Source organism: Leucopleurus acutus (assembly GCF_964270905.1).
Source record: "Leucopleurus acutus genome assembly, chromosome: 4".
In the NCBI taxonomy this organism is placed as follows: domain Eukaryota; kingdom Metazoa; phylum Chordata; class Mammalia; order Artiodactyla; family Delphinidae; genus Leucopleurus; species Leucopleurus acutus.
The window spans coordinates 82,821,199-82,965,377 of NC_139146.1; the positions used below are offsets into that span (position 1 = coordinate 82,821,199).

The 144,179-nt window shown below is 32.6% G+C and overlaps 1 protein-coding gene and 1 pseudogene across 2 annotated transcripts; both read right to left on the reverse strand.

Annotated features, from left to right (window-relative positions):
* Positions 1-2,552: 2,552 nt before the first annotated feature.
* TECRL (trans-2,3-enoyl-CoA reductase like) lies at positions 2,553-94,559 on the reverse strand (the record flags this gene model as incomplete). Its single annotated transcript, XM_082837904.1, has 12 exons — positions 2,553-2,680; positions 3,559-3,604; positions 4,151-4,236; positions 12,317-12,374; positions 22,775-22,818; positions 28,621-28,693; positions 29,979-30,084; positions 34,345-34,460; positions 41,961-42,064; positions 46,669-46,713; positions 68,288-68,339; positions 94,326-94,559. 12 exons carry the CDS (start codon positions 94,557-94,559, stop codon positions 2,553-2,555), a joined length of 1,092 nt encoding a protein of 363 aa, XP_082694030.1.
* Positions 94,560-119,313: 24,754 nt separating this feature from the next.
* LOC309960983 (importin subunit alpha-1-like) lies at positions 119,314-120,926 on the reverse strand (annotated as a pseudogene). Its single transcript has one exon. The product of its transcript is annotated as an importin subunit alpha-1-like (transcript).
* Between the last annotated feature and the right edge of the window lie 23,253 nt (positions 120,927-144,179).

Genomic DNA, 144,179 nt, shown 5'->3' on the forward strand with positions numbered 1-144,179 from the left:
TAATATTTAATTTAAATTGAAGATGCAAAACTGTAGCTTACCAGGCATCCTAATTGTTACGTTAAATGATTTGGAGGCAGAAGCTAATATCTGTGTCCTGTGATTTTATTTTTCCACTCCTGCTTAAGATTATTTCCAGCATTTGTTTGGAATGGGACCTTTATTAGTAAAGATATAGTAAGTTCTACTTGGATGAGGGGCAGATTTATGTGAAAAACTCACTCCCTACTTGGTCCAGTCTACTTCGAGTAGTTTCCTCCTGAAGACCCCTTAAACTGATTCACATATAAATATGTAGAAGAGAGTTACTAAAGACAAAGTAAATGAGTGGATAACTCAATCTATGAAGATATCATTGGACATTAATTCATATATCTATGCATTTTCCAGAAGAAATATTCATAGTATATTTTTATATACCAACCAGTAATGGTATATTTTCAGTTTTTTAACTTTTGAGGGTTTTGATTCTTTTGATTATTAATGGTATGTTCTGCAAAAGTGATAGAAATGGAGACCAAATGCATTCTAATATATTATCATGGAGAAATGGCCTGAGAGAAGACTGATCATGTGAACCAGGACATTTAATACAACCAGGGCAGATAATTTTTAACAGGCATATACAGATTGAGGTAATATCCATTCCTTTATATCCCATGTAGCCCAAGGAATGAAAGAACAAAGACTAACTTTAATATTGTCTTCATACATGTTTTAATTAATTTCAATTAATGCTACTAACAATTCATTTTATCTTTAAGAATTATGTTGTCTTTTAACTAAGTAAACTATCTAAAAAACAAGGGCTGCATTATTTATTCCCTTTTCTACTCTCATCTACTGTTTGTCTACAGTTGACATTTAGTTCCTTTAACAAATCTATCAATAAATAGAGTATGAAAATCTGAATGTTAAATGGCAGTATTTTAGTACTGTTTCCCAGTTGATATGGCCGATCATAGCATTTAACTTGTTCCTTTCCCATACTACAAGACTTCTTTTGACCAATCCCATATTACGTTGATGATGATATCATGCATATACATACCTCATTTAAATTAGAAATAAGACCTATTTGTCTTTCTCTATTGAAAGCAGGGAAATTATGAGTTGCTAATATCATCATAACCTTTACATTGACATACAAATCACAATTGTTGAAAATACACACAAAAGAACTTTAGAATTTGATAATGTAATTGCATCTTATTTATAAGATGAGAGTAGTCACATTTTTCGGGAATATAGTATAATGAAACATATTTGGGATAGCTTATTACATCAACAAATAACTATGATTCCATACTATTTTGCTGAATGAATATTAGTGAATTAAACTTTGTTGTTGTCTTCCCGTGAGATATATTAATACTGTGCATTTGGGAATGATAAAGCTTTTAAATGGGTGCTTCTTTTATATCTTGAAAGTTGGTCACCTATATTAACAGTAAACACCCACAGAATGCATATAGACCTACCTTTACCAAGGATATTTTGTCATATATGTATATATCTAAACGCTTTAATGAGGATATATTTATATATGTATATCCATCTATCATCTATCTATCCGTTTATCTAGATACATTTATATCTAATAATTGGAAAGGCTCTAGAAATTAATCAATGTAAATAATCCCAATTTAAATATGAATAAACTAAGATTTTAAAAAATATTTACCTAATATGTATTTAATTTTTGTAATATCATCCCTCTCCTTGTCAAAATATATATGCATATTTACATACACACTCATACACATACCACACTGGCTTTGAGAAGACATAAGAATTTAAAAATATGAAAATAAAGCAAAAAATCTTTCCACTCTAAATCTCAAAGTTCCAATGCACTCTCTCTTCATCATCACATATAATCCATTTGAAATATATATATATATTTCTATATATATGCATATATAAATATGATGTATGTATAAATATATATTTCAATATAGTATATTCAAATGATTTAATAAGTAATGTCTAGAAAATATTTTGATTGTTATAATTTCAGAATGATATACAATGTATATGTTATGAATAAGATGCATGGCTAATTAAAAATATTTAACTTTTAATATAGGAAATTGAACTACTGACATAAGACATTTGATATTTCTCAATAACATATTGAACAATAAAGAAAAAAATTAAATTACTATTAAAATAATATGTAAAATTCAAGTGATTTAAATGTTACAACTTTTTAAAATATTTACTTTTTAAAATTCAGATATTCTAAATGGTCTTAAGCAAATAGTTATGAAATATTTAATGCAGTAAGAACATCTCATTCAAGGATCAGTCCCTTGCAAACATACTGGATGCTATTTACCATTAGTTATATCGATAATTTCTACTTTTCATTTACCTCAAGTTTATTACTCTAAATTCAGCTAGATTCTACCATTTTGTATTTTTACTCAAGCAAAAATACTGTTGTTTGTGAATTTCTGGAGCATAATAGGCAACTATCCTTTATCAAGTTTGATTTAGTGAGTTTATATACTTCTTTCTGTATATGAGATAAGATCACTTATTTTTTCTTACAGTATAAATGGAATCATTGCTGATTTCCTATGCATATAAGAACTGAATTTCTTCAGATAAATCTTATGTTTCTTTTGTGCCCACAAAGACATCTGGATACTCATCAGAAGTGTAAAAATCCCAACTAGAAGAAAAAAGAAATAATTGTTCTTTATTTCTTATTTTTATTATGGATATAGCAAGCTATATTAGAAAAAAAATCATATATACTTCTTAAAATATTTCTCGTGTTGCATAGTTCTCTATCAATTTTCTTTACTCGTGTATATTGCCTAGCATCATATACATTCAATCAATATTTATTGCATAGCTGAATAAACATAAAAAGTATATAGAGATCAAAATAAATCTATGTTTTTTACATCCCACTGCCACAAAATACTCCCAAATAAGGAATTTAAAAATCTCCTTGAATTTTTCAATAATAGTTTTTCATATGTGTATAAAATACTTCTACACACACATATACACATACGACAAGCAGCATTAATTTTAATCCACATTTTTGTATAGTGGAACAAAGAATTGATGAAAAGGATATGACACATATCTCTTTAATACATGCAGTTCATTACAATTTAACTTCCTTGTGTGTTAAAATGACCAGCGTTCAAGATTACACATTCATGCTCCCAGCTTTCCCTTCACAGATGCATATGAACACTTGAAGACACAGTACATGCAAGTCTGTGCACATGCACAAGAGAGGGTTTAAAATGAAGTGTATTATTATTACCACTCCTTTTTAACAAAAGCTTGTTGCTTAATAAATATATTTGGACTACACTTTCTAGCTTGGATTAAGCCACAATTATATAGAGATGCATAGTAAATAATGTTCCAATATATTTTAATACTGCTAAAAAAATCCAAACTAAAAATAAAGGCAAAAAATCCCTTTACACACATGCCTAATTTTAGTACCATACAATCTGTTCTCAGAAATCACTTCTCCTAAAGGTGTATCTACTTCAATTAAATGTCAGTAAACACAGATCTCACCTGGCAATGTTTGCGTCATGACTGTGAAACTAATCCATGATCCAATCTGTTAGATTAAAACATAAATTAACAAATATTGATAGTCTAGAAATTTGTTCACTTGTGAAATTAAATAGGTAATTTAAAAACTAAACAGTAGGAAAATTCTAAGTAGAAATAAATTTCCTAAAGACAATAATTTTGTTGTTAAATATAATAAAGTTATTAAACAATCCCATAAAACAGTATCATATTCATAAGAAAATGAGACATTATTCCAAAATTTTTGATAAAAAATAAAATCCTGAAGCTTCTCAAGACATTTTATATGATGCTTATAAAATTTTCTTTAAATCTAGATAAATATATGCACATATATTCTATATTCTGCAGGGAAAATTGTGGTTGAACTATTCCAGTTTCCTATTCCTATAACTTAAATTGAAATCTATATAATCATCTATATCTTTGGCTATACCTATATCTACAGACAAAACATATACACATATTATCATATATATATATTAATCTATAATACATGTAAGTACATAAACACATGTATTTAGTATATTATCAAATAAAGTTCAGTTACTTGCATACATAGCTAACATACCTCATAGGTGTAGTTAGGACATGAAACCAGGAAAAACATCCACGTAAAGGGGTTATAATTTGGACTTGGAAAACAGGCATTATTTCCTTTTAAAAAGTAGAGTAAAATGTCAATGATGTTACATATTGCAAATTTGATCACATATTTATTGTATAATTCTAAATTCCCTAGAACAACTATATACCACATGAAATGTCCTCATATATTTATAGAAACCTATTTCACAAATTACTCAGAAGAGACCCAGTTTCAAATGTTATAACCTTTTGACTGAAATAGAATCCCTATCATTTTCTGACCATGTCTACAGCTATGTTGCTGTAAAATTACAGAATACCACCATAATAATCAATTGTTTAAGTTTTAAAATCAAACAATATATAGATATTACTTTATCAAAGTAGAGCAGCAGTATTGCATACTGAGATTCATAAATGTGTTTTCACAATTGCATGCCTCTTCCTATTCTCCTTTTAGTGTCAAAGAATATATTTTTGGTTGAGAATATTAAATACCTCAAACCTCTTTCTATTAAATTACTGAAAATCCAAAGAGAAGTTCATAATTATGTCATTTATATCAGAAAAGTATGAAAATCGCTCATAGGAGGATTACAGTGAATATCAGTATAGTTAATATTCAGAAATACCATATAAATTATTTCTGCTCAGTAATCAGGATTGTTATTTACCACTCTCATTATACTTAGCATATTGTCACTTGATTTTTGTTAGCTACTTTTTGCCTTTCAAATTTTTTTGAGAAATATTTTGGATAACAAATTTATAATGATTTCAAGTTGAACTTTGAGCTATGACATTTTGTAAAAGTAAATATGAATTATAAAATTACTGTTTATTCTCCATAGCAAGATTTAATCAGATAACACATCAACTAATCTCTTTTAGTTGTAATTCTAAAGTCATAATGAAATGTCAGTATGTTGTTTTCAAAATTGTAACTATTGTTGAACTATCACAGTGAAAAATATATTAGGCAATGTGCAGATCTCATGCATTGCTCATTTCAAGATAAGGATAAATATGTACGCCATTTAATAGTACAGATTCTCTTGGTAACATTTATGTAAACATCTTTGTGTAGCATCCATATATTCATCAAAAGAAAGATAATTGAGGAACCTACCCACGTTATAGTAAGTGACTTTCAGGTGCAGAATGTGCACACAAGGTAATTTGGGTTAAAGCCAGTTTATGACTGTTCAATTCCTGGAGGTAGTGGAATGATCAGGATCCACAAACACACATTTCTTCCAGATGTGGTTTGCAGATTTAATAACCAATGTGTCTTGTGACACAGAAAAACCTAGTTTTCTTTCCCAGTTTTTGGACTTAAACTAGTTAAACTCATTGATGGAAGAACAGTCTGGGACCCCAGGGAGAAAGACTGCAACATGGAAATAACTGTATACATATAAGGATTCTCACAATCATTCATTAAAATAACTTCACTAAACTATCTACGGTCATCTGTCTGGGGAACTGTATACTAGTGAGAGTAGACTATCCCTACATTTTAAGGACTGCTAAACACAGTTAGTCCACTGCTTCATAGGGGTTATTTCCCCAGACACTGAATGAATAATTGGAATATGCATACTTTGTAGTTTGCATAATCCCATTGTGCATTGATTTACTGGCCTTTGGGGCAAGAGCTAGTGGGGAAATCCAAGTGGAAGCCTCTGAAATTGCACTCATTCTTTTGTAAATATAAACAGTCTGCATCCCAATGAGAGATTAATGCTACATTTAAGATCTAAAGTATGTTTGTATGATATTCTCCATTATATCTCCATTTAATTCACTTCTTTAGGTCCTGCAGAAGCCAGATATATTTAGGAGGGTGACAGTGGAGTACTGCAAACTTGATCACACATTATCCACCATTGCAATTTATTACCAGATATGATATCTTTACTAAAGCAGATTAACCCAAACTTGGGTCTATGGATATAGCCACTGAATTGACAAATGTATTTTCCATCTCTAGTAGAAAGGGAGGCCAGAATTGTTTACTTTTCTTTAAAATGGGCAATAGCATAGAGTTTCAGTTGTTTTTTTTTTTTTTTTTTTTTTCTTTAACTGTTTAATACTCACACCCTTTGCTAAAAAATAGCTCAAGAAGACCCAGGTTGGTTGGGCATCTCACTGAAAATCACTAGATCAATAACATTATGCTATTCATACTGAATGAGTAAGAAGTGTTTAGTATGCTGGTGGCCTTACTAAGACATGTGTGGTCCACAGAAGGGGGGTTGCTAATAAACACTACAAAGATTTAGGGGCCAAATCATTGTGGGGCAACCTTTCCAAAACAGAGAAAATGTGTGGCAACTTGAAACCCATATCATTAAGAAGGAAGCAAAATGCCTTGTAGGCCTCTTCTAGTTTGGCAGGTATATTATACACCAGGGAAAACTACTCTGAACTGCACACCATGGAGTACAAAAAGCTGTGAAAGTTTAGTAGGGCACAAGGCAGAAAATTGCAGCAGGTTCAAGTTTTACTGCAAGCACTCCTGCACTTGGACTTATAATCAAGTAGACTCTACATATTAAATTTATCAGTGGTGGAAAAACTTAATATGTGGAACTTATGGTTAGCCCCAATGGAATAATCACAATCCTGAACCTTGGTATTCTAGAGCAGGCCATGGCTTTGTAGCACAGAATTATATCTCTTTGACAAGATAGTCCTGGGATACTATTGAATCCTGGTATAATTAAGACTCTACTCTAGGGACACCAAGTGACCATGTGGTCCTAACTGAGCACTATAAGCTTTCTGTTACCAAGTCATAAGGTTAGGTAAGACTAGTAATAATTCATTTTAAGATAGAAGTGATATATTCAGAATGAAACTGAAAATAGGCAATAGGATACAAACAAGCTTCATTACCAGGCATCCAGACATGTCACACACCACTGTTGAGACAAAATGTCTCCTAACTCACATGCATGAAAACCTTAGGTATCCCTTCAGGCCAGCTGAAAAGGAGGAAGACCTTGAGCTTAGTTCAGGGATGAGTTGGCTGGCATGTGGGAAGAAGCCAAAATGCACAGCGGCTACAATAGAGTCACATTTAGGGGTCACACCCTAAAAGACAGTAGTGAGGGGTAAATTCTCCCAGTGGGCAGAGTCTCTGTAGTTGAACAAAATATATCCAACCTACATTATACATAAAATAACAGGCAGTGTCAAATGGACAAACTAGTAAGGATTGCAAGACTGCCCATGAATATGAGTGACCATGAAATATGAAGATATGTGTACCACATGTTAATGCCCCAAAGGGAGCATCAATGATGGAAGAGACAAACAGGTAGAAAATTTGACTTAGCCAGTCACTGTCAGCCTGTTTCTGTAATGGATTACTTATTGCTAGTATGGGTGCATGAATGGAGTATGGTGGCAGGGATGAAGCTATACTTGGCCTCAGTAGCATGAGCTCCCACTTACCGGGGCAGATATAACTACTGCCGCTACCAAGTGTCCAAACTGTCACCAATAAAGAACACCAGTTAGACTGTAACAGGGCACAATTCTGCACAGATATGATCTAGTAACCTGATGGCAAGGTGATTTGTTGAACACCTTCTATTTTTAAAGAGGCAGCAATTCATATTTGCAGGAAAAGACACATACTCTGTGAATGGATTTCCCTTTCCTTCCTTTAGGTCCTGAGTCAGTCCTATTATCTGAGGATTTACACAGTATTTGATCAATTAACACATCTCTTCCACAATACACTGTTTGTTTGTTTTAACGTCTTTATTGGAGTATAATTGCTTTACAATGGTGTGTTAGTTTCTGCTTTATAACAAAGTGAATCAGCTATACATATACATATATCCCCATATTCCCTCCCTCTTGCATCTCCCTCCCACCCTCCCTATCCCACCCCTCTAGGTGGTCACAAAGCACCAAGCTGATCTCCCTGTGTTATGCGCTGCTTCCCACTAGCTATCTATTTTACATTTGGTAGTATATATATGTCCATGCCACTTTCTCACTTCGTCCCAGCTTACCCTTCCCCCTCCCTGTGTCCTCAAGCCCATTCATTATGTCTGAGTTTTTATTCCTGTCCTGTCCCTAGGTTCTTCATAACCGTTTTTTTTTAAGATTCCATATATATGTGTTAGCATATGGTATTTGTTTTTCTCTTTCTGACTTACTTCACTCTGTATGACAGACTCTAGGTCCATCCACAATACACTGTTACTTTAAGAAATCCATTTTTCAAAAAGGAGGTACGGAAGTGGGCCCATAACCAAAGGAACAATTTCTCATATCAAATACAGCATCATGAAAAAGTTGCCAACCTCTTCCCTGGTGGCGCAGTGGTTGGGAGTCTGCCTGCCGATGCAGGGGACACGGGTTCGTGCCCCGGTCCGGGAAGATCCCACATGCCACGGAGTGGCTGGGCCTGTGAGCCATGGCCACTGAGCCTGCGCGTCCGGAGCTTGTGCTCCGCAGTGGGAGAGGCCACAACAGTGAGAGGCCCGTGTACCGGGAAAAAAAAAAAAAAAAAGTTGCCAACCTGATGGATTAATTTGCTAATCTGTTGAAGGCACAGTTGAAATGCTGACTTAGGGGCAAAGTACACCTTTAAATCTATAAGATAAGGTTTATAATTGAATGGGAATCAACCCATGTCCCATGACAGAAAATTCTCCACTTGGAAACAAAGATCTTAAAACCTGAAGACCCCAGTATTGTGGGGAATGAATCACTACTCTTGGCAGAGTAATTGATCCTATCATGAAAAGGAGGTAAACCTGCTGTTATACAGTGGGATAAGAAGAGTATATTTTGCCTCTAGTATTTGGACATCTCTGGTATTCCCTTGACCCATGGACAGGGGCCATGTCCATGTCCTGATAAGGACCCTCAAGTGAGGGTCCATGTCATACCACAGATAATCCCTGAGATGTTAAATGTGTCAGTTGAGGGTGAAGGGAATCTAGAAGTTTGTGGAGGAGGAAAATGGTACAAATCAGTTGTTAGACCAAGGTCATGTGCAGCAGTGAAGGCTGTGTAATTTCCCACTAATATGTCTCTTTTAAATTTCTGCTGGTAGCAGAAAGCTTTCACCTATTACACCCTCTGAAAGGATGGCCTTGACAAAAGAGAACTGCCTTATCCTAGATAATTTCCCCATTTCCAGGGAGCCCCAAATCCAACCTACCTTTTCTCTAGTCATTCCAACTTAGGATAACTCAGAAGGGTTCTCCTAGTTTCAGATAACCCTAGAGAAATGACTGAGGCCATCCTTCAGACATCACAACTCAGTTTCCTACTAGGCATAATTCTTCCCTTTTTTTCAGTACTTTGTAATAAGCATTTTAAAATGTGTTCTATATCAAATTGTGTTTTCTGGGGAACACATTTTGTGACATCTTGCTTAAACAGTCAATATAAAATGGTCCCCCAATCCATAATTCATGCCTAAAGCATATCTAAGGTACAGATATTACTACAAACTTGAATTAATATGTAAGTGGGGAAATAAAAATCCAAGAGCAACAGAGACTCATTTAGAGGTGACACAGGAACTGAGAGTTGGATAAGGATTTTATGTAAGGAAAAAGAGTGCACTGTGTATGCAGATATCAAGAATTCATGATCAGGAGAAGAGGGTTTACTCTGAGAAAACATCTGAGACCTGAGGTTATCAGGACACTGGATACAGAGAACTGAAATGAAATGATTTGAGAGTAGTGAGTCCAGAGGTTTTCATATTAGAAGGCACTGCTTCTAAGAAAGGAGAAAATACTTTGAAGGCTTAGAGGGGAAGGGAAAGAAGGTAGTATTTCTGGGAATTAAGGAATTTAGAAAACAAAGGAGTGTATAGAGGATCAAAAGACACAATGAAACACCCCATCCCCTCCAGAGCACACTTTATTCTTTAGAGACTTCACTTCAATCACCCCATCTGTAAAAACACTTGTTATTTCTCTTCAGGGACAAGCTACACTCTTAAAATGAACATAAGTTGATCAATATTCACATAACGCTTCTATATGAATAAAAACAAAAGCCAGAATTTTTTCCAACTGATAAAAATAACTCCCCCAAAAATTAAAACAGAGAAAAATTTTAATGCATAGAAGCATTTGCAGATAAAAAAGAACATAACTGTTAAGAAATCCCAGAACTCAAAATAGGTATGGACAAAACAGGAACAAAAAAATAGTTGATTCTTCTCAAGAATTAAATTGTAGGAAAAAATCACATTACTAATATGGTACATATTTTCAGTTTGCCTAAGGGTAGAATGTTCAGTAGAATAGGGGATATTAAGTAGATGAACAAAAACAGTGAAAAAAAATCTAAAAAGTTAAAAACAGAAAGTGATAGATATATAAAATAGAGGCAGATGTAACATGCGTGTAATGTAACCCCACCCTCTCCTCACAGTCCACAATGTAACAAACCAAATTTTCAACTATAATACAAGAAAACTTTCTAGAATTAAAACAAAGACATGAGTCAACCTACTGGAAGATTACATCATGTCTCTGGGAAAATTGATCTGGAATTATCAAATCTAATACACATCCTGCAAAACTCTGTACAAAATTAATAGACTTCAGTGATAAAGAAAAAATATTCTGAGTCTAGAGGCAAAAGACCAAGCCAATTAATCAAGGAGGGAAGATTAGATTGGCTTCTGACTTGGCAAGAGCAACATACAAAGCAAGGTAAAGGGTGGAGTAAAAGTATACACACACACATAGAAAAAAGTCTTTCTCACATAAACATTTCCAAAGTTTGACTTTGAAAACATGATGATTTAAAATTTTCATTTTCAAGTAATGACTGCATATTACCAGATAGATGAAGAAACTTGAGCAAAGTCACACTGTTAGAGAGTCAGGGTCAAGACTAAAAGTTGTGATATTCATAACTTTGGCAATGTTAGCATTTTTATAAAATTATGTTGTGTTCTGCTTCTATACTTAAAAAAATCAGACTATCAGAAGTTTTTCATCTGGGCTTCACATACTTCCAAAGAGAAATCAGTAGATCTATGAATTTGGATTAGATAAAAATGGCATTTAACCTCTAAATAAAATGCAAGATTTACTTCAATACAAATGCAGACAACAAAACACAATACTATTTGCATTATTCTGTTAATTTTTTTCTGGCAGAGATATTTTCAAATAATATTACAGTTGTTTTAGATTTCCATATATATAATTTATGGTCATAAATATGGTACTGATCAAAGTGTTATGTAGGAATCAAAACATTTATGTTATATATTATATTACAGCTTTTATGTGTTCACAAATATTCTAATATAATAAATTTCTTTTGTAATTTTATGTATTATAGAAAAAAATATTCTGGAAAATGTTTCATGTATTTCCCCAGCCTGCCAGAACTGTTCAAGACAAGAAAATGTTAAGAAATTCAGGTAGATTCAAGTTAAAACAAACTTGAAGAGACAGACACAACTTTATATTTGCAACTAGATTGATAAAAACATGAAATCCAAATGTTGACCACTGCTATTGGAAATTACAGTTAAATTATGTACAATGTACAGTAAGCCATTGCGAATCCCTACCTATAATTTAACCTGAATGAGAGTATTGATTTACCAAAAATACCTTTAAATTATATAGACACTGTAAATTTTTTTCAAATCTTTTGGCAAACCAGTAAATTCAAAATGTTCTCCCAAACATTGCTATTTCACTGCCATTGAATTTGTCAGAGAAAATTCACTTTTATTAGAAAAAATTTAAGAAGTCATTTGAAATACAGGCGGGATTGTAACATACTGTGCAAATTAGATTAAGAATTGAAAGTTAACCTAAGAAATGTGGATATTCGTCAAAGGATTTCATACTTCTTTACTTCTTAATCATGTTTGTTTCTTCATATATTTAAATGAGAGAGAGAGAGAGATTGTGTGTGTGTGTGTGTGTGTGTGTGTGTTTGTGTTTGTACATGCACACTTCACTTTAGAGAAACCATAATTAGGGAATATAATATAGTTCAAATATTTTGAAAACTTAGGCATAAAAGAGCAATAATTGGGGAATACTAATCTTAAATGTTTCCAACTATTGCTTTAAAAAATAACAATTAGCATAATTCACTCTAGAGGAGATTAAAAAAAGTGACTAACCTGTGTGATTGGGATGAGCCAACACTACATTGATGAAATGATTTCCAGCTTCACAAATCTGCAAAACATTTCCACCTTTTCAGTGTGATATACTTGTCTTTTTTTAAAAATCCATTTTTAGATATACAAATATCCATGTAATATATTGATTCTAAAGATCCAAAAATATAATTACTCTAACTGTAAGAAGAAGAAATTTTGTATTTTAACAATGAAAGAAGCTTCTGTGGACATATGTAGAATCAAAGGAATGAGTTACATTGAGGTAGAGATTTTGAAGGTATTCTTGATCCCTTTTGATAGTTATGTTCAAATTGCCTTGTTAATCTGGTCCTGTTGATTATCTGCTTTGTATTTGATACAATAGGTAAATTTTCACAGCATGAAGAGACAAGCCATATCACTGAAGATATATTTGGCATAGGTTTATATATTCCAGGTTTACTAACACAGTAGCAACCCTTCCACTGCAAGGGTAGTAGTATGGTTCCTGGCTGGTTTCAGCTCAGTTTAGAAAATGTATTGTAAGCAGTTCTGCCCCACAAAGTCACTTGTTGCTTGTCTGTCACCTGACCTCTTAATCATGTACACTCCACTAGCTGTCCCTGTTTAGTAGACAACTATGACCCTCTAAGAAGCTTCAGGGTTAACAATATCTCCTGGGCTAATACTGTTTGAATTTGCAACATGTAGCCTCTGAAGATAGGACTGTTTCCTTTGTCTGTCATATACACCTTACCTGATTCAATGCAAAGTATGTATTCAATATATAAATACTACATTATTAATAGCAGGTTATGCTATCCAAAATATAAGCAACCCACAGATATTACCAAAATTGCTTTAGTTGTGAAGAACAAGATGGTCTAGATTTTAAAATTGCTATCGCACAACAGTATGAATATACATAACACTACTGAACTGTACACTAAAACTGGTTAAGATAGTAAATGTTATGATATTTTTATTTTTACCACAATTAAAAGTAAAAGAAGCCACTAGGTAAAATGTTTTAAGTGAGAAAGAACATTAGAATGGTAAATGATAAAAATTCAAATAGACTTGTACCTGGATGCATATGGGTGGCTTAAAGTAAATTTTAAAATATTCATTTGTGCTTGATTTTATAAAAACTTTATTGACTACTTGTTGCTTCACACTAGCATTCGTTTGAAAAATGATCCAATAGTCCACTCTCTTCTTCAGAGTTATCATTAGGTGAATAAATAAGAAATATGAAATTTCCAGCTAACAGAATTGAAAAAAAATCACAGTTTTTACATGGAAAAAATCATCATTTAAAAAATGTTTTGATTCAGAATGTAATGAAAGCATTTTTACTTCTTTCAGCACCCTTTGTACTCTCAGTTCGTTGAGATTACAATTTTATTTTTAATCAGTGCACCTAAACATTTAACAATGTACAATGTGGGGAATGTTAAATTTTAATAAACCACAAAGCACTTTGGTTAATATATTAGAAGTGACATATCATGCATCACATTGTACTCCACAGATTTTTCTGAAAATATTCCTGATTAAGTTCTACTGTTTTCAGGTTGAAAGACATGATTGTATCAGAATATATAAAATTTCAGCAGTAAGATTCTTATTGTTTAATACTAGGCACAGTAGCCCCTCCCCCTTATCTGCAGTTTCACTTTCTGTGGTTTCAGTTACCCACAGTCAATTGAGGTCCAAAAATATTAAATGGAAAATTACAGATATTAATTTGTATGTTTTAAATTGCCCTCCATCCTGAGCAGCATGATGAAATCTCAGGCCATTCTAATCTGTTCTGACATTCTCTTGCTGTGCTTAATTTATAAATTAAACTTAGCCATAGGTATGTATGTTAAGAAAAAATACATGATATATATAGGATTCAGTACTATATGAGGTTTCAGACATTCAGTGAGAGCCTTGGAATGTATCCCCCACAGATAAGGGGAGATGATTGTATTGTGACTCAGTCATAGCATGTTGGCATTGTAGCAAAGATGCCAGTGGCCAATGACCAAAACAAAGGTTCCAGGGAGACCAACTTGAAGGGAGATATATATCTTGCTCTTCCTAACAAGTTTCATCATGTTAAGCATTCTCTGCTTTAAATAGTGAAAGTGATGTGTCTATAGAAAAACAAACAACAGCAGACAAATGCCCTAATATAGAATTTGTAGCCATCAATCAAGTAGTCAGGCTGTCATATTATCAAACTAAAATCCTTTTAGTTTCCACAGCAAAAACAAGTAACCTTTATTCTGTGATCTCATAATATTTTTAGAGGATGACCATAATCTATCTTTTTTCTGCATATGTTATCCTACATTTTTATATGCATTATTATTAATTATTGGCAGTTCTAATATCTTATAACTTTATCATTTAAGCAATGTGATAATCATTTTACTAATTTATATGAAACAGAATCTGCTAAAATGTTTCTAACACTCTTAAGCTTGAGTTTTGGCTATTTTTTCTCTATAATAATGATAATAACAATAATTATAATTTTGTTATATTTATTTTACCTTAATAAACATTTCAAAAATAAGGAAAATCTAGGCTAAATATATAATTACAAAAAGTTTCACCTGTAAAATATATCAACTCCTCTGATCTTGGGAAGTTAGTTTCTCTTTTTTTTTCTTTTTGGAGAGTTAGTTTCTACTTTAAGGGATAAGGTATATCACATACACTGAAATACTGTTTGATAATATAAGCCAATATACTGTCTCAGCATTCATTAAGTCATAACTTATGATAATTTATATTACTATGATCATAAAATTATAGAACTTTATTCTAATTCCTAATCTCTACTCTTTTATTATGAAACCCACTTATATGTGATTCCATTTGTTTATTCCATTTTTTAAAAAGGATAATATACATGTGTTTCAGAAGAAATATATTCAATATATTAATTATTGGTTTAACAGAAAGTACATGAATACCAACCTATGATTTTTTTTCATTAAGACAATTTTTTTAGGGCAGTGTGAAGTACACAGCAAAATTGAGGAGAAGTTACAGAGATTTACAGACTCCCTGCCAATACATGCATAACCTCCTTCATTATCAACACCCACCATCAGACTGGTACATTTGTTACATTTGATGAACCTACATTGACACATCATTATCAACCGATGTGCACAGTTTACATTACAGTTTGCTTGGTGTTATACATTCTATGTTTGGACAAATGTATGACATTTATCTATCATTATGGTATCATACAGAGTATTGTCACTGCCCTAAAAATCCTCTGTACTCCTCCTGTTCATCCTTCTCCCCCAACTTCTGGAAACCACTGACTTTTTTGTTTACTGTCACCAGAGCTTTGGCTATTCCAGAATATCATAGAGTTGGAATCATACAGTATATAAGCTTTTTAGATTGGTTTAAATATACATTTAAGGTTCCTCCATATTTTTTTCATGGATTGATAGCTCTTTTTTTTTTTTTAACACTGAATACTATCCCATTGTCTGGATATACCACAGTTTATTTATCCATTCACCTACTGAAGGATATCTTTACTGCTTCCAAATTTTGCCAATTATGAATAAAGCTGCTGTAAACATCCCTGTGCAAGGCTTTGTATAGACATACGTTTTCAACTCCTCTGGGTAATACTAAGGAGCATGATTGCTGGATCACATGGTAAGAGTAAATTTAGTTTTGTAAGAAATGTCAGTCTTTTTAAAATGGCAGTGCCATTTGCATCAGCGGTGAATGATAGTTCTCATTGTTCCACATCCTCACCAGCATTTGGTGTTATCAGTGTTTTGGATTTTGGTTATTCTATAGGTGTATAGTGGTATCATGTTGTTGTCTTAATTTGCATTTTCCTGATGACAGATGATGTGGAGCATCTTTTCATATGCTTATTTGCCATCTGTATATCTTCTTTTGTGAAATATTGGTTAAGGTCTTGGTCAATCTTTTAATCAAGTTGTTTGTCTTACTGTTGAGTTTTAAGAGTTTTTTTTTTTTATATTTTGGATAACAGTATTTCATCAGATGTGTCTTTTGCAAATTATTTTCCCAGTCTATGCTTGTCTTCTCATTCTCTTGACATTGTCTTTGCATAGCAGTGTTACATTTTAATAAATTAGCTTACCACTTATTGCTTTCATGGATTGTGTTTTGGTGTTGTATCTAAAAAGTCATTGCTATACCTAGTTATCTAGGTTTTCTCCTATGTTACCTTCTAAGGATGTTATAGTTTTGTGTTTCACATTTAGGTCTGTGATTCATTTTGAGTCAATTTTTGTGTTGAGTATAAGTTCTAGGCCTAGATTTTTTTTTTTTTTTGGCATGTGAATGTCTAGTCATTTCAGCACCACTTATGACTGTTTTTGCTCCATTGTATTTTCTTTGCTTTAACCAATATACTTTTGAAAATGAAAAACTGAAAGATTTTAAAAAAAATTTCAGACATCATATTTATATTATTGTATGATATGAATGATAAATTTTACTAGTTCTTTTAGTAATTTATTTTTGCATGAGACTAATAGTTTATTGCCTAAACTTTGCTATAGGAGAGGATATTTTCACTCATAAATTGTAACTCGAAGTCTGATTTTGGAATTGATTTAATGTTTAAAAATATTTTATTTCTCTGATCCATCTCATTACCACAATTTTGGGGATATCTGAATTGTTTTAATCCATAGAGCTTTCATGAAATATTGTATAACGAAAGAGTGTGCACATATAGCATAACAATATAGTATAAGAATAGCACAATAGAGTAGATTTTTTAAAAAAATATTATTTTTTTAAATAAATATATACTATGTAGTTAATTATTGTTAAAACACTTGTCATTATTTTGGGGATTCTTTTACATTAGCTTTGATATTATATATTTATATATAATTTATGATTACATATTTTGATAATTATATATCAAGATGATAATTTTTATGGTTATAGTAACTGCTGATTTTATTTTAAATCACTACTATAATTAGGAGTAAGTCAGTTTTAGCTGAAAAACAACAACAATTATAACAAATTATAATGAAATAGCAAAATATAATATGTATTAATTTTATATCATTAATTTCTTAAAACTAGTTTTCTAAATAAGTTATTTAAGAAGAAATGAGTTCAAATTTAGGTATAAATGTTGATTCCTATTTATGTTATTATGTCAGATATTTCAGGGGCTTTGAGAAGAAGTGAAAATGATGAGAAAACAGAGTCCTAGATTTTAAGTCTGCAGTAAGGAGTAAATGTAAATCATTTTATTCTATCTCTCAAGAGTTGGCAGAGGATCAGAAAAAAATTGTCATGACCAAATCTGAGCAAATTGCTGAAAATATTTAACTGTGGTACATCTTTTTTTCCCCTCATTCATCTCATCCACAAATACTAAATACTCACAAGCACTTCACTAGCCTTTCTGTGGTTTCCACAGCAGGGCCCCACTCTCCTCCACCCTTATTAAAAGCTATGATATATCATTCCCAGAATCCTCTCCCCTAATCAAAAATCATTGTACTATGTACAATGTCCTTTTCAGCTAAATGCTACAAGAGCAGGTATGACTTCTTAATAAGAGCCTAATTTATTATTTCTCCAAGAGTATTTGCATTTTAATAATGAGAAAACAAACTCAACCTAAATGAGTGAATAACTAATTGTGAGAATGAGGACACAGAGGTAAAACCACGGAGAAAAAATAATGTCACCACTTTTCAAACCATGTCTTATGCATTATTATCTATTCCTCCCATTTTGTACATTATTGAAGAGAGTAAGAAAAGCAAGAAAAAAAATTCTTTTCTGATGTAATGCTCAATGTACAAAGAATTGACAATCAGTTGCTTCTGGAGAGCAAAAATAAAGTTGAAAGAAAGAATGGATAAAGGAAACAAGATTATTATTTATGTAAAATATATATTGTTTTGCAATGGTAATTTTGGTGTTTTGTGGGTGAAGTTGGGTTCAGAGGATAATTAGGGGAATCATAGAAATATGAAGAGCCTGGATTATAGTGTGTCTCAACAATATTTGCAGCAGAAAAATCAAAATTACATCTAAAAGTTTTGTAGAGAGATATTCTGAAGTGCTTATAGAGTTGCATATAATTGATTTTCCATATTTGATTTTTTCCTTGTAGATTTTGTGATACCAGAATATATTCAAGGGAAGTAAATTGTGTTGCAAGTCAAAAAGAGTTTATACAAAAGGAGGGGTGATAAAATACTTCTTAGAACATAGTTTAAACATGTCAAAACTCAGCAAAATCAGATTTTCCACAAAGAATCATTACCTAATTTTGGAATATATTATGTACACATTGTGAAGTGTCTTGTTTTGCTTGACATATTTTGTTTAGTGTATTAGGGAACTCAGAATATTAGTAGAAAGAAAATGGAGGGAGTAGAAGAAAAAGTTATAATTGTTAATGGTTAGTCTGCAAAAGGGATGATTCATCCATTAATAATTAAGAATTAACTGTAATCATATTCAACACAGTTCTAACATATTATCTTCTTACCAAGTGGTAATCTGGCTCTACATAACTACAGAAGCTAAACCAACTTTAATGAATAATACTTTTCTTCTTCTGTGTTGAAAGAGTGTATAGATCAATAAATGAAGAACATGAAGTTTTGCAAACATAACATTTTATTAGCAAAAACATTAGCACTTGCAAATAGGATACACATTTTCTGGTTGAATTTTATATTATACAAGATTGACCCACGAATTTCCCCTTTGTTTCTTCTATATAATTGATTCTACTATATACTGGTAATTTTAATATAAAATAATTTAAAATAGATTAGACTTAAAAACAGTTTGCTTATTTTTTTCTAAACTGTTTGCACATATGTATTTGTGATAAACCTGAAACTCACACATATCTTTTCAGTTATTATGAATGAAAAATTTAACCTTGAACTATAGGGTGTTATGCTCATAATAATATGGTAGGAATCTTCAATTTAGGTGATTATATACAAGCTCAATAAACTCACTAGTTGTTATATTCTGTATTAGAATCAATTTCCTAAAATGTATATCTTACTATCATATTTTATTAGTAAAAGTTCAATGTGTCTTGCCTACATTAAGAAGTTCCAGGATTAGCAGGCCTTTTAATTTTATTTACTTATTTTTATTCTTTTCCATTATAGTTTATTACAAGATATTGAATATATTTCCCCATGCTATACATTAGGGCCTTGTAATTTATCTATTTTGTACACAGTAGCTTGCATCTGCCAATCCTAAGCTCCTAATTTATCCCTTCCCCCACCCCACTCTCCCCTTTTGTAACCATAAGTTTGTTTTCTAGGTCTGTGAGTCTGTTTCCGTTTTGTATCATATTTTAGATTCCACATAAAAGTGATATCATATGATATTTGTCTTTCTCTGTTTAACTTCACTTAGTATGATAATCTCTAGGTCCATCCATGTTGCTGCAAATGGCACTATTTTATTTTTAATGACGGAGTGATATTCCATTATATATACCACATCTTTGTTATCCAATCATCTGTCAATAGACATTTAGGTTGCTTCCATGTCTTAGCTATTGTAAATAGTGCCACTGTGAACATTGGGTGCATGTATCTTTTCGAATTAGAGTTTTCTCCAGATACATGCCCAGGAGTGGCATTGTTGGATCATATGGTACCTCTATTTTTAGGTTTTTAAGGAACCTCCATACTGTTTTCCCTAGTGGTTGCACTAATTTACATTCCTACCAACAGTGTAGGAGGGTTCCCTTTTCTCCACACCCTCTCCAACATTTGTTATTTGTAGACTTTTGAATGATTGTCATTCTGAATGGTGTGAAGTGATACATAATTGTAGTTTTCATTTGTGTTTCTTTAATAATTAGCAATGTTGAGCATCTTTTCATGTGTTTTTTGGCCATCCGTATGTCTTCTTTGGAGAAATGTCTATTTAGGTCTTCTGCCCATTTTTTGATTGGGTTGTTTTTTGATTTTGTTGTCGTTGTTGTTATTGGGTTGTATGAGCTGTTTGTATATCTTGGAAATTAAGCCCTTGTCTGTTGCATTGTTTGCAAATATTTTCTCCCAGTACATAGGTTGTCTTTTCATTTGTTTATAGTTTCCTTCACTGTGCAAAAACCTATAAGTTTGATTAGGTCCTATTTGTTCATTCTTGCTTTTATTTATACTGCCTTTGGAGACTGACCTAAGAAAACTTTGCTATGAATTATGTCAGAGAATCTTTTGCCTATGTTCTCTTCTAGGAGTCTTACAGTGTCATGTTTTATATTTAAGTCTTAAAGCCATTTTGAGTTTATTTTTTGTGTGTGGTGTGAGGGAGTGTTCTAACTACAATGATTTACATGACGCTGTCTAGCTTTCTCAACACCAGTTGCCAAAGAGACTTTCTTTTCTCTATTATACATTCTTGCCTCCTTTGTCGAAGATTAATTGACTGTAGGTGTGGGAGCTTATTTCTGGGTTCTCTATTCTGTTCCATTGATCTATATGTCTGTTTTTGTGCCAGTACCATGCTGTTTTGATTACTGTAGCTTTGTAGTCTTGTCTGAAGTCTGGGAGGGTTATGCTAGAAGGCCTTTTAAATTTGTCATCACAATTTACAATTTTAACAGAGTCACAGTGGAACTTATGTTGCTTTGAAATGTGGAATTAAAGTTCTTACATTTACCTAGTACATCTGTATTGGACATAGTCTATGCTACTATTAATGGGTATTTGTGTAGTTTGGTGCCTTGGCTCCTATAAGACAGCAACTGTGATAAAGTTTTCCTATTTGCCTAATTCTTCTTGTTATTATTTAATAAATGTTTTCCAGTGGATAATGTATAAAATAACACTGACTAATAAAGGCATGTATGAGAAGGAAGAACTAGTATGTTAATAAAAAGGGCATATTTTTAAAAAATCTTTAGGGGAAAATGTACATAGCAAACTATTAGAATTTTGATTATTTCCAATTATGTCTCTTTTCACTTTTTAAGAAAAATATTATAACTATTATGACATATAGTGTTTTAAAAAGTTAAAATTTTTCTTTCACACCAGAGCCATGGATTTATAACCATATCACATTTGAGAAAAGGGAAGAAATCAAAAATATTATATAAAATGGGAGCTGTGTAAATATTTACAATGAAATAAATGACAGTAAATGAGTTGCAAAAAAAAGTAGGAGATATCTTAAGGAGGAAAAATAAAACAATCAGATATTAATCTAAATACATATCTGAATAAATAGCAAGTGTGTGGTTATTATTTTGTTCACTCATCAATTTATTCTTCCATTTGCTCACATTTACTGAGTAGTTAATACACAGCGAACATTAGACTTGGTTCAATATAGGTTAACAATGAAGGCATCAAAATAAATGAATTGCAAGATTGCTGACTATAAACAATATGCACACATGGAAAAGTAAAAGGCAGTGATATAGTTACAAACTATTTGCTTTAAAATTCTAAATAAAATAATTTGTAATTTATTCAAGCAAGTGGTGAGTACACTTGTACAATACTAGGTGCTAAAAAGATAAAAGCATAACCTGCCCCTCTCACAGCCAACACAGTAGTGGATGTTATTAACTAAATTATTAATTCTATATACATATATGTCTATGTGTATTTACACACACATACACACACATACACATAGAGGTTCATATGAGAGCTTTTTACAAAGTGTAGTGTATAATCTGTTCCTTGTGTGAAATGGTGAAATGTTCAATACAAACTTCACAAAGGATCTTGTCATGTACGTGAGTCATGGGTGTTTATCAATGTATCAGGGACAGGAATAATGAGAGTTAATCTATCAAGGGCAAGAATGAGGGAAAACACGACTAAAGAATGAAATCATGGAGTTATATGGCATGTGGAACTAAATATATATCTAATAAAATAATGCATTTCAGAAATAATAAAGAATATTTTATAGTCAGATTGATTTGTATCAGATTCAGACAATGCATATGTGAAGTTAAATAGAATGATCTAAAGAACTGGACTGAGGACAATTAGTATAGAGCCCTGTTTCATTCACAAAAGTAGACTTTGTTTTCATTCAGAATTACTTAATAATTACGTCAGAGTTTTCTGCATAATCATCAGGTAGACTTGTAAAACTTTCTGCTCTTAGCAGTTTGTAAGTTGGTAAATGTGCAGACAATTGGAAGAATTACTGAGTTTAATTTTTCCCCCAAATTTTACTATATTTCAAATAATTCTAATCATCCTTTATAGATGAGTAGAACATTTTGATGAAAAGATTTAGAGAGCCAATGACTTGATTATGGGAAGTTATTTGATTTATTTAATTTAATGCCATTATGCATATAATATAAAAATAAATCATATTTTCTACATGACAAATCCTTAAATGCAATCTATTTGAATGCTTAATAATGTCACAACTAGAGCATCAATAGCAAATTATATAAATAATACATACCAGAAAATTGATAGCAGATACTGTGACTTGCCTGTTTCCAAATGCTAGAAAGCAGAAGAAGATGTTATGTAAACACTCGTTTTTTGGATTGGCAAACTATAGATATAATTCAGGAGAGGTTTATTGGATATCACTACCCTCTAATAAACAGTACTATGTGATATGTACTATCTGACCTTTTGGAATGATACTTTTGCAATCTAAAGAGATGACAATATTTTGCTTTCTATGTATACTTATCTTCTAGTGACCTAATGATATTTAGAATATAAATGGAGTCTATTTATAATTTTTATTATTAAACTATTGAAAACAGATTTAATATACCTTGTTTGTCATTTTAAAAGCATATTAGTATGACCTAGTATGTAACTGCACTCAATAATATCTCTTCTTTTTAAATGTTCAACAATAAAAAGAAAAATGCTAATAATAGTAATTTTTATTTTTGCATTGATGTTTTGCAACAGGCAATATTTTAAGTGTTTTATATATTTTCACCATAAAAACAAACACATGAAGCAAATATTATTGTTCTCACCTTACAGTAAAAAATTATACTTTATATAACTTGCCAAATCATATAAAGAGTAATGAACAAAATGGAATTTGAAACAGAGTTCTAAATTCACCTTGTTTATAGAGGAGAATTTGGAATATACAAAAATAATGAAAAATAAAATTATCTAATAAGCTCATTATCTGTATTAACAGTTGCATTTCTTCTAGTTTTATGTAAATTGCATTTATTTATATAAACACATCTACAAATAAAAATTAATGTAAATACTCATTTTGAATCGGGTTTTTTACGTAAGAATATATTTAAAGACTTTTACAATATTATTAAATATTCGTGGTCAAAGGTATGATAGAAACATCACATTGTATACATCACAATGTATAATGTGGCTAGTCTTAAAACATTAAATATTATCCAATTGCTGCATAATTAGAATTACTTTAATTTTATAAATAATAGTACTGTTTCAAACATCTTTCCATATAAATCTTTTATTTAAGTTCTATTTCCATGGGCTAGAAACTTAAGAGGGTAATATAGTTAAATTTTATATAAGTATTTATGCATGGATATATGTAAAACATGTACATGTATTGGAATTTTTTTATAAAGTACATATATATTATTATAAAATAAAGTATATTAATGGAGACATTTTTGAAAGACATAAAAGTGTAAAGGGAAAATAAAATTCATCCATGGAAAACCAGTTAATATTCAGATTTTTCCCTTTGGAAATATACATATTTGTTATATACTTTTACCATATTTGATAGAATTATTTTATAATCACTTAGTCCCTTAATATAATGTTATACACATTATACCATATAATTAAACATTTTTCTCTAGCTAAATCATAATAATTAGTTGGTATTCATCCCTATAAAGCATAATTTTTAAAAATTTGTATCTACTACTAGACTAAACTTCACTAATTCAACACTAGTTTTTAGAAATTTATATGGCAGGCTGTGTGACTGTGGATAAATTAATTATAAATAAACACAAATGCAGCCCTTATCTTAATAGAAATTATTTTCTGACAAGGAAACAAATACTCATCACACGCTAACAAATGAAAGCATGCAACTTTAATGTGTTACTGAGAAGGATCTATGCAATATTTAATATAAGAGCTAAAAAGAAAGATTTGTTGTAATCAGGGAGATCAGGGAGAACTTTGAGTACATGACTGAACTTTTATCTAAAAAAATGAATAGATATTAACACAGGGATGAGAGGGTTCAGAACATTTCATCAAGACTGTGAAGATATGCCTTGTTTCCATTTTTTCATGAGAAAAAATAATGATGTGGTAAAAAGGTACTGGGCCAAAGAGTATAATTTTAAAGTATTTTTATATTTATTTCCAAAAAAAGTTACAGATAATATAATTTGAAATAAACTTTCTAGAAAAATTGTTAGATACCATTAAAACTTTCTATAATGTTTTTATAATTTGTATAATATTTCACATTTAGATAGGCAAAAATATAGGTCATTTTTCCTTGACTGTTTTTGATACTAAATATTTTTGTATTAAACTTCCTGAACATATTCATTCCAGTTTATGGTTAATGGAATATTCCTGCCATTGGGCAGTCCAATTATGATAATATATTTTTCTTATTTATTTTAAATATTGTTCAAGTATGTAAAGTGACCTCCCTAATGGTATATGCATTGGAAATACATACCAATATGTTGTTTTTCATTTAAGTACTTTGTGTGTGTAAATGTGCAAATGCTATTTATTTTGTGCAGTCAGATCTGTTGAGAATAGGGCTATAAAAAATGTGAAACTGTTAGTGCAGAGAATACAGAAAGAGGTGAAAAAAAACCCCAGTTGATGTAAGGGGCAAAGCACAATGTAAATTATGACAACATAAAAATAACAGAAAATTAATTATCATATCTGTAGTAAGGACAAAATATCCTGAATTAAACACTTGAGTATGTAAGTCAAAAGAACATATACAAAGTGAAAGCACAGAAAAATATGATGAAAAAATTAAACACGCATAAAAAATACAACCACTGTTTCTTCTAATTGTGAGGATGAAATGAAGGAAGATTACATTGTAAGCATTCAGGTTTTAAAGAAAATTTTCAAGGGAAATAATTTAAAAATTGGCTCAACTATTCTACAACTCTTAAGTACCTGAACTTAATGCAGCATATAATTTGAGTACAGTGTTTTAATATAAAGGAATTTTTAACTTGTTTAATTAGTATGTTTGTTTCATTTTCCTTAAATATGATTATTTAATAAGATTATAACTACTTGGCTAAAAAAGCTCTGATATGTACTGTTTACTCTTTTGTCACTTTGTCATTGTCTTTTCTGTAATGTATTTTTACTTTTAAATTCAATAGTTATTTAGGAATAGGTTTTTAAGTATCTAGTTTTAAAATTTTTGTTTAAAATTTTTTTGTACTTATCTATGTTTTCAGGTTTAGTTCATCTCATCTAAAGATAATGTAGTTTGTACCGTTTTTTTATTTTTTTTGGATTCCACATATAAGCCTATTTACAAAACAGAAATAGAGTCACAGATGTAGAAAACATACTTATGGTTACCTAGGGGGAATGTGGGGAGGGATAAATTGGGAAATTGGGATTGACATATATACACTACTATATATAAAATACATAACTAATAAGAACATACTGTATAACACAGAGAATTCTACTCAATACTCTGTAATGACCTATAAGGGAATAGAGTCTAAAAAAGTGTGGATACAGGTATATGTATAACTGATTCACTTTGCTGCACAGCAGAAACTAACACAACATTGTAAATCAACTATACTTCAATAAAATTAATTAAAAAATAAAGATAGTGTAGTTTGTACTAGTTCTACTTTGAAGGAACAGCATTGGATTTTTACAATCTAATATATAATCAAAAATTTTAATCTATAAATTCTAATCAAAGAGTTATAAAAGGGGAAGAACAATCTTTAAAAATCTTAGGCAGAGATAATGAATGCAAGGATCGAACTTTTTGTAGCATTTATGCAGAAAAGTGAAATTCTAAGGAAAAAATAAAACCTAACAAATGTCATAATCACATGACAACTTAGATCCCATTATTTGCCTGCAATGTGGGCTAATTATCCTAGGCCCCTCACCACTATTGCTATAGACTGAATGGTGCCTCTCAACATTTAGATGTTGAAACCACAATCTTCAATATAATGGTGTTTAGAGATGGAGCTTTTGGGAAGTAATTAAGTTTAGATGAGGTCATGAGGTTAGGGCCCATTTGATGGGAATTAGTGTCCTTAATAGAAGAGATGCCAGAGAGCTTGCTTTCTCTCTCTCCACCACGTGAGCACACAGTGAGAAGGGAGCAATCTGCAAGTCAGGAAGAGAGTCCCCACCAGGGAACCCAATCTGCCAGCACCTTGATCTTGGACTTTCCAGACTCCACAATTGTTCCAGTTATTTGCTGGTTGTGAGTGAACTGAATAAGAGATGTGCAGTTATCAACCACCATCAGATGTCACTGATCATGATGTGCATCCATTATTTATAGAGTGATATGTGGACTAAAGAGCTAGCAGCAAAGTTTGTACTTTGTGAAATTACAATTAGCGTATGTGGTAACTGAATTTGAAGCATGGTTTTAGGGGCTGGTATTATTTAAATAAACCATAAAAACTGAAATCCATACATATCAGAGCCATGCAAAGCATGCAGTGCGTGTACATGATATTCACCCTCCACTTGGAATAGGTATTGTAATGCTCTATATATTTTCACGTTATTTGAGTCCTACTTACATCATATTCATTTAAGAGTCTTAAGCACAGTAAAATTAAACTTTCAGAGCCTTATTTTCCTAATATATAATGGGGAATATTAACACCTACATAATAATATTGTTTCTAATTACAAAAGAAATAGCAATTTTACAGTTTTTGACAAACAATAAGTGTTCCATAAATATTTGGCATATATGACACAGTTAACCTCTATTATTTTGTATCAGATATATGAATGTAGCATTTTTCAGAGGCTCCTCTTTTTAAACATACTATGGATAAAAAATATCTTTTAAAAAATTTTTCTGTTCATGTTCTAAACTTAGAAGGTACATCTTCTGTTAAAATATTTTAAAAAATCAGCTAGAGTTTTGTGAGATCAGGGAATTTTCTCCTTCAATATTCATAGTTAATTTGTTAGTATTTAGAAGAGTTAAAGTTCTGAACATTGCAATCATTTACTGTGATTGCTGAACTAGATTTGCTGATTTTGGCAAAAACCCTGAATAATGTAATTCTCTGTGTCAGTGCTTCAAGAAAAGATATTAATTTATTTTAATGTCTTTAAGATTTATGTTATTTTATAAAATCTAAAATAAAGCTTGAATACATCATTTATATCCATTTATTTTCAAACTTTATAAACTAGAAATAGAGCACAAAAAATAACTCTCAGGGGCTTCCCTGGTGGCGCAGTGGTTGAGAGTCCGCCTGCCAATGCAGGGGACACGGGTTCATGCCCCAGTCCGGGAAGATCTCACATGCTGCGGAGCGGCTAGGCCCGTGGGCCATGGCCTCTGGGCCTGCGTGTCCGGAGCCTGTGCTCTGCAACGGGAGAGGCCACAACAGTGAGAGGCCCACGTACCGCAAAAAAACAAAAAACAAAAAACTCTCAGTTAAATATGAAATATCAACACATAACAATAGGGCTCTGCTGTGTGTGCCTTGTGAGCTGCAGTAAAAGCTGAGAAGAGAAAGGTCCACAGAAGATAATTCTTTGATCAGGACAGGTATGTTTCCCCCAAGATAAGGAGCTGAGGATTTAGATTTGGTTCCAGTGTGCAGTTCACTAAATTGCTTCATCTGAGTCAAGGGACAAGACATTTAATAAAGTTATAAATAGAGAACAATATGTCACAGGAAAAAAAGCCTCTATTTTTTTTTCTTTTGAAGTTATATTTAACATAATAATTTAATTATTTATTTTAAAAATCCTGATGGTTGTACATGATTATGTGATTATATGGCATGTTTCTTTTTCATCTTTACTCTTTCATTTTACTGTCTGTCATTTTGAAGGTTTATAATCAACTTACATTTTTTGCTAGAGTTTCTATGGAAAGAAAATAAATCAAAATATGTCAGTCAAATTTGGTCTTTTAAGCCTACATAAAAATTTAATGGAGTATTATGAAAGCAATTTAAAATTGACATTATTTTCTTATTCCTCTATATGTGCCATGTCGTTCATCATCTCTATGTAGTTTAGAACAGAGTTTTGATGTTGGCAATTTAGTATGGGTATAGAAGAATAAATTCTACATACATGGTGGTGTATACCGTGGGTGATTAATGTAGTAGGCAATCCAAGAAGTGAATCCCCAATAAAAGGCACAACTCTACAAATAAAACAAAATAAAAGTTAGGGAATATATATATATATATATATATTTTATATATATATATATATATATATAATATATATATATCACATCATTTGAAGTCACCCCATACATTTATATGCCACACTGAAGCATTTTGGTATAAAAAATGTTATAAATTTTCTAAGCTAGTTAAATGGAATGCTTCTTCATTCAGTAAAGTAGCATTTTAAAAGTACCTATTTGATATCACTAAGAAAATGCATTTCTTTGCTCAACACTTGTTAATATAAATGAGGATTTAGGATATAGAGAAATGTAACAATATATTTTATGAAGATTTTTCAAGAATAGCTTTTGTCTATCAAGTAGTATATAGGAGTGAAGTAATAAAAATAATAAACAGCTATTTTCCAACAGTAAATGAATAAAAGAATGAATTATTTAATCATTAGTAATAATGTTTCTTGATTGATTATAGAGGGAAATGGCCTCATTTTAGGTGTACTAGGCTATGTTGCTGATCTTACATGATGAATTTTAATAACTTCTCTCAAAAGAGAAGCTAGTCTAAATGATTTTTTGAGATTTGTAAAAGTTCTAGAGTTTACTGTTTCATTATAATGACAACAATAGAATGTCTACTTGTTGAAATTCTAAGAAAACAGATATTTGCTAAAACTCAGGAATATTTTAGTAAAGAAATAATTCATTCTGAAACTAAATTTTAAATTGGAAAAAAAATTAAAATAAATTTTACTTTGAATTGGAAAACTGAATTACACCATGTTATCTAATGTACATTTCCATTTCAATGTTCCAGAACATTTCCCGTTTTCTTGATAGTTAATTGATGGTTAATAACGTTTGTATTTACCATTTTGGGGAAGAGCAAAGATATTGTCATTACACTGACACCAATCACAAATATAGGGTGTAGCATCATCATTTTAATCACACAAATGTATATTTATATATATATGAGATTCTTCCTCTTCAAGTGGCACTTAATCTGAATTCAGTGCTAAGTATTTCCAAAATTAAAGGTGCCTAAAAGTATGTAACTTGTAACGTAAGGTCATGCCAAATATTTTATGTAATGTTATTGGTTGAGGGCAGCTCCAATGAACTAGATCGCTCAGGAAATGGCATTTCAGGAGTGGAATGTTTAAGATATGCTGATAAAGCTGAATAGAAAAATCTAAGCTTGAGAGAAATAAACATGATTTAATGATGATGTAGATGATCCAATACATAAAATTTCTCAATAACAATTAAAATTACAAAACATATCAGTTCCCACCTTTATCAAATTTTTCAAAGGTGTATGTCCTGCGGAAACCTTGTGAACAAATAAGGTTTCCAAAAGGTATCGGATATAGTGTATACAATGACAGAAGCAGGCCAAGCTAGAAAGAAAATAAAACACAAACAGATTAAATTCCCTTCCAAAAATCTGGTTCACCTTATATATAAGATGTTTTAATTTTTTTTTTTTTTTAGTTTACTACAACTTTCTTTTTCTTTTTTTCTTTTATTATTTTTTTATGTGGACCATTTTTAAAGTCTTTATTGACTTTGTTACAATATTGTTTCTGCTTTATGTTTTGGTTTTTTGGCCTCGAGGCATGTGGGAATCTCAGCTCCCTGGCCAGGGATTGAACCCACATCCCTTACATTGGAAGGCAAAGTCTTAACCATTGGACCACCAGGGAAGTCCCTTTTTCTTATTTTTGAAGTTACATCTTTTTTAAAATTAATTTTTACTGGAGTATAGTTGATTTACAATGTTGTGTTAGTTTCTGCTGTATAGCAAAGTGAATCAGTTATACATATACATATATTCACTGTTTTTTAGATTCTTTTCCCATATAGATCATTACAGAGTATTGAATACAGTTCCCTGTGCTATACAGTAGGTTCTTATTAGTTATCTATTTTATACATAGTAGTGTGTATATGTCAATGCCAATCTTTCAATTTATCCTTCCCCCACTTTTCCCCCTTGGTAATCGTAAGTTTGTTTTCTCATCTGTGACTTTATTTCTGTTTTGTAAATAGGCTCATTTGTATGCTACAACTTTCTATTTATCAGGAAATATTGTTTCTGGTAACCAAAACACAAGTTTTTTTGATATTTTTATTTTCTAGAAAATTTCTAAATTTATTTAATAATAAAAGTACTGTAACAACAGTTTCTATAAATTTACTTCTGATGACTCTCAAAATATTTCATAATAACAGTCATTAACTGTATGTTTACATCTGCCCAAGGAATATATATATAAATATAATAATTGTAAATATGCTCATTTCAAAATGCCTTAAGACTGAAGCAGAAAATTTACAACTTTAAAAGTATTCAAAACATACTTACAATGCATTTGACATTTTATAATATCCAAAATACTTTTTTCATTGTCTGATTGTCCTTTAGCAAGTACCATAGACTGAAAAAGTTGGAATTTCCTTTCCTATGGAGTCATTGCAGCTTTTGTTTTGTTTAGTTTGTTTTATGTTTGGTCTTTGACTGCCTAACATATTGCAGTATTTTGTGTTGCTTTGTTTTTGTTGCTATTCTAACATATCACCTCTTCTTGTCATTTATATAACTAATAGTTAAAAAGTAAATGTCAAATATGATTTATAGAAGCATGTTTTCTTGTTTATATTTAAAATATTTTCTATTAAAATATGCATCTATTTTATTATAAATAAACCTGTAAAACTTCAAAAACTATAATTGTTTTTCAAGAAAATCAATAAGGATCAAAGATCATATACTTAAATGTATAAAGGTTAAGCATAAAAATAAGCATTTCATTTACAATATGTAAAATCAAACATTGAGTCTACACTGTAAGTTTATATTAAACACAATGAATTAATGATTTCTGGTATTAATAAGAATGACTTTAGGGAAAACAAATAATTAATCAAACAAAAACAAACCAACCTGGCTAAATCATTAGGGAATATATCATTATTCATTAATTCATAAAAATATAATTGTGCACCTATTATGGGAGAGACATGTTCTGTGTGATGTGTATCTAAGAACAATAGACAAATTCTGAAAGAAGTGAGAAAACAAAGTGTAGATATTTGGGGACAGAGCTTTCTAGACAGTAAGAGAAGCAAAAACAAACATCCTGATATAGGAGGTTGCATGTGGGTTCAAAGGACTGGTAAGAGAATCAGCATCTCTCTTAACTTCTTGGTTCTTTTGAAGAATATTTATATAAATACTTGAGTAGTAGAATTTTCCATTTTGTAAGAAAGCAGAAAAATTATCTTATGCCCAGCAATGTAGCAGAGCACTGAATGAGAAATTTTAATTTAAACTATGATTAAATTAGTTCACATATTTAATTTATATTTCACCATTAGGGCATAGATATTAGCATAGCAGCTAGCTATGACTTAATATCTGGATATATACCACTTTGCACATTATTGGACTTTGCACTTACCAAGTTTGATTTCATTCCAAAATATTCTATTTAATTATGGTTGACTTCCCTTCAAACATCAACTCTTTCTCTTTCCAGTGCTAAACTAATTGAACATCCATAAATAGGCTTGGGTCTCTTTTTCCCAAATGTAATATTTGAAAATATCTTATGTTTCATCAGGTAAGTTTCAAGGTATGAGGACTGTGAAAGAAGACACTTTATAGAGCTGCAAGGGAGGCAGTGTACCAGGTTTCTGTTGAGGAAGAATATGAAGGCAATGCTCAGATAAAAGGTTGACAATATAAGAAATTTGCTAACAGTGGACTTTGAATTGCAGAGGGCACAGTGGAAAGATTCCAGGAGTTGAGAAGGGCTCAGGAAAGGCAACAAACAGAAGATTTTAGAGTTTTTTTTAGATGGAGTGTGGTATATGACCTCTACTAGACACTCAAATTTCAAAAGTAGTTTGTATGTTTGTGTGTATCTCCTCTGAATGATTTAATATAAACTTCACATATTTGCTCCTTAGGAAGAATGTGGAACAGATACATTTATCACTGAGAAGTTATAAAACATGCTGTGTTTGTGTTTAAGAATAATAACCAACTGTCGGTCAATTCCTTTGAGAATGCTGCTGGGGAAAAAAAACGTGTTCTTTTTTCATGCTGTGATATATATCTGGTACACATTATATGTTTGATCTAAAAAATGAGGGCAATTACATTCACCTATGAACACTCCATCCCAGACTTTCTAAATGAATTGGGCATTCTCTTAACTTAAGAAAAAGAAAGGTAGACTTTAACATTCCAAAAGGCCCTGAGCAACTTGCCAGATACTGACCTGACTATGATCCCTGAGATCCAATCTCCCCTTGCTTCTCTGTGCCTCTACTCTCCTAGCTTTCTGTCTGCTCCTACAAAGTATCAAACTGCTATGTACCACAGATAATTTGCATATGAAGATTCCTCAGATTTACTAGTTAAAATCTGACACATCCCTTCAGAAAACAAAGGAAAATGTTCAAACATAACTTTCATAGAAAAGCCCATTTCAGAACTCACATCCAGATCAGGTTCCTCTGTTTTTATACTCTAAAAGTGCCTAATATAAAATAAATTTTCATGTAACTGGTTCATGTATTTATTCATACAGAACATTACTATTGAGTATTTTTTATAAATCAGGTAATGTGTTAAGCAGCAAAATTGACTGAGCACCAAAAGACACCCATTATAGAAATTAAACTCTATAGAGGGAAAGACACAAATGACTATGTAAATATATAATTTTAAAGTAATAAACTGTATAAAGGAAAAACATTTTAGTAACGTATTTCTCATTGAAGGAATAGGAATGGCTAATACTAAGTAATATTGAGCTCTATTTGAAGTTTGAAAAAAATAAAGAAGAGGGAGGCAATGGAGGAAGAGGGATGGTGTGTAAGGGCATGGTAGGTATCAGGACAAGGGTGGTAATTGTGGCTGGAGTACAGAATTAAGAGTGAAGGAAAGACAAATCTGAGATCAGAAATCCAGGAGTCAAATTATTCTCTGTCTTCTAGCATCCTTATGACCCGAGTTTTGCTTCTTAATTCACTTAGAGTTTAGTCATTTGCCCAGGTTCCTTTTTTTTTTTTTAACAAATTTCTAACTCTACATGTCAATGTAGCATCTTGAATGATTATTCTTTCTCTTTAATTTGTTATTTGATATGAAGAGAGAGAGAGAGAGGGAGACTATTTCCACAATATGTGAAGAACTATAGTTATATATTCTGCTTTGATAACTGTCCTGGTTAAAAGTAAATTTTAATTTTGTAATTTTTAAAACCTTTTTCTTCCAGTTTATTAGTTCAGTCATTATTTCTTTTCTATGCAATGTTGCCCATGTTTTTAGAGAAGTATTAATATTTTGAGTCCTATATATGGCCTCTCAACTTTGTAATATTAAGCTTTTCTCTTGTTGTGATCATAATTAACTGAAATTACCTCTGCTTTAAGGTATACTTAAAGTATTAAGTATATTAAGTAATAGTTCCTGTTTATAAACTTAAAAGTTGGCATGCATACATTACTTCTTGTTATCTAAAATATATTACCCTAAAATTCAATCCACTATAATTGTGTTTACAAAAAATATTTATTAGCATAATGTCTGTGTACTAGTTTGTCTCCTCCTTAATCTATATGATCCATGTATATGTATTACTTACTGTACTACTGGGTGACGTAATCTTCTAGAGCTCTCTTTCATGTCATATATATATGGGATCCTCAAATAAAAGAGGAGATATATTAGCAGAGGTCCTGTGTATTCAGCCAAAAATACCTAAAAAAAAGAAGGTGATTTAGATTAAACAGTACATTTTATAGATATGATTAAGATTTACTTAGGACCATAATAAGCATGTCCACAGACTTAGCCTGCTACGTAAATTGGTGAAATGGACAGGTGAGCATCTATTCTTGAAAAAGAACTAAATTAAGTGCTATCACAAATAGCAAGAAGTCTTCCTTGGAAGAATTAGCCAAGTGTTAAGGAAAAGGACAATCATAAATGGTTAATTTAACTAAAAATATTGAACATAATGATTTCTTCATAAATAGTACACTGGAATTTTTATTTAATCAAACAATCATAAATGCATTTCTCATGTCTCTCCAGCCCCATACAAATGAATCTTCTGTGTTAACTGTCTTTGTCATTGAATGGAATGGGAAATAGTTTCTCTTTCTTTCTTTTAATCTTTTTATGGCCATGTCATTTTGAACTCAATTGATTTGACACTTATTCAGATTGAAATAATTTACTTCTCATTTTTGGAAATTTTAGATTAATTCTAATGAGTCTGAGTGAGTAGTTTTATAAGATTGACTTCTGAATTCTGGAGCTAAGTGGCAACCATGTATGTGGAGAGAGATATCCAATCTACAGAGACACAATCATAAAAATTGGAAAGATAATTGAAAATGAGACCTTGTGATTGCAGAAAGATAATTGACTTGTTTTCTAATAGTTTTCTGAATCTGGTGACTGTCAATTATTTGGTTTTGTTTTGATGCTAAAACCAGGTTAAAGTCACATTCTGAAAATTTCAGGCAAAAAAGCAAAAATAATTTCCTCTATGGGTGTTCAAAGAGAAGAGAAAGAATACAAACATGACAATGATTAATTCGACTGCCATTACTACTTTGCTTTGTCTTTGCCAATTTTTATCATTTTTCTAAGGTAGGAAACTTGAAGTTGTACATATTTTGCTCAAAAATACAGGTGTTCACATTGATTATTAATTATGCTCTTATCTCTGGTGAGAATTTTGTATAGCTACATGGTTAAAATATATGATATATGCACATACATATATAATTACATATATATGTATATATACATACGTATAAATAGCTATTTATACATGCAGGTTTCTTCAGTTATACTTTTTCTAAATGATATTTATTATCTCATGAGGCAAGAAAGACGTCTATGTGAGGATAAGAATAGTGCAACGTCCGATAAATTCAGTATTAAAGCAACGTTTTTACTGAGAGAAGAGACTATATTAATTTATGGCATACAACATTCCTGATTATTCAGATATGGAATAAAAATGTTTATCACTTTTTTTTTTTTTCGATACGTGGGCCTCTCACTGTTGTGGCCTCTCCCGTTTCAGAGCACAGGCTCCGGACACGCAGGCTCAGCGGCCATGGCTCACGGGCCTAGCCACTCTGCGGCATGTGGGATCTCCCCGGACCGGGGCACGAACCCGTGTCCCCTGCATCGGCAGGCGGACTCTTAACCACTGCACCACCAGGGAAGCCCTGTTTACCACTTTTGAATATCTGATAATATAATCTAGTTAATAATACTCTAGAATAATTAGGATAGTGATTGTTTTATTACAACAAAAATTTAAAATATCTATTTCAATGCCTCTGACCTAGTCAAGTCAATTTTGAGCAAGTTCTATTGTAATATGTCAGAAATGAAAAATGTTGTAAACAATAGCTAACCTGACCAAATGTCACTCTTTATTAAGTTAGTAAAAATGTTATCACAAATATGAAACTTTTTTGCATCAGAGAAAATTAAACTACAATCTTGTCTCCATCATCTCCTAAAAAAAATCAGGGGAGCCTGCTAGCTTACAATAATATGTTCTAGAAGACCCAGCATTTTATCACAAATATTGTTCATGCTGAAACATGGGGGTTAAAAGAGTACCGAAGTATGAAGGATACATCCGGACCTGAAAGAACTGAAGGATAATAAGAAATATCTTTTAGACAATGCATCTTTCAAGCAAAATGTCTATTTGGGTGCAGATAGAAGGAATAGAGATGTTTGATTATATTTAGGAAGTAATCAGAAAATAGATTTAGAGTAAAGAAAAACAAGAGCCATGTAGAGAAATATTAATAAAATAGACTTCTGAAACAGGAATTGCTCTTCTTCTACCAAAAAAGAGTAAAAACAAGACTAAAGCCAAAGTAAACATACAAACATATGTATTTACAGGTATATAGCCTAAGCAAAGCAGGTGAATTTACAAAGACTGGCAATTCCATAATCTAAAAGTTTAATAGAGATTCTATATTCAAAATAAGCAGATGCACTTTCTTTTTACTTTGAAGATATATACTACTTTTAAATTCCAATTTATTTCTGACATCAAGTTATTTTCATGCATCTCCTTATAGAAAGTTCTCTGTTTTAAACTTAGGTGTTGCTTTAAATGTAAAATCCATTATTTCTACTAGGCAAGCTATGTAATTGGGATTTTTGGAGCTTCTGTGGAATATTCAAATTGGTATATATCTAAATTGAAAAGGAAGAAGGCAATAAGCTGTTTAGAGAATATAAATTGAAACATTCAGCTGCAATTGTTGTGAACTGATTAAGACCCTTGTACTTAGACTGCACTTAATGTATTTCATTCTCCCTTAAATTTTTTTTTAGTCCTGTCATTATTAGGGTGGTGTTGGCTTTACTTATTTTCTAAAATAGCAATTGACAGTCAAAAGCAAAATAAATTGCACATTTCACAGTTGTTGGAAATTGCTGACAAAAATAAAGTAGTGCCAACCTTAATTTTCCAAAGATAGGAGAGCTACTAAGTAAAATTACAAAAACATTTCCCAGTAGTAATATCACTTTTTACTCAGTGAATACTATTGAAGGTAATATGATACTAGAAGGGTTTTTTTAAAAGAAAAAAAAAACTATTACATGTATAACATATAATGGAGAATTCTATTCCCATGTTATTCAAACAAACCATCCTAATGAGATCAGCAAGAAAAATTGATCGAAATGTTTTTCAGGCTCCAAAGAGCTACTGAGTCACTGAAGAATTAGAAGGTCAAGATGTTTTAAATGGAGCTCCAGAGAAGTGATTGACCTGGGATATGAAGCTTGGTAACAGCCTGATAAAAAGACCAAATCTTTTGAGGGTGCTTGAGAATGGAAGTACAAAAATTATTGCTTGGTATCTTTCAAAGACAGAGGTGGCTCTATAAAATCTCCAGGATTTGGGCTGGGATCTAGAAGAGTTACAACTTAGGAGTGAAGATGAGGCAGAAATAGATCTGTCTTCATAGATACTGAAGCTCAGTCTGAAATCATTTTAATCATGGATTGGAATGAGATGACCTGTACACAATAGTGCCATTAGTCCATCTGCAGAATGATAGATTATCTTTGAAAGACAATAACATCATCCTAGGCCTCAAGTTATCTTTAAATTTATTCACATAAATTTTCCCACACTAAGTCAGAAATATGAAGGTATACAAGGAGTGAAGATATTGTGACCATAACGAAGGACATTGAAAACAGGAGAACTAAAGATTCACATAACAGAATTATCAGTTAGATTTAGAAAACAATCTTTTAATGTTCAGAGAAAAATAAAAGGTTGAGAATTGAGGCAGATATTTGAAAACTCTGAAAAGAAAAGTATGAAAACGTAATATAAATCCCAGAAGGAGAATACAAAGAGAATAACAGAGAATCAAAAGATGACAAGATTATGCTAATTTTTCAAATTAAATATATATCAAACCATAGACTCAGATAACACATAAACCCAAAGCAGGATAAATAAAACCACAATCATAGCTATGTACACCATAATCAAACTTCTGATAATCAAACAAAAGTAGAATTTTAAATAAGCCAGGGAAAAGACTTAAGGAGTACGGTAGACTTTTCAACAAAAACAATGGGAGTCAGAAGTCAAAATAATGCAGTTTTGTGAAGTAAAGATAAAAATAACTGCCAACATGTATTTTTTTCTGCAAAAATATTCTCAAAGAATAGAAGTTAAATAAATTCAATAAATACATTTTAAGATGAACAATAATTGAGAGAACTCATCAAAGACAGAACCAGAATAAAGCATTAAAAGTGTTTTTAAGGAAGAAGGATAATGATACCAGATGTAAGCTCAGTATTAGAAGGAAAAATGAAATTGCAGTAAAAAGGATAAATTTAAATAAAGATTGGCCACGTGATATTATAGTAGTGGATTTTAACTTTAAAGTATATAATTAAAATATATCACAGTAATAGAAAAGTCAGGAGGAGCCTAAATACCTTAAAGGTATTCAACTCTCTGTGAAGTATTTTCACATTAATAAACAAACAATTTTTATTAGTATTTAATATTTTAAAGATGCACATTATAATCTCTTGGGTAATCACTAGAGTTAGTGAAAAATAAGATATAACTACCAAAATACCAGAGAGGCTAATAGAAAAGATAGTATGACAATTAATCCATATGGAGTAAGAAAAAAAAATAGCCAACAATAGATTATAGGACACATGAGGCAAATTAAAAATAAACATTAAGTTTGACAATTAAAAAATAGATAATTCTTTATAATAAAAAACTATGATTAAAACGTAAAATATTAAACTATTAAACCATTAGAAGAATTCATAAAAGAAAAACTCCTGGGCCTAAGGCTAGGCAAAAGTTTCTTACATATGATAGTGAAGGCAAGATCCTTAAAAGAAAACATTACTAAATTAGGTTGCATTAAAATTGAAAACTTTTTGTACAGCAACAAAAGTCCTGTTAAGAGGGTGAAAAGACTAGTTAAAACTGAGAGAAAATATTTGCAAACCACGTATCAGACAAAGAACTTGTATGTGGAATATAAAAGTTACTCTTAAAACTCAACAGTGGTCCCAGAGAAATAAAAAACTATGTTCATACCAACACCTACACTCAGATAGGTAGTAGCTTTATTTGTAACAGCAAAATACTGACAACTAGTCAAATGTCTGTCAATGGGTGAATAATTAAACAAACCCTGTTACATACATACAACTGAGTACCACTCACCAATAAAAAGAAGCTAAGTTTTGATATACATGCAACAGCCAGGATGGATCCCAAGGGCACTATGCTTAGAGAAAAATAAACATCAATCAAAAAATATTTGACTCTGTTTATATAGCAATTGCCACATGACAGAAATATAGAGTTGAAAAACAGATTGGTGGTTGCCCCAGGATAGGAAAAAGAGTGTGTGAATACAGAGGGGTAATATGAGGGAGTTCCTTTGTGGGAATGAATAATTCTGTATCTGATTTTGGTGGTGAATACATGAATCTATGCAAGAGATAAATTGCATAGGACTATATACACACATGAATGAATACAAAAATAGTGAAAACTGAATAAGATCTTTAGTTAATAGGATTTGTGTGATGGGGATTATTATATTATTATAATAAACCTTTCTCCTAAGTCTTCCAATAAGTTCCATGAGGCAAGAATTTTCTCAATATTCTGTAACAAACTCTTATTTCATGAAAATTATTAAAATCTTAATTTTGACTTTGCTAAATTGAAGAGATTATTTCTTACAAAAAGAATACTTAGGTGGCGCAGTGGTTGAGAGTCCGCCTGCCGATGCAAGGGACACGAGTTCGTGCCCCGGTCCGGGAAGATCCCACATGCCACGGAGCGGCTAGGCCCGTGAGCCACGGCCGCTGAGCCTGCGCGTCCGGAGACTGTTCTCCACAACGGGAGAGGCCCACGTACCGCAAAAAAAAAAAAAAAAAAAAGAATACTTATGATAATACTTTTATTATAGGAGTACATTTTAATATTTTATGAACGTGAAAGAATGTTATGTGTGGTAAAAATATTGCTTTTATTGTATAATTTGGTGGATATAAAGTGGGTGTGACTGCAATATAATGTGTATATTTTTAGCATTTAATAGGACTGACTCATTTGGAGCAAAAGAGTGTGTGAACCATAGGGTTGATTTTAAAATATCCAGCCTATTTTCAGAGTTCTCTTTGTCACCTAAATGACTTTCTTCCCAAATAAGCTATAATTTTCTAGTACAATTGTCATAGAATTCTACCTTAGCACTTTTTCTCCTCAGTGCTTATCCAAATGCTGCAGCTGGAATTTCTTATGAACTCACAGTTATTGTCACTCACTCTGGTATTATTTCTGTAGACAGAATTCCCTTTTCATTATAAATGTGGACAAAGACTCTGAATATTTTAACCTTCGAAAATCAAAATCTGCTAGACTAAAATCTCTTTTAGCAAAGGTCTGTAGATATCACACTTAAACACTAAACCCTTTGCTTATTTGATGCATGTATTAGTAGGTTGTTTTGTAAACATTATGATATACTTCACAAGGATTCAGAATACTATAAACTCAGTTTTTAGTGCAACAAATTAGTACTCAGAGGCTCAGAAAATCTTGGAAACTAAAGGAACCATTTAACCAAACACACTAAAAGAATTATCTAAATACAGGAAGATAATGTATGTTAAAGGAGAAATTGCTGGAAAAGTAAAGCATGTGACAACATTTTGATTAATGAATGTAAACTGGAATTTCTCCTTTTGAGAATTAAATAACAATGTATAAATTATCATGTGTCTGTAATAATTTTAAAAATTGATTGTTTAACTATAAAGGGAAAACTCAAAGCACTATGCTGGCAAAAGAAAGCCATTTTGAATAGAAAATATTAAAAGTAACCATATCACAAATATTAAATAGAAGGTAATCAGAAAAAAACTTTTAAAATCTGAACAATATAAAAATAGGTTTAATTTAATTGAATAATAGAATGATTGCACTAGTCAAAATTATTTATCAGATTAACTCCTTAACTGCCTGTCACTAAATATCACATAGCTTCATAGCTTCTTTCTACTGAAGATATTCCATCCATCTATTCCATTACTCATGAATATGTCAGTACTTGTGAAGTAGTGTCAAGTATTTTATGTTTCTTAGTCCTCCTGTTTTTTAATATGGTCTTCATTCTTCTAATGTTATTGGATTCAGTTGCCACCACTTTGAAAACACCTCCTTCAAGAAAGTCAAAAGAATGCCCCACCCCTCACAACACAAAGAAGTCTTACTACTTCACTCTCAGTCTTTAAAATGTCCTCCCCACTGCCTTGGAACATTTTTTATTGAATATTCTCTCTCCACTCTTTCCAAACAAATGGGTCTTCATTATCCCGAGGCTCTTAGAAGGAAAAGTTGAAGAAACACTATGTAACTGACAAAGCATAGGGAAAGCAGAAAGCCATCGGTCATAAGATAGATTGACATTTAAAAAGAGATTTATCCTCCTTTCAACCATGTATTTTCATTTCTCCAATTCTTGAATGGAAATTTGGCCACTGATCATAGTAAGGATGGAAAATTTAAAATACCTTTAGTGCAATATTTTGTTTCGCTATGAATTTATTTGACAGAAAATGTCCTCTATGTCAGCAAATTACGTCAAAATGTGGGACATGTTTATTGCATTTCAAATCGATACTTACTGTAGTCCAACTGACTTGTTGACCTAGGTCTGTAAAATAAAGTGTGACAATGGAGGAAGATGCAACACTTTGAATGGTTATGTAGTCCTTCAAAAAGGGCCCACCTTAAACGACAAGGAAATATCATTTTAATACAATTTCAAGGCATAATGGTAAATAATTTTAATGCGAAACCAGTGAAAGCTAAGGATGAATTTTACATAGAAATTGCAATTTACAGTAAATCTTTAAAGTAAAATAACGTGAATAAACCCATTTTATAAAATATATCTGGCAAATTTTCAAATACACAGTGGTTTCCCAATGCTATTTAAACAAAGTACAGACTACCACTAGCTACTATCATATTGTGTTCTGAGAAAATGTAATATTAGGTGATATCATAATCAACTATGATACAAGGTATTTTTAAAGTATAATTTTGTGTATCAGTAGATATACATATCAACCGTTCTATAAATGATTTTATTATAAGATAAATTATTTGGAGTAGAATGATTTTAAAAGTCATTGCAAAGCACCTGGGGATAGGCATGATTCACCTTTTTAAAAGATGGTTATGGGTGCTGTGTGGTAACTGGGAAGAAAGGGAGCAAGATTACTTAGGAGGAAGTCAAAATTTGTCAATCAGGGTATGAGGTTTGTTTGGATTAACATGGCACTGGTGGAAATGTTAAAATTTCATCAATCCCAGACATATTTTGAACTTAGAGCAGGTTCAAACTTGAGAGAAAAGGATTCAGTGAGATACAGGCAGTGCTTATATTTTTGATCTGAGCACTTACATGCATTGTAATATCAGTAACTGTCATGAAGAAGATTGAGGAAAGAGTGGGATTTGGGGTGAAAATGAAATTTTCGGTTAGGGTGTATTTAGTGTGTGATATCTATTAGACCTGCAAGTGGGAGCTGTCAAGTAGGCAGTTGGGTAGCTCTGTAGATGATTTAAAAGTCATTAACAGTTAAAGCCATGGGGCATGAAGAGATTATTTATGCATTCAGTTTGAAAAGGAAAGATGGAAACTAAGACTGAGATTTCTAGCACTCCAGGCTTTTGAAGTAAGAAGACATATATACCGCAAAGATTACTGAGAAGGAATTTCTCATTAAATAGGAGGAAAATAAACAGAACCTGTCAAAAGATGTGTAAGGGAAATGTTCTGTTCTTAAAAATAAACACTAGGTAAGTCTGGCAAGTGTGTCCTGAAGAATATGTACAAAGATGTCCTTTTTAGCACTGTTTGTAATAGCAAAACATTGTAAAAAATCTTGTGTTCATAAATGAGATATGGATAACTATATTTTGTTTTGTTTATTTTTTTAAATAAATTTTTTTTTATTTATTCTGTACAGTATACTGTACAGAAAGAAAAATGAGTAGATTAGAGCCATATGTACCAACACGGATGTATCTCACAAGTATAATGCTATTAGTGTTGCTGTTGTTGTTTTTATTTATATTCTAGTTTATGTTAATCTGTGATTTATATTATCTCCAGTCATGTACAGGTTTCATTTTATTCTCTATTATTGAAAGAAAGAGTAAGATGTTAATTTATGACTATCATTAGATGATTTTCAAAATCCAAGACATAGATTTACAATTATAGGTATTTTAACATAAGATAAAAATATATAATTGTTATATATTAATTTTGATAAATACAACATGAATATAATAGGCTATCACTTCCTTGATTAGGTTTTGATATATGGCTTCAAAAGAGATCATCTAGGTGGGCCTGAGTTAATAACAAATTCTTTAAATCTGCATGAAGGAGTCAGAAAGAGGGATACAGAGCTTCAATATATTGATACTAGTTTTACAGACTAGGGTTCTGGTCTCCTTAATCAGTAGAAATTTATCAGAGTCCAGACAAGAAATTCAGGTGAGGTTTTATTGGGACTCCTGCTACAGCAGGGAGAAGAGAGAACAAACAAAAGATTTCCTTGCATGCCCGTTCCCTGAGGCGAGGGAGTGCTTGTTCCTTATATGGGGTGAGGGTAGGGGTGTGTCCAGAGATAGGGCCAGAGGGGTGGCTTAGGTGTTTTGCCCACCTCTTAGGTGGTGTTGTGTGCAGGGGGCATGCGCAGCACCCTGCTCTTGCTCCCGACCCCCCCCCGGAATATGTGGGCCCAGGAGACCATGCCTAATGGAAGCCCATCCATGTATATGATACTTTGACCATTTAAGACCACTGAATTTTCTGCCTGAATTAACTCAAATAATACATCTTTTGGGGGCATTTTCTCCCAAGAATGGGCCAGACACTAAGGTGCATACTTCTAACCTTACGGGTTTGTCAAGGCTGTTTTATAATGGGTATGGATGGTTGGAGTAAGGGATGGGAAGAGAAGGACCAACTCTACCCATGCTTCAACTTTCTGTTGAACAAATCTAATGGTTCTAAGAATTAGAAATTCAACACTGTACTTCCAGGACATTATGAAGTATGTTAATCGCAGTAATAAGAGAGAGCACATTTTAGTTACCAGTTTGTATGACAGATTTATTGCAATAATGACTGCAATTATTCACCATTACCATAAAAACACCATTTGCAATATGACTTTTAGTTCCTTCTATTAAGAGTTGGTGTCTATTTTCCCACCCCTTGAATATAGGCTAGCCTAGTGTCTTGCTTTGACAAATAGAATGTGGGACAAGGGATCATATCCCAGTTCTAAGCCTGAATCTCATGAATTCTTGAGTGCTTGTGCTCATTTATTTGCACCTCTGACGCCACCATGATAACAAGCCCAGAATATTCTGATGAAGCATAGAGCAGAGAGGAGTGACTGTAGTCGTGACCATCTTAAAAAGGTCAGTCTTCAACAATCCGCCATTTGACTGTAGCTATTTGAGTGAGATTAGCCAAGCAAAGCCAAGTTCAGCCCAGCTCAGCAGAAGCACTGAGCTAAATAAACCTTTGCTATTTTTCACATAAAAATCAATTGCTTACTCTTTTATTTGTGTTTTAGCAGTCTTTTGTGTCAGGAAACTGTAAAGGACTCTAAATTCACATGGCATCATTACTTATAGTGCAATCATTCTGGCAAATGTATTCTGGCAGCAACTATAATGTAAATATTCATGCCTTGCTTTGTTTTGGTGTTGTCTTTTTCCTTAATATTAATAGTTACAACTATGTTCAATGAAGCATCTACCACGTACAAATCATTATAGCATTTTATAAACATAATCCTATTTAATACTTACAAACCTTCCCACCACCCCCCCCCACACACACACACAAAAACATGTTAGGTTCTTTATTAGCTCTACTTTATAAAAGAAGACTCTAAAGATAAGTAGAAGAGTCAGGTTTAAAATTCTGCATTACTGCAAATAACCTCTTCTTGGCACCATGTCCTGCTTGTATTACTAAATGCATTGATTCGTTTTTTAAAATATGCCATCATATTCCTATCAAAGAACACTTGGAGGGTTATACTTTATTCAGATCACACCCTGGAACACTTAACCAGGTATATAAGTGAGGGGAAAGTAAAAAGTCACATTCACCAGAAAGGGTGAAGTAACAGAAATCCCCCAGTCCCATATAGTGTCCTTCAAATTGAAGTTACACTTGACATTGATGCCTGTGGCATTCTCAGTTTTCTTTATATAAGAGTCAAGTTCAGAAAACAAAACCACTATTTCATTTTATGTTATTTCAGTATCCATGTGTTGAAAGGTATTTATGTGCCTGGCACATACTATGCCCTGCAGAGGCAAAAATAAACAAGACAATGATTCTCTTTTAAACTCTAGCCAGATGGGAATTTGTCTTGAACAATTGAGTTTGGAAAAATGTGAGACCTTAAGAAAGTGTGACTTTTAAGAATGATGTGGATTCCTATGTTTTCAACATAGACATCTCATAGAAAGATGGAATATTTAAGATAACAATGAAAACAGAATATCTTAGAGAAATCCAAGAAAATCATCATTTGTCCTTAAGTGAATGTGATATCTAAGAAATGATACCCTGAATATTAGGAAAAGCAAAAACTGCAGAAAAATAAAATTCAGTTCACAATTGAATGGAAAAATTTAGACATTGAAATTCCTTAATAGATGCCTCTTGTAGACTTACTATCATGAACCTGAACTGAGTAGCCCCCCCAAATTTACATTCTACCCACAGTTTTTATTTAACAAGTCCAAATTTAAGGTCAAGTTGATGCAATGTCAAAAACAATGATTCTAAACAGGATTCGCTTTAGTGTGTATATTTATAAATTTTCTGAATGGAGAATAGGGTTTGAAATTTTGAAATACTTGAGGGTTATTAATGGATACAATACTTTTCCCTATAATTCATTCATTCTGTTCCTCCTTACCTCCCTTATTCTGTTTTTAAATAGAAAAAAAAAGGAAACAGAGCTAAGCTGTATCCCTGAGTATATATCAGGAAGCAGTAGATTGCAGGAATATAGCAGTAAAAGCTTTTGATACAGATGTTAGTTCAGATCCTGTCTCCAATACACACTGACAGTGAATGTGTGAAATTTATTTCTGTAAGACTAAAATTCTTTGCCCATAAAAGGGGAACATTACCTTTTTGGGAGCATCAAATGAGATAATATATTTAAAGTATTTATTACAATACCTGCCATTTAGTAAGTGATAAATAAATATTATCTATTGGGACAGCAAAGGGACTCTAAATTAAATAAATAGATTCGTGAAATTGGTTCTTACCACGTTCTAGCTGCAGGCCCACTCGAGAAGGGTACCACTTTGGACCTATTCAATGAAAAATAACATTTAATTGTAAGCACAGGTGTAAACACATTTTATTTATTTATTTTTTAAATAAATACATTTATTTATTTATTTATGGCTTCATTGGGTCTTCATTACTTCTTAGGGGCTTTCTCTAGCTGTGGTGAGAGCGGGCTACTCTTTGTTGAGGTGTGCGGGCTTCTAATTGCGTTGGCTTCTCTTGCAGAGCACAGGCTCTAGGCGTGCAGGCTTCAGTAGTTGTGGTACGTGGGCTCAGTAGTTGTGGCTTGCAGGCTCTAGAGAGCAGGCTCAGTAGTTTTAGCGCACGGGCTCTGCGGCATGTGGGATCTTCCCACACCAGGGCTTGAACTGTGCCCCCCTGCATTGGCAGGCGGATTCTTAACCACTGTGCCACCAGGAAGCCCTAAACACATTTTAAAAGCAATAGTTTCCATTGGAAGACAGATTAGATCTCAGGAAGTGAATAAAAATTATCATTCAGTGCCAGAAATGGAGATAGTGGTTATCCTTTGCAGGGTGCTGAGAAGCACTGTGGATAGTTCTGGAAGAAAGCATGATAGGAGCTTTAGGAGTGGTGTTTTTCTGCTTTTTGATCTGAGGACTTTTTAAGTAGTTACATTCAATTTGTGGACATGTTCTAAAATAAGTGACCTATGACTTGTGTGCTTTTTGAAAATTATTCTTCAAAAAATAATCTTAAACATTTTCATTTAAAACTGGAGAACTCTGACTTCATTTAAGATTTATTTAACATTAGCATGTGAACGTGAGTTATTTTCTCTATCAGGAGTAAGACACTCTATCAGAATAATATATACCATCGACTTTTAGTATTATGGGCATATTAATTATAGCAGAATCGTCACTTTAGTATCTTCTACTTATACTACTATTAGTAATACATAGATTACTAAAAATTCTATCTGGTTAGGAAAATCAAAATACCTTTATTATACACTGCCATAAAAAAAATGTTGGTTCACAATTACCAGAATATAATTATTTTCTCTTAAAATGAATTCTATGTTACTATTTTAAAGTCTCTATTGAAAATTTAATTCTTAACTTTGAAGTACAATTTTAAGCACATTCAGTTAATAAAAAATAAAAGAAGAAATCATCAAAAGAATATTCCACAGTTGTTATTTCATTCTCAAAACATTACTTTCTAAAGTATCAGAGTAATTAATGATAACATGGCATAACTAGACTATTGGGATCAATTCTTTCTAAATTTACTGCAAAAAGACAACTATACATGCAAGTTCTCATGGACAAAAAACTCATAAGTCAAAACTTGTAATCACAAGTTAAAAGCTATTTAGGATTATATCTAAACAAAATTTAGTAATAGCAAGGCAAATGAGGAAGACACAGACATTTAACTCTGACATTTGATTCTTTTAAATTAGAAAATATGCAGGTAAAGAGACTTTATTTTGTATTTACTAATAATTGTTATTATTTATATAGCCATTTGTTGTTCTGAAATGCATGTTAACATCATCTGTTGAAAAGCATTTATAAATAGCTACCTTTATTATTCATACTGAAAATCTACTGCCAAAGAAGCATGATGGAAACAAATGCAAAGAGATGTCTACAGTTTTAATTGTTTCCAATTATGGATATTGAAGAAAAGACAAAACTTATAACATTCCATTTATATTTGACAAATAGTCATTGAGCACTTATGATTAGTGTGCATAAGCTGTCAAGTTCTGTCCATTTTAACAATATTCATGTAAAACATCATTTTTAATAGCACTTTATGATGCCTTTAATGGTGGAAATGCCAATGCAAAACTTACTCTTATCATTTTAGGCAAATAGATATGTCTATGAACTAGATGAATCAATACTGGCTGAATCCACAATGATCAGTCAGAGGAGTCAGAAGCTCTAAACACCTTCAGGGAAAACCATGTCCTTCCAACTCTCTCAACAAGGATAAACTATAATCTACTTATGCAATAAACCTGGCACTTAATGGTTGTGATCTTTGAATACTGTGTCCTAGTGAAAGAGAATTAATAACTGCCTATTAAAGCTATAGATTAGTTTCAGTCATCTTTTCAAAGAGCAAAGCATACATTTTCTGAAATGCTCTGTGATTGTTGGGGTGAGATGGAATAGGCTGGAAGAACAGCAGAGAAAAAGACAGTTTATAAGGGATAAAGGACCCATGTTGTACAAGGTTTTTTAGCATATATGAATGGTCTAGAATATTATTTATAATGCTGAGTACATTTGAATTTGGACAACTGGCTCACAGCTGAATTATGACTATGTAGTAGATCTAATGCATCTGCCAGTATCTTAAATTACTTAAGGTATTGAACTTGACTTGTGTAACTCCTGTCATATTCTAGGCATGACTTCGCATTCTATCCTTGATGAATGGAAGTGTTCATATCACTATGTAGTAACATCCTAAATAAGTAATGTCTGCATGTAATTCAAATATATTTATTTTAATAAGATAGGGTTTTCTAAACTGCTTGTGACCCATTAGTAAGTTGAAAAATAGAATTAATGTTATTCTCAGCATTATATAAAGGAGTAGAATAGAATAAAGCAGAAATGGATTGTCATGGCACTGGATGTCATATATTAGGATAAACTCTGGATAGACAGGTTCAGTATTGTTTCTTGAACTTTTGTTTCAATAACTTAAATTGTAGAGATACATTTGTGTTTTTATAAGATTAGTGTTCATTCTTTATTCTGAATAATATGGATCTAATATATATATATTGTATTTTATTATAAAATAAAATACATTTCCTAAAGCTCTGTATTATAGAGTTTTTTATAAAAATTGGCATCAGTGATTGAATTAAATCCTGTAAGATAAATAAAACAGATTTAAAGGTTTGAACATTTTCTTTCTTCAAAAAGATTTGTTTTAAAATTTTGAAACATAAAGGAAGAGGGCAATAATATAATTATATTGGACATAAATCATCTAAAATATGTTATAAGCTACATACACTCAAGTACATATGCCAAGATGTACCTAAGAACATGTTGACTGCCATCATTTTATTATGATTGGAATTCCTCTTATAGAATATTGATCAACAGTATAAATTTTAACTGAAATGCACCATTCATATTTCCAGGTATTCAATTTTAGAAATGACAAAAGTCAGCGATAGAGAAATATTTTATTCTTGACTCACTGATGGCATGTGTTCTATCTTTGTGTATATGAAAATATAGAGCCAATTAGTAGTTACAACATACAGACTAAAGCATGCATAGATTAAATTATTTAGTGTGGTATAGTTTATAAGGTATTAAAATTATTCTTGTTAGTTCTTGATTACACATGGTATTGAATACTTAAATGAAACATATGTGTCATATTAATACTGAAAGAGGAGAAATTTAGAAGAAAAAGTACTATAGGAACTTTTCAGAAATAATTAGTATCCTTCATGACCTAGAACTTGACTCCCTTACATAAGACTCTAGGTAAAACTTGCCCCCTAACCTCTACCATTTTCTTGATCACCCGTCCTACTAGGAGGGAGAAATTCTGAGAACAGTTAAGGATTAATTAAAGAAACCACTTAATTAACATGGTGGAATATTCATAGCAGACCACAGAGACGTTTGGGGAAAGAAGGCAGTGATTTATTTTTGTTGTTTACATCTTGGGTTCTTTGTGGCTGGTGCGGTGAGATGGAATGAAGAGTAAAGAGAAACAGAATGCAGTTCTTAAGAATATGCTATGCAGAGCTGGCTGTGTTCAAGAGTTTAGCAGAAGTAAGATAAAACAATGTTGTACAAGTTTCTATGCGGCTCAGTTCAGTGCCTCAAAATTCCATAACTGCATGTAGGAGAAAACAAGTGAATTTGTCTGGGTTGTTCACTGTGACCTACCACTAGATACAAGTGTTGCAGTCAGAGTTAATCTGGGAGATGACAGTTCCAGAGAGGAAGAAGCAAAGAAGGCCCATATTTTCTAAATAATTGATATATACAGGATATTAGGAAATACATTTGAAATGTTCAGAAAAATAAATATGTGACATGTCAACAAAACCTTTAGGTAATAAAGCCTCAAAAATGTAGCATCATAAATTTAAAGTGTATTAATTGTTATTTTCAATAACCCACTTGAAAAGTGAACTATATATAATTAATGTGTTTATATGTAATATAAATATGTTATATATTAACTTTTTTCAAATACAAGTACGTATAAAAGGACTATGTGTATATATATATATAAAACAATGCAGATTCATTTTAAGGTTAAAAATATAAAAAATGGAAAAAATAGTTATATGAATAGATGAATAACAAGACATTAAACAAAAGAACCATTTAGAATTCTATCTGGAATAATAAAGTCTGGCATAATGTGAATATGTACTAAAAGTTAATATAATGCAAAATCTCTTAATGACATTCCCTATATGAAAATTAATAAAGGAAGGATATCATCAATAGTTGATGAAGAGGTTTTCATGGTAAATTTCTGAGCATAGAACACTGCATTTCACCTTCAATAGACTTTTTTCTTACCCCAGAAAATGACAGTAATACTATAAATGCTAAAATAAACATAATTAGAAGCCTATTAAAATCCTATAGGAAAGAAACATTTTTTTAAAAAATCTCTAAAACTTATGAAATCAACTTGATTTAATCTAAAATGATTTCCTGAAATGAACTAAAATAACTGCAAGTGTAATTGAAAAACAATTGTGAACCAGTAGCTGCTAAGTGCATTTCAAATGGCATCCCATTTCAAGATAACCTTGTAAGGCAAGCAAATAAAACCAGAGTGTAATGAGAAATAAATTAAAGGAACTATAAGCATGAGGTAAAATAAAGAAATTAATTTTCCAGAAGAGGGATGGTAGTAGTCTCCTGTGCTTAAATTCTATGACACCAGATCTGAGTTTTGAACATACATCTATACACAGCACTTTGAAGAAAAGATAACAGGCAAGAGGCCATTTGTTGAAAACATCAAGCATGATGATTGGTCTTGAAATGCTGCTTTTCATGAGGTGATTCTGAAACATTGTATATATTTTATCTAAAGAAAAAGATTTAGGGGAAAATGAAAGTAATTTTTAAATACTGAAAAATTATTAAGCAGAATAAAGACAAGGACTATTAAAAACACCTTTAGGGTTAACTGGAAGAAAGAGTATTTGTGCAAGGTAAGAATTTCACTGAAAGTGGTTAACCACTGGCTTCCTCTCATAGATATGTGTAATGTGAATATTTAAAAGATAATGTAGTATAAATTCCTCTATTTTGTGGGAAGGTGGACTGAAAAACTTTTAAGATACATATCACTTCTCAAAAGAGCATTTATTAATAATTCTGTATTATTAAAAAATGAATACCTGAAACTTTGTATCAGGTTTTGTCAATCATCCTAATAATATATATTTTTAATCCTTGCTTAAGGTAAATTAAATTAAGAAAAATAATTGGCATAATAAACATAAACTACATAACATGCATAATGCTTGTATGTATAATAAGCAGACATAAAATTTTTCATCATAGAATATTCATACTGTAAAATTCTTCAAAATATATCTACTATTATATAGTAGATATATTTATATCTACTATATATATCTATATATCTATTTATATCTACTATATATATCTATATATAGTAGATATATTATATATCTACTATTAATAACAATGAAAAAGATAAGGCCAAGTATGATGAAATTATTTGCCTAAATTAAATCAATGATTTAATGGTTAAGTCTGGTCTAGCACCCAAGACTCAATTCTCAATTTACTAAACTTTCTAATATACCGTGTTTTATTTTTCTTCTGATTCTTTTAAATCAGTAAATAGCATGTCAAAGAGTAGTAAAAGGAAAGCAATAAGTGAAGGACAGGAAAATGAATATATGTAGCCACTCTTATTCCTCAATCCCTTGATTGTTCTAAGCCCTAACTGGGATTTTTATTTTATTTATTTATTTCTTATTGACATATAGTTGATGTACAATATTATATACAAATGTACAATATAGTGATTTGCAATTTTTAAAGGTTGTACTCTATTGATAGTTATTATAAAATATTGGCTATATTCCCTGTGTTGTACAATAAATCCTTGTAGCTTATTTTATATATAATAGTTTGTACCTCTTAATCCTCTACCGCTATGTTGATCCTCTCCCTTTCTGTCTCCCCACTGGTAACCACTAGTTTGCTCTCCATATCTGTGAGTCTGCTTCCTTTTAGTTATATTTACTAGTTTGTTGTATGTTTTTAGATTCCACAGATAAGTGATATCATACAGTACTTTTCTTTCTCTGTTTGGCTTATTTCACTTAGCGTAATACCCTCCAATTCCATCCATGTAGCTGCATATGGCAAATTTTCATTCGTTTCTATAGATGAGTATTAGTCCATTGCATATATCTATATCACATCTTCTTTATCCATTCATTTGTTGATGGACACTTAGGTTGCTTGCATATCTTGGCAACTGTAAATAATGCTGCTATAAATTTTGAAGCAAATTCTTGTTTCCTCTTATCTTTTTTTCTGTTATGCATATTAATGTCTTTGAAATTGAAACATTTCAGTAGCAAATTTAAAGGACAAAAGAATCATGTCAGTTATAAATGGTTTAAATGGCATATCACTGTTTGTATTGCATAATCTGTGGACTCTCTCTGGATGGAAACTTATTGCAAGTTTGCCAAATATATGATCATTTACCTGTGTCTTTTTTTTTTTTTTTTTTGCGGTACGCGGGCCTCTCACTGTTGTGGCCTCTCCCGCTGCGGAGCACAGGCTCTGAATGTGCAGGCTCAGCAGCCATGGCTCACGGGCCCAGCCGCTCCGTGGCATGTGGGATCTTCCCGGACCAGGGCACGAACCCACATCCCCTGCATCGGCAGGTGGACTCTAAACCACTGTGCCACCAGGGAAGCCCTATCTGTGTCTTCTTGTTTATGCAGGAATTGAAATGCACTTGCAATGTTATAAATTATATTTAATACATACTAAGTGCCCACTTATACACGATAAGAATCTATATGGCATGATTACCATTCTTCAGTATTTTATAAATTAAAAAGAACAACTGATGACTCAGAATGATGCACATAACATATTTTACAATGTCATTTTTAAGAGACATTGGAATTCAGAGAAGGCTGAAGTGACTGAATACTGGAAAAGCATGGGAGTATTTCATGGGCAGAGACTTTATTAACACATAATATATAACTAATTAGAAGAAAATAGGAAAGGTCAGGTGAGAAATATATGTGGAAAATTAAAAAGATACATTGAATCATTTACCGTCCAATATGTGTGTGTATCTTCAATACATGCACTGAAGTAAATGTAACTTTGTAGAAAATATGCTATTTCCCTAAAAATAACAAATTAAAATAGCAGATAACAAAGCTGATGGATTCCATTTAGGGATAAATAGTTTTGTGACTTTCCATAGTCAATGATTGCATTTGGTTGGAAACTATATTTCCATGATCATGATTCAGTGTATTCACACTGATAATAAATAAATCTTCTAAGGTATGTTTATGATATGAATAGTCAAATTAATATACTCAATCATCAGTACTTTTTAAAATAAACATTTGAAATGCAGCATATAATACAATAAATGATCAAAGACCAAGAGTAAGTCCAGAAAGCATCAGATATGTAAAGTGTCTCATAAACTTAATCACCTAAATTTATTAAAAAATGAGTAAAGATGTAAAATAAGGAATCAAAAACATGAGAAAAGTATATGGCACTATAAACATTTAGAGTTTTATTTGATAAAATACCAAATAAAATTTATAGAAAACAAACAGTTAATTTTATAGTAATAAAAATGTAATGGAATGATGGTATAGTCAATACTATGAGGCAGAAGAGAGAATTTGTCAATTGGAAGATGAACCAGAAGAAATTACTCAAGAAGAAGAAAATTAAAAGGAATAAGAGAATATAAAAAACATTAAAAGAAATAGAAAATTGAATGATAATCCATACATTAGACATCCTTAAGCATATGCAAAGAATTCCATTAACTGCAATAGTAAACTATATGTTCTACCCAATTCTTCCTATTGAGGACAACTAAGAAAGTATGGCAAAATATTTTATCAAAATCTCCATAGAGTTAATAACAAAAATGAAGTATTATGAAGCTAATATCTGGGAGAAAGGGAATCCCAGAAAGCTGAGCCCAGCAACTGAAGCCACATTCCTCTCAGGATATCTGCTTATATTGAAAGAGACAGCTGAGCAAGGCTTTCCACAGACTCACAAGCCTGAGAAAACAGAAAAGCAGATTTTATTCTCAATCAAGAAAGAAAAGTCCTAGTAAAAGCCCACTTTTTCAACCGGTATCACAAAATAAGGACAAATCAGAAACACAAGTTCTCACAAAGAATGAAGCTGAATTTTGAATCATCTTAATACTTGTTTGGATTCAAGGGATCTGTAAGTTCCAAAGTCCAGCCCTACTGCCTGAAGAAGCAAAAGTAAATCTCTGGAGACATACAATTTTATCCAGTCTTTAATTACCTCACATTTTTTGATATTTTCAAATTTCATGAAGGGCAATTAGACTGAGAACAGATTTCAAAATGATGGCAACAAGAGATATTGTCCAAATAGCTTCCAAATGGAGTATTTTTTAAAGGAAATATAAAATAGTAACATTATTAGTTAGACTGACAAATCTTACCATTAATAGACCCTTGTTGTCTGTTAGTAGATGAACATCCAAAGGATCAACTTAGAGAAAAAGAAATTGATTCTAGGACTGAGATGAGATAAACTAAACAATATTGAGCAAAGAAACTAGCACATAAGTAGATGTTTTATATAAGATAGCAGAATATCTATATAATTTGAATATATAAATTAATAATGATAAATAAGTAATAATTTACATTCATATAAAAAACAAAATACTGGACAGCAATAATGTACAAAGTGGAAAGTATTCTTTGGATTTAAGCATTCTGAATACCTTATAAAATTTAAGAAGGATGTAAAAAGTAGTCGTTAATCTCAGATTTTGATAAAAGGTTTTTAAAATTTTTTGAGCAGTTTTATTAGTAAAATTTTGTACATCTGGGAATCCAAACTTTTTCTTAATAATGGCAAACTATTTTCCTTATTCTGGCATCCAGAGATGTACACAACTTTCTCCTTTTCTGTCCAGCAAAAGCCCTGCTCCAATGGGAAGTTCTCATGTGTACAAAACAAAATTAAGGGACAGGAAATATTGACCAGGCCATGGAATGCTAAATAGGAAACACGGTAGCATTACAGAATGTCCTGTGTACGTTGAATTATCACTTTAGCTACATTGCTTTAGTAGTACTTTTATACTCTTTCCAAACAGTAAAAGTCTAAAAGCCTGAACAAATGGGCAAACACATGATTTCTGTTTCTTTTCTCATTGGAAATAAACACCAAGTATCATACAAAACCCTTCCTTGATGTACTAAAATACTTTCTGGTGATTTAATATTGTTGAATCAGTTGTTTTATTTGTGAGAAATGATTCCTTCCTTATAGTACTTCACTAGAAATAAATGAACCATTTTATTCCCTGTACACCATAAATGCCGCCTACGCAATTAAGTGAAAACGCTAAAATGGAATCAAGGAAACCAGTAAAAATATGTGTGATAGTGTTTATGTATCTGAAAAATAAGAGGACAATTTCCTATCTTATACCCAATAACAAGTTTTAACATTCAAACCAGCATCAACCAATGTGTATAAATTTTGCTGACCTTAAAAAGAAAATGCATCTGCTTGAGAGTTTGCTATTACAAAGTTCTCAAGTAAGAAAGACAAAGTGTTGGGCTTCCCTGGTGGCGCAGTGGTTGAGAGTCCGTCTGCCGATGCAGGGGATACGGGTTCGTGCCCCGGTCTGGGAAGATCCCACATGCCGCGGAGCGGCTGGGCCCGTGAGCCATGGCCACTGAGCCTGCGCGTCCGGAGCCTGTGCTCCGCAATGGGAGAGGCCACAACAGTGAGAGGCCCGCGTATCGCAAAAAATAAAAAAAAAAAAAAAAAAAAAAAAAAAAAAGAAAGACAAAGTGTTATAATGCTGTATAATCAGCAACCACAAAGCAAGCCGTCTGTAGGAAAACAGACATGGTTCTAAACATATTTAAAAGCTGCATAAACAAATATTCAGAATTATAAAATAAAGAGTATGAAAGCAAGAGACATAAAGTAACAAGCCAATTTCACAGTAAAATACAGGGCACAAAGCAAGAAAATGTGGGACAGGAAGAAGAGCATACAGAGCACAACTGAACTATTTCTTTGTCTTCCCTGGTTTAAGTTTATAACCAGTTTGTTCATGTAATTACCCACCATACTTCTAAGGAACCACCAGGATTGATCATCATGCCTATACTCCCATTTACTTTAGATATCATTTAGTTGTTCAATTGTCTCAGAGCATCCAATATCAGAGTGATACTTCTCCCAATTTTGCTTTGTACAACAACTAATCAGACCTAACTGTCCACCTCTCCATGTTTTCTCAGACTCCTCCAATGTACTTCAGGGCATTTATAGTCTGTCATCAGCAACAACTTTTAAATCAACAACTTCCACTCAAAAAATCCCTCAATCTTCTTACTTTAATATAAAATTTTTCTGCATCTTCTTCAACTGGTATTTATTCTTTATGCCAAACTCAATTGTGTGCCTAAAAGTATATTAGGAATCCTCCGTGCTGTTAAATCCAAAACATTTTTCCCCATTCTCCTCAGGTAATGCCTATCAACACACTTTACTACTTAGCATTATTTCTTCTTGTTGACATCTATGATCCACAGGTATTTCCATCTAAGTCACTGAGGACTTAACTCAGAGCAACCTCTCTACCACTATTCATTTACCATTGTACCATTGTAGGTGATTTTAATATCACTTAAATTCCCTGTCCTTTAGTGCCTTGATCTACTCATCCAAATATTCTCTGTCTACTCTCTCACTCTTTCCCAGAGTCTCATGCTCACCAATAAATGCATTGCCTCCAAAACACATATTTCCAACATCCTACTTCCTCATCATCACTACCGTTCCTTCCTATTTAATTTAGTATTTCTAGCTCAGATAATTTTTGATTCTCCAAGGACTTCCCAAAAATTATCTTACTATTTTCACTATAAGTTTTTTATTTCTCCCACATTTAAATTTTTCTCTAGGCTCAATTCTAGTATCCATAATTGTAATCACACCTAATCAATAATCTTAACTACTTCGCTACTTAGAAAATGCTAAACCTTGTTGTATTCAACTATTCCATTCTCTGTGTCTGAATCTGAGTTTTTGAATGGTTTTCCTCTGATGCTATCACTTCCCTGCTTTCCCTTATACTATCAGAATGAGCAGACCCCAGTACTACTTCCCAGTTACTTTTTCCCATTACCTTGCTTTTTGATCTTTCTATCTGAAATGATTTTATGTAGCTATTCAGATGCTTAGTATACATTCCTCCTTACTGTTGTGCAACATCATGAGGATAGGTAGTTATAGTCATTTGTATTACCACTATATAGGGAGATTAGAAGATTACCTGGCACAGAGGAATGTGTGAATTTATAAGATTTGAATAAACACATGGCCTCTTATTGAAGAATAATTGGCAGAAGATATGCACCATAGTTTTAATAAAATGTAATATCAGTTATTTATAATAAATTCTTTTCCCTGTATAATGAACCAGTGTCTTGTTACTAGTTAATTGCAAAGCCTGTGGACATTGACTGGGTTTAAATCCTGAGACTATAATCTACTAGTTGTCTTATTTATCTTGAGCAAGTTACCTTTCTGAATCCTATTTTTCTCATATATTAAGCAAAATTTTTTGAAAACAAATAGAGGAGGGATAACAAAGTTATCTAACTCTTAGGGATGTTTTGAGACTTGAACGAGATAATGCATGCAAATAATCAAAAACTCTTAACAACTAATTGAAAGATGTGATGTGTGTAAGAAAGATTTGTGACTGCTGAAATTAACAAAGATAAGGGGGAAATAGATTGTAATCATTTCCAAGACAGAGTGCATGGGCAAATTGAGCCAGGTAAGAAATAAATACTGTGATACAGTGTCTATTTGCCTACATCTTCTTCATGTGTTCATGTTATTTACTTTGCAGTAAGTTACTGTTTCTCAGTGGTGCAAAGTGATCATGCTCATAAAAAATGTGTATGAACGATTGTAAATTTCACACTATGCTAATATAATTCTCCTATTTATCAATCATATATGAACTCACTAGAGTTACAGAAACTAATAGAGCAAATAAATAATAGAGTATAAATAATGTCACAGTCAAAACACAGTTGCTCTTCAACAGGGACAAAACCAAGGAAACATTCCTCACCCCACACCTCAAATTATACATTAAGTAGATTTTTCTTTGCCGCCACCAAGATGAACATACACACATACACGCAGAGTATGAGGACATTATGAGAATCTTCTGTGCCATAAGAAGCTTGAACCTGATGCTGGAGGTAGGTAGTAAGGACAAGATACTAGAGTAGGTCAATATATGAGAAAATGTATCCAACAGGAGTCTATGCAGGTATCTAGATTAAACATTACAGATTAAAAATTACAAAGACTTAAACTGTGGTTATGAGAATTACGGTGATTTGCAGATTTCAAATATACCAATGTTATCAAATTGGTAAGTTTTTCAGTAGTAGTCACTTATTTATTAATCAGAGGCCCCTTTCAGAAAATCGCATTGTAATTTCTGAACACAACCTAAGAATTTTAATATGGCTTTATGTACACATGCCTGCACAGCCAGACCTATATACAAACAAACACAAATAGTTGCTCTTATAATTGAGATATTTCACCTTTTTTGGGATTAGGAAAGTTTACATTAATTTGTCATTCCCCAAACCCAATAGCTTCAAATATAAACAAAATGCTTAGGATATATATGACTTCTCATTATCAAACTACTACAATTACTGAGAAATCCAAACACAGTTTTCAGCTAAGGCAGATAAACAGTTCATAAGGTGAAAATCTTCCATGTCAATAAACCCTAGAACTTTTTAAATGACATTTTTATATCACAAGATGATTTAATATGAAGTACATTTTATTATATATTGTCCCAAAGATTACTTCTTTTCAGTTTTCACCAATTGTTAGGACTTGGAAAAAACCTTGAACATTTCCAGATTGAGTCTGTTCCCCCAGGTGTGTGTGTCAAAATTCTAATGAATTGCTCTTAGGTGTCTGCAATATGTACAAGATATTGAGATGCCAGATTGGCTGTTTAATATACAGTTGAAAGTTCTAAGAAGGAGACAGTTTTGATTTCTTTTATTCATTAGTGATATTTTCTAAGCCATGGGAATTGTTGAGAACATAACATAAAAGAAAGAAATGTAGAATTAAAAGGGGAAATTGTTGAAAATAGAATCTGAGAAGTAATGAATATTTAAGAGGCCAAAAAATGATGAGCGGTCCTCAAAGGAGTCTGGGAACAAGAAGTTTTAGAGATGACAAAAGTCATATATAATGTCTTAAAATCAAATGGGCAGAGAGTTAAAATCAACAAACAAACGAAGACAATCAAAGAGAAGAATGGTGTATTAGGTCAAATGCAACTGAGAGTTCAAGTTACACATGACCAAAAATGATCCATCGCCTCAGCAAAACAGAAACTGCCAGTGACCTTAGACAGGTCTTTGGCATGCTGACAAAGAAAACTATTTTGAAGTGACTGCTAAGTGATGGACAGAAGAAGGAGTGATGGTATTGCTAGAAGTGGTTTGTAAGTTGAGATATTCTTTTTTATTTATTATTTTAAAATTTTTATTTATTTATTTATTTTATATAGCAGGTTCTTATTAGTTTTCTATTTTATACAGATATTCTTTTTTTTAAACACCTTTATTGGAATATAATTGCTTTACAATGGTGTGTTAGTTTCTGCTTTATAACAAAGTGAATCAGTTATACATATACATATGTTCCCATATCTCTTCCCTCTTGCATCTCCCTCCCTCCCACCCTCCCTATCCTACCCCTCTAGGGTGGGACAAAGCACCAAGCTGATCTCCCTGTGCTATGCAGCTGCTTCCCACTAGCTATCTATTTTATGTTTGGTAATGTATATATGTCCACGCCACTCTCTCACTTTGTCACACCTTACCCTTCCCCCTCCCCATATCCTCAAGTCCATTCTCTAGTAGGTCTGTGTCTTTATTCCCGTCTTGCCCCAGGTTCTTCATGACCTTTTTTTTTTTTCTCTTAGATTCCATATATACGTGTTAGCATATGGTATTTGTTTTTCTCTTTCTGACTTACTTCACTCTGTATGACAGACTCTAGGTCCATCCACCTCACTACAAATAACTCAATTTTGTTTCTTTTTATGGCTGAGTAATATTCCATTGTATATATGTGACACATCTTCTTTATCCATTCATCTGTTGATGGACACTTAGGTTGCTTCCATGTCCTGGCTATTGTAAATAGAGCTGCAATGAACATTGTGGTACATGACTCTTTTTGAATTATGGTTTTCTCAGGGTATATGCCCAGTAGTGGGATTGCTGGGTCATATGGTAGTTCTACTTTTAGTTTTTTAAGGAACCTACATACTGTTCTCCATAGTGGCTGTATCAATTTACATTCCCACCAACAGTGCAAGAGGGTTCCATTTTCTCCACACCCTCTCCAGCATTTATTGTTTCTAGATTTTTTGATGATGGCCATTCTGACAGGTGTGAGATGATATCTCATTGTAGTTTTGATTTGCATTTCTCTAATGATTAGTGATGTTGAGCATTCTTTCATGTGTTTGTTGGCAATCTGTATATCTTCTTTGGAGAAATGTCTATTTAGGTCTTCTGCCCATTTTTGGATTGGGTTGTTTGTTTTTTTGATATTGAGCTGCATGAGTTGCTTGTAAATTTTGGAGATTAATCCTTTGTCAGTTGATTCATCAGATACTCTTGATAAAAGAATAAAGAGGAAGCATCTGAAGATATAAGGAGAATGAGAGTAAAGGAATAAATCTCATTTATTTAAAGGATATGGAGAGAGGATTGCACAGTGGAGCTAAGAATTTGATATGGATCAACCAGAAAGAGAGCAATTTAGGTAAAGTACAAAAAAAAAAATCAATGTTAAGCTAGATGATAAATCCAAAGACAGGTGGTGTTCTAGAGACTGTGTATCTCCCTGAGTTCCAGAAACTGGAAGTCCTGAAGCAAAAGAGAGAGATGTTTAGAATAATAGATGGTCAAGAGATTTGTTCAGAGTTTCAAATATTGAAATGAACTTCTAACTAATGACAAATCTCATGGTATTGATAAGGGGGTAAGTAGCTAAAGCAGAGTGGAAGTGAAAATAGCAGAAAATCAAGGAGTTCTGGGACTAGCATACTGGATGTTTATTATTTTAGGTGTAATTTTCAATGAAATGCCAGAACTTCGAATGAAGGTGAAATTTTAGATTCTAGAGCCATCAAAGAAAATAGAGAAAGGTTATGTAGGTAAGTACAAAATAAAGAGGAATGAAAGGTAGTAAACTAGAATAACATGAATCTTACAGAAGGTGAAGTTTTATGTGAAAGAAAATTTAATGACTTAAATTTTAAAAGTTAACTAGATGAATGATGTACTGTGGATTATGACAAAATATAGGAATTTTACTTGATGAACATACAGTCAACCTCAAATTATACTATAGATATGTCTATCTAAAATATTCTTTTTAGATTAAATCATTTTACTTTTGACTCTCCTACATTACTTAGGTACAGCCCAGAAATGACCAAGATAGGCTTTTAGACTCAAGTGATACTGTAATAGGGAATTAAGATATTCTCTTGTTAAGAACATATAGATATAACAAGTAGTAACGTGTTAATCATAATATATTGGTATTATATATACATTATTTGGGGTTTCTGAAAATCTTTTGTCTATACTAAATAAGTTAGCCAGGAAAGATTGCTTAATTCATACAAATGCATTTCATAATTTTCTGAAAAGACTTTAGAACATCTCTATACTTTCCCAGCTCTATGGTGGAAAAGGTAAATATTTTAACAATATGTTCAATTGATGATACACCTTGCCCTAACATCTAATCATACACACACACACACACACACACACACACACACACACACACCCTAAGTTCTGTATATTAAAATGCACAGAATACTTATATAATACCGCATAATGCTACCCTATAATCATTTAGATGGTACTATGAATAAAAGCTGTTTCAGTGTGGCTTTATTTGACAGTTTATTCTAACTCATTTCAAGAGAGAACTAGTACTCATTAAAATATATGGTGAGGGCTTCCCTGGCGGTGCAGTTGTTGGGAATCCACCTGCCAATGCAGGGGACATTGGTTCAAGCCCTGGTCCAGGAAGATCCCACATGCCGCAGAGCAACTGAGCCCATGCACCACAACTGCTGAGCCAGTGCTCTGGAGCCCACAAGCTAGAGCCTGCTTGCTGCAGCTACTGAAGCCCGTGCTCCTAGAGTCTGTGCTTCGCAACAGGAGAGGCCACCGCAATGAGAGGCCCCTGCACCACAGCAAAGAATGGCCCCTGCTCGCCACAACTAGAGAAAGCCTGTGTGCAGCAATGAAGACCCAATGCAGCCAAAAATAAATTAAATAAATAAATTTATTTTAAAAAATAAAATAAACTATATGGTGAAAAGATAAGAGTGCTATTCAGGGTGATATTTGGTAACTATTAAAAATTAAATATTACTGATTTATATAAATATTGGGATTATAATTTTGTAAAGCATTATGCCCCTGAAAATGTTTAGAATTCAAATTTATGAACCCTAAAAATAAATGAAAGTGATGTCAAGAAGTTATCTTCTGAGAATTATGAATGAAAGAAGAGAGAAATCATGATACAAAATAAATGACCATGGGAACATTTTTAAAGTAGAAGTAATTCTCTAAGATTTAAATTTCTAAGATTTAGATATTTAAAAAAGAAAATATATAAAATATCTATATGAGAGAAAACAGCTCTATAAATTTATTAATAATATGTGAGTAGAAACTAAAATTTTAAAAATGACAAAGACAATTGAAATGGTGAGAATCCTATATCCATTCCTTATACCAGGATATATTCCAGATACCAAAAATATTTTATGTAAAAAACAAAACCATAACTTACAAGTGTAAAAATAAAACATCAGTAACATTTTTAAAGTTTGGAGGATGAAAAAACAATTCTAAGCTACATAAAACAGAAAATATGAAATATGTAATTGGCAAATTTAGATTTATTTTTTCCAGAAGAAAATAAAAAACAGTGACTGTGGCCTGTACACCAATTAATAAAGACATATATTATTAAGGCAATAAAAACATCTGAATAAACAAAAACGTGGGTAAAGACCTTGAATGGGCAATATCCAGAAAAAATACATATAAATCACAAACAAGAGTATGAAAAACTTCTCTAGTGATCCAATACATGGAATCTAATACTAAATGAAATTGTTTTCCAATCCTTAATTACTAAAAATTGATATCTGTGAATATCCAGGGTTATTGAGAAAAGGGAAAAAAGACATTCTGAAGTATTGTTTTGAGTCTGTAAATTAGGAGGGTAAATTTCGCAATAATGTATTACATCAATAATGAATACATCAATGCATAGTACATGGTAAATGTTCAATAAATATTTTTCAACATTCAACAAATATTGCTGAATAAACAAACATAATATTGCTTTATTATGGAAACAGTTAGGTATGTATCCAGAGAATGTGTATTGCTCATCCAAGCAAATGTATATCTCCAGCAATATTTTTTTTTTTTTTTTGCGGTACGCGGGCCTCTCACTGTTGTGGCCTCTCGCGTTGTGGAGCACAGGCTCCAGACGCGCAGGCTCAGCAGCCATGGCTCACGAGCCCAGCTGCTCCGTGGCATGTGGGATCTTCCCGGACCGGGGCACGAACCCGTGTCCCCTGCATTGGCAGGCGGACTCTCAACCACTGCGCCACCAGGGAAGCCCACGGGAAGTTTTTTTTAAGTTTCCTGAAATCTTAAAAAAAGATCCACATAGTTTTAGGCAGATTGTCACCTGGACTTGTATAATTCTTTATTTTTCATCTCAGTTTTCAAAGCAAGGTTTAATTCTTCTGTGAGACCTTTGTGAGAAGATGAGAATGACTAGAGTGTGGTGTATAGAGACATGAGTATGAAAATCACTGAAGATCTCCAGGAGAGACTTCAAGATACAAACAAGAATGATAATTACAAGTGTTAATGAATAAGTAAATGGAGATAAAGAAAGACTAGTGGAGGATTTGCAGCTGAGGGCTTTTTACCATTTTGGTACATGAAATAAGAAGAGGAGAAATAGGTCAAAGTATATATTTGTATGTGTATGCATATATATAATTTATAATTTTATCTCTTTTTCATGAAAACCATTGCTCTTTCCCTTTTGCCTTAACAGCTAATATTATGACTGTAGTTTCCTCCCCTTTCTACCTCTTCACCAGTCTGATTGTTATGGTGTCACCAAGGTAATCTAAAATATGACTCATAACAAAGCAGAACTGAAAAATTGTGAGCCTTAGAAGAGCATAAGATAGTCATTTTATAGGACAAGAAAAATCACAGTAAAGAAAGTTCTAAAATAGAGCTAAGAAAAATGTTACACTAACACAAGTCAGAGAAATAGGAGGAAGACAAGAAATCAAGTTTAGTCAGAACACCTAAGAGAAGAAAGGATAGAGATAAACGACATGTAGAGAGAATTTTCCCCTCAGGAAACCTAGTCTTCTGATAAGAGTTATATATATATATATTATTTTCTTTTCTTTACAAGATTAACAATTCCTATTATAACTCCAGGGCCTAAAAATAAACATCATCCAAAACATCTTAATAAAAAATGATTTGGTGTCAAAAAGTAAAGAAGTAACTGTAAAAACCTTACTGTTACAAAACTGTAGTTATAAAACAACTGTAGATATAAAACTACATATATAATATATTTTTTATGTTAAAATAATTTATGAATTTGAATAAAGTATTCAATATTGGTCAATCTTAAAATATGCTAAAAACATGAAATATTAAGGCAATCAACACATAATTTTTTTTACCATTATATATACAGTCACATATTGTTAGATTTAGCAATATTTTTTTATTTCCTTTCACCGTTTGGCAAATGCATTAAGCATAATGTCCAATTTAATTCACTTCTAGATATTTCTCTGTAATGTGATACAGAAAAAAATGTTTTTGTGTTTCTGTACTTTGTAAAACCTGAAGACCAATACGTCTTTGAAATACACTATAATAAATACAAGATCTTCTGAATATTATTTTTCTTTAAGTGATGGGTATACTTTTAAAGTAAAGGTAATTTTGAAAAAGTAGAAAAAGTTACAATTTATTTAAAGCTGATAAAGTTTAGAACTGTGCTTCAAAAAGTGAATAAAATAATAGGGGTCAAGAAATCCTTAAGTCTTGATACAGGTATTAAAACTAACCATATTATCATCATATTTTCAACTGTCCAGTTCTGAAACTGGATGTTACTAGGATTTTTCACAAGCTATTACACCTCACTTTCCTAATTACTAGAAAAGGCTCTAGACCACATAAATGTAGAACTGGTTCTAAAATTTTAAGTCACTGTATAATTATGTCTATATGTAGATACAAACTAACATAAAAATAGTCATAATATCACACATCAAGGTGACTGCACATTCTTTCTAAACATACATTAGCTTTTGACTAACTTCCTTGTTTCCAGACAGTGATAGAAATAATATATTCTTACATTGTCATTATTAACTTAAATGAAATAATTTTGTTGTATCTTTCTGCTTTATAGCAAAAAAGTCTTTTTTAAATGTCTTCGCACTAATTACTACAATCTAAACTTTCTGAAACTTTACTAGATAAAATTAATAAGTCTTTCAAAGGATGGAAATTCAATTGCTAGCTTAACAAAACAAATGCATTTAGAATGTAAATAAACTGGAAATACTTGAAATAACCAGGGTAACATCTTTCACATATGTACTAAGGTAGAAATTTTGAGTTTTCAATAATTTAGAAAATATTGGCATAAATATACAGAGAATTTAATTACCAAGCTAAAAGTTAGAGAATTAATCCACAACAGATCTCTGCACTTCACTTGTTTTATTCTTTTTTCTCTACTATAATGCATTTCTGGTTCTCTTCTGCATATCCAAATCCTACATGTTCTTATGGCAAAATATCAAAACTCACCTGCCTCAAGAATTTTAAACTGGCTAAGCATATTTCAAATAATTCTATTTCATCCTGTATCTGCTTTATGTTCCTATTAAAAATTCTAAATAGAGCTTTCCCCAAATATTTATAAATTTTATATACATTGACTACTTGGGTTTTATTTTTATATTCTTTATATATATATATATATATATATATATAAAATCTTCTTCATGAGCAATTTTTTGAAGGCTAATAAGATGTCTTCTATCTTCATTTGATTATTCATTATGCCTAGCATAATGTCATATACACAAAAAGTATTCAGCAAATAGTCTACATTTTTCCTGAAAGAAAATAATGAAAATAATAAAACAGTTCTACCAATTTTACTGTCAAGTATTGTTAAACAATCTGATGTATTAAATTGTGAGCTTTAACTATTTTCAGAAAAGAAATGTTGTTCAACTAAATCCAAAAGTATTAAAAATGCTCCTTAGCAAAATCCACAGAATGTACAACACCAAAAATGAATCCTAATGTAAACTGTGGACTTTGGGTAATTATGATGTGTCAATGTAAGTTTGGGGGGTGTACAAATGTACGACTCTGTATGCTTGTGGTGGAGAATGCTGTACCCCTGTGGGGCAGGTGTATATGGGAACTCTGTATTTTCTGCATAATTTTTCTGTGAATCTAAAACTGCTCCAAAAATTTAGTTACTTAAAAATTGTTACCTAATAATTATAGACATTATCACTATGTTAACAATTATAGCTAAACTAATTGAAAAGTTGTAAAAATAAAAGAAATCTCATATAATTATTTCCCGATAAATAGTAACAGGAGATCTCTTAATGAGATCTCTTAAATCTAGCTATTAATAAAATTAAATAACAATTTAAATGCATTGTTTAAAGAATTTCTATGTGGAAGATATTTGACTAGTATAAATACTGAAGTAAAAATTTGCTCTATATTTGCTTAAATGTAAAGAAATACCTTATATTGATTAATGCCTTTCACATATAGGAAGTTTCTTGTTAGTATGAAAAAAGTTCAAATAAAAAACTGAAAGAGTGTTGAAGATTAAAATGTGAATTAGAAAGTTAGATATGAAAATGTTCACAATGAAGAAGTGTTTAGAATAGAATAGAATATTTCTGAGTTCCATGTAAAAATATGATTTCCACACACTCTTTCCATCGTAATATTGAACTTATTCTTACAGGTAAATCTTAAGCAATTTGAGAAAAAAAAGACTGTAATATAAATTCAAAATTGTGTATAAAACTTACATGCTTTGTGAAATTTTTGTTTCACGTCATGAATAGTAGATTTTTGTGTCACCTGAAAAATAAAATAGAATTATAAGGAAAAAGTGTTCATTTGTTTGCTACATATTTGTTTAAGAAGAAAACATAATTTAATATATTCAAAATGTAAAATAAGTACAAAATATCCAGCTTGTTTTGTTTAGCTCTTTGGGCACTACTGCTTTGACAACCTTGAAAATTTTCATCAGTATAGCTTTTTCCAAAGTTTTATATTTGTATATAATAATAATAGTATAATCATGTGAGTTCATCCAAATTTTTATCTCAAAATATACTTTTGAATTTTCTCTGCCCATATTATTAAATTTCTGGTTTCCAAATTGATGAGACTATCAATTAAAAGTATGAGTAAATGCAAAAAGAGAAAAAATATATAGTAAAAGAGTTTATCAGAGGAGGCCAGGGATATAAAATTGATTTACATGGACAAAAGAGGGAAATGTTTACTTCAAAATATTATAAGAAAAAAAAATATATCCTATCTAAACCCTGTAGTTAGTTATGTTTTTAAAACTTCCATCCAAAAATATAATAGGTCCATCAAGAATCTATGTTAGATACCTTTTTTTTTTTTTGGAATCTTTAAGTATATTATTGTTATTTGATCCTAATCTACTAAAATTACCTCTTTCTAATGTTAGAAAAGTGCATAAGGGAAAAATATTTCTTCATCTAAATAGGAAAATTCATGATAAGAGTTTTATCCAAACACCTCAAGCCATCACAGTACTTTTTGACTTTCTGATTTTGTTCATATCAAACTTGCCAACTGAAATTCCCCTCTGCCTCTGATTCTTCACTGGCTTATGAAAAACCCAACAATCCTTCAAAGTCTACATCAAAGACATTTTCATGATCATGCAAGTCAAATTTATTTCCTTTCTCTAAACATGTATAGAATATTGCATACATTATTTTATTTTTTGCTACACTAAAAATCTTCTTATGGCTATTTTGGAGGACAAAATGAAAAAAAAAGTGCATAAAGGGATGCCACATAATAATACTCCAGGCAGTTCTTATTAACATTATTATATTATATTTAATATTGTATTATATATCAAAAGCATGATGATGAATACATTTCTTTTACTATATTCCACTCCCTCCCATAACCAAGTGTGTGATATACCATTCAGAACTTTTTTCTTATTTTTTCTATTTATATAGTTTACTAACAAGAAAGTCCTAAGATTTGGGCAATGAAAAATGATATTAATTTCCAGTTATGTTATGCTTTAAATAACAAAAGAACCCTAAATGATTCTGTTACTATGAAATTTTAAATTGTTCATAGCATTTTCCTTTTCTGGAATATGTTAGGAAATATTTGAAAAAGTTTTTAGAGAGGGTAATATATATTTATTTGTGTGAACATGTCATATTTCATTTTAATTTTGATTATTGCATTTGATATTTGAATTATATTTTTAAAAGGGAATGATTTGTTTTAACAATGTTCATTGCTTTATTTCACTGTTACTTAATCACAAAGCACTATTATGTGTTGTGTCCTCTAACAGAGATGCCTAAAATCCATATGCTATCTCTACAGTAACAAATACCGGTCCATCAGTCTTTTCAAGGGCATCTAATTTTAAAAAAATAATAATTTTCATAATTAACAACCCCTCTGTTAGGATTTGCTATATGCTTAGCTTCTGCTTTATGAGGGCACATAATCTTGTGCTTACGCGCTGGCAGTTCCAACAATCTATCAGGTTCTTGAAAACAATGATCTTGTGTATTGCAGTTTGTGTCTCAACATGTAGCACACCACATAGCATATAAGGAAGTGTTAAGTCACTTTTGTTGAAGTCAAAAGTAAAGCTGTGAATGCAAAGTCACATGAAAACAGAAGCTCCTTGATCTGATATGAAGTGTTTCACAAGTAGATTACTATGGAAAAGCTGTATGTTTTTTTCCCAAACCAGCATACATTAAATGACAATATTCTAATTTATATATGCATATTTTTTCCTGAATTTACAAACTTTCAAGACTAAGATTATGTTCTCCTGAAAATACCTACATGTGGGAAGTGGGTTGTTATTAAAAGCTTTCTCACAAAGTTTTAAATTTATTTTTTTAATTTTTTTAAATTACATTGGACTTTCACTTGTTAAAATGTTGATTTTGCATAAATCTTTGAGAACTGACCTTTCTGGAGCAATTTTAGTCAAATACAGCAGAAAAGAATATAATTAACCATTAAATGATTCAGACAGCGTTGCTCAATTAGCCACAAGACTATGCTTGATCAACTCTTTCAGTACTTTAGCTGTACTCAGAACACAAATAGAGGAAAAGATGATAATTAACAGAGCATATAGGACTTTCTGATTACTAAATTGATGACTCTGTAGCTTCATCAAGAAGTTTATTCGTAATAACTTCTACTTTTTAGTCAGTTTTACCTCTTAAAAAGGACAAACTATCATTACAATAATGTATTCACTTTTATATATCACCATTAATTGTGCAGATGGAAGAAATAAGTATTCTGTCATCTGAAATCCTGAAATTCTCTTCATTAATGTTTCCTTCTAATTAGAGGAAATTAATCTTAAAATGTTAAGTACACAAGGTAAATGATGTTTGAAACAGAAATTTACCTCTGAATTTCAACTGATCGTAGTTGAATTTTGGGTCATCATTACTTTATTCAACACTTAAGTTGATGAACTTAGATAAAGCTTTTCACATTCAAGTGAAATTTAGGATTTGCTTGAATTTGCCCCCTGTGAAGATACTGCAGTATTTCACAAAAAAACTTTTTTTTTGCACTATTACTAATTTTTAAAACTATATTTTAGCCGCTTTCTCAGGAACTCCTTAAAATGAACAGATATCTCCAGAATACTGTTTATCCCACTTAGAGAAATGAAAATTAAATAGTAAGGAAAAATAACAACTTGAAATTTGTTTGACAGAGTAATTGCAAAGTGCAAACCAAAAATTGTTAATGAACTTTGTAAAAAAAATGTGTTTACTAAAGACACAGAGAGACTATATAGTATACATAAAACAAAAAGACACATAGAATATATAGTTGCATATACATTACTCAGAATGGACAGGAAGTTTTCTGAGTAAAAATATATTATTTTACTAGTGAATAACCTTCAGATTGTAACTAAGATACAAATAAGCAATCTATATGAAAACATTCTTATAAATTCAGAATATGTTTGATATTTTATAGAATATCAAGAATTTTTGCTATGAATGAAATTGACATGATACTATAGATATGCAGAAATATCAGTTTTAATAAGGTTTAAACATTTTAAATTTAACTGGATTTCATTTACTATTTAAGAAATTAGATAATTGTTTTTTTAGCCTATCAATTTTATTTCTTTATATACTACACTGGATTATTTAAAATGAGTTTTTGTTATGTCAAAATAATATATGTACGTATATACACATATTTTTCAATTTTTAGTATCATAACAAATGGTTCTTTATATGTTGCAATAACACATTTAGTCAATTCATTTTTAAAAAAGAAAATAAACATTAATAAATTCTTTATAATTTTTATCATAGAAATTTTCAAAAATATATTCTTCTGAAATAATATGCTTTTTTTTAAATAAAAAACAAAAGATACTTTATTATTATCCTAAAGTTTCATAACTGGAAAAAATTTATTTGCACATTGTTTTAATATAACATTACCCTGATGATATTGATTTTATTTTATTTATTTAATTTTTAAAACATCTTTATTGGAGTATAGTTGCTTTACAATGTTGTGTTAGTTTCTTCTGTATAACAAAGTGAATCAGCTATATGTATACATATATCCCCATATCCCCTCCCTCTTGCATCTGCCTCCCACCCTTCCTATCCCACCCCTCTAGGTTGTCACAAAGCACAGATCTGATCTCCCTGTGCTATGCAGCTGCTTCCCACTACCTTGAATAATAAGCTTTCAAATAAATACTTTACTCCCCAGTAAATTATGTATAAATATAAATTTTATTTAGGAGTATAGCCTAGATATTATTTATTTTCTTACTACATATACATATATATCATATAAATATTATAAATATGAGTAGAGGGAAAATATGGTGAAAAATATGACTGAATATCTGATTTTATTATATGTAATTTTTGTATAGTTATATTATTTCAACATTGCAGACATAAATAAAATCTCAGCAGCCACTCTAAAACTAATATTTAATTTTTATAATCCTTCAATAAAATTAAATGTCCTTTAGTGACTAGAATATTTATTTATAGTATTTATTGCAAAGCCATTTCATTTCTATTCAATATGAAAATGGTAGTCTTTATATAATATGTATTAAATAAATGGTTATTTCTATACACTTGTTTTCTGTCTTATAACTTGAAATTCTAACATATGGAAAATAAGAAAGAAAATTTAACATTGCAACTAGAGTTTGATACCCTATCAAAATAAAGAAAAAAAAAGAAATATGTTTTATTAAAGTAGAAAATAATTCTTGTTTTATAAAACACACAATTTTCCATGGTGAATGGTCTTTCTGGAATATTTTTTAGGATGTATGATTTATAAACTAGGCGAGGATATTTTAGGACTAGAGAGGATCATGAAGACCACAGAATTAAAAGCATATATTTAAGAATAAAATAAAGCCTGGTGAAATGTATGATTACTTCTTAGATGACTTTGATTATGCTTTCCTATTGCAGGTTTGTGATGTCAAGAAAATAATCATTGCATTCAGGAAAGTTTAGACTTAATACATGATATTAAAACATGATATTACTGAAATAAGGAAGCTCAAATCCTATTTAAATGAAGTGGTTTCTGTATAAATACTGAAGGACTATTTCAAATAAAATAGTGTTACCTATGGGCAAACTAATAAGTAATCATTAAGAAAACAATCTGTTAAAAACACTATGATAAGTTTTACTTTTTCTTTTCCAATTGTATTCCTTTTATTTCTTTTTCTTCTCTGATTGCCGTGACTAGGACTTCCAAAATTATGTTAAATTAGAGTGGCAAGAGTGGACATCCTTGTATTGTTCCTGATCTTACAGGAAATGCTTTCAGTTTTTCACCACTGAGAATGATGTTTGCTGTGGGTTTGTCATATATAGCCTTTATTATGTTGACGTAGGTTCCCTCTATGCTCACTTTCTGGAGAGTTTTTATCATAAATTGGTGTTGAATTTTGCCAAAAACTTTTTCTGCATCTATTGAGATGATCATATGGTTTTTATTCTTCAATTTCTTAATATGGTGTATCACATTGATTGAGTTGTGTACACTGAAGAATCCTTGCATCCCTCGGATAAATCCCACTTGATCATGGTGATCGTGTATGATCCTTTTCATGGTTGTTGGATTCTGTTTGCTAGTATTTTGTTGAGGATTTTTGCATCTATATTCATCAGTGATATTGGTCTGTAATTTTCTTTTTCTGTAGTATCTTTGTCTGTTTTGGTATCAGTGTGATGTGGCCTCATAGAATGAATTCGGGAGGGTTCCTCCCTCTGCAATTTTTTAGAAGAGTTTGAGAGGGAAGGGTGTTAGCCCTTCTCAAAAGGTTTGATAGAATTTGCCTGTGAAGTCATCTGGTCCTGGACTTTTGTTTGTTGGAAGATTTTTAATCACAGCTTCAATTTCGTTACTTGTGATTGGTCTGTTCATATTTTCTGTTTCTTCCTGGTTCAGTCTTGGAAGGTTATACCTTTCCAAGAATTTGTCCATTTCTTCCAGGTTGTCCATTTTATTGGCATAGAGTTGTTTGTAGTAGTCTCTTATGATGCTTTGTATTTCTATGGTGTCCGTTGTAATGTCTCCTTTTTCATTTCTAATTTTATTGATTGGAGTCCTCTCCCTCTTTTTCTTGATGAGTCTAGCTAAAGGATTACCAATTTTGTTTATCTTCTCAAAGAACCAGCTTTTAGTTTTATTGATCTTGCCTACTGTTTTCTTTGTTTCTATTTCATTTATTTCAGCTGTGATCTTTATGAATTCTTTCCTTCTATAACTTTGGGTTTTGTTTGTTCTTCTTTCTCTAGTTCCTTTAGGTGTAAGGTTAGATTGTTTATGTGAGATTTTTCTTGTTTCTTGATGTAGGCATATATAGCTATAAACTTCCCTCTTAGAACTGCTTTTGCTGCATCCCATAGATTTTGGATCATTGTGTTTTCATTGTAATTTGTCTCTAGGTATTTTTTGATTTCCTCTTTGATTTCTTCAGTGATCTCTTGGTTATTTAGCAATGTACCTAATCTCCACATTTTTGTGTTTTTTACATTTTTTCCCCTGTAATTGGTTTCTAATTTCATAGCGTTGTGGTCAGAAAAGATGCTTGATATGATTTCAGTTTTCTTACATTTACCAAGGTTTGATTTGTGACCCAGGATGTAATCTGTCCTGGAGAATGTTTCGTGTGCACTTGAGAAGAAAGTGTAATCTGCTGTTTTTGGATGAAATGTCCTATAAATATCAATTAAATCTATCTGGTCTATTTAGTCATTTAAAGCTTGTGTTTCCTTATTAATTTTCTGTCTGGATGATCTGTCCATTGTTGTAAGTGAGGTGTTAAAGTACATCACTATTACTGTGTTACTGTTGATTTCCTCTTTTATAGCTGTTGGTAGTTGCCTTATGTATTGAGGTGCTCCTATGATGGGTGCATATATATTTATAATTGTTATATCTTCTTCTTGGATTGATCCCTTGATCATTATGTAGTGCCCTTTCTTGTTTCTGGATGACATGATACTATACATAGAAAATTCTAAATGTCACCAGAAAACTACTAGAGCTAATCAATGAATTTGGTAAAGTTGCAGGATACAAAATTAATGCACAGAAATCTCTTGCATTCCTATACACTAATGATGAAAAATCTGAAAGAGAAATTAAGGAAACACTCTCATTAACCATTGTAACAAAAAGAATAAAATACCCAGGAATAAACCTACCTAAGGAGGGAAAAGACTTGTACTCAGAAAAGTATAAGACACTGATGAAAGAAATCAAAGATGACACACACAGATGGAGAGATACACCATTTTCTTGGATTGGAAGAATCAATATTTTGAAAATGACTATACTACCCAAAGCAATCTACAGATTCAATGCAATCCCTATCAAATTACCAGTGGCATTCTTTACAGAACTAGAACAAAATATCTTAAAATTTGTATGGAGACACAAAAGACCCCAAATAGCCAAAGCAGTCTTGAGGGAAAAAAAACGGAGCTGGAGGAATCAGACTCCCTGACTTCAAACTATACTACAGTGCTACAGTAATCAAGACAATATGGTACTGGCACAGAAACAGAAATATAGATCAATGGAACAGGATAGAAAGCTCAGAGATAAACCTATGCACCTATGGTCAACTAATCTATGACAAAGGAGGCACGGATATACAATGGAGAAAAGACAGTCTCTTCAATAAATAGTGCTGGGAAAACTGGACAGCTACATGTAAAAAATGAAACTAGAACACTCCCTAACACCGTACGCAAAAATAAACTCAAAATGGATTAAAGACCTAAATGTAAGACTGGACACTATACAACTCTTAGAGGAAAACATAGGAAGAACACTCTTTGACATAAATCACAGCAAGAGCTTTTTTGATCCACCTCCTAGAGTAATGGAAATAAAAACAAAAATAAACAAATGGGATCTAATAAAACTTAAAAGCTCTTATGAACAAAGGAAACTACAAACAAGACAAAAAGACAACCCTCAGAATGGGAGAAAATATTTGCAAACAAATCAATAAACAAAGGATTAATCTCCAAAATATATAAATAGCTCATGCAGCTCAATATTAAAAAAAAACAAACAACCCAATCAAAAAATAGGCAGAAGATGTAAATAGACATTTCTCCAAAAAAGACATACAGATGGCCAAGAAGCTCATGAAAATCTGCTCAACATCACTAATTATTAGAGAAATGCAATTCAAAACTACAATTAGGTATCATCTCAAACCAGTTAGAATGAGCATCATCAGAAAATCTACAATAAACAAATGCTAGAGAGGGTGTGGAGAAAAGGGAACCCTCTTGCACTGTTGGTGGGAATGTAAATTGATACAGCTACTATGCAGAACAGCATGGAGGTTCCTTAAAAAACTATAAATAGAATTACCATATGACCCAGCAATCCCACTACTGGGCATATACCCTGCGAAAACCATAATTCAAAAACAGTCATGTACCACAATGGTCATTGAAGCATCATTTACATTAGCCAGGACATGGAAACAACTTAAATGCCCATTGACAGACAAATGGGTAAAGAAGAAGTGGTACATATATACAATGGAATATTACTCAGCCATAAAAAGGAATGAAATTGGGTCATTTGTAGAGACGTGGATGGATCTAGAGACTCATACAGAGTGACGTATGTCAGAAAGAGAAAAATAAATATTGTATATTAACACATATATGTGGAACCTAGAAAAATGGTATAGATGAACCAATTTTCAGGGCAGAAATAGAACACAGATGTAGAGAACAAACGTATGGACACCAAGGTCGGAAAGCGGTGGGGGTGGTAGAGGTGGTGTGATGAATTGGGAGATTGGGATTGACATAGATACACTACTATGTACAAAATAAATAACTAGTAAGAAAAAATTATATGTTTATTTAAACCGAAGTACAATTCTGGCAAACTTTTTGATAGCAACAATAATTAAGTTCTGTAATATGTCAGCTTAAATATAATTCCCAAGGCCCTTAGTTAACTTTAAAATCTAGTATGAATGGTAAGTATAATTTTGGATATCTGGGTAATTTCTAAGTAATATAGGAGGCTCAAACATTGGTCATGAGGTGTAGTCTATATCTAGCTTTGCTTCTTATTTTTATATGTCATGAAGTAGGTAGATCTTTGTGTCAGTCAAATTGCCACTAAGAAGGTATAAAATGTATATGTGTAGCAGTGGGGGTTATTTCATGTGTTCTTATAAACTCTTTCGGTTTGTGTGAAATTGTGATTTATATTAAGAAATATATATTTTGTCTTCCTTTTGTTTCTGGCTCCTAAAACCCTTGGAACTTCCTAAGTGATGAGCGTAATAAAGGTGTTTTTTGTTATGTTAAAAAGAAAAAAACAAACAAAAAAAAAACCCTGTAGTGATCAAATGACAATCATATTCCTTTCCAAATAGTCACACATATTATTACATGAAAATTAACTATATGAAGAAAATAGTTAACAAATGAATGATATTCTACTACCTATTGATTAATCATTCAGCTTCATAATCATAGGGAAAAGACTTAATGTATCTATGCATAATCCAAATTAATTTATATTCATTTCTTTGAAAAAGATGATTTTTCCATAAGTAAAAAAATTCTACATCAATAATACTGTCCATCAAAATATAAATGCAGATAAAGGGGAAATAAAAAGTCCATGTGATATATTTTAAATCTAGTCTGAATTTTCTTTTCTTTTTTTTTTTTTTTTTTTGGTAGAAAGGAAAGTTGTTTTTAATCAGAATTCCGGCAATCTGGGGAGATGGTGGACTCAGTGTCCAGTTTGAATTTTCTTAATTGCAGTTTGTAAAATGTTTCAGGGCCATATTTAAGTGATATAATTGCCTAATGATAATCAGAATAAAAAGTCTTGGAAGAAGTAAGCATTTATAGTCCATTGAAAAATTATTGCTTAAAACATAATTGGTTTCTATTTATTGATTTGCAGTGACAATGACAAGAACATTTACCAAAGTGGCTTTGCTTTTAGTTGTAAATGGAAAAGGTGATGTTTATGAATACTTCAATTATAAGTGCCATGAAATATATTTTGAATAAAGGCTCAAATATAGTGAAAATAGCAATGAAAGTGATAATAATAATGGGCTCAGTATTAGTAGTATCTATAATCTGTTTTGTATATATGTACATATGTATATAATATTTATTAGTAATAAAAGTATATGTTATTCTATACTATTGTGGTGATTGTAAAATTGGCCACAATATTTTGCAGATCCTCCCATCAAGAACTAGAGTTTATTTCCCTGGACATTATATTTAAGCTAGCCTTATTATTTGATTTAACCAAAAGCATGTGTTGAAAGTGAGGCTGTGCAAGTCATGAATCTAAGACTCGACAGGTCATGTATTTCTATTCTTTCTGCTAACATCCTCACATAAAGAAGCCCGAGTTAGCTTCCCCAGTGATGACAGACACATGGCCCTGTTGCACCCTTTCCTAGAGCTCACTCCCAGATCAATCACCCAGCTACCTGGCAGCGGGCTTGAGCCCAGCAGACATCAGCAGATCTGCTGAACAACTATAAGCTAAACCAAATAACAGAATAATGAGATAAATAATGAGATAAATAAAAAACTTTATTTTAAGTTGCTAAGTTCTTGAGTATTTTCTCTCAAGTGGTAAAGAACTATTAAAAACATTAATCATGTAAGGAGGACAAGGAAAAGAAATTTATTGCTCAACCGTTTCATTGTACAGATTACAAACAAATTCAGAAGGGTGATGTTTACTTTTTAAAATTGTACAGGTTTGTAAATCACCTGCGATGTTAACTCTGTTGTGTAATTAATTTTTGGCTTTTTTCTACTGACGATGTTAAAGAGATATGTCAATTAACTTTTAAAAAATACACTCAAATGTCAAAGTCTATATGCAAAAATGAAACTAACATGGTACCACTGTGAAATATGTCATATGTTTAGTTTTATAATAAATCTGAAACTATTCATGACTCCATAAATATTTAACCTTAATATTCAAGATACCTAGTATTTGCTTTTGAAAGATGCACAATGCAGTTAAACTGAATTTCAGCAAAAACCAAAACAACACAAAACAAAAAACAGTAACAAAAAATATAACCAAAATCTTATACTGCATAAGATCTTAAAACGTGAGGTTTTTTTCCCCCGGGTGATTCAAGGAAATCCACAGTTTAAGATTCATAGTATCTCTTGGGAAAAGAGTTATTATGGGTGGCCAGTTTTCTAGAAATGTAGGATTTTACCTACCTCTTTATGCATCAAATATTTAAATCCATCCACTTTGAATAATTTTCTTCCTAAAATATATTTATTGCCCTACCAAAAGAAGGATAATTTTAATGGTTCTTAGAAACTGAATATCTGTGGCATGTTAGTTATTTTAGCAAATATTTGTTCTATTCATCATTTCCACTTCTCTAGAAAGTGATGCTGGTTGTGTTGGACTTGGCTCTTTGGCTTGCTTTGTACAATGGAATGTGGACAGATGAGGCAATGTCAATTTCAAGCCTTAGGTCCTAAAAGGCATTATGAGCTTTCACGTGACCATCTGGGAGCTACTGAATTCTACCATGACAAGTACATGTTCTGGAAGCTGGCTCTCATTTCTTAACTTTTCCCTTCATTCTCTTGCTACAGTGTCACTTCTCTTTTTTGCTTATAAACCAGGCATCCAGTATTGTTTCAACTAAGTAAATCTGTGAGTAGAATTTGAATGAGAAATTGGGGCTCCATATATGATTAAAGTGAATGAAGTTTGGAATATGAATTTTGGAATAAATAACTTCATTGCAAAGAGTCCGCTTACTCTGGTAGATTTATAATTGCTCAAAATACTTGTTGTCCTTCCGAGGGCAGGCCTTCTAGAGGGAATAATTGGTATCTCTACCATGTTGAACTCAGCCCTGACACAGATTGACCAGTGAAATATGAGAGGAAAACAAATGTTTAATGTCCAAGCAGAAGCTTTACAAGCCAGAGTGTAGCTCACCAACTGCCATGGACTGAATGTTTGTGTGTTCCCAAATCCAAATGCTGAAATCCTAACCCACAATGTTATGTTATTAGGAGCTGGGGGTCTTTGGGAGGTAATTATGTCATGAGGGTGGAGCTTTCATGATGGAGTTAGTGCCCTTATGAAAGAAACTCCAGAGAGCGTTTAGTCTTCTAAATAAAATAAGAGAATGGCAGTCTGCAACCCAAAAGGGGATCCTAACCAGAACCTGACCATGCTGGCACCCTGATCTTGGACTTCGAGCCTCCAGAACTGAGAAGTAAACTTCTGTTGTTTAAAAGCCACCCCGTCTATGTCACTTTTTATAGTAGTCGAAACTAAGATGCCTCCTCTCTGTTCACTCTACTTGGAAACTGACATGATAATGACAATGACAAGAGCTGCTTCATCAACCTGGTTACAGAACAGAGAGCTCAGAGCACAGCCACAGCTCATCCACACTGGCATGCCACGAGTGAGAATTAAACCTTTGTTATTGTCCATCATTGATTATTTGGAGTCATTGCTTAATTTAGACTGAAAGTCACTCTTACTTGTTTTATAAAATAAATTTTACTTGTTCAAAAATTTGTGGGACTTTTTTTAGATAACTAGATTAAACCTATTGATGTGGAAGGACTCCATATCTTATAACCTTGATAGATTTTAAATGACTTCCAAAACATCAGAGATCACTTCAAATTTTGAAGTGATGGTCATAAACTTCTTTTTAGCTACTTCAAGATTTATGTTACAGTTTTTAAAATGTGGAGAATGTGAAATGAGTTTCAAGAAAAAAATAATTAGGGAGGAAAACCAACTTTAGAAAGTTTATATTATTAATTAATTGTTTGACATCAAACCACAGAGATAGATGCTACAATTATTTCTGCATCACTGGCTCACTGCCTTCATAAACACTACTACAGAGTGCCAGCCACTGAAAGTGATTGCATTACTTTTCAAATTTCACTGTGTATTGCATGTTCATGGACAAATTCATCAACAATTAAACAAATTCTGAGTATATTTCATCTTAGAACAATGAAACATTTATTATTTAATATGCCTGAAAATCTAAAAAATGTTTGATGATTAAGTGAGCCATGAAGCTTCAATACCTTCATTACATCATTTTACATTACGTCCTGGGTAAAAATAAGACATGCTTTATCTGTAAAGCTGATCTAATGCATTCTCATGACTTTGAATGCCATGTATTTTCATACCCTCAGGTGTATATCTCCAGCACTAACTTGTTTTCATAGCTGCAAACTTATATATACAACTAGATATTTAATACATTTACATGGATATCTGACAGTGATCACAAATTTAAACATCCAGAACTGAATGCTCTGTGGGTTAAGCCAAGAACTGTTTCTATTCTATTAATGACACTAATATTCAAAGAGTTTTTCAAACTAGAATCTTTTTTATAAATGATGAATTTTCAACTTCGTTATCTGAGAAATTTCAGAGTTCTATTGATCCAACCTCCTATATTTAGAATCATCCCCCTTCTGCTGCCCATTTTATTCAATATCTCCTACTAAAAATACACTAAGTACTCATTAAACATTCACTGAAGAAATTAATATCCAGTGAATAGGTGGAGTATCTAATATAGTCAATTTATTGAATTATCTTCTTTGTATAATAAGATATTTTATTAACCTGTTTTACAGTTTTCTGTATGTGTTTATTAAAATATTTTATTTAAAATTTGTTTCAGTTTTATTGAGGTAAAATTAAAAATTAAATGATAAGATACTTAAAATGTACAACACGATGACTTGATATACGTATACATTACCCCAGTGAGTTAATTAACACATCCATCACCATACATATTTACTTTTTGGTTTTGATGAGAACATTTAAGTTGTACTCTCAGCAAATTTCAATTATACAATACAGTGGTGTCAGCTATAGTCATCATGTTATACAATAGATCCTCTGGCCTTATTCATCTTATAACTGAAATTTCATACCCTTTTAACAACCTCTCTTTATTTCCTCCAACTCCCAGCCAACAGCAGTCACTTTTCTACTCTCTGATTCTATGAGTTTAACTTAAAAACAAAATCCACATATAAGTGATACCATGCAGTATTTAGTTTTCTCTGTCTGACATTTCTTTTAGCATAATGCCCTTTAGTTTCATTCATACTGTTGCAAATAACAGAATCTCCTTCTTTTTAAAGGCTGAATAATATTTCATTGAATATATATACAATGAATATATATATATACACACAATATATTTACATATTTTCTTTATCCATTCATCTGTAGATGGACACTTAGGTTGTTTCCATAATACTGGAAATAATACTTTGTAAATAATACTGCTTTGTAACTAATACTTGGCTTCTGTAACTAATACTGCTATAATCATGGAAGTACAGATATCTCTGAGATAATGATTTCACTTCCATTGGATATATACACAAAAGTTCGATTATTGGATTATATGGTAGTTCTGTTTTCCATTTCTTGAGGAATATCCATACTGTTTTCCATAGTGTCTGTGCCAATTTGCATTCCCACCAACTAGTGCACAAAGGTTCCCTTTTCTTCACATCCTGGCCAACACATATTATCTCTTGTTGTTTTGATGATAGCCATTGTAACAGGTTTGAGGTGATATTGTGGTTTTGATTTTCATTTTCCTGATGACTAGTGATTTTGAAAATCTTTTCATGTACCTGTTGGCCACCTGTATGTCTTTGGGAAAAAAGTCTATTTAGATCCTTTGTTTATTTTAAAGTTGGGTTATTTATTCTTTTGCTATTGAGGTATATGAGTTCCTTATATATTTTGGATAATAACCCCTTGTTGGATATATGGTTTGCAAATTTTTCTCCCATTTCATAGGTTGTCTTTACATTTATTGATGGTTTTCTTTACCATGAAGAAGCTTTTTAGTTTGAGTAATCCTGCCTTACTGTAATCCTACAGTTTTAAATAGAAAAGGAAACATTACACATATATATGTATATATACACATATATATATGTATAACTGTTTTTCCTCTCTCTCTTTGTCTTTGTTATATTTTTCTAATGATGAAAGGATCACTAATATTGAAATGACAGAATCATGACTCTCATCTTTAATTCAAGTTTCATTGAATGCACCTGTCAGAATAGTTTAGGTTGTGTTGCAAAACTCATTGGTTTGAAACAACATATGCTATGTTTTCACATGCACTACATGTATATCACAGGTTGACTGATGCAACTACTCTGCATTTTCCTTAGTCTAGGATCTATATTGACATAGCAGACAACATATGGAAATTGCTTGTTTCCAAGGCAACAGTTAGGGGGAAAAATGGTAGTGAAATTAGATTAGGTTTTTAAAGCTTCCCTCAGGAAATAAATACATGTCTTTCACTCTCATTTCACAGAACAAAATCCGTTACTTTGAAGAGGTAGGCAAGTTTAATTCTACCATGTTTCTGTGTGAAAACAAGAAAAAATCTTAATAAACAGCACCAATATTTACCAGAGTTTAATATTTACCTTCTGATCAAATAGTTGGTCCCCTATCCTTTACTTATGAGTATCCTTTACTCACCCCTATCATTTACTCAAAATACAACATCATGTCCTCACAGAAGCAATGAAAAATTCTTTTCAATTATGGTATCAATCTCAATGTCCAAGATGTCTGAATGATGTGAGGTATTATGTACTTATGCAACTCAGAGACCTATGAACTAAAAGACAAGGTATCTGCTCTCCAAGAGCCCACTTCCTACCCATGGATGTTGAGAAACCAAGAATGCTTTTAATGCTTCTAAAGTCAGTGTCCAAAATGATTAAAATTTTATTATCTAGAATATTCTAGAAGGCCATAAAACCAGGCACTATTTCCATCGTTTCTCTGTGTGTCTTAAGTAAGAATACACAATGCATGTTATTTTACTCTCATGATAGATAGATATAGGTATATAGATATAATGTTACATATATATTTCAAACATTATTTTATACATGCTAGAGAGAGAGAGAGAGAGAAGAGAGAGAGGGAGGAGAGAAGAGAGGGAGGCCAGAAAATTTAGTTTTTTTCAGGTTGGGGAGACAGATTATGAAATATAATTCATTTTCCCTGCTTTACATAAGACATAGGCTTTCCATCATTGACCAAGAAAGACATTAGTTTCCTAGGCACATGACAGAAATAAAATATAGTCAGCTCATCAGCTATTAAATAAATATAAGATCAACTATTTTGTTACATGAATTACAAAGTTACCTCTATCACCAGTGTGATCTTATATATAGTGTCCATAAAATCATGATAGCAAATAATAATCAAAATTCCTTCCCCACTGCATATGTCAGGCAGTTTAGTCTCTGTTCCTCATGGTCCAGAAGTGGTACCTATTAGGCACGATAACATTATCGTTCTCCTCATTGTTGTACAGTTAACATTTTTTTGAAACTTTTATCAGTTTCTTTTGAAACTAGAAAAATTAGTCTTCAGTAGTTATGCAGGGCATAGGCTTCTAGAGTACACTCATCTCACAGATTTAAATGTAGAAAAGGCAAGCACAGAATTTGTAGTTCCAATTGACAGTTTTAAATGTAAAATGTTTTCACTAAATACACCACAACATAAGAATAAAAAGTATTTTACAGGTAAGGAATTCTACCTCTGGACATATGTTTTCTGGCTTCTGTAAATTGAACAGACTCTAGGTGACAAAGTGATAATGCAATAACAAAACTATTTCACCTGCAATAACAAATGCCAAATACTATTTCACCTGGCAATATTGTGGAAACTGATAGAAACTGTATATTTTTAGTATATTTTTAGTATATATAGTATAGTTACTCTGTTTTGCTACATATACTGTGGGTGTTCAGTGAAGAATCATGTAGAGTGTAGATCAGTCCATATGTTAGAGATGATGATAATTTAAACTTGGATGGGTACAGTTCAGTAAGGAGATATATTGTGTATAGAATGAAGTGATTTACTGATTGATTGCATGTAGTAAAAACAGGGAGAGATTCTAGAGAGTCAGCAGCTTGATAAACTGGCTCAGGTGAGACTTTCTCCATCAGTTCATTAAAGAATTATATTCATAGGTGAATTCTCTATTGATGAGGACACTTTGATCATATTGCAAACACTTGCTGATTGTTGGCCTCTCCAACCTCCCAAATGAATAACTTTGAGGCAATAAGCAGATATGGAAAAATTGCACATTCCATCACATACACATTATGCATCATTTTAGTGATAAGTAGTATGTGTAAATAGAAGAGCCATAATCAGGCAAAGAGGAAATGAGTGTGTTTCTATACAGAAGTAAAGCTAACCTTTGAGTCCAGATTTTTTTTCTATTATAATACAGAACAGCCTCAATATCAGTTAACTAGAAAATTAGGTATTTTAGCCAAATTGTACTTACGTACTTAAACTGACATGGAGCATTAAGTTATTGAATTCTATTATCAACAAAGGCCTAGGAAGACATTATGTCTATACGATGCCAGAAATGCCAACTGAAAAGTAAAAGCAAACAAGTAAATTTATGGATCTATTTATTTATAATTACAAAAAACCTATTTGATTTCTTTCTTCCCAGTTTGAAATAAAGCCAGTTTTATTTTAGCAATCAACACCTCAGGGTTTGTGGCTATTCTTGCTGTTTGTGTTCTTATCATGTCAAGAGTTAAAAGAATTCTACATAAAATAGCTCTTTAGATAGAAATAGTTTCTCAGGGATTTTAGAGTGAGAGCTTTTTGAAACTTTTCTATCTATAAAAAAGTAGTAGCCTATATCTGAATGATTGCCTCAGGATTCTATGTTAAAGTTGCGATTAAATTAAATTCAGACTATTACAGGATTTTATTAAATAAAGTTTATGAGAAGCAGATAATAAATATATATTTAATGGCACACAGATCAGTATTGACAAGTAAAGGGCTCAGTTAGGCAGTAATTCATCAAATGTCTTCTAAAAGGATATTACTAACTACTTCACATTTTGATTTTTTTTAAAAAAATCAAATAACCAATAATTACAATTCAGAGACACCCAACATGAAGTAATATTACATGGTTATTTGGGAGGCAGTAAAAATGTGTAATGAGAAAACAAACTACAATAAGAAAAAAAGGAGAGGTAATAATTCAGTCTTTTTACAATATGATGTTAGAATGATGAGTTTATAAGAAGGCAGAAGTACAGCATTCCTTGGTTTAAAAGTAAGATCAATTCTGAAATATATGTTAGCTAGATATAGTAGGCAGTTCAAAATAAATCTGTCTAAAAGAGAACTAACCTCTCATAGGAAAATAAATGTGTGTGACATTCATAGGCTTCATAGGCTTTATGTGGTGACCGACTGGTGGGCTCAGTTTACTTAGTTGAATCCCAGTAGATCAACAGGGATTGAAAATTATTTAATGACTGTCAGTTTAAAAATTCACTAATAAAATATAGTATACTAATGGTATAGAACCTGAAAAGTGTACATATTTGAAGTTCTTAAGTAGGTAGGGAGTTCATCTTTGCCTTCCTTCCTAAATTCTCCAGAGGTGTGCTTATAGCAATATGCTTTCAGTTAAAGCCTGAAAGGCTGAGGATGTAAGGCATTTAGAGGAGATAATTTCTACTTTAGGAGATTGCCCTTTACTGTTAGAGCCATCCCCAGGATGATCGTTCAGTGTGCTGGGACTCCTTATAACAGGAAGAGATTTCTAAAGCCGCTTTCTTCAATAGAAGAAAAAAATCATCCCTCTGTGCTCAGCACTTTGTTCTTACCTCTACTTTAGCTTAGGTTATATCATCTTGTGTTGGACTATTTACATGTAATTATCCATTACAATATGGTGAACATTGGAAGAGGAGGGAACAGATTTTGTGTGGTTTGGATTGGTTTCTATGCTGATGTTCCTAGTGTCTATTAAAGGGCCTACCAACTAGAAGGCTGGTATTCTTCAACGTATATGAAGAAAAACAGGGAAAAACGAAAGTAGGAAGGAGGGGAGGAGAGAAATGGAAGGCAGGTGCTGTTCTAGGATTATGCCCCTGCAAGACATTCTTGTAGGTACTTGATAATAGTCAATTGAAATCATTTTAAGGGTAATGTTACTTCAAACAATGATTGCCTCAAAACCTTTGAGCTCATATCATGTAGCCATGCAAATAACATAGCTTTACATAGCTTTTACAGCAGAAAGTAAAATGCAAGTACATCTTCTTAGCTTAACTGTAAATAAAAACAGTTTTCTTAGATGGTGATACAATTGGAAAGTGGAAAAATATAGACATAATTTAGTTGATTATATGTAATACTAGATATTAGTTTTGTAAATTCCCCTCATGAATAGTTTTCTAGAGTATATTTATTTTTTTCTCTACTATTAAATTGACATGCAATGTTTGTATATCCATTGGTATCTTTCATGGTATAACATAGTATAAGTAACCAATGCATATTATTTGGACTATGAGAGTAGGATACAGAATTCTAGAAACTGATACTACAAAGATGGGTCCCTGTGACTATGTTTTCTAATTCTAATGCTTCCTAATCATTTCAGAAAGGGATAATAATAGCTATCATTTTTAAATGCCTAAATTTTTATAGTCATAATAGAAAAGTATCAATTCAGTTATTTTCCCACTTTAATGGAATAATAATATTTTAAAATATATTGCCACTATCTAAAATACAATATTCATTAGCAGAAAAATAACCATGTGGCAGACAAGATGTTACTTTTTGCATACAAATATAAAATCCTTAGATACTCCTGGAAGATAGATATTTACCCTACTTTGATTTGTAATTTACCCTACTTGGAAAACCAAGACTCAGAGTAGTTAAGTAATATGTTAAGGTGATAAGACATTAATGATTTGCAAAGCTCAAGTGCAGACACAAATATGTCTGACTTCAGAGCATACACATTTTTACTACATTGTCTCTCATCACATTATATATTTGGACTATATATTGTGACCAAATATATATAATAGATCTACATTTTCTGAGAGAAATATAAGTCAGAGCAGATAATATTAAACACTGATTTTTTTGAAGTTAGAACCACATGCTGTATTATGGAATTCTCAAGTATATATAAAAGAGAGGTTGACATTGGGGATCCTCTGGGTTCATATAAAATGATTACATTACTTACCTCTTTGGGGAGGAACTATTTATTTTAATTTCTTAATTATTAATGATGCAAAAATTTGAGCATATTTTGTCTTTATTATTAAAAGGAATTTAAAATATTTTTAATTTCTAGGTTTGAATATTAAATAAGGCTATTTTATATTTATATATATAAAATAGAATGCTTAAGATCCTTCCTACCTCTGTCCTGAAACACATTGTATTGGAAGTCAGATGCCCTAATCATGAAATTAAATAGAACATGAGAATCTTGGCTAATGGAGGTCATTAATCTTTCACATTATACTGTATAATAGTTAAGAGCAAGGCACAGAATGTGTATTAGCCAGGTTCAAAGCTTGGTTCTAACACACACTAAGTTCTTCTTTTCGAGTCTCTGTGCCACCTTTTCTTCATCTACACAGGGGAAGAATAATAATATCTAAATCCTTTTGTAGAAAAAGATAATAAGGGGCAGAGGTATTAGACCATATCCAAGAAAAAACAGGCCAGAGTTATATTAAAATTGTAGTCTATGTAAATCCAAAGGTCATAAATTTTCAATTATATCATTCTGCATCATAAGAAATAGGATGAAGGGGATGGGGGTGGAGAGGAGAAAAAAGGGAACAGGCATGGGAAGAAGAGAGCAACAAAACAGAGGAGGAAAAGAGGAATAAAAAACATAAGAGAAGGAGAAAGGAGTAATGGAAGAGAAAGAAGATATTGTTACTTGCTTACACATGAAATTCTGAAAACTGCCATTAGGCCATTTTAAGGCAGGTGCTATTCTCATTTTACAGATGAGCAAATTAAGGCATAAATATGCTAAATCGCATGTACAAGGTGAAGTATTAAAAGTGGCAAACTCAGACATTAAGAATTCTCAAATTTTCTAACCGAAGTATTAAAAGTACAGTTTTTATGAAATCTTACTACCCTATTATTCTCTCTACAGTTTTCTGGTGAACATTGGTATTTTTATCATTAAAAGGATAGGAGAATTTTTGAGTACTTTATTTTATTCATAAGAAGCTTTTAAAAAACTTTTGAGAATTTTTACTTAGCGTATATAGGTGATAGAGGGCTCTTGAGGTCAAGTTCCTTGAAGAAAAGATTAAAGAAAAAAGAATGTGATGATATTGGAAATGTTTATCAACCCTAACATTTTAGAGTTCTTTCCTTGCTCTTGAATCATCCACTTGTCACTAGATAAGCTTCTGACATTTTAAAAAATAGAAGTGAGACAGGAATAGTTAGCAACTGGAAATTATTCCATTTTACACTGTTAAATTTTTAAAATGTATTTTTCATATACATTTTTGATGTTCCAAAAAATAATTAAGGTGATATTTAACAATATTTTTAAAAAATATGCTCTCCATTTTCATAATTCTTTATAGTTATATTATTTTAATTATTCATGGGAAATAACTACATCAGTTAAATATTCCCATCTGCATTTCCTTCTTTATGAAGGGCTTGTTAGCCTTTGTAATCAGAACATGACTATTTGTTAGTAAATTATACACAGTACAAAGTTGAATTCTATACATTTTTGTTGGGAGCAAGCCGAGAGGAATTTGGGCATTCAGTGGAATGATTTAATTAAATGTCCTTTTCTGTGAATATATTTACATTTATTTGATTGATAATTAGATTTAGAAAATAGTAAAAAGTACTTTCAAATATCATACTCCTCCATCCAAAAACTGTCGCTGCTAAACATGAGTGCATTATCAAATCCATATATCCCTTGAACAGGCATTGATTTATTCAGTAAATATTGGTTAAACCCTTTCTTTGGGCCAAGCACTGTTTTAATGTTGGAGATACAGGAGTGAAAATACCCAAAGCCCTGATTTTGTGAAACTAGAATAATAGGGGTAGACCAAATAATAACCAAAATGAAAAAAAAGGAAAATAAGCAGTATGTTAAATAGTGATAAGTGTTAGCAAAGAAGTAGAACAGGGAAGAGTAATAGAGGATACTGGCAGATTTTGCAATTTTACACAGGTAAAGGTCCCCAAGGAAAAAGTGACAGGTAAGTAAAGACCTAAAGGAAGACACTGACTAGTTCTGAGTAGGGAATGATATTATCTGACATGATTTTAACAGGCTAGTTCTGGTTGCTATGTAGAGAATATATTGAATGTGCTAAGGACAGAGCAGAGGAAAGATTTAGAAGTGCGGGCATTAGAGGTGGTGAAAATTTGTCAGTCTGGATATATTTGAAAGTATCAAAGAAGATGGATTGTATGTGGGCTGTGAGATTAAGAGATGAGTCATGATGCCTCTAAGTGTTTGGTTTGAGCTATTTGAAAGATGTAGTTGCTACTTGTTGACTTGGAAAACTCTGTGGAAAATTTTTTTGGGAAGACCAAGCGCTCAGTTTTAGATACACCAAGTTTGAAATGCCTAGTAAACATCCAAGTAGATGGATAGATAGATGGATGAATACACAGATACATAGATAAATACACAGATAAATGCATACATAGATAAATGGATTTGTATTTCAGGGGGAAAGAATAAGCTGTAGTTTTATGTTTATGAGTCATCAATATGCAGATGATATTTAAAGCTATAGGACTCCATAAAGTTAATGACTAAAGATGTGGAAAAGTCCTGATGACTGAGTTGGTGACAGTCCACACCTAATAAGTCAGATAATGAAGAAGCAGCAGGAGAAAAGGGAGAAGCGAATGATGTGGGTTTTTAAAAAATGTGTGTGTTATTCTGGAACTCAAAGAGCAAACATGTTTTCAGGAGAAGGATGTGCTTAGCAGTGGCAGATGTTGCCCATATACTAAGTAAGTGAAGCATGAGAACCGACCTTTGGATTTAGCAAGGTATTTATTACTGCCTCACTGGTGACCTCAGCAAGTTCATATTCTGAGAAGTGATAGAGGCAAATGCCTGAATACAGTGGGTTCAGTATAGAATGAGAAGAGGAAAATGTGTACAGACAACATGAACACAATGAAAGTAAGGAGAGAAATGGGATAGAAGCTGGAGAAGATAATGAAGGCAGTAGAAGGATTTGTGGTTCTTTGGGGTGTGTGTTTGTGTGTGTGTGTAAGTAAAAGAACATGATTCAATATGTTTTCTTTAATCCAAGGAATTCATTTAATGTTTTTGTCTTATGAATATCTTGAGTAAATACTTTGTCTATTCTGAAGTTAAAGTTATAATATCTAGATGCAAACAAAATTTCTGAGATCAGCATATATTACTAAAATACATACATCCTACTCATATTTGAAAATTCATATCTAACAAGCATTATACCAGATCATGTCAATAGGCAATTGTCAAGAAGTCAAATTTACAGACTGTGCCAGTATCATGAGTTTCATCACTTATTTTTTCTTGGATTTGTATGCAGATTAAATTTCTCTTTCCAAGTGATTATTAAATTAAAAAAATTAGTTTCCCTATTACGTTCAAGACACTATGCTAAATGTGTTACATATCTTACTCTTCACTATAGGCTTACAAAATAGATTTTATTAACCTATGTTCTAAATAAGAGTCCTGGGGATCAGCAATTCAGTGACTTTCCCAAGCCTTTGATAAATATGACTGATGTAGCAGGGATTCAGTCCAGGTATACGTAGTTCCAAAATATATGACCTTCAACCTTGACTACTTTATAACATTATAGTTACTGAAAGACAGGGACTAATTTATAAGCAACACTTCTTTTGTATACTGGGTAGAACCAAGTCTAATGAGAGGCAATTAACATGACCTTACTCTTAATATAGCTGTTAATTTGTCCAAGAAAAATACAATATATTGGACAACAAACAAAATGTTTCTCATGTTTACAATCATTAAGCAAAAAAAAAAGTAAACTAATCCAGATTATTTTTTCTTTTAAATGTCTTGCCATTATTATGAGACACTATTATGAGATATTATTTATGAGACAGTTTTAAATTACAAAGCTAAAACAAGACAAAACAAAATTTGTGCTGCTGACAAGTCAGAGATTTGGATGCAGTAAGTTGCACATCAGATGGTGTTGATTGTGCAATAAAGTCTGTGAGGAATCCAAAATTAATCTCTAGCTAGTCTACTGAGTTTCCCTAAAGGTTTGCCACTGGAGATGCAATTACCAGGACTCTTAAAGTTCAAGTGTAACCAAATCCTTACCTCGAAAGAATGATGGCTTTCTGCATGCTTAAATTTTGTGCAGTTTAATTAATACCTAAAAATGTAAAGCTCCATGTCTTAGCTTCAAATAAATCTCAAAAACAGAAATGTTAAATGTACTAGGAAAATATTTAGTAGCCCAACATTTTCTCATTACTTTAAAGAGATTTTGTGTCAACATTTAGACACATATCAGAAAAGACACAACCAGCCTCATTTTAGAATTTTGGTCTTTGGAAATCCTTGACCAGTATAATATCTATTCCACTTATTGTTTTATTCCCCTTCATTTCATTGTATTTTCCTTCTAAGTTTTAAATTTTCAGTAGTGAGAAACTGCAAACATCAACAACCTCTGGATGATAATTTTATTTTTAAAATTCTATGGATGTAGAAAAAAAACTTATGGTTACCAGGGGATAAGATGGGGGGATAAATTGGGAGATTGGGATTGACATATACACACTACTATTTATAAAATAGATAACTAATAAGAACCTGCTTTGTAGCACAGGGAACTCTATTCAATACTCTGTAATGGCCTATATGGGAAAATAATCTAAATAAAAAAGAGTGGATATATGTATATGTATAACTGATTCACATTGCTGTATACCTGAAACTAACAAAACATTGTAAATCAGCTATACTTCAATTAAAAAAAGTCTTATTCCTGTATGATATAAAAATACATTTTACTGAGATACTTAAATGGTAACATGCCTGAAGTTTGTAATTTAAAGGTCTATTATACATAATTCATATTTATCATTTATACATGGCCCCAGTGGTACTATAGAAAAGAATATGATTTAGAGTTGCAAAGAAATGGTTTTGAATTTCATATTTTCCACATATGACCTACATGAACTTGTAAAAGGTCTGTATTTTTCATTTCCATATGTAAATAAAAGTTAATATTACACGAGTAATAGGCTGGTCATAGTGTTATAATTACTAAATAAGAAAGTATTATTATCTTCTTGGCAATTAAAAGCAAGTAAACAATTTCTTCTCTTTTCCTCTTATCCGGAAACACAGCTAGAGCATAGATAAATGGAATCAGTGATTGAACTTTAATTTTAGAACAACAGAAAAAAACTTATTCAACCTGTCTGTAAAGCAAAATAAAGATATGTCTTATTAAAAATGTCAATCTTTCTCATAATAAATTGAAATACTAATGTTTTTTCAAACTTTAGGAAAACTGAAAATGACTGGAATATTGTACATACACATGTATATCTACAATACACACATATATTTGTTTTTTTAATTTTGTAACCTAGGAAGTATATATCTTATCTTTCCTTAGTGAAACATTGATATGTGATATGAATATAGAGGAATAGCATATTAAGCAAGACTTTTTTTTTAGGAACTTAAACATTGTAGTTTTGAAATGAGTTAACTTTTCATAAAAAGTGAAATGGTTATATTTCAAGACAGTTAAATCAATTATAAATAATTTTCAAATGACTAGATTTTATCACATATGCTAAATATTACTTTTAATAACTTTGGGGCCTTTTGCTTGCTGTTTTCTACAAACACTATTAAGACTGAAAATTTGAATATGCAAGGAAGCGCATGAATAGAAAGACTTTTTGTCATGTAGGCTGAGAAGGTGAGCACTAAAATTTTACCTGCTGCCAATGGCCAATGTTAGGAGGAAAACCAAAACCTAATAATTATTAGCTACCATTTAAATTGAGTATGAAAATTCAGTGAATATTTTCTACTGAAACAAAGTATATAAAGTATACTTTAAAGTATATTATAAAGTATCCATCCCACTCATCTTAAAATTAATATTAAAATCCAGAGATACATTTTGGTATTGCCTTATCAGCATTAAGCAAGTGATCAGTAATCTTTGGGGCAAAAAAGAGAATTTTAAATAAATAAATGAAACTCACCTTGTCCACAATACATATCTGCTTTCTGGTTTGAGCATCAAGTATTTCAATCTCAAAGTGAGTAGTTTTTGAATGTTTAACTGCTGGAGTTGATCTTAGAGGGCCTGCTGAGAGTATAAATTGCGACAAAGAGTGAAAATTTCTCAGGTCATTCTTCAGCATGGACCGTGTAGCTCCTGGGGAAGTTAATTCTCTCTTGCGTTCTGAAGCAAGGAACTTGTGCCTTTTGAACATTGTGTGAACTACCAGGAGAATCTGTCCTGTCAACAGGAGACACTTGCAAGTGTGTTCCCTTCAAACAATTTAAATACTGCTGGTGAAACCTGGAAAGGTCAAGTGGCATGCAATTCCAAGAGTTCAGTTTTATTTAGCAGGCTTGAAAACAATGACTGATCTCTTTCTATATATAACACACTATTGTGAATTGCTGCAATGTAGATTACTTGACCAGCATTGGAATTATTTCTAGCTTTCTCCTTTTATCTCTGCTTCTTAATATGGCCAGTAGTATCTGAAATTCCAAAGTAAGATAAGAATAGACAAGAGTTTTATCTCTGAATTCTGGATACACTAATCTTTAAACACATATATTATTATTCACACATTCACATGTAGATGTATTTAAAATTAGCTTATTGCTATCTTATAGTTAGATTTTAAAATACCTAGTACATTATTACATAACAACATTTTTTGGTAAATGCTGCCTAGGATAAAGATTTGTGCCATGTTTTGAATGCACACATATACATCTTATAGAAAGCAGACAAGTTCTTCATTCCATACAGGGAGTAGAAAATTGGCAAATCATCTATGAGATTGGAATATATAGAGAGGAACTTTATAATTTAAGGAAAAGGAAGTAAACCTTATTTTAACATTTTTATGCACATTACATCATAAGGAGATCATTAAGTTTATATACAAAATCAGTACTAAACATCACATTTATCACAAAACTAGGTTATGGCAAATTCAAATAATCTCAGAATGAACACTGAAAAGTGATAAATTAGAAAGAAGGGTTTGTGAAAGATTCCTGGTACTCTGAGACCTGTAAATCTGATGAAGAAACAACTGACAAAAATCCAAACTGCAGTGTCACTGATTCAAAGGAATATTACAGGAAAATATTCTGGGATGTTATTTTCAATGAAAACATGAAAAGGGAAATGGCTACAACAGTAGATGGGGAAATCTAAATATCTACATTAAACTAATCTTTACTTTTATAATTAAATAAAATAATGTAGTTTTAAAAATTTGGACTACACATTATGTGCTGGAGATTCACTTACACATTGTTCAGTTATCATTTTCCTACTCTAGACCACCAGCACACTCAATATTTATTATTAAAAATAGAAGACAGGGATGTATGTGTATATATATTTGCATGCGCACGCGCACACACACACACACACACACACACACACACTGTCAATTTTATCACCCCAGTTGTTCAGGACTTTAAACTTGGGATTACCCTTAACATTTCCCTTTCTCCCACACCTAAGATCTAATCCATCAGAAATCCAGAACACAATCTTGTCACCATCTCCATAGCTAACTTCAAAGCATCAATCTCACCTGTATTGCTTTTCCAAACTGATCTCCCTTTGTCAATATTGTTCAATTTATAGTCTCTTTATAAGGCAGCCGCTAGTGATCAATCCTTATATTAAAACAGGTAATGCAATTATCTGCTTAACGCACTGTTTGGGGATTCCTATTTTATGTAATGAAAAAGCCAAATTTCTCTGTAAACGTCTACAAGGCTCTGCATCATCAGCATTTTTTTTTTTTTTTGCGGTACGCGGACCTCTCACTGTTGTGGCCTCTCCCATTGCGGAGCACAGGCTCCGGACGCGCAGGCTCAGTGGCCATGGCTCACGGGCCCAGCCGCTCCGCAGCATGTGGGATCTTCCCGGACCGGAGCACGAACCCGTGTCCCCTGCATCGGCAGGCGGACTCTCACCACTGAGCCACCAGGGAAGCCCCATCAGCGTTTTTTAATATCTCTGATCTCATTCTCTAATCTATCCACAGTGCTCAGAACAGTGTCTGGCACACAGCAGGTGCCTAATACATATGTATTAAACAAATAATCAACTAATAAATAATCGAACAATAAATGTATCTTAACGGTGTAGGCAGAATGATGTAAATTAATTGCATGCTGAGGTAAACTACTAGCACATTATAGCAAGGTAACATAACTGTGCAACCCATATAATATAATCTTCAGAGATAGTTTCTATTTAAAAAAAAAAAGAAGAGAATAGTTGAAGGACACAGGTGCCAAACTGCAAGAGCTCCCATTGCCAACACTGGAATAATTCAAGTAAGAACATAAATACTGATGATAATATATTCTAACTCAAAGAACAGTGTAAATATCTGTGAGTCCATACTGTTATAAATAAGTGATTGAATAAATAATAGATAAATTGGGACAAGGGGTGAAATTTTCATATACAAGAATTGCAAATTATATATAAAAATCTCCCCTTGAATGTGGGTTTCATTTAAGTAACACAATGAATGGAAGTGGAAAATAGAAGCTTTATGGTGGAAAAACCTGGCAGGCAAACAGCATTTTAACCTAGAGGCCAAGTCTAATATCACCACGAAGAGTCATGCTGATATCATGTACCAACTGATATCATGAGGTGAGGGCACTTCACCTCTGGGGTATTCTTCCAAAAGTTTATTACCTCAGTCTAACCATGAGAAAATATCAGACAAACACAAATTGAGGGATGTTCTACAAAAATACCTAATATTCTCTCAAACTGTCAAGAATATAAAAAATGAGGAAAAATTGAGATACTGTGGCAGATCAAAAGAGACTATGTAAAGACATGAATAAAAATGCAATGTGGTATCCTGATTGTTTTCTGGAAGAGAAAATAAATGAATAGAGAATCCAGTAAAATAAGAATAACATCTGAAGTTTAATTAATGGTATTATACCAATATTAATTTCTGAGTTTTGATCAAGGTTATGCAAGATGTTAAGATAGGGGAAACAGTAAAAACTACACAAAAAACTTCCTTTTCAATGTTTTTGTAAAATTATTCTAAAGTAAAAGGTATGAAGTAAACATATACTGACACATGCAAAAAAAATGGCATTATTTAAAAGGAGAAAATTGTAGATTTTTGTCTGCTGGTCACCTAAGTTAAAAATTTTGGAAGAGAATAAAAAACATTTCAGATATTGTGCTATTTATTGTTTCATTTTGTATTTTGAAGTAGCTTTAAAAATAAAATGTTTTATATATGCTAAGGTGTTCTTTTAAGATTATTGCTAAATACATCATAATGAAATTAATACCATGAATTACTATTTGTTTAATACTAGACCTGGCATACCACTTTAAACTAGATTGCAGTTTAAATATATTTATAATAGAAAATTATTATAAAACAATGTAGCATAAAACAGGAATCTTTATTCCAATTGCATTTACTTACAGTAAAACGTGAAGAGGGGGGCTTACAATATCATTTTTCTTTATCCTCATATTTTTCATTTTTTTGACAGAAAGCATATCATTTCAATTTATTTTCCATTTGAAGTGCTACTTCTTATGAGATCATTAAAAATAATTAATAGACATTTTTAGAGCAGTTTTAGTTCAAACAAAAATTGGGCAGTTAAAAATGTGGAGTTTCCATATATTTATTCTCTTCCTTCCCAATACACTATACATCCTATTATTAATATCTTGCATTAATGTGAAAACATTTGTTACAATTGATGAAACAATATTGATAGATATTTATGAATTAAAGTCCATACTTCATTTTAGAGTTTAGTCTTGGTGTTTTAGGACTAAACTAAAGTTCTATGACTTTTGACAAATGGATAAATTCATGTATCCACCATGATAGCATCATACAGAATAGTTTCACTGACCTGAGAATGTCCTGTGCTCTACCTTTTCATCCCTCTCTGCACTCCTTCTGAATTCATGGCAAACACTGATATTTTTACTGTCTTTGTAGTTTTGCCTTTTCCAGAATATCATTAGTTGGAATCATACAGTATGTAATGTTTTCAGACTGGCTTCTTTCACTTAACAATATGCATTTAAAATTAGAGCTTTTTTAAAAATCACTGAATAATACCCCATTATATGAATGTACCACAGTTTACTTATTCATTCATCTATTGAAGGACATCTTCGTTGTTGCCATGAACATTTGTGTTCAGGTTTATGTATGAGTATAATTTCAATTTATTTGGGTAAAGAACTGAGAGTGTGATTGCTTAATTGAACGGTAGGCCTATGTTTAGCTTTGTATGAAACTGTCAGACTGCCTTCCAAAATGGTTGTACCATTTTGCATTCCTACCAGCAGTGAATGAGAGTTCCTGTTGCGCCACATCCTCCACAATGTTTGGTATTATCACTGTTGCTGGAATTTGGCCATTCTAATAAGTGTGTTGTGGTATCTCATTGTTTAAATATGCAATTCTCTAATGAAAAATGATGTAGAGCATCTTTTCTTATGCTTATTTGCCATCTGTACATCTTTGGTGAGGTGTCTGTCCAGATCTCTTGTCCATATTGTAATTGCTTTTTTTTCCCCTGCTGTTGATTTTTGAGAGTTCTTTTGTATTTTGGATATAAGTCCTTTATCATATATGTGTTTTCCACATCCCTTCTACCTGTTTGTCTTGTTTTCTAATTCTCTTAAGAGTATCTTTTGCAGAGCAAGGGTTTTAAATTTTAATGACTCCAACTTACCACTTTTTCTCATTCATGGACTGGGCTTTTGGTGTGTTGTTTTCTATAAATTGTATTGTTTTGCATTTTACATTTATGTCTATGATCCATTTTGAGTTAATGTATGTGAAAGATAAAAGGTCTGTGAATAGATTTATTTTCTTTTTGCATGTGGGTTTCGAGCTGTCCCAGTACCATTTGTTGGAAAGACTATCCTTTCTCCATTGACCTGCCTATAATTGCTTGATTATACTTGTGTGGGTCTATTTCTAGGCTGTCTATTCTGTTCCACTGATCTATCTGTCTACTCTTTTGCCAACACCACATCATCCTTATTATGGTAACTTCATAATAAGTCTTAATGTCTGGTAATGTTGGCCCTCCGACTTTGTTCTTCTTCAATATTGAGGGTCTTCTGTTTCTTAGTTCAGTTTTTATGATAGATATGCCATGTATTTCCAAAATTGCATTGTGTATTTTCTAATTCATAGTCTCTTAAATTTGAACATCTCCATGTTAACAATGAATATTCTTATAAAATTATAATATTGGGAATTTACAGAATTGATACACTTTTGCTATGAATCAATGACAAAGATGTAAAAAGAAAGGACATTATGCCCATCATTGGATAAATTGTTCTCAGCCATTTTTCTAGAGAGTAGTTCATTTCTCTGTATTTACATTTTTTGTTGATACTTTAGTCAAGTAATGGAGATTGTAATTATCCAAACATATTTGTGATATTTAACCACCACAGCATAAAATTCATGAGGCAAAGATCAGATCTAATTTTGTCCATCACTCTACCTTCAAGGCATAGTATAATTCCTGGCATATACTAAGTCCTCAACATTGTTTGTTGAATGAATAAATCATCATGTGAATAAATTTTCCTCTTTAAGTTGAGATACTAATCAATGACATCACAATAAGGTAGTCACTGGACTCCTTTGATAATAGAAAGAACTTCATGATAAGACCTATGTCTTTAATCTGTACTGTCTCCTGAGTAAATCCTCAAAGACACTAAACCTGGAGTTAATTGGGTGAAAAAGAAAGAAATAGGAAGCCAAAGACCAACCACTTGTCATGGATATTTTTTGGTCAATGTTCATAAGAAAATTTTATATATAAGGTACAAAGAATTCGATTTTAGGAAGTTAAGGTGGGAGCAGAATATTAAAATAAACATCAAATCATACTGTACTTGGACCTAGGCAAATATATAAGCAAGTAATATGTGTCTAGCAAATAACATATTTAGTAGAAATAGTATGGGTTCAAGAAGTTCCTTGTAATATTTAAATAGCTATGTGATGTCAAGCTTTCCATTAGCAGTCACATTTTGATAACATTATGCATTTTGCAAGACTCTTATGATATATAGTCAGACAATGCATATAAAGTAAATAGAGAAGTTTCTGAAAAATGGAGGGTGTTCAATATACACATACAACATACATTTTCAGTGTTGGTTTGCAAAATCAGATTTATACCTCCCAAAATCAGATCTATGCTTTTCTTTCCCATCACCCTACTCAAGCATTCAGATTATTCCTCTTCTCTACTTTTCTAAATCTAAATGGTTACAGTCACTGGAAAGTGAAATTTACTCATAATTACCACACTGATGGGTGGACAGATTTCTAACCTAGTTCAATTGACTCCTTAAAATATCTGCAAGTATATTTATCAACCTCTTCCTCTATAAAGTTTATATAGTCTTATTTTTTTCTCTAATTTTCTCAATTTTAATGACACCAATGAACTATGAAATGGGCTCTGAATAGGCAGGCTAAAGGCAGATAGAAAGGATTTCACTAATATGAAAATAAATTATTTTCTGAGTCTCCAGAGGATATGAGTTTTCCCAAAAGAATATTTTATATCCTGATTTATTACACAAGGTTCTTAAAGTCCTGAAACTTCTAAGTGGTTAAAACCACTGATGTTAACATTTGAACTAATAGATAATCATTGAAACATTTTATATAATAATTGAGTATTTATTTTGGTTATATGAAATAAATTACTTGTAATAAAGGAAAGGATTAAGAGAGAAACAGGTGTTCTTACCATGACAAAGTTTCAGTTTTACATTTTTGACCAACATTAGGATAGTTGGTCTAAAACAGTCATCAATAAGAAATAATGATGAATAAATTAATTCAGATTATAGATAAATAATAGTTGTTCTATCTAAAAAGACTGAAACGTAGGGGAAAGAACTCTGGAGTTAAATTCAGAGCTGTAGATTCTTGGTCTAACTCTGCCAATGTCTGCTGTGTGATACTGGATAAACTGGGAAATCTCTCTTAATACTGGTTGTATCATTCATAAAATGAACGCACGCTCAGAATGATATCTAATGGTACTTCGAACTATAATATCCAAGTAATATTTATAAGTTTGTTTCCTGTTTAAAATCAGCTGTAATAAAAAATACAAATAGAAATAAGATCTGCATAGTAGTCTTGCCCTCACAAAGTTATTGTACCGTTAAAATAATGTTTGTGAAAATGAACCGTGAAATCCTATACATTATTAGTAATTAATAAATTAGACTGGAATGGAAGTCTCTGTATTTCACTAAGACTATGGTGAACTAAATGGTTTCCTGAAAAGTGAATCAATTGAACAGAGATTTAATCATTGTTTTAAATTGAGGAAAGCATAGTCTCATCTTGTGTGTACAAGGTTCAAGTTTCTTGTAAAATTAAAATATCTGTAGAAAAGTAAAAGTAAAAAGGAGGAGGAACTTACTTCATATTCAGTTTCAAGCAGACCATGTATTTCTATTTAACTTGTCTCTGTTTTTTTTTTTAATTTTGAGTTCAGTATTTACCAAAATGTTTTCTTTGGGCCATTTACATAAATTACAAACTCACCACAAACCATTTAATCTCAGTCTTTAACTCAGCTCTGCCTTCTTCATTTATCCTTGATTGCACACAATGTTTTCATTAAGGCAGTTGGCTATGCCCTCTCCTGTGTTCTCTGATTCATCCCTGGAGAGTTTCCAGACATTCAGGCTTGCCCTTCCCAGAGTCTGCCATGCGATTGCAGTTGTTCTCTGATGTGTGTTGGCAAGTGCTGTCCTTTATTTTGGGAGCTGAGGCCATGCCTATTCCTCCTCCTGTATGGACTATAGAGTTTCTTTCTCAATGTTGAAAGAAAAACTTGAAAAAAAAAATCCAAATACTCGGGGTCTATATATATTTAGAAACAAACACATACACTTTCTAGGCAGTTTTATCTCTACTTTGGTAAGTTGTGAGGAAATCATGGTCAAACAAAAAGTTTTCCATTTGAGTAATAAGAACTCAGCTGTATTATGTACAGCTTCTTTCTTCATTGGGCTTGGGGGATTGAGGCCAGCACATTTTTTGGTTTCATAGATATTCAAGAAAACTTAAAAACATCAGAAAGATAAGAATGAGACAGTACAAACAGAGTGAGGGTATTAACTCTTCATCCTCATAATTTAAAAGTCAGTAATATTATTTTTATTTAGATTTTTCATGCACATTTCAAATAATTTAAGTAGCATGACCTGAGATGTTTGAGGTGCATTTTCAAGTTGAGGGAGAGAGGTTGACTAGCACTATTTGAAACATTATCTTGTCTGGTGATTCTCTGGAGTTGTAATGTTGTTTTCATTTTTATACATTTTATGCCACAAGATTTGCATAATCTATTTAGAAAACAGCAGAAGTTATGCTTGTAGTGAAGTATTTGGTATTCACAGAATAATAGTCAGTGACCATGTGAGGCATATTATGGTTCAGGCAATATACTCAGTGCTTATCCACATAGCAACTGTATTATATAGTTTTTATTATAGATGCAGAAAGAGTCACGGAGAATTTAAGTAACTTCACCAAAGTGAATAGTCAAAAAGTGGCATAGGGCTTCCCTGGTGGCGCAGTGGTTGAGAGTCCGCCTGCTGATGCAGGGGACACGGGTTCATGCCCCGGTCCGGGAGGATGCTACATGCCGCAGAGCGGCTGGGCCCGTGAGCCATGGCCGTTGAGCCTGTGTCCCGTTGGCAACGGGAGAGGCCACAACAGTGAGAGGCCCATGTACTGCAAAGGAAAAAAAAAGAAAGTGGCATAGTCACAAACCAGTCCAAGTTCTTAATCACTTTCCAGCATCACATTTTATGACCACATACATACACATACAGAGCTAAATACGTATGTAGGGATCTATTATTTGTCATTGCATAGTTAAAGTCATTCAATAAGCTACATGTATACACTATCAAAATATAAATGTGGCTGAAAAATGATCAACACACATTTTGCAATGGCAAACACACAATATCATCTATGTGTGAGTATATCTGTGCTTACAAATGCATGTGTGTGTGTGTGTGTGTGTGTGTGTGTGTGATATCTTAGAACAATTGGTGCTGCTCTTTGGGGAGCTTGCTCTTAACGAAATAACAAACATAATGTCCCTTGACATATATATAGGCTTATGCTTCTCTGACTTCAATTCACTCTAAACTTGATGCATGAGTCGGTTTTCCTGCCATTCCTACATCCTAGCCATTCTGGAATGTACTTGAGCCATAGTGATATCTAGAGTTACACAATTTTCTTAAGGACTAAAATAGGCCATCACAGGATCCTTCTGTTTACTATATAATGAAATTAAACTGCAGCATACTCAGAGCCATGTTATTTTGTCTTTTGATTTGGTATATTATGCAGTTTCTCTAAAGGAATTGTATTTTCTTTAAATATCAGTATTTATCTTAACCTGTTTTTGAAAGGATACAGCACAATACCTAGTGTGTAGTATAGAAGGTGCTCAAAAAAATTTAATGAATGTACAAATGAATGACAATATAAAAATTATGCTTAAGATGGTATAAAATAATGGGTAAGATATAGTTTTATGTTAATAAGTACAGTGAATATCAATATTGGGTTAGATTGTATGTGGGACCAGAATATTCCTTTGATTATATTAGCAAAGAAACATCCAGTCAAGAATAGTCATACTCTGTAGAGAACAATGTATGGATATCAAGGGGGGAAGGAGGAGGTGGGATGGATTGGGAGATTGGGATTGACATATATACACTACTATGTATAAAATAGATAACTAATGAGAACTAACTGTATAGCACAGGGAACTCTACTCAATGCTCTGTGGTGACCTAAATAGGAAGGAAAACCATAAAAGAGGGGATATACGTATATGTATAGCTGATTCTTTGCTGTACAGTGAAACTAACACAATATTGTAAAGCAACTGTACCTCAGTAAAAAAAAAAAAAGAAAAGAAAAGAAAAGAAAACAGAAGAGTCATACTCAAACTCTGCCATTTCTGTCTCCTGGTAGAATGTACTGAAAATAGATGAATTAAGCAATATCATATATCAGAAAGATATAAAATTCAGGATTTTTATTGTATCTCCTTACTTATTGGTCTATGCAATTACATAAATAGTGAAGAATGACAATTCTTTACAGTAGAATATCAAGTAATAAGGAATAACAGAACCACAAAAACACCATTTTGCTATCATCATATTAAAATTTTTCTGGCAAGAATCTTCAATGGACAATAAAACATGATATTTACATAGTTTCAACGTGTCTATCAAATAATCACAGATTAAAGAGGGAAAGCGGTAATGTTTCATTGAAGAAATCTGGGAGCCATCACCATAAGTGATCTATATTAACATCAACAAAATACCATAAACTGATATCTTGTATCTCCTGATATGATATACTGAGAAGGCTATATTAATTCTGTAGTACTCTTTCCATAAATAATTGTTCACTTTAATCATAAAGAAATATCAGATAAAAATAAATAAGACATCTGAACTAAATTCCTCAAAATTACAATGTAAAATAATTACTAAATAGCTGTTTCAGATGAAGAAAAACTAAAGAAACATGAAAAATAATTAGTATTTACTTCTCAATTGGATGCAGGATAAGGTAGATATTAGTGTAATGCTATAAAGGATGAATCTGAGATAAATGAAGACACATTGAACTGTATATTAAATAATATCTTTGTAAAAATAGTTAATGTTCTAAGTTGAATAATTTTTAACATAATTATGTAAGAAAGTGTACTTGGGAAATAAATGCTGAATTATATAGGAAGAAAGCGCCTTGATGTTTGGAACTAAATCTCAAATAGTTTTAGGAAAATAAAATGTATTTATTACAAGTCAAAAAATGGTAAATCTTCGTTAAGGATGTTCTTTATATTATTATTGTTACTCTTTAACCTTGTAACTACTTAAAAATAAGAAGTACTTCTGGTATAAATGAAAAAGGCTCAAACTATATGACTCAAAAGAGATGAAGAATAAATATATAAGGCTACAAACTTTTAATTTAAAATGTATTTCTCATTTGCAATGAGATTAAATGGAAAAAAATAGTAGGGATCTGGAGTTTTCCTCCAGGTATCCATGGCATCTTGCAATTTTTAACCTCCTAGTAAGTGTATTAGTAGCTTTGTTTCCTGGCTTGTCTTCAGAGCAATGAGTTTCACTGTTATGACATTACATCATTTATATTTTAGTGGAGTCTACACATAATGGGCACTTTAGAATAAAGTATAGAAATGAGTGATTACCATAAAATTACTATGAAATTTACATTGCACCAATACCTTATACCAGGAACTGTGAAAAATGCCATAAATTGTTTTTCTTCTAATTTAGTTATTTCTCTTGACTCTTTTCTTCTGTTTGTAAATAGTAAATCTGCAGGATGATTTTATAAACACTCTAAAGTTGGTTCTAAATATCACATAGGTCATCAGCTAAGTGATGAATATTAATGTGCTTATTATTTCACTTCTGATTGATATAACACAATTTAAAATCTTTCTATAAACAAGTATGTGTCTGTTAACATTATTTTACATCTATTCAAGTTTATGTAACAAACCAGTATTATGTCTATTAACTTTCTTGTTAATAAATCTTATTATTATGCCTGTCGACCTTAAAAGCACTTAAACTGAATACATTACTGAAAATTAAACTAAAATTTTTAAAGGTTAAATGCTAATGAAAAAGGGAAGTGCATATGTGTATATATGTAAATGTGATAATATTCATATATATAAAACTATGTATAAAATGTGTTCTTAATAATAAAAGTTAACAGAAGATTATGTGTTATAAAATCATTTCTCTTCTGCTCAATATGTATAGTAAGAGACTTTGTTTGGAAAGGGCTAATCCGTACATTTTGCCACCCACTCCTGACCCATCTGTATTTAACTGGACATATCTGAGTGTCTGGAACTTTCTCATTTTCTTATTCTTCTAGCACTTTTACCCCACCCTTCTCTCTCTCAGCTGTTGAATTTTCTTCACATACCAATAAGAAAATATAAGCAGTGGTAAGACAAGTTCCACATCTGTCAATAAACCTGCCTCTGTGCCCATATATTCCTACTTCTTTGCACTCATATTACAAGACTGACCTTCTCCCACCTAAGGACAGAGCCTCCAATTGTACACAAATTCCCATTTCCTTTTGCTGGTTAAGAACATTGTTCCAGCAATTTGTCCTTTGTTTTCTGTATCACCAGTTTTAATTCTTCTTACAGTATCATTAATATTAGCTTATAAATGTCATAATATCACTGATATTAAAAAATAAACAACTTCTCTTTACCCCATGTCTTCTTCCATCTAGTTCCCCTTTATTTCTATGTTCCTCTCTATATAGAAACGCTTACAAATTTTATCTGAAATCCTTGTCCCATTTCCTTTCCTCTTCTTACAAATCAAATTTTTAATTCTGTCTTCAGTTTTCAAACCAGTCTGCAGTGTTTAACCGACTAAGTCACAATCTCTAAAACATTTTCAGCCTTTGACCTCTGAGACTCCATCTCCCCTCATTCTTTCTTTATCACTTGCATAGTCTCCCAAGGATTTCTTTCTAGAATTCCTCCTGAACCCCTAAATGCTGCTGCTCTTCCCTTATGTTAGTCCCAAAACTCTTGCTTTCTCCACATAACAATCACTCTCTAAATAATACTATTCTGTTTTATGGCTTTTTCTTTAATCAACAAATATTCACTTAGCATCTGCTACGTTCCAGACACTATGCTGTGTGATAGTGTTACTTCAAAAACTCCTCGGATCTTTCTGGGTATTGTCTGAAACTGGCCCCCTTACACAGAGGGTAGGGAGAAACCTAAGAAAAAGGTAGCCACTCCAGATTGGCAGGGGTAACTTTTAAAAAGCAAGGGAATTTACTTATGAGGTTTGTCTTGGGCAGCCAAAAGACAAGTAGATTTCTTCACCTGCCCACCAGAACCTTAAAAGTTTATTTAGAGCCTAACTGGGTTCAGTCACAGTCACATACCAGTATGGATAGCTTCACATTTCTATTTCAAGGCTGCATGCTTGGAGCAGCTTCTGGGAGCAGGGAAGGCAAGCTGAAAGCATATTCAAAGGACAAGGAGGGGGTGGGGAGCCTCCAATTGCCCAGGTCCAGCTCACGGGTCAATTGGTGGTCACATCGTTTTGATGGCCTGCTTCAACAGGTAGAGATATAGCAATGAACAAAATAAACAAACAGCCTGCCTCCTGGAGTGCACATTCTGTTGGGTAGAGAGACCTGTAATATACAGCAAATTATATAGTGTAGTAGAAGGTGGTAAATATTAAGGAGAAAAATAAATCAGTGCTAAGAAAAGTTGGGTAGGTGGTATTTGAGCAAAGGCATGAAGAAAGTGGAATAGTGAGCAATGGATTCTCAGGAAGTCATATACTTTTAAATGCAGCCTATGCATGGGGAAAAAAATCACAGCTCCAGCTCTGGTCTGTACCATAAACACCACACTCCCATGTCCAATTACTTACTTATATCTCATGTGGATAAATAATCTAAGAGACATCTCAAGTATGGCATGTCTAAAAACAAAACAAAATTTGAAAATCCTGATTTTCTCCAACAAACATTCTCCCTGCAGTCATTTACATTTCAGTAAATGGCAAGTCTAGTTTTTCTGACCAGCATTCATGTATCAACCTTCTCTCTCTCCTTTCTCACAACCCATAGCCAGTCCAACAGCAAATGCTGTTGAGTTTATTGTTTAAAAATAGCTGGAATCTGAGCATTTTCACAACCTTCACAGAAAATGCTGTGAAGACGTCATATCGCTCAAGACATCATCATCTCTCATTTTGAATATGGCAATAGCCTCCAAACTCCTATTCCTTCTTCTAATCTTGTTTCTCAAAAGCCAAGCCCTGAGTAAACCAAATCTATCTTATCATCTCCCTAAAAAGTAAACGCAAAGATAATGTACACTGCAGAGTCTTGTACTGCTGGAGCCCCAATCTCTTGTCTTTTCCCACTGTTCTCTTTGCTCACTCTGCTCCATCACTCTGGTTCAGCTGTTTCTGGAAAACATCAAGCATCTCTCCCCTGAGATTTGCAACTTGTCTTCACTCTCCTTGGAGTCCAATTACTCAGATAATTTGCAAGGCCACTTAAAATTTTTTTCCAGGTCTCTGCTTAAATATCATCATTTTAAAGAGAATGTTCTTAACCATTCTGTCTCTATTGGCCACAAGTCTGGGTCCTTATCCTCCATCATTTCTTCTGAGCACATATCATCATTTGACACATTAAGAATGTATCTTAAATATTCTCCTCCTACTTCCACTAGAATATAAGCTCCACAGAGTAAGAAGTAATCTGTTTGTTTACCATTGTATATTCAACACCAGGAATAATTGTCAGGCATATAGTAGGTATAAGAAAAATATTTATTAAATGTATCTTGAATAAGTTAAACATGAAGCAAAGCAGACAGTCTAAATGTACTGCAGATCATTGTAGCTGAAAGTAGTCTTAAGATTTAGTAGTTTTGTAGCTATCAAAACCAAAATGTACAAGATACACAATAATGTATGTATATGTAAATATACATGTATTTGCCTCTGCATTTAGAAAAATGTTTAGACCAGAAGCTTTTCTTAGAAGAATTTCTAGGATTTCTTTTCTTGTTTCTTCAGGTAGACTACATTATGCAAGTATACTATAGAATAAGTAATATTTCTTAGTTGCCAATCTAAATAGATATCTTGAATTTTCCATGTAGTAAGTGAGAAAAAGAGTGGATGTAGACCATCCCAGTTTTGAGAACAGACACAAACACTGGCTAGCTAATGTGTTCAGCAACAGTTTAAATTTTTTAAAAGTGCTTATACGTCACAATTCTTTAAAAAATGTTTTTAGTAATCATGAAATTGTTCTTTAAACAAAGTTATGCATATTTTATTTAATGTGCTATCTCACAGCCTCTCATTTCCCCCTAATCCACATCATAATTATACAAAGTATTCTTTGTCAAATTTCTAAATATACATTTTTCTCATAAAAATCAACCTGTGTCATTCAGTATTTCATATTCTCCACATCAATGCTTACTAGTTTGGCAAAACTAAATGATCTATTAATCCAGTTACTCTGATAAAGAATAATATTGAATAGAATATTGACATGAAAATTTAGAATCAATAGAGAATGGAAAATAAATACACTACCTGGCATAATAAGGAACACAAACTTTTCCCACAGCACTAAAAAAATGACTGCTTACCTTTTGCAGAGCGACAATATATTTTTAGGGTAAAAACTAATGTGTACTGATGGCTGCTTCAGTAGATTCAGATTTGGGGTTTTCTCTTAAATGTTACTTTCCCTTATGTGCTCAGCCTGTAATGGATTTATGGTTCATACTAGTGTTACATTACATAAAGTGTTAAAGTTTTACATCAGTAAAACAACATATTTATCACACATGCATGCTGCTCAGACTCACATATTCACTCTATACCACTTTTCATTTCAACTTGTTATAAAGTCTGGCTAATTTTTAAGATATGCTCTTTAGATTACTAAAGCAATTAATATACATTTATACTGTTTGTAATAAATTTGTAAATTCTATGTCTGAAGAGGTTTCAGGAAAGACACTTCAAAGTTATAGGATCTTACTCTTCTAGTTCAAATCTGATTAAGAAAAAAACTAAGCTCATTTTAAAATACAGTTGAATCATCATATTTGATTGTACATTCGTTTCACTGAATGCATATTTTTGAAAAATTGAAAAATAATTTTGTTTGATTTTCTACTTAATAATTACATACTTTGGGCTTCCCTGGTGGCGCAGTGGTTGAGAGTCTGCCTGCCGATGCAGGGGACGCGGGTTCGTGCCCCGGTCCGGGACGATCCCACATGCCGCGGAGCGGCTGGGCCCGTGAGCCATGGCCTCTGGGCCTGCGCGTCTGGAGCCTGTGCTCCGCAACGGGAGAGGCCACAGCAGTGAGAGGCCCGCGTACCGCAAAAAAAAAAAAAAAAAAAAAAAAAAAAAAAATTACATACTTTAATTGAAGATCCAATGCCAACATGAAACAAATAAATTGACATTTTTAATAGTTCTCTGGCACTATCATTAGTCATAATCTTATACTGTTTGTGGCAGGTCATGTTGGATGTTGAAAACTCCATTGTGTGGAATAGCTCCTGGCACACTGAGTTATTTGAATTGTGTCATCATTAGTTTAGCAAATAAGTCATTTGCTATGAGATAATGTTTGCTTTTATTATAGAAGAACAGAGAAGAACCAACTATATTCTTGATTCAAATTACATTAATACTACTTCAATTTGTACTTCAGAAAAGCATACAGGTTGATTTTGGAAAACAAACAGCAAATAAATTATCACATTTTGTGTAATGCCACTCATACACTTTCTAATAATCTTAGCTGCTCCTCAAAACAATCATGTGTGATAGGGTTTTTTTGTGTGTGTGCTTTTAAAGGTTTTTAAATTTTCATTAAATAGAACTGGGTACAGCAAAACCTTAACTGGTGGTTAAGCAATTTGACAAAGTTATAAAAAGGGCACATCTGGGCTTGACTCCAAGTCTTCTGAGGAAAATTTAAATGACTGTCTGATACAAAGTATTTCAACCCAAAAGTTTGTTCAGGAGAAAATATGAAGATAAACGAAAATATTTATAAGCAAAATGGAGGTTTCCTTGTATGATGGAGAAATATATTAAAACCTTAACCCTAATAGGCTCCAATCTTTGTGTTTGTGCATGTTTATATAGGTGTAGTGGGTACTGTGTCTATATAAAAGAAAATATACATAAACATGTGATTGTACATTTGAGTTTCAATCATTTTATTTCTGAAATGTATTGTGAGTACAAAATGCTCCACATAATATAACTTTAAAGTCTATTAAAAAAACAAAACTGAAGTATCATGGCATAGAATTAAAAAATAATATTTAAAGTTCTTTTTATGCCCCTCCACAAAATCGTCTTGCTTTCTCTTTCAGTTAACCCTTTCCTTAATTTTGGCTTATTTATTCCTAAAAAAACATAGTATTGTTTGGGGTTTTGAGAACCAATTTTTGATATCTATATAAGCAGTGCTCAGTCTTCTGTGATTTGTATTTTCTCCCAAATATACTCTTTGAAACTTAGATATATTCATGCATGCAGTGAGAGGGGATTCCAATAGAAGAATATAGTCACCAATCATTAGACATGACATGGTCAGATCATATCGTTCCATGTTTTGGCATATAGTAAAATTTATTTAATTATGATTGTACATAATTTTTTATTATATGTTTGTCAGGGTTTTTGTTTGCAATTTTTTATTTTGCAAACAATTCTGCAGCAAAAATGTAAGAACATGACTTTGGTACACACATTAGCTGTGCTGCACACCCAGAAGTACATGTGCATACATGTTCAATTGTATTGGGAAATAAAAATTGTTTTCCAAAGTTGTTGCATAAACTTTCAGTAGAGTGCATAAAATTTCCTTTGCCCTACAAGCTTTTCTGCACTTGATATTATCACCAGCCTCATTTTTTCCAACACAATATGTGTAAAATGTTTTTTGACTGCAATTTTAATTTCCATTTTCTAGATTACTCATATGGTCAAGCATGTCATCATAGATTTTTGGATGATATGCCTTTCCTTGTTCAATACAGTCAACTCAAGATTTTTGTTTATATATTTATTTATATATTGAATTGTTTGCTCATTCAAATAATTTGTATAGGCTTTTTACAGTTCTGTATTTAAATTTTATTGCTTATGTATATTGTTAATATACAAATTTTTGAATTGTCATTTCTCCCTCTCTGTAGTGTATTTAATAAACACAAATTCTTAATTTCAAGGTAGTATAATTTGTTGGTTTTTTCTTTGCCTAACTGCTTTTGGATCTTTAAGAAAACTTTCTATTTACTAAAATGGTAAAGCTTTTCCTCTATATTTTCTTCTAAAGGTTTTCATAGTTTTCCTTCCAAATATAACTACATAATTCATTAGAATTGAAAATTTATGTTATAATGAAGGGTTCATATTTTTTCCCACATGAATAACAAATGGACACAGCACCATTGATTTAATGGGCCACTATTGCCTTGCTAATTTGCAACACCAGATCTCTCTCTATATGAAGTTTCCGTATAAATCTGATTCCAGGGTCTCTATTTGGTGCAACTGGTGAAATTGCCCATTCCTGTACCATTATTATAGTATTTTTATTACTATAAGGAGTCATAATATGAACTAGGACAAATCCTCCCATTTGGTTGTTCAGCAGGTATATCTTGTATATGTTTGGATTCTTTCTCTTTTATATTAATTTTAGATATATGTTAATACATTCCTTGGAAAATTGTGTAGATTTTGACTGTGATTACAATTTGGAGAAACTAATATTTTATTACCTTTAATAACTTTGTATGATTTATATTCTTTCTCTGAATTGTCTGCAAATAACAATATTTTGAATCTTTACATTGTCTTTTTTTCTTATTCTGCTGGTTAGGACTTGTAACTCATTTTTAAAAAGAAATGATGACAAGATGTCAGCAAGAATGATGAAATAAGAGACTTCTGATTTTCTCTCCTCTTACAGACACACTGAATAAACTACTACACAGGGGTCAATTCCCTCTGAGAGAAATACGAAAATTAATTGAGTGACTCCTATACATTCAGTGACTGAGAAAATACCCACACTGAAAAGAGTAGGAAAATCTGAGAAACACCCACACCATACAACACAGCCCCTGGTACAGAGTTTTCTATTCAGGATGGAACCCTCAACTCTCAGCTTCTCCCAGAGATGCACATTTAGCACCCCAACTTTTAAGGCTGCTATTTGAGAAACTGGCTCCCAAATTACCCACCTCTGAGAGCTGATGAGTCTCAGCATTTACAAGTCTCCCGGACCATGTGAAACAAAGAGGCAGCTTTGTTTCACCCCCAACCCAACCCTGACCAGCTCAGAAGGAGCAGGTGAAAACTCAAGGCTCCCAGTTTTTCCCTGAATGGGGTTTCACTGCATACTTTCCCAGCTGAGAGTCAAACTTCTAATCAGCTTGCATCTGGGAGCTGACTGGGATCCTCTGGGAGCTTGAAAGGGCTTTACTTGCCCTGTCTTCTCCTCCCAGCTTGCTCCAACAATAAAACAGTCTCCAGTTTCTCCCTAGAAGAAAGTGTCCACCATCTTGTGCCCCAATTTCTAAGGCTGCCACTCAAGAGACTGGCTCCTAAATCACCTAGTTCTAGGAGCTGATGGAATTCTGCAATTTCATGTCCTCAAGAACACAAAGACAAAGGGCAGTTTTATATGGATGCACAACCACCCCAGTGGTTATTCCCTCTGGGTCAGCAAAGAGCTAGTAGGCAAAATAACCAGTTCCCAGTTTCTGCCTGAGAAGAGCTAGACTGCCTATAGAACATCCCAGCTTTCACAGCTGCTGCCTGAAAGGCTTCCAATCAGCCCCTATCTGGGAGCTGACAGGGCAGGCTATTAGAAGTCCTCTGGAAATGGGAATGGGAATGTGGAAATTTCCCCACCTTTGGGTCACTGACTGGACTTGACATATTCTAATCTCCTGGGGGCCACTAAGAACAGAGGTAGGGATTTGGAAAAACACAAAGACTTTAGAGGTGCCAGAATCTCAGACCAGATTGAGGACTTTTCCATCTATATTCATCAGAAATATTGGCCTATAGTTTTCTTTTCTTGTAGTGTCCTCATCTGACTTTGATATCAAGGAAATGCTGGCCTTGTAAAATAAGTTGAGAAATATTCTTCTCTATTCAATTCTTTGGAAGAATTTGAGAAGGATTGACATTAATTTTTCTTTAAAAGTTTGGTAGCATTCTCCAGTGAAGCTATTTGTTTCTGGACTTTTCTTTTTTGGAAAATTTTCTAGTGCTACTTCGATCTCTTTACTTGTCTGTTCAGATTTTCTATTTTATCATGACTCATTATTGGAGGGTTGTATATTTCCAGAAATTTCTTCTAGGTTAGTTGGTATATAATTATTCATAGTAATCTCTTATGATTCTTCATATATCTGTTGTATCATTTATAATGTCTCCTCTTTCATTTCTGATTTTATTTATTTCAGTGTTTGCTCATTGGTTTTCTTAGTCTAGCTAAAATCTTGACAATTTTGTTTATCTTTTCAAAAAACCAAACTCAGTTTGTTGATTTTTTTCTATTGCCTTTCTACTTTCAATTTCATTTATTTTTGCTCATCTTTGTTATTTCTTCATTCTACTAACTTTGGGCTTAGTTTGTTCTTTTTCTAGTTGCTTAGTTTGTTCCTTTTTCTAATTCCTAGTTGGCTTGCTTATTGGAAATCTTTCTTTTTTCTTAATATAGACATTTATTGCCATAAGCTTCACTCATAGAACTGCTGTTGCTGTATTCTATAAGTTTTGGGCTGTTGCATTTCTATTTTTGTTTGTCTCGAGACACTCTTTGATTTCTCTTTTGATGTCTTCTTTGACCCATTGTTTGTTCAGGACTCTCAAGTGTCCAGATTTGTCACTGCAGCCCCATGCAACCACCAGAAGCTCTGTTGTTTTCTTTTTCCACCAGCAGTAGTCCTCTGCCTGGACTGAACAAATCACTTTTATATTTTAAGTTGTTTTACTGATTGTTCTCAGTGTAAGGATTAGCCTGCCACAGACTGTCGTATCCTATTTTGAACAAGGAAACTGAAATCTGATTTTCAAAATCAACTCTGATAATAGTTTTCTTTAACTGGAGTGTTAAGACCATTTACATTTATCACATATCTCTCATATGCCAATACGATGAATACGGATTCATTTCTATTTTTTTATATGTTTCTTACCCATTCTGTCTTTAACCACTTTCTTAGATTGTTTTCTAATGCATTCTTTGTTTTCCTTTGTGTTACACTATTTTTTCCTATTCCTTTTTTTGGGGGAATTTTACACATATTTATATTCGTTAATGGTTTATCTTAAAATTTTGGTACTCACATTCAACTTAATAATGTGAATCCTATTTGTTAGATTTTCTCAGTTCTGAAGTGATATAATGAACTTTAGATTATTTTGTGTGATTAACACATGCTGTTGTTATTCAGCATGTTTATTTTATATTGATTTATTTATCCCACATATTTGGTATTATTATGCAGTATTGCTGTAAAAAATGATTGTCTCGATTTTCCAAACATTTACTATTTCCTTTGATTACCATTTTTTTCCCTCAGATTTCTTAGATGATTTTTCTTTTTCCTTGAATCTCATCCTTCAGTTTTCTACAGAGATGCTCTGTTGGAACTAACCCAGTATGATACTGTATATCTGGAAATATTTCCCCCTTTTCTTCTCAAGAGAGAGTTTCATTAGGTGTGCAATTGATATCAGTTGTTTGAAGCTATTATTTTGTTGTTTATGCAACCATTGTTACTACTAAGATATCAACTGGCCCTCTATTTTCATTTTTTTCTAAGTAGTCTATCTATCCCATCCAACTCCTCTTTTTCCCTTTTAGGATGCTCTAAAGATACCCTCTTTATCTTTGGTTCTGATTTCACTAAAATATATCTGGCTGGGAATTTCTTTTTACTTATCATCCTTTGGAGTCACTAGGTTAACAGAGTGTGAGAATTGGTGTCATTCAATTATGTATGTCTTGGTCATTTTGTCTTCAAAAATTCACTTTAGGATTAGCTTTTTTGAAAATAGTGTGAATTTTTATTTACAATTATAGTTCAGGTTCATTTTAGCAAATTTGTGGTATATGAAAAATTCAGAAAAACACTTTTAAACACAACTCCAAGAAATGATAACATCTTAGTATAAGCAACTATTTTGTTTTTGCTTTACTAAGATATAAAAAGTATACATAGAAAAGTTAATATAAATGAGTTTCATAGACTATTTCTCAAGATAATTAATATTCTTCTACAACATAAATTTGGTGACTCTATGGTATTATATATATAAACCAATTTAACCAATCATCTAGCTTTCAAATATTTAAGTTGTTCCCATCTCTCCATTCTTATGCTCAGTTTTTAGGATATGATAGTGAAATAAATGTGGAAAAATTTTTGTCTGCAGAAACCTTGCAATCTACTTGGTGAAAACAAGCACTAAATAACATAGTAGTAAGTATATAGTATTTTTTTTAATGTGATGAATGTTGAGGAAAAAAACATATGAAGTGGGAAAGGTGAATACAGATTATTAGGGCTTGCTGTGTGAAATATTAGCATGTCCAGGAAAGGTTTTTCTGAGAAAGTGTTTTGATTAACATATGAATAAGAAACCAGTCATACAGATACCTGGAAGATCATGCTAGGAAGAGAAAACAGCAAGTACAGAGTCTCAAAGTGGCAACATGCCATGAGTAGGAAGCCAGAATGCTGGATTGAAGGAGGCATTGGAGAGCATGGGATGACATCAGATGGTACCAGAGGGTCAGGTCATGCTGGATTTTAGGGGTTGTAGTGAGGATTTACCTTTTACTGGGAAAGAAATGAGAAGTCTTTGGGGATTCTGAGGAGAGAAGTGGTATGATCTGAATTAATAGTATCATTTTGACTACTTTGTTGAGGATAGACTAAAGAGTGGACAACAGTGAGACCAGTTAGGAGGTTGCTTTAATGTTCTAGGCCAAAGATGATGGACTTATACTAGAGAGGCAGTAATGGGGATAATTTGGTCCCCAGATCAAATTCTGGAGCAAGACACAAACGGGAGTTGCTGGTAGGTTTATTATAAACAACTAAGACTGCAGAAGGAGATATGTTAGGAGAGGGGCAGAGACTATCAGGAGGTCATATTTATAGGTAAATATTGTGAATATTTCTACTCTTTTATTTATAAGTCCCTGAACATGAAATGTATATAAAAATATATGTACATTTTAAATATTTTTCTATGTACTGTCAAATAATTTTCCAGTGTGGTTTTTACTAATTTATGCATTTGAGCAGTGCATGCAACTATTTCCCTTCACACTCTAAAATACTAATATTGCTATTTTTAATTGCTGTAAATATTGATTTAATGTGCTCTTTAATTAGAACAAACAAACTTAATTTAAAACACTTTAGTCAAAATACCACAAGATTTGACTTCTTCCTACTTCCTCTTTTATTCTTTTATATTATTCGCTGTCCATATTTTTAATCTGTTTCATAAATAGTGGTACTGACATTTGTAATTTCTTGCCCTTAGGACATTTGAATACTCTTAAAAGTTTTGGGAATTCCCATTATGCCCCTTGGACATGGCAATCTGAAAGGGGAATGTTCTTCTTATTTTCATTTTTTGCCAGACAAGATATTGGTAGCCTAGGCTTATGTAAGTAGTCTTTCTTGCCAACAACTTAGTTTCTTGATTGAATGACTCCATTGAAAAGAGAGAGGAAACTGTAATATTCAAAGGTGTCTAGCAAGGGCAAGGACATCCATTGGTAGTGGTGATGCACAGGAGTGGGGAAGTGCCTTGACTGACTGTTCTTAATTATTAATTTCCACAGACATGCTAGATTTGGTCCTATATAAAATCTATTTCTCCAGGCTTTAGTGACCCTTTCTCATCCTCCATACCTTTAAAATAATTCCACTTTTTTTCTTACTTCTGCCAGAGCTGAATTCTGTTGCTTGTAAGCTAGAACCCTGACGGGAACTGACTACAGTATCCCATTAGGCTCAAAATGGTTCTTGCATATTGCTGTTGTTTGGTACTTTAATGGGGCAAAGCTATTTGTATTCATTAGAAATCCTCTTGGTGAGAGCATTGCATGAACCGTTATGCAATATTTTTGTTAAGCCACTTGGAACTGAGACTGAGACCCTCACTAAATGATTAACATAAGATAAAACAAAAATTACGTTACTCCTAAGAAAGAAAATATGAGACAGAGGGAGAGATTGCTGCCAGTGAGATGGCATAAGGCTATGGAGCTGAACAATTTAATTTTTTCTTATTAAAAACAAAACAAAAGAAAAATTAAATATTAATGTTACTATCAAAATTGGAAATACAGGGCAAGTAGGAGTTGGTACCTATCATAGCAATGTGATTATATAATGACTCAAGATGATTATTCAGAGGTAGACTTATAAGCATATTATTAATAAATACACAAGTAATCCTAAAATAAATTATGAACCCATAATGTATTATATTTAAGTACGACTTTTCAAGATTTTTGTTTTAGTCACTTATACTCTTTGTTACCATAACAATAACTGAAGCATATCAGAATTAAGTCTTTTCTTTTGGTAGGTTATTTTGTTTAGATTCCTTGTGTGCATTCCACTATCTTTTCAATTATAATTTACTCATTTTGAATTCTTATTTTGAGAGATATATGGCATATGGATAAAAGTTTGGTTAAAAATTGGAATTGGGTGGTATAATCCCTATGGATCAGAGTATAGCATTCTGTTTTCAAAAAAATATTTCCTCTCAGTATAAAAATATCAAATTTTGTATTAATAAGTACTGCTTCAATTGCAAGTGACTGAAACCAACTTTAACTGTGAAAAACAAAAGGAAAAGGGAGGAAAGGGAGATTTATGGTTGGGATACTAGAATATTTCATGAATAAGGGAGAGTTAAGCAAAAAACCTCTGGTCCAGCAAACCTGCAACAGGGAATTTGATAGCCAGAATTAGGGCTAGAGAGCCTTTGTTTGGGTTTTTCCATTGACCTGTGATCTCTACTCCTTGCTGCAGATCTGTTTAATTTTACTTTATTTCTATACATTAGCTTCCTATATGTGAAGAAAATTGAGCTAAACTTTGGCTGGTGATATTCAGAGATTTAGACAGTTTAAGAAACAAACTTCTACCAGACATAGTACACAACAAACAACTTTATGCCTCAGATGTACAATCTAAAAGTTGAAGGTCCCAGCAGTGCCATCCTGAACTTGGAATGTATACCCTTCAGAGGTAGTTTCTGGCACAACATTTTGATCTTCCTCTTCCTCCACAGAGAAATACTTCTGAATCAAGTTTAATGAAGCTTTGTACACAGACTCATTTTCATGGTTTTGTAGAGCTTCAATTTTGTCCAAATCTCCACATTCTTCAATCCTTATACTAAGTTTTTCAGTTTCACCTAGTTTCTCAGCAGTCTGAGAGATATTTTAGATGGCATCCAGAATAACCAGAATAATTTTAGTGTCTTTTGCAGTTAGGAGGTTTATCAACGGTTCTATTATGCCACAATGAACAAGGTATACGATCTGCTCAACTGTTCCACCCCTTGTGTAGTTGGTCACAGCCCATACAGCTTCCTTTTGTGTCCTAAAGTCGGCCTTAGAGAGAACGCCAACAAGGAATGGGACTAATCCATGATTTACTACTTGATGTATCTGGTCCTGGTGGCCAGCTGTGATGTTTGACATTGTCCACGTAGCTTCCTTCTGAATATTAGTTTTGGAGTTTGTTAGCAGGCTGGGAAAGATGGCAAGTACTCCTACATCTATTACAACCTGAGTCTGTTCATCTGTCCCAGTGACAATATTCCCTATGGCTCTTAGCACGAGAGTCACAATTGGCAATTCAGTAGCACCTGAAAGCTTCACAAGTTGGGGTACAACCCCAGTTTTCACAACCATTTCAATCCATTCATTTGGACCATCGGTAAGGTAGGAAATAGCCCAGCAGGCACCAGCTAAAATTTCTGGATCATGGTGATGCAGGAGACGAACTAAAGTAGGAAGAATTTGCTCAACAACATCTAAGGCGGGTTGCAGTATTCTTGTTGCGACAAAGATTTGAAAGTGTCCAGGTAAGATTATGTAAGTAACCACATGCTAAAAATGACAAGTCAGGAACCGCCAAAAGTGCCAACAGTGGGTCAACTGCACCATGCTTGATAACCAAGTCTTGGAGGACCGAGCCATCACCTGCAATGTTTCCTAGAGTCCGTACAGCTTGTTCACTGATGTGAGCGTGGGGAGATGCCAACAGGGAAATGAATACTGGGATAGCACCTCCATCTACCACAGCCTTGGTCTGTTCTGATGTCGCAGAAGCAATTTTAGTGAGGGCCCAAGCAGATTCAAACTGAATGGGACTACAATCAGCTCTGCCCAAGAAGGACACAAATTTTGGAATCAAACCAGCCCGGATTATGCTGACTATAGGGGGCTGTTTTTCCCTGGAAAGCAGTTTCCTAGCAGCTTGAGTAGCTTGGAGCTGGCTTTCCAAATTGTTGCTATTTATGCCTTTGACAATGTCATCAACAGACCGATTTACAGTGCCCTGGTTGTTGCGGTTTTCCTGCAGTGGAAAGCAGCAGCATCTGGAAAAGAGCTGACATTTCTCCTTTTCAGCATCTGGTCACCCTTCTTAGCTTTCCTGAGCTCCACATTAACTTCTATTCGGCGCCGCCTCATTTCTGGACTGTCTTTCCCCTTGTTCTTGAATCTTTTAAGGCGGGCAGATGGTGAATTACCATTCTCATTGGTTGACATCGTTATGAGACAAAGGGAGAAAGCTACACAGCCTGCTCAAGCTTCCACAGGAGGTGGTGCAGGGCGCACAGGCTACGGATCAACTGCGCTCAAATCGTCCACCATGGTCGGCCTGAGGACAGTGTCTTGGCTATTTTAAATAGTGCTGCTATGAATACTGAGGTTCATATATCTTTTCAAATTATGATTTTCTCTGGATATATTCCCAGGAGTGGGATTGCTGGATCATATGGCAGTTCAATTTTTAGTGTTTTAAGGAACCTCCATACTATTCTCCCTGATGGTTGTACCAATTTTCATTCCCACCAACAATGTAGGAGGGCTCCCTTTGCTCAACACCCTCTCCAGCATTTATTCTTTGTAGACTTTTTGATGATGGCCGTTCTGACCGGTGTGAATACCTCATTGTAGTTTTGATTTGCATTTCTCAGATAATTAGTGACTCTGAGCATTTTTCATGTGCTTTTTAGTTATCTGTATGTCTTCTTTGGAGAAATGTCCATTTAGATCTTCTGTCCGTTTATAGGTTGGGTTGCTTGGTTTTTTTGACATACAGCTGCATGAGCTGTTTGTATATTTTGGAAATTTATCCCTTGTTGGTCACTTTGTTTGCAAATATTTTCTCCCATTCTGTGGGTTGTCTTTTCATTTTGTTTATGATTTCCTTTGCTATGCAGAAGCTTTTAAATTTATTTAGGTCCCATTTGTTCATTTTTGTTTTCATTTTCATTACTCTAGGAGGTGGATCAAAAAAGATAATGCTGTGATTTATGTCAAAGAGTGTTCTGCCTGAGTTTTTCTCTAAGAGTTTATAATGTCTGGCCTTATATTTAGGTCTTTGGTCCATTTCAAGTTTATTTTTGTGCATGGTGTTAGTGTTCTAATTTTAATTTTTTACATGTAGCTGTCCAGTTTTCCCAGCACCGCTTACTGAAGATACTCTCTTTTCTCCATTGTGTATTCTTGCCTCCTTTGTTGTAGATTAGTTGAACATAGAAAGGAAAAATATATTCTAATACTCAACAAAAGAAATACTCATTTTAGATTTCAACAGAAAGTCATCCGTATTTTTTAGTTAATGAGTAAAACCATTTGTATATGTAAACTTCTTCACATATTTTTAACATCTTTATTGGAGTATAATTGCTTTAAAATGGTGTGTTAGTTTCTGCTTTATAACAAAGTGAATCAGCTATACATATACATATATCCCCATATCTCCTCCCTCTAGCATCTCCGTCCACCCTCCCTATCCCACACCTCTACGTGGTCACAAGGCACCGAGCTGATCTTCCTGTGCTATGCGGCTGCTTCCCAGTAGCTATCTATTTTACGTTTACATATGTCCATGCCACTCTCTCACTTTGTCCCAGCTTACACTTCCCCTTCCCCGTATCCTCAAGTCCATTCTCTAGTAGGTCTGCATCTTTATTCCCGTATTGCCCCTAGGTTCTTCATGACCATTTTTTCTTTTTTTTAGATTCCACATATATATGTTAACATACAGTATTTGTTTTTCTCTTTCTGATTTACTTCACTCTGAATGACAGTCTCTAGGTCCATCCACCTCACTACAAAAAACTCAGTTTCATTCCTTTTTATGGCTGAGTAATATTTCATTGTATATATGTGCCACATCTTCTTTATCCATTCATCTGTTGATGGACATTTAGGTTGCGTCCTGGCTACTGTAAATAGAGCTGCAATGAACATGGTGGTACATGACTCTTTTTGAATTATGGTTTTCTCAGGGTATGTGCCCAGTAGTGGGATTGCTAGGTCGTATGGTAGTTCTATTTTTAGTATTTTAATGAACCTCCATACTGTTATCCATAGTGGCTGTATCAATTTACATTCCCAACAATAGTGCAAGAGAGATCCCTTTTCTCCACACCCTCTCCAGGATTTATTGTTTGTACATTTTTTGATGATGGCCATTTGACCAGTGTGAGATAATACCTCATTGTAGTTTTGATTTGCATTTCTCTAATGATTAATGATGTTGAGCATTCTTTCATGTGTTTGCTGGCAATCTGTATATCTTCTTTGGAGAAATGTCTATTTAGGTCTTCTGCCCATTTTTGGATTAGGTTGTTTGTTTTTTTGATATTGAGCTGCATGAGCTTCTTGTAAATTTTGGAGATTAATCCTTTGTCAGTTACTTTGTTTGCAAATATTTTATCCCATTCTGAGGGTTGTCTTTTTGTTTTGTTTATGGTTTGCTTTGCTGTGCAAAAGCTTTTGAGTTTGATTAGGTCCCATTTGTTTATTTTTGTTTTTATTTCCATTTCTTGAAGAGGTGGCTGAAAAATGATCTTGCTGTGATTTATGTCATAGAGTGTTCTGCCTATGTTTTCCTCTAAGAGTTTGATGGTGTCTGGCCTTACATTTAGGTCTTTAATCCATTTTGAGTTTATTTTTGTGTATGGTGTTAGGGAGTGTTCTAATTTCATTCTTCTACATGTAGCTGTCCAGTTTTCCCAGCACCACTTATTGAAGAAGCTGTCTTTTCTCCATTGTATATTCTTGCCTCCTTTATCAAAGATGAGGTGACCATGTGTGTGTGGGTTTATCTCTCAGCTTTCTATCCTGTTCCATTGATATATATTTCTGTTTCTGTTCCAGTGTCTTGATTACTGTAGCTTTGTAGTATAGTCTGATGTCTGGCAACCTGATTCCTCCAGCTCTGTTTTTCGTTCTCAAGATTGCTTTGGCTATTTGGGGTCTTTTGTGTACCATACAAATTGTGAAAATTTTTGTGCTAGTTCTGTGAAAAATGTCAGTGGTAATTTGATAGGGATTGCATTGAATCTGTAGATTGCTTTAGGTAGGAGAGTCATTTTCACAATGTTGATTCTTCCAACCCAAGAACATGGTATATCTCTCCATCTATTTATATCACCTTTAATTTCTTTCATCAGTGTCTTATAATTTTCTGCATACAGGTATTTAGTCTCCTTAGGTAGGTTTATTCCTAGATATTTTATTCCTTCTGTTGCAATGGTAAATTTGAGTGTTTTCTTAATTTCACCTTCAGATTTTTCATCATTAGTGTATAGGAATGCAAGAGATTTCTGTGTATTAATTTTGTATCCTGCTACATTACCAAATTCATTGATTAGCTCTAGTAGTTTTCTGGTAGCATCTTTAGGATTCTCTACGTATAGTATCATGTCATCTGCAAACAGTGACAGCTTTACTTCTTCTTTTCCAATTTGGATCCCTTTTATTTCTTTTTCTTCTCTTGATTGTTGTGGCTAAAACTTCCAAAACTATGTTGAATAATAGCGGTGACAGTGGGCAACCTTGTATTGTCCCTGATCTTACTGGAAATGACTTCAGTTTTTCACCATTGAGGACGATGTTGGCTGTGGGTTTGTCATATATGACCTTTATTATGTTGAGGAAAGTTCCTTCTATGCCTACTTTCTGCAGGGTTTTTATCATAAATGGGTGTTGAATTTTGTCAAAAGCTTTCTCTGCATCTCTAGAGATGAGCATATGGTTTTTCTCCTTCAATTTGTTAATAGCATATATCACATTGATGGAGTTGCGTATATTGAAGAATCCTTGCATTCCTGGGATAAACCCCACGTGATCATAGTGTATGATCCTTTTAATGTGCTGTTGGATGCTGTTTGCTAGTATTTTGTTGAGGATTTTTACATCCATGTTCATCAGTGATACTGGCCTGTAGTTTTCTTTCTTTGTGACATCCTTGTCTGGTTTTGGTATCAGGGTGATGGTGGCCTCGTAGAATGAGTTTGGGAGTTTTCCTCCCTCTGCTGTATTTTGGAAGAGTTTGAGAAGGATAGGTGTTAGCTCTTCTCTAAATGTTTGATATAATTCGCCTGTGAACTTCTTCACATTTTATTCTCTTATTTGAGTGGCCAGGAACTCACTCATTTGGGTTCAGCCAAACTTCAGGTTATTAACATAAACTGCCAGGTTCCTCACACAATTGTTAAATTATGTAAGTTTATTCATTATGTGTTCATGTACTTTTGTTCCAAGTGTTTGATGGAAATATATGATTAAATCTTAAGGGAATAAAGGAGATTAATTCTATACCAGAAATGAGCAAACTTTAAAAAAGAAATCAACACAAAAACAAAACAATCCCAACAACAATGCCTTATAATTAGTATCCTTTTTTGGAATAGAAAAGATCATGTAAATATTTATGTTTAGAATTACATATTATATCCTTAGAATTAGAATTTATGGTTCTGAGATACAGAGGAAAACAAACTATCGAACAAAAACATTTTGCTTCACTTAGGTTTAACAATTATATTTTGTAGCACTAGTGGCTGATTCAGATTGTGGATATAAAGTGATTTAAATTAAGATCTCAAGAAATTGGAGATTAGAATTTCTTTGGTAAATATCACAGCTCTGTAATATATTCTCTTGTCTCACAATGAAGAAAGGTATTGAATTATTTTCTCTCTCAAGTCAGGTTCAGTCAAGTGGCTTTATGAAAGACCAGACAAATTTTGATATTTGTCCCCTGCAGTCTGCTTACAGAGCCAGGATGGGTAGTTTCATGAAGACTTTGTGAAGGACAGAACCAGGAGAGCTATATTCATGAGGAATCCTCCCAGAGTTTTTTGGGGCACAAAATTATGAGATCTTTCTCTCAGGGACTAAAAATGGGGATGGAGACCAGATATTTTTAAATCTTTCTCAACTGACTGCCTTGAGGAGGCGTAGACCCTCTCAGAAGAGTTACAGGAGGGATTTTAAGTGGCCATATGGTGCAAGTATGACTTCTCTTAAGTGAAATACAGATGAGGGATCCCCAGTAGAGAACAGTCTCTGAAAAGTCCACAAAGCTTTCCACAAGAGATAGTTTGATTACCCACTAAACTTAGAGGATGTCAGTGATAGATCATGATAGTACTAGTCAACTAGACCTGACCTGGCTACTGCTACAACACTGGAATACTCATAAACCATGTTTAGCAAGTTGGAGAGATTGTGAGGAAAAGAAGCATAAGAGTAGGGAAAATTAGAAAGAAAATCAATTGTACTCACTTCAGGTGTCCTGTTAGAGCAGGTTAGGTCAGAAGGAGAATATAAGTTGAACTTGAAATATGATTCAGAAATATGATTCAGAGTTTGCCTATTATGTAGTATATTATTAGTCAGGTTTCTCCAGAGAAACAGAACAATAGGATGTGCATGTGTGTGTATATGTGTGTATATGTAGATAGATGGATAGATAGATACAGATAGGTTGATAGATACAGAGATAGATATAGAGAGAGAGATTTTAAGAAATTGGCTCATGTGATTGTAGAGGCTGCCAAATCCAAAATCTTCAGGCCAAGCTAGCAGACTAGAGATCCAGGGAAGACTTGCAGTATGAGTCCAAAGGCAGTCAGCTGGTAGAATTCCCTTTTCCTTTAGGGAGCTCAGTCTCTTTTGCCTTAAAGCCTTCAACTGATTGGATTAGGCTGTCAACTGAAAACAATGTACCACATGAACTGTGAGCTTCAGTTTTATTTGGGAACCTTACTGAGGACTATAGCCTGGGAGAAGCCTCTCAGATAGCTCTGAGGAACTGCTCTGAAGAGATAGAGAGGGGCTAGTATATACATATGAATTTTTTGGCTGGGTCATACATGTAGTCAAGCATAAAAATATTACTTCTAATCACAATGAACAGATACCTCAAGTCAATCATTTTAGTGCTTTTTTAAGTATTGGAAGATACAAGAATCTGAGGTCATTGAAATTCTTTTTTGGAATTTGAATCTGAACTATCTGAACTATTTAGGGGTCCCTATATGCAAAACACAGAACACTTCATCTTGAATTCCTTTCAGGGTATACTGTATGACAGGAACTACAATGGCTAATGACTTGATGGCAAGCAACATTCTTTGTTTTACAAGACCCACACACATGATGAAGGGTAGTCTGCTCTACTCAAAGTCTACTGGCTTAAATGTTAATCTTATCTAAAAATAATACATTCAAAGAAAAATCTAGACTGGCATTTGACCAAATATCTATGTATCATGGCCTAGCCAAGTTGACACATAAAATTAATCATTACATATAGGCAGATATTTTAATCATTAAAATAAATGTATTTTGAACTAAGTATAATTAGATAATTTTACTATATAAAAGTAAAAAGAAAAGTCATGGGATTAACCTTTCATCAATGAGATTAGAAAAATTAGCTCTATATGCAAAATCTGTTGGGGGAAATAATTATTTTGCTTAAATCAAGTCTTAAGATAATACAATGTAAGAATGGTAGCAAAGTGAAGAAAACTCCCTCTTTCTTTCTCTCTCTCTCGGCTATTACTGATACCAATTAGGGAAAAATAAACTCTTATCTTCTTCAGGAAAAATAGTCTCATATTCAATCTAAATTCCATTCTGATGAACCTAAAAAACAGTCAATTAAAAGTCATGAGAACCAATTTAACCATTTTACATTTTTTTACTCTACTCTCCTAGTTTCCTAGTTTTGTTTCTTCAAATTCTTCGTCTTTTCAGACTCAGGAACTACTTCCATCTGCAAGTTATCAATAGATAAACATGCTGACATTTCTTAGTGAAAATAGAATCAATCAAAAGAGATATTCCACACATTCCTTCTACCCATGAATAAGTAAATTTTGCTTTCATCTAAATTGTTTTAACTACTGTTAGGATGGGGTAAACTCTTATACTCCTTTCTAAAACCAACCTCCTTTGTAAACTAGATCTCATCCCTTCTTGCATAACAAAGGTAGTGCTCCAGGTAGTTTACCCTTCCTCATCCATCATTTTGTTTCTCAAGTGTATCATTCTTAGAACAAATTCTATAGATATAATAGCAAAAGATTCTATAACATCTCTTATTTACAAAAATATATATATATATATTGTCTTGACCTCACATTCCCCTTCAGTAACTATCTCATTTTTCCTTCTTTCTTGAAACCAAACTCCTAAATAAACATAGCCTTACTCACTGACTCCATTTCTTTACCTCTAATTATTTCCTAAATTCACTCTAATCAGACTTTCATACCTACCAGTTCAAAGAAACCTTTTATCAAGGTCACAAGTAGAACAATCTTTGACTCTCTCTTTTTCTTTCACCCCACATCCAAGTCATGTTAATAGCCAATACATTTTTTCCTTAAAATTTACACACACACACACACACACACACACACACATAAACACATATACAATCAAATCATGCCCTGCACTGTAACACAATCTAATCTATGTCACTTGGACTATTTCAGTATTCTCTTAAGTGTTCTCCCTGCTTCCAACATGCAGTCTCCATACAGGCGAAACTATGGTCGGGTGCTAAGCAACTTACTCTGATAAAGAGGGAGTAGAGTGACATGAGGAAACTTCCCCAGGCTGCGCATGCCGAGACTACACAGGCTTATAACCTATAGTAAACCCAAACTCATTATACCATCACTATAATAAAATCTGCATGTGGTTTTGCCCCTTCCCCCGCCCGTGGCCTTTTCTTAGTGAATCAAGGGTAAGGGCATGCACAATAATGAACTTGTTACGTAACTCTGGACTGTCAATCGAATAATGATCCCCTGTCGCTCACCCATGATCGCACCCCACCTCCTCGATGAACATTTCTTATAAATGCCCTTAAGCCTGTACAGGAGGGCTAGTTTCACTTAACAGAAACAGCCCGCTCTCCCTCTGAGAGTGTAACCATGCTTTAATAAACTTTGCTTTGCGCTTAAGCCCGAAGTGGTAGTCTGCAATTCTTTGCTTGCTATCACAAGGACTGAGATTGCTGGTCTGCATCTTCTGTTGACCTCCTGGATCAGAGCTATTTGATACAATGCACGCCAACCCTGTAACATCTCCAGTGGTCTATAGAGCTACATGTAATCTCCCCACCACATATATGGTTCTCTAACTTCATTTTCAACCTTCATCTCTGTAGTTTATTCTCTTCCAGTACTATTTACTTCCTTTATGGGCACCAAACACACCAAGGATGTTCCTATTTCAAGTCCTCTGCACTTGCTTTTTCCTCTCCCTGAAACCTCCCCATGCCTCCATGTGGGAGATGCTCACTCTGACACTTCTTTCTGTTATCTGAACTATTGTGACTTTGTCACAGAGGCTCTGCCTGATCACTCTCTATAAAATAGCCAGACTTACCCAAGATGCCCTGTCCCTCTTACCAGGCATCACATAACTATAGAGTACACATGATTTATTTGTTTATTTCTTACTCCACCTGAATGTGAGACCCAGGATGTCAAGAACTTTATCTGTTTTGTGGAATGACTTAGTCCCTGCACCAAGAATATTACCTAACACTCAGTAGATGTTCAAAATATTGTCAAAATAATGGACAGATGGATAAATTAATGGACAAATGATAATTATATTGTGGTATCAGAGATTAGAACCTTTATACTGTTCCACAGACCAAACATGAAGGAGTAATTTCTTCTAAAAACACTTGTGCATTTGAAACGGAGGATATTATCCCAATTACAGGATAAAGCTCAAGGATAAAGCAAGATTCCAGATAAAAGCTGGTTTACTATGGCTTTATGCATACAGATCTTAGCCTCACAGGCTTACCAGTGCTGGGCCAGGAGACAAATTATTTTAAGCTTTGAGGTAGCATAGAAATAGCAAAGAGAGTTAGTGGGACTGAAGTGGGCAGAGGGCTTGCAGCAAGGGAAATTCCATTGAGATCTTCATGGATAGATGATGGAGGTGAAGGAGTGGGCACAAGAGGTGATGGATTTCTCAGAGAATCTCTTCAGGAGTTAATAGTATTAAGAAGAGCTGAGACACTTTTTCTTCCAGTTTTGGCACAATAAAACAATTTTTCCAAGATATAGGATGAAATGAGTGGTGACTGACTTTACATTTTCTTCCTTTTCTCACTGTTAAATTTCAAAACTCTTCAGAGTTCAGAGGCATGGTTTGTGGGGATGTTTCTAATTGGCTTAATGGAAGCCTCAAAAATCTGTTTATAGATGTAGTGTTAATAGATTTTATGAAAGTATAAAGATATCCGTTTAAAACTACTATTTATATTTTATCTCATGACAACTAGTATATATCTGTTGCTCAATTTGCTTTTTGATAGAGTTTGCTTAAGTTAAAAATATTACCCTTTATACTATGGAATGATTTGGTATTTCCTTGTTTGTCCCCTTTCTAAACCCAGTGATTATTTTTTTGTAATAAACTTAGAATTAGTCATATATATGTCATTTAATTATTTTGATAAAGAATTGAAATTATAATTATTATCAAGCACAGAATCCTCTGCAGGTTTGAATGAGAGACATTAGATCAAGCTATCCCAAAGATAAAGAAAAAAATTTGCAGGAGTTTAGAAGACAATCAACCTGAAATACATATGTCCTTACAAATATTATATTTTTCCACAAAAATAAGATGGATAGGTAGGGTTTTTTTTGTTTAGCTAAACAGTTAGCTATTTTACTCACATACATGTAGTTGATTGAATAGGAAATATTACTATAATTTTCACCAGATATTTTTCAGTATGATTAAATATATGAAGTAATACAGCTCCCTCAGCTTTATAAATAGTATTTTCTCAATTATACTGAAAACAAGGGAGTTATAAACATATCACACCATTCTAGCCATTCTTTAGGGATAGCAAGGCTGTCATCTTGAAAACTAAACAGGATTTTATACAGAGTAGTTTGATTTCATAACAGCAGAGACTAATGGAACATTTTAGGAATGAAATCTGTCTAAATAAATGAGCTTCTTCATCTTCAAATCTACAAAAAACCCCAGCCCATATCAGACAAAAATTAAAGTTGTGTGTAGGGGGAAGGGAAGATTATGATTCATTCCATTTTCATTGATTAATAGATTTCTCATTTTTGCCAGGAGATAGCTGCAAAATTGCAATCTATATGAGTAATTAATTGGATAGTCTTGTTATTTTTCTATCTAACAGGAATGAGTAAGTGACACCGAAGTTTAGGTGGGATAAATAGACTTCTTTTTATCATCTTGCTAACATTTCCCCACTATTTTCTTTTCAATTAACATGTAAATGAAAGTAGCCTCCCTAGTGCTACAAAACAGATTTTATAACAGAAAAGAAAGGGATTTTGCACATATCTGGTGTGCATTAGAAACACTGTAATTTTTATAACTTAGAGAAAATAAAGGTGATATTATATATTCCCCATTTTAATACAAAGATCTAAGAGCAGATCAATAAAATTGACTTATGTTACATTCATTTAGAAATATTATAATATAGAAATATTCTGACTATTTTCTTTCATTTAATAGAATTATATAGAGCATTTTAATCTAAAATATTTTCTTGAAAACTTTGTTGATGAAGTGTTGATAGAAAATTGCTGTTACAATATATGGTAAGTATTTGCTGATTTAATTTATAAAGGACACTTTATAAAAATATTTGATGAGGAGGCTCCATAGAAAATCAACTAGCTAATAATAATTTATTGTATTTAATCATTTTCCATTAAAAGATATACCTGGGGCCTGTGTATAAATGTGTTTTATTATACTCATTTATTATACTTTGTCAGTTTCTCATATTAAATATACACACAAGATATAACATAGTATTGTAGGTCAATTATACTTCAAAATCAAACACACAAACTCATGGGAAAAGAGATCATATTTGTGGTTATCAGAAGCGTGGGGGAAGAGGAGGGGGAATTGGATGAAGGTGGTCAAAAGGTCAAATTTCCAGTTATAAGACAAATAAGTACTAGGGATGTAATGTACAATATAATAAATATAATTACTTCTGTATGTTATATATGAAAGTTGTTAAGAGAGTAAATCCTGAGTTCTCATTACAAGGAAAAAATAATTTTCTTTCTTTTTCTTTCATTTTGTATCTGTATGAGATGATGGATGTTCACTAAACTTACTGAGGTACTCATTTCATGATATATGTAAATCACATCACTATGCTGTACTCCTTAAACTTATACAGTTCTGTATGTCAATTATATCTTAATAAAACTGGAAGAAAAAAAATATATGTACTACAGATCTATAGTTAGTATACATATTCTATGTTATAATTACCAGTATTCTAGGGTTACTTGGCTAGACACAGTTGAAAATCATTTGTCAAGATTAAGATGAATCTTTAAGTGGAAACTTTAAAAAATACTGTCTTTTTGAAATATTAACAGTAAATATATATTTATAATAAATATTTCTATTAATGAAATGTACCCAACAAACAAAACCAAAATCTGATGATGCTTGATGTTCTTGAGAATGAATCAAACCTACTTTTTTATTTTTAATATTTTCCAGGTTGCATGACCTACACCTATATGCATTAATATGTGTAGAAATTATAAAAAACTTGGGGCCATATTTAAAAGGATGAAGATGCCAAAGGATGAATACTTATTTGTAACAAAACTGAATCACAAGACTAGCCAAAACATTAAAACAAATTATGGCTATAAATACAGTAGTAGATGTTCTGAGGTTAGAGATCTAGATTAAAAATTGGAACAATGGGGGTCTGGATTTATTTTATGCCTGAGCCACACTACCAAATAACAGACCCTAAATAAATATGTTTCAAAAGTGAATGGATGAAAGCTTGCAGATTTATTTTCTCATATATTAATGTATAATAAAATTCCAAAATCATATTATTTTATACCTGCTATTTTTTCCTGTTAATAGTTGTGGGAGCTAATAAAATATGTATAGGATACATTTGTAAATGTTGAAAAATAGATTTTATCCATAAACCACTTCTATTATTTGTTAAAAAAAAAACACTCAAGTTAACATGTTGAAGTTGATATATGCAGCAGATTTACCATAAGAATTTTCTTGTATTACAGGTGGGCTATACAAAATATAAAAGGAAATAATAAGAAAATTTTGTGTCATGTATTGGAAAGTCACTGAGGGACTATTAGGGCTGTGGATTAGGGCTCTGGCATTAATATTCTCAAACATAAATATAACAAAAAAGAGATCTGAACAGTACTTGACTAAAAAGCATCCTGGGACTTTTCATTTAGACAAGCAAAGAAGAGGAAACATTCAAATATAGAAAGAATTGAGGTTTTAGGAACTGGACCAACTCTTGGACTGACCCTTATGCTGTATAAGTCTTAATTCCATTTTGTCACCTTTTGATTTTGTACTTTTGATTGATTTTTTTGTGCTTGATTTATATCCAATAGGTTTAATACAGTAGAGAATAACGGACATTATGGCTAGCAGTCAATATGAGAAGTAAGACAGATGGCAGTACAATTCATTGTGGTGATAAAAAACATAACTGAGATAAGGATCCAACTTAAAATTAAAGTAGTTTGAGACTATGGGCATGGGGAGAAAGACAGGGAGAGCCAAGCAGGCTTCCAGGATCAAATAAAGAAGGCTGGGGTTCAGGGCAAGGCTCTATGGTTAAGGAAAAGTAGAACATAAATCAGAAAAAAACTAGTGGGTATAAGAAATAGATCATAAGAAACATACCATTAACCTTCAGCAAGAAGAAGAGGAATCATTTAAAAAATATGTCAAAAAGAACTTCATCCAGAATTTTAAAGACATAATGGACCGTGTAGGATGTTGGGGTCAAATCTACTCTTCTGAATATTCCTTCCCAGTTTATTTTCCAAGATTAGCTACAGTAACAAATATTTTTCATCCTGTATTTCATTACTTATAAAGTAAGAACATTATGAGACAATCTGTATTCATCTTAGTATTTCCCTTTATACCTGCCTCCATATTAGTAGTTTCCAAACCCTATCTCATATGACTGCCTCTATGGTGACTCTGTGTCACCTCTGGGAGAAAGGCCAGGGTCAACTGAGCAGAACCCTAGACAGCCAGCCAAATGCTTTAGTCAGAGCAGCCCTGCATTTATCTGCTTAGCATCCTTGATTAAGAAAAGTAGAGAAATTCACCTGTGCATGAAGATTTAAGTATTGTTATTTAACAAGCAGAATATTTTTTTTTTTGTTTTTTTTGTGGTACGCGGGCCTCTCACTGTTGTGGCCTCTCCCATGTGGAGCATAGGCTCAGGACGCGCAGGCTCAGCAGCCATGGCTCACGGGCCCAGCTGCTCCGCGGCATGTGGGATCTTCCCAGACCGGGGCACGAACCCGTGTCCCCTGCATCGGCAGGCGGACTCTCAACCACTGTGCCACCAGGGAAGCCCCTAAGCAGAATATTTGAATTCAGGGTATATTTGGTGATATTAATTGACAGTAGCCTTCTTTTTTTAAACTAACAGGAGTCAGAAATTTTGTAAGACTGTGTGAGTTTTCATACAGAATCAGGAAGGAACCTTGTTTAATGAACACATTTAATGGGACAAGAAAAGAAAAAAAAATACTTTGTTTTAAATTACAGCCAATAAAAATTGTCTGTGTTAATATGTAGCTATATTACACTAGATAATTTTCATTCTTAAAAACTTTTTCTAAAATTAGTGGCAAAAACCCTTAAATGGCCTAAAAGACCCTAATCTGTTCCTTGCTCTCTCCGTAGCTTGATTGTGTGTTGTACTGACATTGATACCTATGTGCCAGCCAGGCTGTCTTCTTTCCCTTTTTTCAAAGGTACCATCTTCAAAATGTGGCTTCAGAAGTCACTCCGGTGACCATGTATGGCTCTTGAGACATTTAGATATGTGATCTAACCTTCACACAAACACACACACAGAAACACATATACTTCTGCTGGGGTGATAAGCAAGTTAATGCATCCCATCAGGGGGATTGACATTTGGCTCCACCTACCTGCTAATTACAAAAAATGAGATTATGGTTTTAGTAAAATATTTAAATTAAGAAAAAACCCTGCTATATGGGTTTATTTTCAAGTGTGAGGTGTGCACACTCAAAAGATCAGTAGTAAAGCTTTAAACCTTTCGGAATTGATTTTGAAATAAGCAGTGCAATCAGTTTAAATTGTGGTTGTTAATAAATGACGACCACAACGACCACTATTATTTGTTATTTTAGAGGAAGAAAATGCTTCTAAGGATGGAGATGTGTCTATATCATAAGGAATTAAAAGAAAAAAAGCGGAAAAAATTTGATTACTATTAGAAATGCAGTCAAAATGAATGTCTTTCAGGAAAGAAGTATCAGTATCAGGCTACAGCAAAAATTGAGAAAGCATGAAAGAAACTCAACATATGTCTCTCAAAGGACATTAAAAGAGGAGATAAATGTAATGGATGTTACAGCTGCCCAGATGTTACTTAAAACAATCATGTGATAATCAAAGATCAGACTATATCATTTAAAGAATTTGGAAAATATTTAGAGGACAGACAAAAAATGTCTAAAGTAATGGAGAGTAAGTGCCACAAGAGTCCAATGTTTCTTATTTATTTAAATTATCTGTTTATGTCATCCATTCTGGGATCGTATGCAACTTAACAAACCCTAATATACCCTCAATTTCTTTTATATTTTTTCAATGATTTGATATTAATTTTAATTTATAATATATTGCTTTCTAAATATCAGCTTTAACATCATCATCAATCAAACCACAGCTTTCACTATTTTAATGATATTTTAAAATTCCTGCTTTGATTTGAACTATGATAGCTATGATTAAAGTTTCTGTTAATGGAATATCATAGACATTTTGGCAATAAGAGAATAAAAGTGTATATATTGGCAATTTTATGTAATTTTTATATTATAAAAAACTAATAAATGATGATTAAAGGGAGGCCATCAAAAAGGAAATTATTTAGATAGGTTCATGCTAGCCTTCTATTTTTTCCTGAAAATATTTATAAAAGTAAATGGACAAATGTCACCAATTGTGAATGAAAAAAGTATGATACCCAGATTTACTAAATTCAAGTTGCCTTTATACAATGCCAGGTGAAAGGAAATGTTACTGTTTATTTTTTCTTCAAATAAGTATTAAGAACTTATACTACACATGTGTTATCTTTAAAAATGTTAAAATAACATACAAATCACAATCTTATACCTTACCCAGTTACTCCTAATTAACTCCCTAGGCCACTAAGTTATAATATAAGATTGCTGGAATTTTATAGGGCAATTAAGAACATTAGGTAATAACAAAGGCAAAACGTATAAATGTAACATCTTATTACTTAAGGTAACACTACTTGCTGTAACATCCCATAATAACACCACAGTAGAAGAAAAATAACTTCTTTCTAATAGAATAAAGTCTCCATACTTGACTATCCTGATTTATATAGATTAACAGCAAATAAACATGAACTCAAAGTGTTCAGATTAAAAAAGATAATGCATGGGCTAATAAGCACCGTGAATAAGAGTCAGCAGAAACAGCAAAATCAGAAATAGATAATAGAAGACATAGATATTCAATTACCACATATTCAAATACCACAATTAACACATAAAACAAGTTGAAAAGAGATAACTATAAAAATAGATAAAGGATCATCTTAAAATATGAGCAATGAAACAAGAGACCTTAAAAGTTAATAGATTACTTTGTAAAGAACAAAGAAGAATTTCTAGGCATTATACTTACATATTTCACAATTAGTAATTTGATGAATGTCTAAAACAACAGAGTAGATTTAAGAAAATTAAGAATTAAAGTATAGATTTAAATCAGTCAATAATCACAAGAAATATAAAGTGTAGAAGTGAAATTAGATAATTAAACCTAAGTAAGTACTATTTGAGAAAAAAATCACCTGAAAAATAAGGATATAGATAGGTTGAAAATAATATAAGGCTGATAAAACAATATGAAAGAGAAATACTAAAAATTAAGAAAATATGTGAAGTTATGTTAACATGAAAAATATAATGAAAATCATTATTAAGAAAAAATGGGTACCTAAATAATATGAAATGCTTAATTCAACTATTATAAATAATGATTAAAATATGCATGCACCTAATAATACAACATCAAGATCAGGATTATGAAGATAGATTGACAAATTCACTGTCACAGTGGGAGATCTGATATTTGTTGATATTTGAATGTTAGTTAAAATATTAACAAGGATAGTGTAAATTTGAACTTGATAATAAGATCAAGTACACACAAATCTAGTTATATACATATAAAATTTACTAAGAACAATTAGAGAGCATGTACCCCTCTCAAGAACACATGGAACATTTGGAAAAAATGTTGATTTATTTAAAAAAAAAAAGCTATGGATACAAATCATGTTTTCAAACTTTTCAAAGAATAAGTACCATCTCATGATGTTTTCTGACTACAACATAAATAATATTGAGAGCAATGGGTAAAAATGTTTACTTTTTAAAATCTACTTTATCTCATGAAGAAAATTACTAAAAAATAATGACTGGCATTCAAGAAAACAGACATGAACAGCTAAAACATATTAATACATAGGAAGATTCCATGCAATAAATATGTAGATTTTTCCAAAACCCATCTATAAAAATGATGCAACTTCAATTAAAAACCCCAACAGAAATTTTATATGCAAGCTAAAATGCTGATTTAAAATCTATATAGAAAAGCAAAAGTCTAAGTGCAGGAAAGAATTTCCTGATAAATGAAAAGCCTGGAAAACTGCCCTACCATATACTACAGTATATTAACAGTAGTAATTAACTCTATGCCATTAGCACCAGATCACCTAAACAGATTAGTTAAAGAGTTCATGGAGTCGAGAAGCAGACCCACACATAGTAATAGTACATGATTCAAAGGCACTGCAGAGAAGTGAGTAGAGCATAGCTATGTAATAAATAATGCTAAGGTAACTGGTTACTCTCTGAGGAAAAATGTTGATAGCTACTGAACAATATACACAAAAACTATTTCATATTAGTTAAAACCTAGATGTGAAAAGCATTCTTACTTAAGTTTATAGATTATATAAAAAACTATCTTTCTTATTTCAGATAGAAAAAATTTTCAAATAAATATTGCGAACATGTACTACATGTGTGTTATTGTGAAAAAAGTTGCTATAACATAACAGATAATATAATATTCACAATCCATGACAATGAGACAAAAAATTATATAACATAAATATAAGATGGATATATCACATAAAACTTTATCAAATACAAGACAAAATGTGAAAAATAATGCTACTTATATATAAGAAAAACTATATGTAATCAATAAAAAATAATGAAATAAAAAATAAGAAATGAAATTCAAAGAGGAGGCATGTGTGATCTACACATATAGGAAAAGATGTTCAATATCACTACTTATCAAGGATATACAAATTATAGAAACAATTATATACTGTTTAAGGCCAAGAAAATTACCAAAAATTAATATTTATAATCTTAACTGCTGGTAGGAATGTTGAGAAATAGGAAATAGAATATAATTTTTTGTGTTTTTGTTTTTTATTTTTAACATCTTTATTGGAGTATAATTGCTTTACAATGGTGTGTTAGTTTCTGCTTTATAACAAAGTGAATCAGTTATACATATACGTATGTTCCCATATCTCTTCCCTCTTGCGTCTCCCTCCCTCCCACCCTCCCTATATCACCCCTCCAGGCGGTCAAAAGCACCGATCTCCCTGTGCTATGCGGCTGCTTCCCACTACCTATCTACCTTACATTTGGTAGTGTATATATGTCCATGCCTCTCTCTCACTTTGTTACAGCTTACCCTTCCCCCTCCCCATATCCTCAAGTCCATTCTCTAGTAGGTCTCTGTCTTTATTCCTGTCTTACCCCTAGGTTCTTCATGACATTTTTTTTCCTCAAATTCCATATATATGTGTTACCATATGGTATTTGTCTTTCTCTTTCTGACTTACTTCACTCTGTATGACAGACTCTAGGTCTAGCCACCTCATTACAAATAGCTCAATTTCGTTTCTTTTTATGGCTGAGTAATATTCCATTGTATATATGTGCCACATCTTATTAATCAATTCATCCAATGATAGACACTTAGGTTGTTTCCATCTCTGGGCTATTGTAAATAGAGCTGCAATGAACATTTTGGTACATGACTCTTTGAATTACAGTTTTCTCAAGGTATATGCCCAGTAGTGGGATTGCTGGGTCATATGGTAATTCTATTTTTAGTTTTTTAAGGAACCTTCATACTGTTCTCCACAGTGGCTGTATCAATTTACATTCCCACCAACAGTGCAAGAGGGTTCCCTTTTCTCCACACCCTCTCCAGCATTTATTGTTTCTAGATTTTTTAATGATGGCCATTCTGACTGGTGTGAGATGATATCACATTGTAGTTTTGGTTTGCATTTCTCTAATGGTTAATGAAGTTGAGCATTCTTTCATGTGTTTGTTGGCACTCTGTATATCTTCTTTGGAGAAATGTCTATTTAGGTCTTCTGCCCATTTTTGGATTGGGTTGTTTGTTTCTTTGTTATAGAACTGCATGAGCTGCTTGTAAATTTTGGAGATTAATCCTTTGTCAGTTGCTTCATTTGCAAATATTTTCTCCCATTCTGAGGGTTGTCTTTTGCTCTTGTTTATGGTTTCCTTTGCTGTGCAAAAGCTTTGAAGTTTCATTAGGTCCCATTTGTTTATTTTTGTTTTTATGTCCATTTTTCTAGGAGGTGGGTCAAAAAGGATCTTGCTGTGATTTATGTCATAGAGTGTTCTGCCTTTGTTTTCCTCTAAGAGTTTGATAGTTTCTGGACTTACATTTAGGTCTTTAATCCATTTTGAGTTTATTTTTGTGTATGGTGTTAGGGAGTATCTAATCTCATACTTTTACATGTACCTGTCCAGTTTTCCCAGCACCACTTATGGAAGAGGCTGTCCTTTCTCCACTGTACACTCCTTCCTCCTTTATCAAAGATAAGGTGACCATATGTGTGTGGGTTTATCTCTGGGCTTTCTATCCTGTTCCATTGATCTATCTTTCTGTTTTTGTGCCAGTACCATACTGTCTTGATTACTGTAGCTAGGTAGTATAGTCTGAAGTCAGGGAGCCTGATTCCTCCAGCTCCGTTTTTCGTTCTCAGAATTGCTTTGGCTATTTGGGGTCTTTTGTGTTTCCATACAAATTGTGAAATTTTTTGTTCTAGTTGTGTGAAAAATACCAGTGGTATTTTGATAGGGATTGCATTGAATCTGTAGATTGCTTTGGGTAGTAGAGTCATTTTCACAATGTTGATTCTTCCAATCCAAGACCATGGTATATCTCTCCATCTACTTGTATCATCTTTAATTTCTTTCATCAGTGTCTTATAATTTTCTGCATACAGGTCTTTTGTCTCCTTAGGTAGGTTTATTCCTAGATATTTTATTCTTTTTGTTGCAATGGTAAATGGGAGTTTTTTCTTTCTTTTTTTTTTTTTTTTTTTTTTTTTTTGCAGTACACGGGCCTCCCACTGCCGTGGCCTCTCTCGTCGCGGAGCACAGGCTCCAGACGTGCAGACCCAGCAGCCGTGGCCCACGGGCCCAGCCGCTCTGCGGCACGTGGGATCCCCCCGGACTGGGGCACGAACCCGTGTCCCCTGCACCAGCAGGCAGACCCTCAACCACTGCACCACCAGGGAAGCCCGGGAGTGTTTTCTTGATTTCACTTTCAGATTTTTCATCATTATTGTATAGGAATGCCAGAGATTTCTGTGCATTAATTTTGTATCCTGATACTTTACGAAATTCATTGATTAGCTCTAGTAGTTTTCTGGTAGTATCTTTAGGATTCTCTATGTATAGTATCATGTCATCTGCAAACAGTGACAACTTTACTTCTTCTTTTCCGATGTGGATTCCTTATTTCCTTTTCTTCTCTGATTGCTCAGGCTAAAACTTCCAAAACTACGTTGAATAATAGCGGTGACAGTGGGCAACTTTGTCTTGTTCCTGATCTTAGTGGAAATGCTTTCAGTTTTTCACCATTGAGGATGATGTTGGCTGTGGGTTTGTCATATATGGCCTTTATTATGTTGAGGAAGGTTCCCTCTATGCCTACTTTCTGCAGGGTTTTTATCATAAATGGGTGTTGAATTTTGTCAAAAGCTTTCTCTGCATCTATTGAGATGATCATATGGTTTTTCTCCTTCAATTTGTTAATATGGTTTATCACATTGATTGTTTGGCATATATTGAAAAATCCTTTCATTCCTGGAATAAACCCACTTGATCATAGTGTATGATCCTTTTAATGTGATGTTGGATTCTGTTTGCTAGTATTTTGTTGAGGATTTTTGCATCTATGTTCATCAGTGATATTGGCCTGTAGTTTTCTTTCTTTGTGACATCCTTGTCTGGTTTTGGTATCAAGGTGATGGTGGCCTCGTAGAATGAGTTTGGGAGTGTTCCTCCCTCTGCTATATTTTGGAAGAGTTTGAGAAGGATAGGTGTTAGCTCTTCTCTAAATGTTTGATAGAATTCACCTGTGAAGCCATCTGGTCCCGGTCTTTTGTTTGTTGGAAGATTTTTAAAACAGTTTCAATTTCAGTGCTTGTGATTGGTCTGTTCATATTTTCTATTGTTTCCTGATTCAGTCTTGGCAGGTTGTGCATGTCTAAGAATTTTTCCATTTCTTCCAGGTTGTCCATTTTATTGGCATTTGCTAGTTTTTTAAAAAATAAGGTAGATTATGTAAGATCTCTTTGAAATAATGTAATTCTACACAGAACTTCCAATGCTATAAAAACTTTTACTAAAGGAAATACTTTCGTTTTAAAAGTTATTTCTTTTTTCAACAACTCAAAGTTATCAGTAGAGACAGGAATAATCTTTTTGGTTATATATAAACATCACACTCCCTCTTTCACTGCCACACTCTACCATATTTTCCAGTCCTGTACTATATATTGATCATGCTTATAGGAATATCATGGGTTTAAGGGGAAATTTTATTTGGTGACAATAAACTTTTACACAGTCTCTTTTCTTAGTAAGTGTTACATGACAAGAGTCTCTAATGAGATGACTAGTACTAATCAACAATTATTGGAAAACATTATAAAATTAATGTGCATTAATGAATGCTGTTGGCTCATTTTCATTTTAAATATAACTAGATGAGCCCACTTGACATTATTATAGTGACTATAATTTTCCCTCAAAAGTACAAGCATGATTTTTTAAATATTGGCTATTTATTCAAAAAAAGTCCTGTAATTAGAGGTATAATTTACATTAAATGCAATAAAAAGATAATAACTTGAAAATAAGTCTCATTCTTTAACTGAAAAAGAGAAAAACAGATAGTATATACTTATAATTTTGAGGGGGAAAGACATAACTAAATTTCACACTAATGCTAGTATCACCTTCTATTAAGAAATTAAACATTTACCAATAATTCTTTAAAAATAATTTTAGAGCTTTTTGCATTTAAATCAGCCATGTTACAATTAAAAAAATATGTTATAAGTAAGCACATCTCTTGGAAAGATTGTAAGAGAAAGAGATTTGAATTAAAAATAGGTACTTAGTTCCTTGATGGCACATTTTAAAGTGTGGTTGAGAAATCTAGATATATGAGGACTTGTAGAAAGTGATTTATTTTTATGAAAGGATCATTATATGTCAGACTCCATTCAAAATACACGATGTACTTTATGTAATGTGACTTTCACCACAACGATACAAATTACCTGTGAGAAATTTGAGAGTTGGAGATGGAGAACACAAAATTAGCAAATAACAAAGTCTTTTAAATTGCCAACTCCAAGGCCTTTGTATAATGTATCCTCAAATTATCAATTTTTTTGAGACTTGTTATTAGGCTTCACATAACTCTATGTAAAGAACTGGATTGCAGTATGGGAACTGCTTTACAGAGATATTCATCAGCAAACTTGGAGAGAAAGTACCTCACTGCTTACAGATTGAAAAATAAATATAAGTTTACCAAGTTAGGAAAATAAATTGTAACACATATTTATGTTTACATTCTCTAATTTAAAAATTCTAACAAGATTGGTATCTCTGCAATACCCTGATCTGGTACTGATGTATATAATTTAACAGTAGGAAGTGTGTTCTTTCCAGGAGAAAACCTTTTATTTTATCCATTTATGTAAGACCTCGCTCTAGAACAATAATATTAAAGGACACAACATAGAATTTAGTACATCAAGCTTTAACTAGGAAATAGAGTATTTGATGCAGCATGTGCTATAAAGTATCTCCTTAATAGTCAATAAAACTGGCAAGAGTCATTGCTTACCACCTGATAGCTAGTCAGTTTTCAAATTATAGAATTCATTTGTCACAATCCACTTAGCATATCTATAACTTTCCAACAAGAAATGCCACCTTCAAGCAGTTATTTTCATTAGTGAAGTATTAAATGCTAAAATAACAGGTGAGGGGTGGAGTCAAAATGGCAGTGTGGGAAGATGCTGAGTTAGTGTCTCCCCACAACTAGGGAGCCTGCCAGCTGCTGGTGGGAGACCCTGAGGCCCAAGGAGATGGGAGGAAACGCCAAGTGAAGTGGTAGGACGTGGGGGGACAGAGAGGAGAGGAGAAGTGGAGGTCAGACAGGATTGGCGCCCCTGAAGCCAGGAAGATCAGAAAAGGCAGGTGGGAGGGGTCCTCCAGGAGGAGAGGGAGAGGAGCGGCCCCTCTCACCCTGCCCACTCCTGCCCAGGGAGGCTGCTGAGCTCCCAGGCTGGTACTTTCCCTCCAAAGCCCCCTCCAGGCTGCGTGGGTCCTTGAGGGCATAGGAGAGAGGCCAGGGAGATAAGGAGAGACAGGTGGGAGGAGTCATCCAGGAGGAGCAGGAGAAGAGCAGATGGCATTTACCCCACGCACTCAACCAGGGAGCCTGCTGAGCTCCCAGGCTGGTCCCCTGACCTCCAAGACACCCCACTCTGCCTGGCTGCATTGTTCCTGGGGGCATAGGAAAGAGGCAAGGTAAAAACCTACAAGACCAAATAAATAAAGAGGAAATAGGCAATCTACATGAAAAAGAATTCAGAGTAATGATAGTAAAGGTGATCCTGAATCTCAGAAAGAGAATGGAGGCATGGAGTGAGAAAACACAAGAACTGTTTAACAAAGATCTAGAAGAACTAAGAACGAAAAAACAGAGATGAACAAGACAATAACTAAAATGAAAAATATACTAGGAGGAATCAATAACAGAATAACAGAGGCAGAAGAGCAAATAAGTGATCTGGAAGACAAAGTGGTGGAAATAACTGCTGAGGAGCAGAATAAAGAAAAAAGAATGAAAAGAATTGAAGACAATATCAGAGACCTCTGGGACAATACTAAATGCACCAGCATTCAAATTATAGGGTTCCCAGAAGAAAAAGAGAAAAAGAAAGGGTCT